The 144,179-nt window shown below is 29.1% G+C and overlaps 2 protein-coding genes and 1 long non-coding RNA gene across 4 annotated transcripts; 2 read left to right on the top strand and 1 right to left on the bottom strand.

The window, feature by feature from the left end:
- Positions 1-40,347: 40,347 nt before the first annotated feature.
- LOC105844606 (uncharacterized) lies at positions 40,348-55,111 on the top strand. The gene is made up of 8 exons (XR_010640045.1): positions 40,348-40,488; positions 41,005-41,196; positions 42,299-42,360; positions 44,555-44,945; positions 49,506-49,739; positions 50,613-50,915; positions 54,378-54,623; positions 54,809-55,111. It is a non-coding gene; the product is annotated as an uncharacterized LOC105844606 (long non-coding RNA).
- A 3,430-nt stretch (positions 55,112-58,541) lies between these two features.
- LOC136084279 (uncharacterized) lies at positions 58,542-60,875 on the bottom strand. The gene is made up of 2 exons (XM_065804351.1): positions 59,078-60,875; positions 58,542-58,868 (listed from the first exon to the last, which is right to left on the bottom strand). Exon 1 carries the CDS (start codon positions 60,862-60,864, stop codon positions 59,485-59,487), a length of 1,380 nt encoding a protein of 459 aa, XP_065660423.1. The 5' UTR covers positions 60,865-60,875; the 3' UTR covers positions 58,542-58,868; positions 59,078-59,484.
- A 23,253-nt stretch (positions 60,876-84,128) lies between these two features.
- LOC136083747 (uncharacterized) lies at positions 84,129-122,269 on the top strand. 2 transcript variants are annotated; one of them, XM_065803397.1, is made up of 9 exons: positions 84,129-84,153; positions 89,337-89,461; positions 89,985-90,176; positions 93,429-93,487; positions 102,531-102,921; positions 115,989-116,222; positions 120,588-120,890; positions 121,416-121,661; positions 121,853-122,269. In XM_065803397.1, exons 2-9 carry the CDS (start codon positions 89,362-89,364, stop codon positions 122,137-122,139), a joined length of 1,812 nt encoding a protein of 603 aa, XP_065659469.1. In that variant the 5' UTR covers positions 84,129-84,153; positions 89,337-89,361; the 3' UTR covers positions 122,140-122,269. The 2 variants fall into 2 exon arrangements, with proteins under 2 accessions (XP_065659469.1, XP_065659470.1); XM_065803398.1 differs by lacking the exon at positions 84,129-84,153 and having other exon boundaries at positions 89,335-89,461; positions 90,031-90,176.
- Positions 122,270-144,179: the final 21,910 nt, after the last annotated feature.

The raw sequence follows: 144,179 nt of genomic DNA, 5'->3' as shown, positions 1-144,179 counted from the left end.
CGTGGTTTTAATTTATATTTACAATAAGCCCTCTTGACGTCTTATCAAATATTTTTTTGAACCAATAACACTCTTTTTACGAGCTTTCAGCTCATTTCTTAGCTGTTTAATAGTTAATGCTTGTGGAATAAGTTGAGCAATAACTTGATTGCATTCATTTTTTGCTGTGTGTTTGTTTAAAGAACATGCATCTATAAATCTTTTGCTTGATAATTTGGATTTCATATGCTTCATTATGAATAAAATATCTTCTGTCAGATATTTCTTCTGGATATAATCTAGAATAGCAACAGACTCAACGTAAACTTGACATAAAATCTTAGAATATAGTAAGCGTGAACAGTTACAGCATTCCTCGTCTGTAACAGGTTTACGAGGTCGAAAATGAGATTGATACATTGAAGGTATCGGAAAATGATAAGGCAAGTAAAGTTTTTGTACATAGCTAAACCGTATCAGTTGACACCTTTTCCCTCTTTCGTCTTGTTTTGTAGATCTGAACAACATAACTAATTCTCCAAATTGTTCTGTTGCAGTTTAGAGGGAAAACAAGTGCAAATAATTAAAAATAGCTTTGACAAATACCAGTAACATTTTCAACATAATTTTTTTCAACAACATTTACTATGATAATCACACTGCGAACATCTCGAAGTGCTGTAAATATCTTCACTAGAATTATTCTTATAACTTTTTCCTGTTCTGATTCTTTATCGTGTTTTAATACGTCAACTAAGCGATAACCATAGTGGGCAATCGATATCACTTGTGCACCAGTTATCTTGACAGATGGAGTCTTCATTCTTTGAAATGCATAAATATTACAATTTATTATTTTGATACAAAAATTCGAATAAAAAATATCATTCCAATATGAAAAATTATTTATAATATAGTTAACTTTTTTTACTATAAATATAACTTATCGATTATCTTCCACAAGGTAATGTTCTTCATACATTTTTTCAACAAAACTTAAGCCAATGCCAACAATATTATCAGAAGAATGCTTCGCTGGTGTTTTTAAGATTTTACAAAACTCAACAAATTTGTTTCGTCTCCTTGCTTCAAAATATAATACATTTAGGCAATAGATCCAATTATTTATTTCTAAATGAAGAGTGTCTAGCTTTTTTCAGTTTGAAAATATACCAATTCTTGATTCACCTAATTGATGCAATCCATTCTCAGCCATAAAATCCAGAGGCTTTAGATATTTGGCATTTTCTGACAACTCGTTAGATAAACCTTTTTAAAATTCTTGTAACTTGACAAGATCATTTTTCAACAAGTGGTATTTAAAATCTTTCATTTCTTATCAGAATTTGAATACCCAATAGATCTTATAAATAAGTTCACTTTTGTGAACATTGCAGAATGGGGATGGGTGTGTAGCACATGCTGAAAGTAATTTGCTGCCCAACACAACTAGGATGTACCACCAGCAGGAACAAAGGAAAATGTTATTTTTTCATTGTTTATATAAAACAGATTACCTTCAATTGACTCCATTTCCTCACTGTCCTGACTCCATAGGTGTGCACAAACATCATCTTTTTCACCAGCTGTTTACATATGAAGGAGATAATTTACATATGAAGGAGATAATTTACATATGAAGGAGATAATTTACATATGAAGGGGAAAGTGGAATTAACGACTACGAAAACGACTGTCATATTTCCATAGTGACATGGTAGCTAGACTCAACAACAAAGTGATTTACGTTTCCATTCAAACACCTAAGTTTATCTTTCATTGTTTTAACTTCAAATTTAGATCAACAACCATTGTGATTTAATGATTAAATTAAATATTTTGTTAGAACTGCTTTTCGTAAACAAGTGTCACTTTTTAATTGAACATCGGATATCCTACAAACAAAATTTTCAAGGAATTTTCTTCTTTTATAAGAAAATACTAAGTTTTCCATCTCAGTTATTGAAGCAATACTTCTCAAATAATCCCATGCACCATTAATTGATCCATTCTTTTACCATAAACATACTCAAGAACATTCTTAGTTTCTTCACGACGTCTACAACAAGTTGAATTTGTTGTGTCATTAATCATTTCAAAGCTTGTATAATTACTTTCTCGTCGCTTTTGTACATGACTTTTTTTTATCTAGGAAATGTTTGAGATCTTCAGATTTGTCTTGATTGTCTTTTAATTCCTTTCCTAGGTTAGTTTTTAAAATCGATATATTGTTCAAAGCAGATTTTTCATTTTTTAATTCTGCTGCTTAGCATTTTCAGTTCACCAGCTATGTATATATATATATATATATATATATATATATATATATATATATATATATATATATATATATATATATATATATATATATATATATATATATATATATATATATATATATATATATATATATATATATATATATATATATATATATATGCCATAATGTATCACAAATAAAAATTCAACGCCTTATTCACTTTTACAAGCACAGTATTTATTTAGAGTTTTTTAACATCAACACTTTTTTTTTATGAGAGATTTGAACAGGGGAGGTTTTACGAAAAAATGAATGGGGTCGATTTTTATCACATGACCCAGAATGCATGTTTAATTAAGAGCAGTTTTTTTTCTTTAAACATGACTTAAAGATTAGTTTGTATTCACAATTTTTTAAATAAACAAAAAACTACAATATTAAAAAAAAAAAAATTATCAATCATAATACATACTTTATACTAGGCGTTTTTTGATTTGATAAGTGAGCCATTCTCCAAAAATTTTTTATATTTACTTGAACTATTAGTTATCAAATAATCTTAATTAAAATATGAAAAGTTGAAACTTTGTAAACATTGATTTAGAAAACTGCTCTGAAAAAAAATCTGTTTATACATTTAATGACAAACCCAGTACCATAAGAAAGATACGTGATTTAAAGTTTTAAGTATTATATTTTGTCCTTTTTCTTCTTATGGATAGTTGAGCTGTCCCTTTAAAAGATTTGATTACCATAAAAAAAATATGTGAATGATTTTTAGTAAAAACATATACAGTTATAATTATGTTACAATTAACATTATAATACACAATATATAATTAACAATATAAAACATTTTGTCACTTTAAGGGGATCATTTCAATTTCAAAATTCTTTAAATTTTTAAACACCCCACGCTCTCCACCCTCCATCCGCCTCATTAAACAAGTATAATTTAAAAAAATTATGTTTTAAAATATATTGCTAAGCATGCAACATCTTTAAATTTTTATATCATTCTAGGAATTGTATTTTGATATATATTTTTAAAAACATATCAAAATATAATTTTGTTATTGTAAAAAATAATAATACAAAAGCTTTGTTATTGTTTATATAAAAAGTTATAAAAATCCATAATGGGCGCAGATCTTAACATGAAACACACATAGTACGAATCAAAATACATATTCGTAGTGGATCGGCTTTCAACCATTTCTTAAAATACTTAGCGAATGACATTTATGTATTTAAAACTACATTTTGTCTTTACAACATGGTATTTATTATTCTCAGATTGCACATTTTAACATTAAAATCTTGAAAAATACATGTTTTTTTGTACATTTTTGAGGCTCTTAACATGTTATTAATACTTAAAAATACAAGTTGTAAACTTAAAACAATTTTATAGCTATTAAGTTAAAAATTAATTTTTGAACTTTTTCGTTGAAGGAATCTACAAATACCCCTTTTGATTTCAAAATTTGGTACAACACGATAAAAAAGTAAATATTACACTTGGAATAATTTATTACCTGTGTTTTTTAATTGGAAATGTTTTTTTCATCATTTTTCTGAAAGCTTTTCAAAAAAACCACGTCGTATCACGTTATATTTCTGTATCAATAATATCTTTGAAGTAACCTTGTTTTGTGAATTTTTCTACTAAATTTGTGCGGGAGACATGTTGTTTTGGATTATGAAATGAGAGATTTTAAACGTAAATTAACCAGCGTGACATGTGCAAGTTGTTCACATTTGACTTTAATATTAACATTCTAGATATTAAAAAAATGTTCAAGGGGCCGAATTCTCATCTCTCCGTTAAGCTTAACGGAGCGTTATTCAAAAATTTCATTTTAACATTTAACAACACTAAAAAAATTTTTAAAAATATAATTTTTTAAGCATAAATGTTTTATTTTAGTATTAGTTTAATTTAAAAAATTTAAATAAATTTTTGTCGTTTCTTTACTTAGATATATTGTAATAAAGTTTCAGACAAAAGCTCCGTTAAGCTTAGCGGACAGAAGTGAAGACGGTAGCATTTCTTTCAATTTACCTTAAGTAAAAAAAGCTTTTGATCATTCGCCAGAATCCCACAATTTTCTAAATCGTTTTGTTACGTTTTTGGAACGAGTAAACTTGTTTTGTTATAATCAAACCAAACAAAAATGTGTTGAGACTTCTTAAAGTCAATCTTAAGGATCATGGTTCTATGATCATGACCTATGCTTGTATGATCAGATCATGGTTCTATGCACTGTGTTCATCTTTTATGACAGTTCTATGCACCGTTTTCAACATTAGCGAAACATGGTTTGAAAAAATAGTTATTAGAAATTACAACTTTAATTGCTTAGTATATTGAATGCAAAAAAGAACGACTGGTGGTTTGGTTCTTGCTTTACTATAGAAGCAATATCAGCAAAGAATATAGCAAAAAAGTCCCTCATTGTATGGTAGTGGTTTTTGACACAGCATTTTAGGTCTTAGAATGCCATAAAATTACCAAAAAAAAATAACTTGCCATCTCTACAATTTTTGTTGTTGTTCTACTAGGTTTTTTTATTCTGTAATATTATCAATACCATTTTGGACAAAGTTTAGTTGAACCAAATTTTATTCAGAACACACTTTCGATTGGGAAATTTATTAAGCGTCTACTGTAAATATATTTACAAAGAAAGTAAGTATAATCAAGTATGCAAGTATGCAAGGTAATGTGACCTATTGCAAGGTAATGTGACCTATTTAGCAACCTTGTTACATAGTTACAGAACTATGACATAATTTATAATATAACTATGACAAAATTTAGTTTTTTGAAAGTTTTTCCGAATATTTAAATCTAAAAAAACGATGCGTCAAGTTATTCGATTGACATTTTAGTAAATCAATTCATATAATTTTTGAAAAATAAAAAAAAAACGCAGAATCGCATGGAAAAAGAAACTAAATAATGTCTGATTTTGAAATTCACTCAAGGTTATAAAACTCGTAAAATTAGGAAATAATACATGTCATAATTAGTTACAAATTGATTTTTTTAATTATAAAAAAGTTATCAAAATGATTTTTTTATATTTATTTAAGAAATATAAAGTTTTGTGATCAACGTTATTGTTGATCTTCTACTTTTTCATAAACTTTTCCTTGCAAGCAGTAGTAGTATTTTAATTTTATGCATTTTTCACCACAAATTTCGTATTCTTTCTTTGGTCTAGCAATGCCATCACAACAAATTTCTTTTCACCAGTTTATGCAATCTTTTAAACCACATCTTCCATAATAAAGGTATGGTTTTGGAATACCGTTGCAACAAATTCCTTTTTTCATGTTTCAACAGCTCTTTCCACATTGTGTTTCATCATATTTACCTAGTTTTAATATCCGTAAATAACATTTTCATATCCGTAAATAACATTTTTATATCCGAAAATAACATTTTAATATCCGCAAATAACATTTTCAATTAAAGTACATAGAAAAAAGAAATAAGATATTTGTTTGATAAATATTTTAGCAACAAAATATTATGCTTATATAATATTTGATAATTAAAATTAATGAAGTTAAATATAAAATTCTTACAAATAGCGTACGACTTGTCCTCAAAAATATCTGAACTATCGAAGTCACTGTCATAATTTGCTGAAACCATAAATAGTAACGATATTAACACTAGTGATTTCATTTTCTTAAAGGTTTTAAGGTTAAAACAAAGAAGAGTTTCGAATTAACTAACCATGAGCGAGACTAGGTTTTTTCAAACTGTGACAAGACCGAGACGAGAAGTTAGTACTTCTCGTGACACTGAGAACGAGACAAGACGAGAAATTTAACAATTTTTGAAAACAAATTTATTAAAATCCAAGTAAAAAAAATGTAAACATGGTTTTGACAAATAGACACAAATGAAATTTGTCAAATGTAAACAACTTTTTCAAATATTAATTCAGAATTTTTTTGCCAAACTTTTCCAACAAAACAATGTTTTCTCTGATTAAGATGATTTGTTCTACTTTTTCTGGGTGTAAGTTGTGTCTGGATAATCGGACGACATTTACACCTGAGCTAAAAACTCTCTCTGATTTAGTTGAACTTGCTGGAATAGCTAAAATTTGTCTAGCTAATGAAGAGAGTTCTGGCAATGTATTTGAATGCAATTTCCACCAATCAAGAATCGGAAAGTCTTTTTTGGCATCAGGGAGATATTCATACTGGCACATTTCGTTCAAAATAGGATTCAGTTCAAATGTTGGCTCTTGTGTTTCAAGTCTGACGTTTAACTTGCGCTTCAGTTTTGAATTAGGGGACAAATCTGCTGAAAGGACTCTGGTAACAGGTTGGCACTCAATATTATCCTTAACCTGTGAGGCTAACCATTCTTTTGTTGTTTGAAATTTTTTGAAGAGCTTCAAGTGAAGCCCCTTTAAAGCAGGATTTAAGTAGTTTGCTGCAGCACTTGCATGTTTGCAACGCATCATCTATTCCAGCAGTCATTCCAAATGAGTCTCGAACTGCACATTGCAAAATATGATAGTTGCACAAGTATTGGTCAAGACGCTATGGCAATTTGACTGCAAGTTTGATGTTTCTTGCCTGGTCGTTCACGCAGTACATTGGCAAATCAGCAGGCAAATTTAGTTCTTCTAAGAAAGATCCAGCTTTCCTTCAATTAAGATACCTGTGTGTCTGCCTGGGAACTGTTGGACATGGGGTGTCCAGTGATGTAGTCTCCAATTTTCGTCAAGAGCATGAAAAGTCCAAGAGATGTAGCTGTCCTGAGCTCTAGAAGTCCAAAGGTCAGAAGTAAATCCAGCACTTTTTAGATTTGGCGTAATCTCCGTTATAATGCTCTTCATTCCAGCTTGAACTTCTCTATACTGAATTGAAAGTTTTCTTGAATATGTTGTTCTGTGATGAAGGCTCAGTTTAGGGTTTGCAATGTCAAACAATTTCTTGAAACCTCTTCCTTCGACTGCTGAAAAGGATGTCAGATCAGAGCAAAAGTAGTCCAGCATTGCAGAGTCAAACTGTTTTTGAATGGAATTGTCTTTGTCATATTTGGACTTTGTTTCAAGCATTTCGACCATGGTTCGTTGTTTCTTCTTAGGAGGAGGAAGAAGAGAGTCGTCAGTTTTTTCAGAATACTCAACGTAATCTTGGCTGTGTTTTTTTTCGAGGTGACGATGAAGTCCGCTTGTGTTTCTATCTTTTGTTTTCAAAGACTTTTTGCACGCCTTGCATTCAGCACCGTCACTTGTTTTATGAAAATATCTCCAGATTTTGTTTTTACTTGGTGACATTTTTGATTGTTGAAATGAGGCAAGAGTATTTCTTTTCAATATGATTAATATGTGTCAAGTTGAATTGCACTGGTAAACTAATAAAATTAAGTCGAAAGTGCACCATTTTATACAAAAAGTTTTTGTATTTAAAATCTAATTAAAAATATTTATAATCTAATTAAAAAATTTTAATTAGATTTTATAAAAAGATCTAATTAAAAAATCTAATTAAAGATCTAATTAAAAATCATGGAGTCAAAATATTAATTAATTAAAAAAACAAATTATTAAGCATTTTGTAAATTATAATAATTTTTAATTTGGAAAATAATATAATATTTAAGTCTCGTTCTACTTCTCGCGAGAATTTCATATTTCTCGTTTCTCACGAGAAGTCCCATTTCTCACGAGAAACGAGAACGAGACGAGATCTCGCTCATGGTTAGAATTAACTTGTCGACATGTAAAGTAAAACTCATCTGTCTCTTATATACCCTTTATTGTCGTCATAAATAGTTTCAGTGGGTAATAAATTTTTATCACTTTTGTTACTTTTGTTAATGATTGTTCTTTTGAAATAAATTTTTTTAAGATTTGAGCCAGAAAAAAGCTTTTAAAAAAGAATTTTGTGACATGAATTGTAAAATTTTAAATGTTAATTATTAATTAATTATAACCTCAAGTTAATATTTATTAATTAGCTAAAAAATGTAGGTCAAAATTTAAATTAATATTATGTACCTGATTATTATAAATTAGAGGACGTATTTGTTTTATATATAGATAAAAAATAATTAGCGGGATACTTAAAAATAGCAAAAAATAAATAAATTGTGTTTTTAAAAGTGTTCTTATCGCCTTCGAATAAATCGACTAAAAGTGGGTTTATTCTAAAAGTTGATTTTTCAAAAACTAGCCTAGGGTTTGGGAAAACCCGGCATTTTCTAAACTTTTATTATAATCTTACCTAATAATTACCAAATAAACTTGACATTACTTTTTTAAAAATATCGTATTTTATAAAATGCATGTAAATATACTAGCAAAAATAAACTCAACTCAATTAAAATACTTGCAAGTGTTTAATACAAAACAGAGCAATTATTTTTACTTAAAAAATAAAACTTTAAAAAAACTAATGCACTTCATGAATTGTCCGATAATCTAGAACGAATTCTTGTACAGAAGTTGGATGCTACAGAAAATGTTCGTTCAGAATTTGTTGATGTTGATTTTATCGTCATTAACGCTTGATACAATTTTTCTAAATATACAGATCTTTTTTTAGCTTTTGAAAGTAATAAAAATTATTCTTTAATATCAGCTAATTTATTTCCGCAACTTGGCAAAATTGGACATTTCACACTTTCTAATATTTTATGTAGTTCTTCCTCCAGTGTTAATGGTAGTGTGTTTCCTGTAGTATTTTCATTATTTTCAGCTGAATGCCCCTGTTCATGTGTGTTTTGCTGTTCTTCATCCTCACCAAATAATCTCTTCAGTAAATCTGTTATATATAATTGTATTTTCTTTGAAAGCATAGAACCTTTTACAAAAGAATCTAATATCTCTTCTATTTCTTGGTTTTTACGGCTATTTATTCGATTTTTCATCGTCATTAGTAGCTCTTTACTTAAATTACCATTAATTTCTTTTAATTTTCTTAACATAAAATCAATTGCTAATCGGGCTGTTGCAAGATTAGCATCGTCTCTGCTAAGAGCTTCAACAGTTAATTTTATTGGCTTTAGAGTATTTTCCAATTCATTTAATAATTCAATATTAATATTTTCTATTAAATGTATACTTCCAATATCTTGCAGAGCTTCTTTAATGATATAAAATAATTTTAAAAATCTAGATATCGTTTCGATCATTGAGTTCCAACGAGTTCTTACGTCTAACACTACCTGAAGTTCATTTCCTAAAACTGTTTTGATCTTTTTTTGCAAAATATTATTTCTCACAGAAGAGCTTTTAATAAATTTAACAATTATACGAACACTTTTTTTATATTTTCTTCTACATTGCCTAAATTTGTTAATTCAACTTGTCCGTACTCTTCGATGTCAGCGTTGCTCTCGTCAGAATAATAATTTTCATTTTGATCATCATTAATATCATCTTGACCATGGTAATTCCTATCTCCATCAACGTCATCTTCATCTTGCAGGACGGTAATACTTTTCTTTTTATATAGTACATCACAAACAGCTAAGTGTATAGTGTGATTCAAACACAAATTATAGAGACTAGGAGATTCTCGTCCAAATTTTATCAATACACTTGCACCGTCACCGGTTGAACCAGCTATATATTTTTTTAAATTAATATTATATGTGTTTAAATAATGTTCTACTTTTTCAACTAACTGTACAGCTGTACACGAGTTAAAAATTCTCACTAAACCCAGATTATAAACTTAAGAGTCAATTCCATGCAAATTGATATTGAGATATTTTCGAATTTTCATACTCGTCCATTCATCAAGTATAGTGCTAAATTGTCGGTCTTCTTTATTTTTTTCTTGTAACAATTCTAATTCTAATTTCCAACTTCTTTTTTTCATAAAACTTATGAATTAAATTCATAACATCTCTTTCGGCTTTAGGAAGATTATAACTTGATTTTACTAAACTTTCACGAATAAAACTAGACTTTGTAATTCATAACATCTCTTTCGGCTTTAGGAAGATTATAACTTGATTTTACTAAACTTTCACGAATAAAACTAGACTTTGTAATCGCCCTAACTGATATACCATCAAGAGCGGCCATTTTAAATAAAATTTCTTCTAAAGGCTTTCTTGCGACGGAAACGAAAGTGTCGAGAGTTTTAAATTGTTTGGTGCCAGATTTTTCTCCTATTTCTTCCCGTGTTAGTAAAGAAATTCCTTGTTTTACTTTTAAATGTTTAATCATTGATGAAGTATTTGCATCTTTGTTTAATATTATCGTTGAACACTTATTGCATTTTCTACTTTTCAAATCGGTACATTGAGTGAAATACTCCCACACTTTGGAGTGCTTAATGGGGTTGTAAAAAAATGTTCTAGTAAATTTATGATATTTCACTTTTTTCCAAAAATAGAGAAGTAATTAATAAATGAAAAGTGTTTTTTTCAAGTTTTTTAAATGCGCGCTAAAAGAATTAACTTATTAAATTCAATCTTTCTAATCAAAAGTTTTTATATTAGCAAATGCTTTTAAAACATTTGCTAATATAGAAACATATTGTATTAGCAAATCCTTTAGAGCGTTCGCTTATATATAAAAACATTCGATTAGAAAAAATTTGAGTTATAAAGTTGATTCTTTTGGTGTGTATTTGGATATACATGGAAACATACATAAACTTGAATGTTCTCAAAACATCTAAAAAGCCGTGGCCAAGTTTAACTTTAAGTTAGATTCACAAACCCTACTACTATATTTTTCTAGAAAGGTAGGGATCCAGCTCGACGACGCACCGCTGCCTACGAAACAAGGCAAAACATTCAAACCATGAGACTCACCGAGCCTTAAACCGGGTATCGAATCCGGATATTTACCCACAGACTCGCCGAGTACGAGTCCGGGTGCCTGGAACCGAAAAACCCTAGACTAGCCGACTTTGAAAAATTGAACAGTCGATTTAATCAACTATGGACTTCCTACTAATTGACTAAAAGTCGATTTAGTCGAGTAGTATTCTTAAAATCTTTACATCTTTTAATTCAATTTTAATTTTTTCAATTTTTAACTTTAGTTTGTTTATTTGATAACAATGCTATTACAACTATTACATACTGTTTATTGTGTACTATCTTTAAGTTTTTTATAATTCATAGTATGTTAGCAATATTTATACCTAGTTAAACTTTCGGTTATATGTTTTATTACCTTTTTTTTCAATTTTTTATTTTTATGTTTACGCTATGCTTGCGGTTTTCATAAATACTTTCATACAGTGCCGTTCCAAGCTGACTTGGGGCCGTAAATGGGTTGGGGTGTAAAATTAAATCGTGAAGCCCCAAAATCTAAATGTCATCAATACAACAACATTGTAAATACGATTGTATAGACTTTTTAATATTTAGCGAGTATTGAAGGCGGTTCCTAAAACAATGAGGTCTGTGAATAAGTTGTCTCGTTGTCGGAGCGGCCCTGCTCTTATTTTGTTTTGCTTCAGTATTTTTTATGATGATTATTTGATGTGATGTTAAAAAATAGAAAGCGAATATAAATATAAAAAAATAAAAATAATATAAATTACTTTATTATTTTAATTACAGTTTATTTCGAAAAAAAATTTATTCCCATTTTTCGACAAAATCGACTTAAAAACGTAAAAGTCTATTTAAAAAATGTATTAGTCGATTTAGTCGACAGTCGAATTATTTAAAAGTTGTAATAACACTAATTTTTAAATCTTTTTAAGTAATTATTTATTAATTATCAATTATTCTAAGAAAATTATCATTAAAATAATATAAAAGACAAATATGTCCATTTTTACTAATTAGGTTCATAATGTTCATTTAAATAAAGTTTTGACAAGTTACTTTAGCTAATTAACAAATGTTGACTTTAGGTTATTATTAATTAATAATTATATTTTTATAATAATTATAATTAATATTTCTGGATGGTTTATTTTTTATAAAACATCGGTTCTAAACTTAATGTAGCTGCTATATTAGGTAAAATGCATTATTGTATTTTACCTTTAGAAAATTATTTATAAAATAAATACGCTCTCTCAATTATAATAACAGGTACATTATATTCATTAATTTAAATTAGGCTTTGACCTAATTTAAATTAAATTTTTTCGAACTAATTAATAAATATTAATATGAGGTTATAATTAATTAATAATTAACATATGTAAAAGCTTTTAAAAACGAATTTTGTGGTTCAAATCTGTAAAAAATCATTTCAATAGATTAATCACTCTATGGTAACAAGTGATAAAAATTTATTATGCCGCGAAACTATTTATGACGACAATAAAGGGTATATAAGAGACAGATGAGTTTTACTTTATACATTGACAAGTTAATTTGAAACTGTTATTTGTTTTAACCTTAAAACTTTATAGAAAATGAAATCACTAGTGTTAGTTTCGTTACTATTTATGGTTTCAGCAAATTTGGATAGTGACTTCGATAGTTCAGATATTTTTGAGGACAAGTCGTACGCTATTTGTAAGAATTTATTTAACTTCATGAATTTTAATTGTTATATATTATATAAATATTACACTTTGTTGCTAAAATTCATATCAAGCAAGCATCTTATAAAGTTTTGCTATTTACTCTTTTGAAAATGTTATTTGCGGATATTAAAACTAGGCAAATATGGTGAAACACAATGTGGAGAGAGCTGTCGAAACATGAAAAAAGAAATTTGTTGCAACGGTATCCCAAAACCATATCTTTATTATGGAAGATGTGGTTTAAAAGGTTGCATAAACTGGCAAAAAGAAATTTGCTGTGATGGCATTGCTAGACCAAAGAAAGAATGCGAAATTTGTGGTGAAAAATGCATAAAATTAAAATACTACTACTGCTTGCAAGGAAAAGTTTATGAAAAAGTGGAAGATCAGCAATAACGTTGACCACGAAACTTTATATTTCTTAAATAAAAATAAGAAACTATTTTGATAACTTTTTTATAATTAATAAAATTAATTTGTAATAAATTAAATACTTGTATTGTTTCCTAATTTTACGAATAAAAAGAATTTTAGAACTCTGAGTGGATTTTGTAATCATGCAATATCTAGTTTGTTTTTCTGTGCAATTCTGCATTTTTTTATTTTTCAAAAACTATATGAATTGATTTATTAAAATGTCAATTAAATAACTTGACGTTGACTTTCAAAATATTAAGTTATGTCAAGCATGGCCTACTGTTATTATATGGCCTGATTTGTTGCATTTTCCGTAAAAAATTAAGAGACCAGTTTTTTTACGGCAAATGTTTATCTTATTAAAACGGTCGAGGAATACGTAAGATTATCGTCATGTAATTACATTATGCTATACAATATATTTCGCTAATTGATTCCTTGTTTCAGTATATTCCAATAACATATGAAATACTGAAATAGGCTTTCAAATAGCTATGTATCAAAATGCTACTAAAATAAACTTTCATATTGCCAAGACTACTTACAACTCTTATCAAGAAATAAAAACAAAGGTTTGTAGTTTTATATATATTAAGGATTTGAGAAAAAAATCTTTTATTAACACTAGCTATCAGTTCTTTGTCTTTTTTTAAAATCTTTTACCTGATCTTTTCTTACAGAATCTGTAGTTTCTTTTTGTAAATTATTATAAAAAATATAAATGACAATTCAAGATCCATATTTAATTCCCATTCTTGGTGATTCTCATATGTAAAATCAACACTGCTATAATAAATCCTAAAAATTTGTTCTGCAAAACTTTTAAATGATAAAGAATAACTGCAATGTTTGATTAGAATAGGAGAAACAATATCTAGAATACTAAAAAGATGACAAATAAAATCAGACAAGGATTGACTTGCACATAAAAGTCCACCTCTGGATAATATTTTCAGATATTTGTAATTAAGAACATCTTGGTCTGTAGAAACCATTTTTTGACCACAAAATAGACATTTAAATCTTTTTTTCAATTTTTTAGCAATTAGCCTGCTATAGTAACAACAACTTCCATGCTATCTTCAGAAAGCTGACACTCTAATATCTCTGAAGACAACAATCCAATATCTTGCATAATGTTTTCTAAAGTAGAGTATTCAAATGTTTGATAAATATTTACATCCCAGAAATTAATATCTTTCTTTAAAAGACTTTTTACTGACAAAATCTTTTCACTGTTGCAAACTTCTTAAGGACTTACAAGAAATCGACCACTGCTCATTTGTCTATATTTACTAAAGCGTAGCTCCAAAGGATCACTTTGTAACCTGGAAGTAAGAACAAATTTATAACTTTTAAATCATCAATAAGAGATGCAGTTGCACGTAATGATGTGATAAGAGCATGAGAAGTTTGTTTGGTTAAAGTAAAATATTCACATGTTGACCAAATTTCAATCCAATTGGCAATTTCTCTATAAAATGTGGATTTTTTATCTCCTTTTACAGCAGCATTGGATGTATTAAACAACTGCTTTGAATTAAGTGTGATAAATAACTTATGAAACAATGATAAAAATTGTGCTGCGTCATTTCTTTCAGGAAAATAACTTAGTATCACAGCTGTAGTTGTTTCATCAAGAATCGCTAATGCAAGGTTAAGATATTGTTTATTGTTTCCGGGATGAGTGACCTAATAATTAATTTTCCTCGCTTTTTTCAAGTTTTCATTTAATAATTGGTCTTTTTCTTAAACTTTATGAAATAAATCCCAAGTAATAAAACCAGCTGGATTTTCAACTTTGTCTCTGAAAAAATCAAACAAAAAAGAAGGAAAAACAAATTTTTTTCCATTCAACAAGTTATTTCTAATATCTTTTATTAAATGGATTATATCATATAATAGATATGTTTTTAAAACTCCATTATAAGCTGGATGATAAATAAATAGTTTATCATCTCCATTATAGGATTTATGAAACTCCGAAAATGCATTAACATTTATAGAATGATTATCTGTAAAACCTGATTGGCGCAATGAGGTAATGCAATCATCAATTTCTTTTTTCAACCCTGATCCTGTTGTGCAAACTTCAGGTGATGACCTCACAACATAAGGAATAGCTTCTTGAAGCCCTACAATCATAAAAACAACAACACCTTTATAAAGATTACTTTCTGAATCTTCACCAATATATTTCCCACTTCGATATTGGGCTGCTTTTTGAAGATACATTTCATCAACAAGAAACACACAATCACTTGATACACAATGTTTTTGTAACAAAACTGTTATAGCTTTATACGCATTTGTATCACCACTTTGGATTTTACTAAGTAAACTAAAAGATGGTAAAGGTAGTTGCTCTAACAATAACTTATAAGACTGTGCTGAAGTGTGACGTAAAATTAGTGCATAATGTATAATGGATGCAGAATATGGAGGTCTATCTTGAGGAGAATAGTATCTAATTTCATTTAAGCCTAAATTCTTAAATCTATCCCATTACATGAAAACAAATTAGTAATTATAAATTTGAATATTTTTAATGTTATCACTATATTTTTTTTTAATTTTTTTATAGGTGCCCCAAGACCATACTGTCTTGCCACAGAGCACCGCGCATAAGCATTTAACTACTATTTAATAACAAGTTATTAAGATGGTCATTTTGTTGTTTGTGCTTCCTATATTCATGGGTTTACATTTGTTTAGATTAAAATTTAGTAGCCGTAATTTTTAAGAGCCATTCATTTATTTAGATCTTTTATTGCTTTTTCTATATTAGAAGTTGATCTAATTATGATAATTGGCTTTATATTATTAACATAAATTAATCATTTAGTTAATAACTCATTTCGTAAATCGTTTATAAGAATAGTAAGCATAATGGATTCAAACTTATAACAGGATTCCGATTTGAAAACTCTCCTTTAGAAATAATGTTGCTTGCTGTTGCAATAAAAACTTTTACACTATCTAAGTGCATTATTTTGAATACCATAACTTTTTATTTTATCAAAATCTGTCATAAGATTGATACGTCGAAATTTTTTGACATATCTAAGAATCCACTGTCAGCGATTTTGAATCCATAGGTTCTAAAAAAGTTTGTACAGCAGTTTTTTTCTCAGCAAATCGTTGCTCTTTACTAAAATAATTTTTTTTTTCAAATGCGTCATTAACTCTTAATGATGCGTCTCATCACTTCTAAATGATGCGTCTCATCACTTTTATTTATTACTAAAGAGTAATTGATATTATACCTTAAATAATGGCGTTGTGTTTGTACTTAACCGCACCAACGGTATCTTAAATAAAGTTAAAAAACATTCGCACTTTTGCATTTATTTGGATATCGTGACTTTAGAATTTCTTGATTATACAGTATCGGACAAAACGAGTGCAACCAAATAATGCTAATTTAGTTTCTTTATATAAAAGTGCTGCATTTTTTCAATTTAGAGAAATAACTATGTAATTGTTTAGAGACAAGTTCTTCAAGTTTTGTTCATCACAAAGTTCATTATTTGTACACGAAAATTAATAAACTAATCAAAAGTATTAAAAAAAGTTGATTTCCTTCTGGACAAAACAAGTGCAACTCGACAAAGTGTTGACCAAGCTGTATTTCGCTATCAATATTTCGTGGCAAATCCTTTGTTGTCGATCACAGCCTTGCATCTTCGAGGCATAGATTCAATCAGGTGATCAATGAAACTTTGTAGAATTGCTGCCTTTTGGATTTGTTCAAACAGTTGATCCTTATTACGAACACCTTCACAATTAATTCTGCGGTTGATGATCTCCCACAGGTTCTCAATAGGGTTGAGATCCGGAGATTGAGGCGGCCAATCCATCACCGGTGGTTGTCTTGAAACCACTGCTTGACTACTTTTGCAGTGTGTTTCGGATCGTTGTCTTGCTGAAAAACCCATTTTATTGGCATATTCCATTCAGCATGAGGTAACATAACATCTTTCAGGACATTTTTATACATGAAACGGTCCATTGTTCCATCGTTTCGATGTATTGGACCTAGACCGTTAGCAGAAAAACACCTCCAGACCATTACATTGCCTCCACCATGCTTCACGGTCTTATGGCAGTAACGTAAATCGAGGCGTTTTCCGACCAGTCGACGTACACGGCAAATGCCATCGCTCCCAATGATGTTAAACTTCAATTCATCACTAAACAGGACAGTTCTCCATTTCTGCACATTCCAGTCAATATGAGATGTAGCAAACAGGAGTCTTATCTTCTGGTTTTTTAGTGAAATCAGCGGTTTCTTTGCAGGGCGTCGAGAAAACAATCCGGCTTCAACAGCACGTCGTCTGATTGTTCGGTCCGATACAGGCAGCTCTAATTACTTTTGTATCTCGACTGATGATATCCAGGGATCCTTCTTGACGGATCTGACGATCATAGAATCCTCTCTAAAAGTGGTGGAACGCGGTCTTCCACCTTTGTTATCTGCTGCCAACTTCCCCGTAGAACGATATTTGGAACATAGTCTTGATACAGTCCATTTTTTCACGCGATATTTATTACAAATAATTTTTTTTCTTAATTTCAATCCAAGACTGTCGGGAGCCATTTTTGCACTTGAAGTCATAAAAATAATAAAAATAAATAATCACGCTTCTCAAGGCTTACAGTGTTACATTTACCTTGTGATGACACAATAATGCTCTGTGGAACACAACGTCTTTGTTGGATGTGGACTCTATTGATGAAATGAAACACTTGTTGTATTTCACTTCTTGTATTGATGTTTTCGATAAAACACTTTGATAAAACTCACTTCGATAAACTGTCTTGATAATACTGACTAATTGACTTCCATATACTGACTGAATTACATGTCGATTTACATGTCTCTTATATAGTAAAATGAACGTGTGTGAACCTGTTCTAGAAGATTCTAGATGCTTCTTTTTGATGCTTCTGGAAGCTTCTGGAAGCTTCTGGATGCGTCTGGATGCTTCTGAATGTTTCTGGATACTTCTGGATGCTACTGGATGCTTCCAGATGCTTCTTCTGGAAACTTCTGGAAGCTTCTGCATACTTCTGGAAACTTCTGGATACTTCCTTTTATTATTAAAAAACTTCTGTGACGTTGACACGGACCAGACTTAAGAAAATGAAACAAACCAAAAAAGCTGCACTTGTTTTGTCCGCTGCAAAATAGCACTTGTGAACGAAATTCTGCCTGTGTGCTGTCACCTGTCAGCTGATTGCTCATGTCATGGCATGCTATGACTCAAGACTCCTGAACTGCTGTGGTAGTATAGTTCGTTTCGTTTTTAAGACATGTAAAATTAGGAACACTTTTTAGCATTGTTCGATGTTGGTTGCAAATGTTTTGTCCAATACTGTATATGCCTAAACTATCTCAGGTTTCTATTTACATTCACTGCAATGGTTATTTCAGACGGTTTAACCTGGTTTCTAATTTCTTTTTTAAATTCAATTTTAATTGATTTATATTCTGCAACAACTTATAAGTTCTCCTAATTCACTTTTTAAAGTTAAAACTCATCCGAGGCGCTATAAATGTAACATTTTCCATTGTAATTATTGACATAAAAGGTTTATGCCTATTATAAATATTGACAAATTTTTTTGTATAAACCATTTGTATTTAAACTGTTTGAATTCAGTGTACCAGACGGAGCTTTTAGGCATATCGGTAAAACTATTATAGTTGCATTTATTATACAAAGTTTAATGTCTGCTAGCTGTTTCCATTTGTATAAAATATTTTTAAAGCAACACAAAATCTTTAAAACCTAATGTCCAAGATTAAGTACTCCCAACGTATCAAGTTCTTTTGTCTGATTCTGTTAATGTTTAGTCAAGAACATGAATAATTACTTTTCATTACAAATATACAAGGATTTTCAAATTTAGCTTTTAGCATCGTTTAACATTTTATGAGTTACACTAAAAAAATATTTTTAAGACATGTATCCACACTCCACCCAGCCCCTCCTCTTCGTTTACTAAATCGGCCATTGCGGAAAAAAATTGACTACAAATTTCGTCATGTTTTAATTCCTGCGAGGAAACATTTGTAAAAAGTCGCATCAAGAATTAGCAGACACGTAGGAGCAAAAATTATATTGGGGGCACCACTAGGGTGGTCCATTTTAAATTTTTTTTGAAATTTTAAACCGGGGTTTTTACCAGTGATGACATTTTATCTAAAAACGCTAAATACCGATAATTTTGAATTTTGAGAAAATTTTGAATTTTGAGAAAGTTTTCAATTTTGAGAACGAGTTTTACATCCCCCGCAAGACATTGGAAGTTTAAGTAATGGATTGCGCAAGTGTTGCGCAAAGTTTTTACTAACTGTTTTTTTTTAAATGGGGTTCACACAATTTATTTGACAATCACTAAGGAATTATTCTACAAAAAATTATTAATTTACGACTTATTTTACTTATTCCACAGGAGATTTGTTTTAAAACACCACAGATATTGCGTTTAGTTTCAGTTTAGTTACTCTTATTCCAATACATTTCAAACATAATATCGATACTTCCGTTCCATTATGAATTTAATATTGTCAAATTGCATTTAAGGAAGTCATTAAGTCTTAATTCTCTTGAGACAACAATAATTCTTAAAAACATGCCGCAACGTTAATAAGTTTAATTTACAACGTTTTAAGAGTCATTTTTTGTAAGAATCAGGCAGTCAATGGAAGTGACCTCCTCCAAATTGCTTGAATTTTTTATATATTGATCAGAATATAGAGAAAACCTGTTGGGGAAAAAAAAAATTTTCAAAAATGTTTCGTTCACTCGGAATCTGGGCTTAAATTTTTGAGATTTTTTTAAAAGTTTTTAGAAATTTAGTTTTTGCCACCTTTGAACCCATTTTTTTGGCAAGGCAAAAAGTTGCACATAGCTTTTGTAGTTAATATCAGACGTAACCCAAAAGCTCTCTCCAAAAAATATAAAAAAGTTGCGTGACACTGTGCGGTTGGCTAATTATCATAGTTCAAAAGTACAAAATCAATCAGTTTTGTCAACTTTTAATCGGAGTTAATTCTAGCGGCGAAGTGTTGCACACAATTTTTCTTTTAGGATTTGAAATTATCAAAGGTATTGAGTCTAAAAATGCAAAGAAAGTTATGTGATACCTAAGGCCTATTAATATATTAAGGCTTGAAATTGGAAAAAAATGTTTTAGTATACTTACAAAATGAACCATTACGGCAGAGGCGCTTAGTTTTGTAAAAATGTAAACATATCCAACTGTCAATACAAAAAGGTCCTAACATAATAATAAAAAAAATTCGTGTGATCTTTAGATATTAAGTTAAAAATAAAGGTACAAATTGTTAAAAATGATTAAGTACGAAGAGATATTTTTTTGGACACACAGATGAGGTTTTCGCTCACAATAAAATTTCTATATCCAAAATTAGCATTTAGCATTACACAAAACATTGCACGTAATGTTAAGAAAAAATTTAGGCGTTTCTGACTATGATATAGAAATCATAACAATTGAAATAAATAATAATAAAAAACAATACATGATCAGAAGTGAATTATTTAAATTTACGTCATAACCAAATAACTTGTGGTGATCGAATGGAAGAAGAATCGCTGATATCACGATTGTGGAGAAACAAGTTAATGGGCGGTTGTTTACTTTACCATAAAAATGTCTTAACTTTATTTTAACGATCTTTAAAATTTGCATAAATAGAGTAGATATTTTATCATTGCTATTGAGAAATAGGTACTGCATAAATAGAACTTGTTTTTAGTTGAGTATGAAACAAAACAAATATTTTTATGAAAACTGTTGTTGCTTTTCAAAAGGAAATTGTGGATCATTCAAAAAACATAAAATTATAAACAAAATGTTCTACATTCATCAGCTGGGAGATGTTGATGTTAAGAAACACCTCATCAACTTAAAGGTAATTATGTATTTTAAATTTACGCAGACTGTAATATAATTTTTATAATTACATACTTTATAACTTCTCTGCAATAAGATTTTGAGACAAAGTTCTTTAAACAAAAAAAAATAGCTCTTTTAATTAATTCCTCACTCTTTTAATAAATAATCACTAAATTAATCACACTCTTGCAATATTGTATTTTAATAATAACAACAATGTATTTCAAACTTGTAAACATTTTTCGTGAAGAGTCAGATTATAAACAATGCTTTAAATGACACACTTAATAATTGTTTAAAAAATTGTTTTTAGGTCATGCGATTAAACGATAATAATATTTGGGAAGAAAATGGACTTATTGCAAATAGACTTAAAAGAAATCTTGAAAAGGATGAACAAATATGTGCTTTTCACCGGTACACGTTTGGTATTGCATGGAGTCCTCCAAAAACATGCTTTCATCCTCACCATCTAAATATAAAAGGAAAAAAATCTCCCGCTTTAAGGGCGTCACCAATACATGTCGTCATATCAATGTCAAAGCGATACAATGAAGTATTTTCAGTTGGTGCAATGCTGTGTTTTACCCATTTAAAGCAAGAAACTGCTTTATCTAGAGTCAACGAAAACACCAATTTATGTACAGAAACACAAACACAACAAGAACAAACATATATGACACCTGCTACTCCAGATGAAGAATTTGATCCCGGTGAAATTAATGTTTCACAGGAGATTTTGGACGAATCTCTAAGAAGCCGTGAGAGTGTAACTGAGGTTCTTAATGCAAGTCCAATAAAATTTAGATTAAAAAGGAAGTTCGAATATCTGGAAGATACTACTAAAGATAAGTTAAAACGCAAGTATGTTCGCCTAGAAAACTTATTAAAGAAAAAATTTGCGGAAGCTGTTGCTCCTGGACAAAAGGAAATACTTATAGATTTTCTTAACAGTAAAAATGTTGATGAAATAAATAGCCCTCTCCCAATTGAAATTATTCGTGCTCAGAAAGTATATAAGCAAAGTGATTCCATGGGAAAGTTAGTTATCCTCTCATTATTAGACCATACCAAGTATACCAAAAAGTTTATAATGAACACATTTGAGTGTACCAAACATCGTATAGAAACAGCAAGAAAATGGCATGCATCTCATAAAGGGTTGGCGTTTCCAGAGAAGAAAGTATTCGTCCGATCTAGTCTTGATCAAACATAGTGTGAACATTTCTTAGACTTTATATTTACAAGCGGTATTTTGCATGATGTTGCTTATGGAATAACCAAATTAAAATACGACAGCGGTGAAGAACAAAAGATAGTGCATGCAATACTGACGACAAAATATAGCCACGCTATCATGTTCTATCGAAAAAGTTGTAGTGAAAACAATTATATACCATTATCTGATTCAAGTTTGTGGAAAGTATTGCATGCAATAAAACCTTCAAGTCGAAAAAGCTTAGCTGGATTAGATGATGTTACTGCTTCAGGCATGAATGGTTTTCAAACATTACAAAAATTAGCACAAAGATTTAGTTCTAAATCTCTCGAAGCTGCCCTTGAAAAAGGAAAAAGGTATTTGAAAACAAGTTATCAAACCAATTGTAGTGTCAATGACTCAAACATTTCTTCTCATAGCTCAAAACATGCCTTATCAGATCCATCTGAAAAAAATCTTCAATCCAACACAGAGATATCAGAAGTGGTATGTGCCGATTGCTATGATTTGTGCAAAGCTATCGAGATGATCAAAGAACTAACAATTCAAAGTTCTGACGATGCTGATTCTATTTATGATTTGGAAATTGCTGTAAAGGATGTATTCAACTACATAAAACACCTGATGAGAGATTCTCAACAGAAAAAGGCAAAAATCGAAGCTTTTAAGCAATTAAACGATGAAACTGCTTTCTGGCTTAAAGATTTTTGTCAAAAAATTCTTCCGGTTCGATACAGAGAGGGCCAAAGAGAGTATTTTGGCAAGAAAGGAATGAGTTTACATGTGGATATATTCTTCATAAAAATAGCAGGAAAGTTATTCAAACGTGTTTACTTTACTTCAATGTATAGGTGTGATCAGGGAATAGGTGATGTTTTTTCGTTAGCCACTGCAGTTTTAGACCAATTCAGAATTGATCAACCGCATATCAAGAAAATGTTTACCAAATCTGATAATGCCGGCTGCTATCAGGGAAATCTTTCAGCTGAAGCAATCTACAATGTATGCAAAGAGAGAGATATAAAGTTGCTGAGATATGATTATAATGAACCCTGTTGTGGAAAAGATCAATGTGACAGGGAGAGTGCAGTTGTAAAGACAATTTTAAGGAGTTACGTTGACTCTGGTAATAATCTTTTGACTGCTGAAGATATACACAAGGCTATGCATTATAGTTTTGGCGCTAAAGATGCAAAAGTAGCAGTTGCTCAAATTAGCAATGATAAAACTGTAGTTACTGGACCAAAGATTAAGAACATTAGCAACTATCACTCATTTGAGTTTGGTGAGAAAAGTATGAAGATGTGGCGTTATTTCAATATCGGTGAGGGAATTGAACAAGAGTATGGAAATCTTAAAATTCAACCCTCGATTAAGTTGTTGTTGCCATATAGCAAAACAGATAATTCAATTAAGCGTAACAAGTCACTTAAGGAAAAACAGAAAAGAAGTGATAGGCAATTATATTCATTAAGATTTTGCACTGAAATGAATTGTACTTTATCATTTGAAAGCGATGCTGAGTTAGAAGAACACATGCTATCCGGTCTTCATACAGTTCCGAAATCATTAACATCATTGGATAAAGTTCGCAACTCGTTTGTTCATAAGATGAAAATTACTTCACAACTAAATATGCCAATTTCTTCATCCTCTAACAGTGCTTCCGTAAAAGACAAACCACATTGCATGAACATTTTTCTATTGCAAGGTTGGGCATTACCAGTTCCAAGTTCTTTTAGATTTTCAAATCAGCAGAAAGAACTGTTGTATAAATACTTTATTCGTGGAGAAGAATCAGGTAATAAAATGAGCCCTGAGAGGGTTCACATGCAGCTGAGGAGAGAACTTCCGCCTGATCAATATGTAACTAGCCAACAGATAGGATCTTTATTTTCAAGGTAGGCATTGTTGCTATCAAAACTTTTGCAAATTAGATTATGTTTCTGACTGTTAAATAGTTCTTTTACAAGTATGAAATTAAAATTTAGGTGAAAGTTATAATTTTGTGTGTTTGTTTACATATGTTTAAAAATATGTACAATTGATATTGTTATAGATTTAGTAACCTGAAAAGAAAAGGTAAGCTGGTAGAACCGACAACAGAAAATAATGAAAATAGTCAGGTTAACGATAACAAAGAAGTTTATGGCGAAAATGATGACTTTAATCTGGCAGGAGACAATGAAGATGATAATAAATATGAGGAAGACATCGCCAATCTTGCAAAAGAAATTTGTCTTGTATGGAAAGTGAATGATTGGGTTGCTGTTGCATATGAAAAACAATGGAATATTGGATATATTGTGGAGGTAATATTATTCAAAGTATATATTAGTTTCAAGTTTTTATTTTGTTTTACAAAACAGTGCTCTAAAATAAAAGGAATATAAATAAAATGTAAAAATAATTTCAGAATGACATTATATAAGACTTTACAAGTTTTATTGAATGTAAGCAAAATTAAACAAATCATAAACTCTTTATTATATTATTTTAAATGTTGCGCTAATACTTTTAGGTATCTATAACTGGGATCAGAGTTAATTGTATGATTAACGGGCAAAAGAAGAATACTTTTCGCTGGCCAGTTACTACCGAGGAGATAAATAACCAAACTGATAAAATTATCTGTTTAGTAAATGCTCCTTTTCTAATCAGTGGTTGTGGCGATTGTTCATTATCCGAAGAAGACTATAATACAGCCATATCATTATTCTTAGAGAAACTTACTGCAGCAGAGTAGAAATTATGTGTGATGTGGTGGATAATGTGTGTAAATGACTCTATTAATAAATGAAAAACTAATTTTTAAATGGAAAAACATTTAAATGTTTGATTTATGTTTTATTTAATTAGCAATATAGTTATCTTGATGTTAGATTTTTGTTCAGTTTTTAATTCATGTTATATCATGCGTGTGACAAAATCACACAAATTTTTTTTATTATTATGTTAGGACCTTTTTGTATTGACAGTTGGATATGTTTACATTTTTACAAAACTAAGCGCCTCTGCCGTAATGGTTCATTTTGTAAGTATACTAAAACATTTTTTTCCAATTTCAAGCCTTAATATATTAATAGGCCTTAGGTATCACATAACTTTCTTTGCATTTTTAGACTCAATACCTTTGATAATTTCAAATCCTAAAAGAAAAATTGTGTGCAACACTTCGCCGCTAGAATTAACTCCGATTAAAAGTTGACAAAACTGATTGATTTTGTACTTTTGAACTATGATAATTAGCCAACCGCACAGTGTCACGCAACTTTTTTATATTTTTTGGAGAGAGCTTTTGGGTTACGTCTGATATTAACTACAAAAGCTATGTGCAACTTTTTGCCTTGCCAAAAAAATGGGTTCAAAGGTGGCAAAAGCTAAATTTCTAAAAATTTTTAAAAAAATCTCAAAAATTTAAGCCCAGATTCCGAGTGAACGAAACATTTTTGAAAATTTTTTTTTTCCCCAACAGGTTTTCTCTATATTCTGATCAATATATAAAAAATTCAAGCAATTTGGAGGAGGTCACTTCCACAGTTTCAGGAATTTGCCTGATTCTTAGAAAATACGGCTCTTAAGAAATACAAATAAAAGACAAAAAAAGGCTTTCCTACTTTTTATGTTGTTGTTATTGTTGTTGTTGTTGTTGTTCTAAATATTACGTATTTGCAAGGTTATGTGACATACTTAAGGTGAGTTACAACTCATCCGTTTTTCAACGGGAAAGGAAAGAAAAAAAATCACGTGAGCACGCGTAGTATAATTTTTAATTTGTCTGAAGAAAAACTACGCATGCTAATGTGACTAATTTTCCCTTTTCTATCGCGTTCCCGTAAAAAAACGGATGAGTGGAAACTGACGTTTTGTCACCATCATAAAATAGTAAGTTTGTCTAATAATATGAATCTAAAGAAAACGACTTGAAAGTTTTTCCATAAAAATTGACATTTTAATGAGCAATACTTTTTTAAAAATAAAAAAAACCCAGAATTGCATAGAAAAGCAAAATAGATATTGTTTAATTGTGTAATCAACAGGGTTCTTAAAGTTTTATTTCGTAAAATTAGAAATCAAATCGAGCCATAGTTAGTTACAAATTTTATTAAACAATAAAAGTTATCAAAATGGTTTCCTATTTTTATTTAAGAAATAAATAAAGTTTCGAGGCCACCGTTACTGTTGATCATTAACTATTTCATACGCTTTTTCTTGCAAGCAGTAATAGTATTTTAACTTTATGCATTTTTCACCACAAATTTCATATTCTTTCTTCAGTCTAGCAACACCATCACAGCAAATTTCTTTTTGCCAGTTTATGCAACCTTTTAAACCACATCTTCCATAATAAAGATATGGTTTTGGAATTCCGTTGCAACAAATTTCTTTTTTCATGTTTCGACAACTCTCTCCACATTGCGTTTCGCTGTATTTGCCTAATTTTAATATTCGTTAATAATATTTTCAGATAAAGTGTAAAGAAAAAAGTCAAAGATATTTAATATGTATTTAGGTTACAAAGTATAATATTTATATAAAATGTTAAAATAAATTTTTATTCAGTTAAATATAAAAATCTTACATATAGCGTATGATTTGTCTTCAAAAATATCTGAACTATTAATGTCACTTTCAAAGCTTGCTGAAACCATGAATAGTAATGACATCAATGCTAGTGATTTCATTTTTATCAAAATTTTAAATGTTGGCACAAATAAGAATTTTGAATTGGTTACACAAGATATAAAGTAAAATTTAGTTGCCTCTTTTTGTGCTCTTTACTTTCGTCATGGTTACACTGTGTAATTAATTTGTATTACTTTGGTTAATATAAAATGATATTTGAAATTATTTTTTAAAGATTTGAACCACGAAATTTGTTTTTAAATGCATGTACAAATATTTATTAATAAAAACCTAAAGTCAATATTCATTAATTAGTTAAAATGGATAGGTCAAAACTTAATTTAAACCAAAATTATAGACCAATTATAATAAAGTAAAGGATCTATTTATTTTATAGGCAATTTTCTAAGATCAAAAATAATTAGTGGGTTATTCTAGAACTAAAAAAAAAAACGTTTTTTTAATTGTTTTTTTTTATAATTAAAATAAACAATGCACATAATTTACCATAATATAAACAATTTGTACAAAATTTTAAATACTTTTTCTAAAGAAAAAGTAGGTTCTGTATCCTTATTTTCATATCCAGAAAGAGCTACAAAGTTTGCATATCAACTGTTGAGCTTTAGAACTGCTAGGTCATTGCCTGTAATTAAAATACATTTCTTTCTGCTTTGCATATTTTTTTTATTAAGGTGGCACACAACTGAAAACAAGTTTTTTTGTAAATAATCAAAATTTTGATTTTTTTTTTTTTAATGACAATTATTTTATATTAAAATAAAATAAAAAACAGATAATTTTTTTTTTTAATTAATTTTATTATCCATAATGGCCAAAAATGGGTTGTAAAACATGTGTTTTTAGTAAATCTTCAAAACCTAATAACTTAATTTTGCCTCAACTACTGAAACTAAAATTTTGAACATAGCTTCCTAATCATATTTCACCCTGTTTGACCGTGGGAATTTTTATAATTTAAATTATTTCATGAAATATTGCATTTCTAACAAAATCACCTAATATATATATGAAATATCAATAAATTCAGCACTATAAACATCAATATTTCACTTTCTATAACTTTTTATGAAAATTCTGAGGGTTAAATGAAGTATTATATTATGATAAACAAATCCTGAAAATTGTATTATGTAATTCTGTTTTGTTAATGAGAAAATGTGTTTCAAAGTTTAAAAAAATACATATTGAGAAAAAAGCAAAAATAAGAAAAAAATATATAACAACATAAAAATTATCAAAATCCACCAGAGATGTAACTATCAGTTGTTTCTTTTATTTGCTGATCGTCTATGAAACCTTTTTTAACTGCTCTTATTTTTTTTCTCTGCATTTTACTTTTATCCGTTGACTTTGACTTCATATGTCGAATTCTGGTTTTGTCAACTTTACTTGACGAAGCTAATGTAACAATTCCACTCAAGCCAAAGTATTTTAAAACTTCTAATACACCATTAGCACCATCATTATAATGCAGCACTGCTGAGTATGTTCCCATTTCAATTGTAGACTTGTAGAATTGTAGACTAACAAATGTGTGCTTTGGTACGCGAGACCATATAATAGAATTTAATGCTTCATTGGCATTTTGCGTCGTTCCATGCAAACATTTAATTAGAAGATCATCAGCCTGAAGATCCTTGATGATTGGTAAAATAAGATTCTTAATCCAGATAGGTATACATGATTTTGATTTGTAATTTGTATTATTTAGAGCCCAATATTTGCACCAACTTGCCAATCCTCTTGGGCAAAGCTGATGTTGCATTTGCTGGTTTTCAAAGTTGGTAAAATGAAATAAAATAGCATAAACTGCCTTTTTCATAGCATACAAGTTGTTGACATTTTGACGAATGGCCATGCCATAATAGTTTTGCATAGAATTTATACATTTTTCTGTTAGGTTACCTCTACCTGATAAAGGTGTTTTAGTGCCTTTGTGTGCTTTGACTAAATTTCTAAGTCGTGTACCCAATCTTTTTTGCACATGACCTACACATTCAAGTTTTATTGGAGTGATGTCAAAATCCTGGTAAGGGTTTGAGTTTTTGACATCTTTGAATGAAGAAGTGTCTCCATCACCTAGAAACTCTTTATAAATTAGATTATTTTTTTAAACCGAGCGATTAAAAATTGTTACTGCTCCTGCAGACTCCATACTTCCAGACGAAGATTTGTGATTTATTTCACATTGATGATCAATTATCCAACACTGATATTCTGGAGTTCCTTTTTTACTGTTCCACATTTTACAGCCCATGCAGTACTTAGACAAAACTTCAATATCAATGCATTTATCCCCAGAAATCGCAGTAACTACACCGTGCAATGAATTGTGACCGCGTTTCTGCCATGTACCATCAATTGAAACTCTTACACATGGTATATCCTGAGCAATGTCAACTTTTTTAGAGTCCTTAGTCGCTAATAACATACTTTTCTCTGAAGCACTTTTATAAGCTACCATAATAGTTTTGTTTAATTTTTGAAATCCATTTTCAGATATACATTTTAAGTTCATGCAAGATGAAAATGTTTTTATAGCTCCATAACCACAGCCTACTTCTCGAAAAGCTATTATTGCACGAATATTAACATCATATGGTGAGTTAGCTGTTACTGCATCAAATTTAGCATTTATTGATTTGTTTGATGAATTAAATCTTTTAACATAATCACAGTGTTCACATTTTAATTGAAACAAATGTGCAAATCCTTTTCTACTGCAATCAACATCTGTTAAAAGTAATGGCTGAAAGCAGTTGTTGCATGCAGTTTTAGCTATAAGTTCTTTAAGAATTGAAAAATTAATAAAAACAAAATAGTTATCTTTTCCAGAATCAAATGTATTCGAGTAGTTGGGTTTGATTTTCCTTTCACTAGAACAGCTACTTGCTGCTTGAGTTGTGGACGATGTCATCGTCGATGATAAGATGTAAGAAGAAGATGATTTTACAGTATAAAAGACTAACATTAACAGATTAAAAACACTCTTGTTCGTAAATAAAATTTTGAATTATGACTTTTAAAACTGAAAACTAACAAGAGTCTGCGTATAACAAATTAAAACCAAGTTTGTGATGGTGTTTTACTGTTTTGAATTCAGAAAAACTCCTATGACTGATGGTTGCTAAGGCGTTGTTTGGGAATTTATTTTCAAGTGTCATCTACTAAAATGATATTAAATCAACTTTTATATCATTTTTGAGACTAATTTTTTTTTTATATGTTCAAGGAATGGTTATAGAATCAAAATACCCAAAAATCTAAAAATTGATTTTTTTCAAAAAACTTGCTTTTTTTCAGTTGTGTGCCACCTTAAGCAGTTTACTTTTTTATGGATAATTATTCCTCCGAAACAGTTTTTTTTAGAATTTAAACAACATGTTTAATTTATACTTAATAGTTTAGAAATAACTACTGCGTTTCTTATAAAAAGTACATATGTGTGAATATGTTTTTACAAATAAATGTATCCGTAAAAACATTTTATATAATTATTAATCTTTGAAACAGTTAAAGTAGCATTAAACCTTCAAAAATACATGTTTTTTTTAATTAAATGCATGTTATCCAAATATAGTAGCCACAAAAATTTAGATCCAATGTAAAAAAAAACAAACACGGAAATAAAAATTAAATTTTATTTTTGAAAGTAAATGTTTATGTATAGCTACTATTTTGTTATAGTGGAAAACAGGTCAAGATATTTCGAAAATATTTCGAAAGCCCTAAGTTATTGTAAAACTTTCAGTCATGAATAGAGGTGCACAGAGCCTTCATGAAAAGAGACACAGAGGGTATAATATTTAAAAAATTTACTAGGTGCACCCCCCTAACCACCAGTGGAAAACAGGTCAAGATAGAAAATATTTCAAAAGCCCTGAGTTATTGTAAAACTTTCAGTCATGAACAGAGGTGCACAGAGACTTCATGAAAAGAGACACAGAGGGTATATTATTAAAAATATTTACTTGGTGCCCCCCCCCTAACCACCACCAAAATAAAAATCATAAGAAAAATAAAGCTATTATTTCTAGTATTCACAAAATGTTTTAAAAATTCTGAATTTTAGACAGTTCACAAATTAAACTATTAAACACAACAAAGAAAAACACATTTCTGGATTCGGTATCAAGTTTTTCTGACGTTATATCAAGACTTTACGAGCTATTCTAGCAGCAAAGTTGGAAGTTACAACATCTTAATTAACTTTATATCGCACGATCTGTTTTGATTGAAAGGATAAGACAGTCGTTAAGACAATCCTTTCACATGGTAGCTCCTAGGGAGTTCTTGACGAGAGCTAACGTGCTAAAAGATCTCTGTCCTTCAATCACAGACACTTGCAAAGTAAGAATGATACGAAAACAGATGCATATCTGGGGGAAATTTGCTTCAAATCCCTTTGCATATATGCTATTCAGAAAATCTAAGAGCCGATCATTTGTCAGTTGATGGCGTCGAAAAGACAAAAATTGGCGGAACTTATCAATAAACTTTCTTTACTATCTTTACCAAGATTATTTGGATACAGAAGCATCCAAATCTTTAATTTTAAATTCTTGACTGTTTGTTAAGTCACTTAAAGAAAGGAGAGCTTGAGGTGTTCTGATTCAACAGTTTAAACTTTCATAAGTTATTGATCAAATCATTCTTGAGAACCCTCAAGTCTACACACCATCATTTCCTAATACAATTTGCGTGGACATTATTTTCGACTTAAACATCAAAGGGTAAAAAACTGCAAAAAGAGATTCAACTTCTTCACTAATCGCATCGCCAATGTATGAAATACATTACTTTTAGACGCTATAAGTGCTGAATCAGTCAACTTGTTCAAAGATACTGTTTACAAATTAAAATTTAATATATATAAATGGTCGGACACGAGTGTCTTTTCTTTCAGCATGAAAGTGCCTGGTGTAGCACTGTCTCATCAAAATATATAAATGTAATATATGCATATATAATTGATTTCTGAAACACATAAACTCAAACTCAAACATAAGTTCGAATTTATGCCAGGCGTAGACCAGAAAAAGGAAAATAATCTACATTACTGTTTCAGAGCTTGAAATCTCTCTGTAATCTGATGGATGAAAGTAACAAAGTAAACAATTTTCATTTTTTTATTGGATGTTTTAAATGTTTTATTTGCAATACTGTTAATTTTTTTTTGTAATCTGATGATTCCCCATAAACGTGATGCCCAGGGGAAACCGATCCAGGTCTCCCACTCTCTGTGTGCCCTTGATCATGAAGCAATAATACATTGTCAGTACGTTTATGTTACCATAATGATTCATTGCCGGCATGAATTTTCAGTTTGCAAGTAGAAAAAATTGAAATTAAAATTAAAAGCTCATAGATTTATCATCTGGTCAGTGACCTGGGCAAAATGACTTATCATGCGATTTCTGACTCCAATTTTATAAAATTTTAAAAACTACTAACTATTCTAACCAAAGTAAGAAAAAATAAACAAAACAATATTCCGAAAAAGTTACTTTAGAAGGACATCATATATTATGAATAACTTTAACCGAGGTATTTTGTTTTAACCGAGGTATTTTGTTTTAAACGAAAAAGGTAAACTTATTATATTAAACTTACACTTTATTATTACTTTTTTATAAAAAGAGTGCGAAAAAAAAAATTGTATAAATTGTTAACCTTTTAAATAAATTTTTTTGTATTATATGTATTTTTTTTTTACTCTCAAGAATCTTTCATTAAAAAAGAGAAAAAAAACCATTAAAAAAAATTTCTTATAAATAAAATAAGTTATTAAAATATAATGTCTTAGTTCGCAGTTTGCAGCTGACCGCCTACCACTGTAACCCATTAACTATTTTTAAACTTAGAAAATTGCCTATAAAATAAAAAAATTCTTAAATTTATAATAATTGGTTCATATGCTATTCATTTAAATTAATCTTTAATCTACTGATTTTAGCTAATTAATAAATATTGAATTTAGGTTATTATAAATAAATATTTATACACGCATTTCTTTTGATTTGAACCACAAATTTTGTGATTCAAATCATAAAAAAGTCGTTTTAGAAGATTATTTTATAATAACCTAAGTAATATAAATTAATTACCCAATAAAACTAATTATGGCGAAAGATGAGTATAAAAGAGACAAAGGAGTTTCACTTTATATGTCGACAAGTAAACTCAAAGTTCTTGTGAGTGAACGTGTAAAATTTTAATGAAAATGAAATCACAAGTGTTGGTATCGTTACTATTCATGGTGTCAGCAAGTTTGGAAAGTGACGTCAATAGTTCAGATATTTTTGAAGACAAGTCATACGCTATTTGTAAGAGTTTCAAATTTAACTTCATTAATTTTAATTGTTATATTTTATATAAATATTATATTTTGTTGCTAAAATATATATCAAACAAATATCTTAGAACTCTATACTATGTGCTTTTGATAAAAAAAATTGTTTACCTAAATTAAAACTAGGCAAATATGGCGAAACGCAATGTGGGGAGAGTTGTCGAAATATGAAAAAAGAAATTTGCTGCAACGGAATTCCAAAACCATACCTTTACTATGGAAGATGTGGTTTAAAAGATTGCATAAACTGGCACAAAGAAATTTGCTGTGATGGCGTTGCTAGACCGAAGAAAGAATACGAAATTTGCGGTGAGAAATGCATAAAGTTAAAATACTACTACTGCTTGCAAGGAAAGGTTTATGAAAAAGTAGAAGATCAACAGTAGCGTTGACATCAAAGCTTTATATATTTCTTAATTAAAAATAGGAAACCATTTTGATGACATTTTAATTATTAATAGAATTAATAAGTAATTAATAATGACTTTTATTATTTTCTAATTTTATGAAGTAAAAGACTTTTTGGATTTCATATTTGAATCAGTGTTTTTTTAAAAGGACAAGTTTGCTCAAAACTTCTTGAGCAAATTCGTCTTTCTAAAAAACAATGTTTCAATTATACAACATCTAACTGTTTTTAATAGAAGTATGCTTTTTTTTATATTTCAAAAACTCTTATATATAAAAATGAAAATTGTCCAAGAATAACTTGGCTGGATAGCTCAGTCAGTTAGAGCGTCAAACGAAAAGTCAAAATCCGAACTGTTCTACGATACGAGTTCAAATCATGCCACCACCAACTCAGCGCTTGAGTAGTACTTCGGTACGCAAAAATGTTGGTCAATAACGGACGCTACTTTGGATTAGTCTTAATGACTCTTTGTGGCTGTTCCTATTCTAAGCTATCAATATCTTCGGATATAACATTGTATAGAAAAATACAGCATGAAAATTCAAATAAATAAAATGAATAAATAAAAATAAAATATTGCTTTTTTTAGATTAATATTATATTATCAATAGAAGTTGGGGTCGAAGTTGGGGTACAGTGGATCGAGGGGCACAGTGAATAAGAGACATTTTCTCAAAGATTAGAGTTTTGTTTATCTTGTAATAATGTTATTATTTTATGTGCTCATATATCAGCCATCTTTATTTATAGTTGTTACCACATTATTTTTGACTACTAAACAATCCATAACAAACATAAGGACGGTAAGAAAATTTACTAAGAAAGTAAATTTTCTTACCGTCCTTATGTTTGTTATGGAGATCATGGTTGAAATAATTTTAAAAGTTGAAGTTTTTCATTCGGATTATTGATATTTATGCTTTTAGTAGTTTAGCTTTTCTTTTAACAACACTCATGTCACAAGAAATTAGACTTAAACTTAATTTGTTATCGTGGGGCACAGTGAATTGGGGTGCAGTGAATAGGTTGATTCACTATGCCCCAATAACAATCTTCAAGAATAAATTTATGCATTTTTAACAAACAAACTACATAAAAAGGAATTTATTAGTTTTAAATTATAAATAATAGTATTTGATTAATTTTTTAAATATTTTTATAAGTTTTGTTATCAATAAAATTCTTTTTTTTTCTCCACACTTTTCAAAATATCAATTTTTTTGATTTGATACTAATCTAATTAATAAAAGTATGCCAAAAGTATAGTGTACAGTGTCTTTACTCAATCAGCCTCAAAATTATTTGGCTATGGTCTTATTCATTATCATTAATCCACGGTTGTGCTATTCGCTATCATTTATTCACTATCATTATTCATTGGCTATGCTCCTATTCACTATCATTTATTCACTGTGCCCCAGTACTGGGACACAGTGAATAACATAACACAACTCGCTTTAAACCTTTCTGTGAGCCGTCAGATAATAAATATTTGGGTTTAAATGATTTATTATCATTAAGGACATATATCTCAATCCTTTCGCCTTGAAAAAAATAAAATACATGCTTTAACTTTTGCTCAATTTAAAAAAAACTATGAAATCCGATCCACTGTGCCCCAACTTCCCCTTCTTAGATTATTAATATTTAGAATTATATTATTCTTTTTTAGATGCTTAATATTGATATTAAATTAGGAGAAAACTTATAAAAAAGTTTTGTTCTAATTTAATATCAGTCAAGTTTATTTCGTAAACTTGATTACAGCAGGTGCTTAGTAAAATTAACAGTTAAAAGTTTATTTTGAAAAAAAACTTGTATAAATAGTATCGAAAATATTACAAAAAACTTTACAAAACAACAATGAAAATAGTAAAGAAACCAAGTTTTCTGTTGTCGTTTGGTATTTTTTATGGCATTTGAAGGCCTAATGGCCATATCAAAAACCACTGCCGGACAATAAGGGAGTTTTTTACTATATTCTTTGCTGATATTGCTTTTATAGTCAAGCAAGAATCAAACCACTAAGTGTCCTTTTCTGGATTCAAAATACTAAAAAAATAAAAAAAGTGACTACAATTGTAATTTCTGATAAATAATTATTTTCAAACCATTTTATCATTGAACACGTTGCATACAAACTTGAAATGAAACCTAAGAAGTACTTGAGATATCTCAATACATCTCTTTTTTTTTTTTTTTTTTTGGTTTTATTATAATAAAGCGAGTTTATTCGCTTGAAAAAGTGTAGCAAAACAATTTATTTTGAAAATTGTGGAATTTTGGGGAGGGATCGAAACTTTTGTGACTATAGTTGCAATAGATAGTTAGATTAAAAACATTGAACGTTTTGAAAAAGTAAGTACGTTGTTATTTACGGCAAATGTGAAATACTTTCAAAAATTTAGATAACTGGAGCGAACCTAAAACAATGCTGATTCTTAATTTTCACCCTTTCTAGAGTGAAGTGAAGAACATTAACATAGATTATATCTTATGAAGAAACATGTTAAGGAGGAAGTTAAAAACTTTAGACGCTGCTAAGGGAGAAGTTAGGTTTAGTTGTTGATGTTTTTAAATCCGGTATATGGACATCGAATGATATACAAATACCTCCGAACTAAACAACCATATAATTTAATATTTTTGAAACTAGCAATACTTTCATTTTAACACTTTTTAAAGTGTTTCTAACTTTTCTAACTCTTTGTCAAACATCACTGCTGGATCAAAATGATCCAGTGTATTAGATCCAAAGTACTAGTTCATTTCAATTAAGTAAAAACAACCAAAAATCCTGCCCATTTGTTTCAATAGGAATCGTATGAGTGTAGGAACTGATTCTGAATAATTAATCCAATTTTTGAGAAATAAGACTTTAAAGTGACTTATGAAACTATTGCTTCATGATATTAGCATAAATATTAATCCAAAAACAAGTTGGAAATTGTCACTACTGATAGCTGAACCAACGGATTTCTATATGACTCAAACATTTAACTATATTAATTATCGGTAATTTTTAGCAAATTAATCAAATATAAAACTAAGTATTTTTATTGCGCATTAGAAGAACGTTCGTTTAAAATTTTAACGTTTTAAAGCTAAAAAACTTTTTAAAAAGATCAGTCTGTCTTCAAAACAAGCCAGCAGAGCCTAGTTTGCAAACTTGAACTGTTTGTATAACATTTTTCAATATCTAGAAACCAGCAACATGATCAAAAGTTGCATGCACAGTTGTTACATAAAACTCAGGGTCTAGTTTTAAAATTTTTTAAAACTGGACCCTGAATTTTCTCTATTTTTAATTTCCGCATTATTTCAGACAATCAAAGACATCCTTTCGGGGCGTACTAAAGAGATTGTAAAAAGACTTTAATAAGACGTTAGTCGTTAAAGTACAGTTATACAAAATTGGTTTGAAAAAGACGCCTTTTGAAAGTTCATAAGAAGTTCTGAACGTCTTTTAAACGTTCAAAAGACATTTGTTATGCAATGAGCGTATTTTAGCAACCACAGAATTTGTAGGGTTTGGAGGACAAAAATTTAACGTTCGGAAAACAAAACAGAAATGGCAACCCGCGTGCCTTATTAATTTAAACAGTTTGAACACAAAATCAAATTATAGACAAGATATATACTTTATTTATACTATATACTATATACATATATACTATATACTATATACAAACTTTGTATGTATTTTGTATATATACTATGTACAGTATATATTTTGTATATATACTATATATAGTATATATTTTGTATATATACTATATATGTATTTTGTATATATACTATATACAAACTTTGTATGTATTTTGTATATATACTATATACAAAATATATACTTTAATTATATTTAATATATAAATATATTTAATACCTAAATTTTGAATATATTTAAATATATTTAATAAAAAATATATTTTCAATATATTTTAAGTTACAGATCTAAAAAATATAATTTATTGTATATTCTATAAATAAGATTTATAGAATATGCAGTACAAAAAAAATTTGCCCAAATGTAAGCACAAAATTCCGCGTACCTAATATTAACTAGTTTTCGCGTACCTAATAGTAACCAATCAAAGTGTGTAAACATGCATTACCATCTATAAACAATTTTTACTTTTTTAAATTTTCGCCTAAATGTTTTTTTTCTCCTCACACAAATCAAGAGAAAAAAAAAAGCAAGGACTCTCAATTTTTAATGACTCTAAATGTTATATTTTACAAATAATGATAAATTATCAGTTGCATTAAGACTTTTCTATGCTGTCTATTCAAGGAAGTGCAAAAATCCCAGAAGTATTGCAGAAAATTGCAAAAATCTTTGCAGTATGAAAACAATTTATAGCATTATGTATATGCCGGTGCCTATGAATTTATTTTTGTGCAATAATTTTACAGCTTATTTGAATTTTGTTTATGTAAAAGCTGCCCAGAGTGCAATGATTGTATTGTCCTAAGAATTCTTTAAAAACAAAAGTCAAATTAATTTCCGAATGTTTATAAATGGTTTATAGCAAAAATTAGGATAATCGTTCTTAAATGGTGTGGTGATATTTTTTAGTGTTTAATTTAAACTCTAAGATTTTTACTTTACTTTTTAGTGTTTAACTTAAACTTTAAGCTAACTTCCAGACATGGAGCAAACTCCAAACATATATATGTTTATACCGATGTCAAATAAAAATGATTTGAAAAAATTGTAATTATTGGAGACTGGGAACAAATTAGCCCCAAAATTCATGCCCCACCTTCCCCAAATGTGAGTGCAACAATTTGATAAAATATTTTTTTACTATTTTCAACTTGATTCAACTTAAATTCATCAAACTTATATTCATCAATAAATTTTAAGTTTCATAGTATAATCTCTCAATATTCAAAAATTATGACTTATATAAAATTTATAACCCCCCTCAAACTGAGAGGGTTCAAAAATTATATGGTATTAATCATAATTTTTGAATGCTGAAAGATTATGCCTTTTACATTTATTGATGAGTATAAGTCGAGTTTTGTTCCTTGATGTGTTGATTTAGTTATCTAATGTGTTGGTACCCAAACACTGTCTGACTGCTTTAAAGGTTACAAATACTTGAAGTTGAAAGAAATAGCCTTTCCAAAATATTCTGTATGTTTTACATATTTGTATTAAAAAAAAAAATGTTGCAGCAATCAAGTTTATAAGGTGCATTTACAATGTTTGATGGAACTGTCAGAATAAACAATCTTTAAATATATACTGGATATAATATTTTATAGGGTTAAATCATTAAAAACAAATCACTTGTTAAGATGTAGTAATAGTATATATCTGACCAGCAAGATGAATGACAAGCTGATTAATATATAGAATTGTGAACACTAAAAGTTATAATTCATTTAGTTAAACCAATATTCTTGTTTCCATGAAAATATTGCTTTTTAAAATTTATTTTAGAATGGATTTTGGAAGAAATATATCCAAATGTTTGTGTTGTATATTAGATAATTCCTGTTGCTTTTTGTGAACAATCTTTTTAAAAAATTAATAGAAAATTATCATTAGCCCACAATTTCATAGTAAAGGGTTAGCAATATTGTCAATAGAAATGGTAACTACCAAAACAGTTGTTTGCAGTGATATAATTTGCTAGAAAAAGAGTTGGAAAAATTACTTTATATTTTCTTTGGTTTTTTTTTTTTTTTTGAAATTAAAACCCAATAAAAAAGAATTTAATAAAGTTTAAAAAGTATTTGTTTTAGTGTTTGCACAGGGCCCAAAAAAGTTAGAGCTCAGTGCTGTAAAAAATGGAATTTTAAAAATTTCATTTTTTTGTAGCAAAACTTTTTTTTGCAGTAAAACTTAAATGTTCATACTAATAAAGCTCCATTACAAAGTTTAAAATAAAATAAAAAAGTGGTGTATTAATTATAACCAAAACAAATAAAATTAATTGTTTAACCAAACAATTAAAAAGTCAAGCAATTTAAGATAAAAAAAAAAATTAATAAAAAAGTTAGGAGCCAATAAAAACAGGTTTAATGATAAGAATAATAAAAATATTGTATTTTATGTAAATAGAGAGTTATAAATCATTTATAGTTTTTTTTTTATATTATACTTTTTTTTATTGACTGTTTTTAAAAATTGTCTTTTGATTTTTTTTTGTCAAAGGTAATGTACTCTACTGATAGTTTTGCAGTACTTTTTGTAAGAAGATACCTTACATACATAAAGTCTATAATAAAAGGCATATATGAGTTATTATAGAATATTTAGATCACCTATCTCATTAAATAAAAATCAAGGTAATTTGAAGGATTTTACATAAAATATTTATGAAATAATTTCAGTAGATGCTACTAAATTCTTGACAAATCATGTAACAATTTTGAGATTTGAATTTCTAAAGTTATTTTTGACAGATTACTCTCTTTTTTCTTTCTTTCTTTTTTTTTGTTCAGGTATTTTTTTGGTTCAGGTATTTTTTTTTGTTCAGGTATTAGTACTCCTTGAACAAAGCTCTATTTATAATTCTACTTTAGTATAAAGAAGGAACTTTTTTTTTTACGTTTCTATTTCAATTCTACATCAAAAAAGTATAACTTAATATTTCTTTTTTTATAGATGTACTAGTCTAACATATAATTTGAGAAGATGTTTAAAATTAATGTTGTTTTAGTTTTTGCACTTGGGTCTCTATTGATTATTAATGTTGTTCTTGTGGTTCACAATATAGGAAACTTGGATGAAGTGCTGAAACTTAAATCAGGTAAAATTATGCATAAGATTTAGTGAATAAAATCATTTGACTAATTATTAAAAAAAAGTTTTGGTCAATATTTCAAACCAATTTTTCTGGATTAAAACCCTATCAATGAAGTTTTAATCATTGCTTATGGCTAGCAATTAGAGAAAACTTTTTATTTTCATTTGTACTCAAAATACTTAGTTGTTTCCATGCAGGTAGCTCAAGCGTTTTACATTTACTTCATTTTAGTTTTTAAACTTACTTTTAAATAGTTATTTTTGGTGTCATTTTACTTGAAACTTAAAGCTATTTTAAATAAAAAACAACTTAAGTAAAGTGATCTGTAATTAAAATAAGACTTAAGTAAATATTTGAATTTTGAATAAGTAAATCACTAACAATAGTTCAATTGAATGAGTGTGCCAGTTAGTGTAAGTGTAATTGAGTCAGGATGATTGCGAGTAAATAAGAATGAAACTGCAAATAATCCTCAATATTATTGCTAAACGATAAATATATCTTTTTAATTACTTTTAGCACTGTCTGTCATTCAAAATCAACTTAATTCTCATCAGATTAATAGATTTGGAAGAGATACATCTGCTGATGAAGACTTAATTGGATTAATTATAAGAAACGAAGTCAATCGTTTGGTATTGAATAAAATTATTGTTTTGTTACCAGAAGCTCTTAAGTCGATCCCACCTGGGTTTTTATGCCAATGTAATAGTAAGACTTATGCATTATATTAATTTAATATAGGTTTTTAAATATTATAGATTTTTTATATCATTTGCAACTGCTGTTTTGCAACTGTTGTTTTTCTGATTACTGTGCACTTAGTAAAAGTTTTGCTGCTGAGAACTTGGGATTTTTTATAACTAACATCTAGGCAAAAGGTCTAATGTCATGAAAAATGTTTTTATAAATACAATTGCCTGTTTTTGTACTGCTTGACACCTGCAAGTTTGTATTTCAACAAAAAGAAAGTGTTTTAAGTCTAAACAATTAGTTTTGTTTTTTCAGTACATAAAATAAAATGTAAACAAGTTCAAGAAAAAATAAGCTTCAAAACAAAATATCACAAACAAAAAATGGTACTAATTTGTGAGATAAGAATTAATAAAATAAACTTACAGATTTCAGTGTTTTATTATCAATAAAATGTTTTAACTTAGATAAAGTTTCATTTTATTTATGTAATAGAGCAGCTGTAGCGCAGTGGTAGCACACTTGCCTCAATCAAAGAATCCCTGGTTTGAACCCAACCTCTGGGCAAGTTTTGCAACATCGGTTAGGATGGAGGCGTGAACTTCCAATTAAATGCTCATCCGCGGTGCTCTGTGATAGGACTGTAAAGACTTTTTGGGGCACCTAAATAAAATTAAAAAAAAAAAAAAGTAATATATAATTGCTTGTAGTTGCCTATTTTATACTATTTTTTTTCAATGATAAATGTCATGAAAATTACTTATTTATTCCAAAACCCATCAGTCTATGTATCTACTCTGAATTTTGCGCATCCCTAGTACAGTCAATGTGTAACCTGTTGGACAAACAAAGATGAGGCAATCTGATTTTCTGGTTTTCAAAGTAAGGTGTATTTGCATTTATTAAAAAAATAGAAAAAAATTTAAAAACTTAAGATAAGTTAATTAAAGGTTATGAATCAACTTGTTTGTAGCAACAGTATTTCGATAGATATGCAAGTTTGATTTCCCAAACAAGAAATAAAATATTCTTTTCATAGTATTCAAACTGATTGTTATTTAATTTTTTGTAAATATAATTTTTTTTTCCTCTTTATGATAATTTATGTTCCTTTATTTAGTTAACAATTTTAATGAGACAACTAAGTGTGCAATGTGTGATTCACATGTTCAACCTAACAGTGTGAGTATTCATCTAGTATTTACATTCTTTTTATAGGAAACAATAAAACTTTAAAATTTTGCTTACATAGTCAATGTCATACACAATGTTTCGTACAAATTTACTGAACATATTAAAGAATTCCAGATTAATAGAATTGATATTGTCAATTATCAGATAGATAATAAAATTATAATTTTTAAAAACTAAAAATTTTATATTTTAATTTTTTTTTTGTTATAATTTTAAAAATAAAATTTTTAAAAAAGTTTGTTTGCCTATTCACATGTTCTAATTATCTCTGATTTTATCGACAGTTTAAGTATTTTATATATATATATATATATATATATATATATATATATATATATATATATATATATATATATATATATATATATATATATACATACATACATATATATATATATATATATAAATATAAGTTATTTATGTTAGGATTGATTTGGTAGAGTAGCTTTTTTTTATTTTTATTATAGCTAACTGCGCATAATTTTATGTTTTATAAAAAAAAATATTTATAGTTGGATGGTTTCAACCAAGGATGGTTTATGTTAACCATCCTTGGTTGGCTGATTAACAGAAAATCTTCTTCATCTTATAAGTTGGGTTAGATGTAAACCTGTACATAGTTTCCTGCCTACAATAAAAAGTGCCTACCAACATTGGATCTTCTTCATATTAATGCCTAAATATCATTGGATCAAACAAATACTATAACACTGGATCTATAACACTGGATCTTCTAGACTCTCCCCTTTTCTGTTTGTCCTTTTTATAATTTTTTTCATCACTGCACTTCTTACTACTTTAAGGTTGACAAGGATTTTTCTCATAGTTTTATTTGTGATGGTTCTTGGATAACGTTTTTTCCGTCTCTGCTGAAAATTGCATCTCCATTACAACAAAACGAATAAATAGATGCTTGTAAAACAAGCATCTATTTATTATTGCAAAAAATCAATGCAAAAAGATATTGTCTGAGGCTAAGGTTCAATATTCTCTGGATATTAAATCTCAGAGTTTATCTTAGAAATTAAGTCCTGCTATCAAATCAATACTGATTTTGATCCTCTCCTACATTAGATTGAAGCAAAGAGACAAAGGCTATTGCTGTTAACATATCAAAAGCTTTCCATAGAGTCTGGCATGCTGGACTCTATGGAAAAAAACTTGCTTCATATAATGTATCTGGGTAAGTTCTTAAATTTAATGAATCATTTGTTTTTCTACTGTAGTTTTAAAGTTATCCTTGATTGACTCTAATTCATTTCCATTAACTTTGGGTGTTCTAAATAGTTCCATCCTTGGTCCTGCATTGTTCCTTGTCTATATTATTGATCTTCCTCTGAAATTGCTCTATTTGCTAGTGACACAACTGCATATTCCAGTTCTGACAAAATGTCATCACTTTTTGATTTTAGAGAACAGACAGCCATTTTATCAATTTAATGTACAATAGAATATACAATACAATACAATAGAACCTTTATGTCAAAATGATTAACAAGTCTGCTGTACAACAAAAGGATCAAAATTGTTTGTCATAGAGTAACTTGGTGAATTTAAGGTTGTTGCGTAGTGGTAGAGCACTTCATAAGCGAGAAGTTCTGAGTTTGATCTATGCAATGTCTCCAATAGTACAACTTGTTTAACTATTTCTCTGTGCAGTAATCTTATTTATTAAGTTCCGAGTTTCAGCGCCACAAACTTGTTTCATTTTTTAAGTATTTTTCTTTTCTACTTTGTGTGAAAAAGCAAAAAATTTAAACTACAACTGTTAGATATTTTAATTTTGTGTTTTTCTTCAATTTACATAATCCATTACAATAAATGTTTATTTAAATGTCGAAATAATATTTTAAAAATATTAAATATATTTTAATATATATATTATATAATAATATGTTTAAAAGTTTATCAGACAAAGTCGTCTATCGTAGTCAATCAAGAAATTGTGTGGTCCGCTCAATGTTGTTTATAAAACTATAGTTTTATAAGTGTTATATTCAAATGTCTGAAATTTCAGAATTAACTTATTTACAAATTGAAGATATTATGTAAATAATATGTAAAGTAATTTAATATAATAAAAATTAGAAAAATGAAAACTGGTTTCCTACAGAGATTAAGTTAAAATATAATGAAATTAAAAACATTATTAAAATGACTTTTTAATTTATTTATTGTTAAGGAGTGTAAAGAAATAATCCATCATAAATGTAAACAAGGAGCAAGAGGGCCAAAAGGTGATGTTGGCCCTCAAGGACCAAAAGGAGATAGAGGGGAAAAAGGGTTTAGTCTTATTGAACCACAGTCAAAACTAACAGACTTAGAAAAAACTGTTGTTGCTTCTGAAAATAAGACACTGATTTGCAATTTTTTTGGTAATCCCATTCCTACTGTCAAATGGATTTTAAATGGAACAAATAAAGAAATTAAAACTGAAGTTTATGAAAGTTCATCTGAAGTGATTAGCTACTTGACATTATCAAATATAAACTTTGAAAATCATGGAAATGTTTCTTGTATTGGAAAAAATTTTTTGGGTGAAGTAGAAATGAATGGTTTTTTTAATGTTCACAGTAAGTTATTTTATTTATTCAATGTTCATGATTAATGATTGTTTTTTATCTACATACATACATACATACATACATACATACATACATACATACATACATACATACATACATACATACATACATACATACATACATACATACATACATACATACATACACACATACACACATACATATATACATACATACATACACACACAAAATGCTTTAAGTTAAAGGGTTATTCTTCCACTTTTTTATAAAGTATATACCATCCTGCCACCTTTTTATATCACTCTTTATATAACAACTGCTGTGCACTTATACAGTTCCTGTTTACACCAATTTCTATTTAAGCTAATGTTTGCAAATTCTTTTGGCTCATTTATGCCAGTTTTTGCAACTGGTTTGAATTCATACCAGTTTGCACTTATGCAAGTTTGCACTTAAATTAGTTCGTATTACATTATTTTTGCACAAACTGAGAAAATTTTCTGCAATAATTTTTTTGGTTTTACAGTCAAAACATTAACCACATTTAGCTAAAGCTCCAACTACCTTTCTTTTTAGCATAAGAAAGTTAAAATTTCTAGCTTATTTAGTCTGCCACTTAAAATGCCAGGTAAGAGTGCTTTGCCCAGATTGTCTGTTTGTTTTAGGAGACATTCACTCAGATAATCAAAAAATATTAGGTTGATTTTTGACATTGCAAACCTTGCTTTTAAGTTTCTGAATTCTTGCTTTGATTTTGTTGTCATTAAACTTTTGTATCAACATTTTTTTTGTATTGACTTTTGTATTGACTGTCAATTCAGGTAAAAAAAACGGTCAAATTCCTGATTAATGAAGTTCCAGCTTTGGAGAGCAATCAAAAGTTTTTAAGAGGTCAAAATAATAATAACAGGGTTTAATATATGTATATAAAGGTAATATATTAATATGTAAATTATGTATATATAATAAGGTAATTTATGTATATGTAATTAAGGTATGTAGTTTGCATATATAAGTTGCGCTTCAGCCTTCCTTTTTTATGCTGTATCTCTAATATAATCATTCTAGAGCATTTTCTTTCCTTAACTAAAGATCATTTATACAATATGTAAGGCACTCTCTTCACGTTTTCTTACATCTACCACTACCATTTTCTCCTAAAGCTGTTACCTCTTTACATGCTGATAACTAAATCACTTTATTATTTTCTAACAAATGTTGTTTGATACAACGTTTTTTTCAAATCTGTCTAAGATTATGTCTCCATTTCTTGTCTATTTAGAGTCATACCACACATCCATCAGATCATCTTCTCTTTCAGCAAATATTACACCATACAAATACTAAAGCTTATATAAATATGCGAAGGCATTGTATGCCAGCATCTAAATAAATAGCAAAGATATATGTTTATATCTGTATTATGTATGCATAAATGCGCATCATGGAAGCTTTTATTCCTTCTGGAATAAAAGTTTGGAAGCTTTTATTCCTTCTCTTCAGTTTCTAGTCAAGCCTCATTCTTCTCCTCATTTTTTATCATTTTGAGCAGTTGCTTTATTAAATCATAATCATTTTTTTCACAAGATCATCTCTTTTTAGAATAAATGTCCTTGTATTATTTCAAGAAGCCAATGTAAAAAGGTCTTGTCTAACGTTAAGCTCTGTTATTCTCAGTTTATGAAATCTTTTATCTTCATTCCCAATATTATAATCATGGCAATGTTTTGTTCTCTAAAATATTTAACCCTGATGCTGATAGAATCAACTTAATACGGCTACAAAAATCGCCCAAAATCAGATTTATCACAGGGTCTCTCATCCAGATGGGAAAAGAATCCTATGAAAATCTGGAGTCTTTAACTTTTTAATACAGGTATCAAAGCAAAGTGGAAGTTTTATCTTCAATGTTCAAATAATATTTAAATATCATTATTTAGATGTAACAAAAGTATTTAAATATAAAAGTGAATATTGTTGCAAATAGTACAAACATATGATAGGGCTTTGGTGGTGCCTACTGTCTATCTTTGTGATTTATCTAAGGAACAAAGCAAGGATATATGTACAGTTAAATAGAGATTTATTTTAAATAAAGATATTGAAAACATTGAGCAGATATTTTAGACCTTAGAGTTTAAGAAAATGGTTTTTTAACTAGTAAGTCAAATAAATGTAATGTGCATTATGGGCAAACAGCAAGTACAATAGCTACATCTAATGTAAGATTTGGACAAGTACTCCTGTATTACTCTGTGGATTTGACCATGAAAGTGGTTGTTAATATGAATGCAGAAGTCCGTGCATGAACAGAATTTAAAAGAGCTCGTATAGAGTAGTTAATTAGCAAAACAACATAGATGAGTTTCTTGTTATCTACTATTATTATTAGTGCTGTTTTATCTAGTCAGAAAATTATTATAAAAAATTATAGAGACATGTATGAGTATTAACATTATACTTCATTATAAATAGTCAATGTCATGCTAATCCCGGACATTTCTTAAGAAATGTCCTGGATTAGCATGACATTCACTATTTATAAACTATAAGAACATATTTGGGAGATAATTGAGTTAAGAACATATTTGGGAGATAATTGAGACAATAAAACAGCCTTAAATCATGGAGGATAACATTTCAGCAAATAACTGAGAATGTTTACAGAAGTTTTAAAGAAAAACAAATCAATTACAGATTTCGGGTGATTGTTTTAAAAGACTTCACGTAGGTTCTGACCCTTTAGTTACTGAGCAAAAGAACAAAGGCTGAGTACAATGCCAATCAAAACTAAAGTTATTATTACCAAGTTAATTAATTAAAGGTTTAATTTACAATATACAGGTACAACATGTTTACATAATATATTTATAATAGTATTTATTCAATGATAATGATTTTGTTTATGATATGTAAATGATAATGAATTTATTTAATATGATAAATATTATATTATTAAAATATACAAATGAAAATACGACTATAAAAGTATGAAAGTTTAAGTATATTAAACACAATCACGAAACTTTTATTAAAAATTAATATAATAAAACAAAAGATAAAATTTTGTACAAACACAAATTCATTTTCATTTGATGAATCAGTTATTGAAAACTTCCTTTATTTAAAAGTTAATTTATAATTTCAGTAATAGAGATGTCCTCAAAGTTGTTTAACGTTATTAGAGAAATATGGAATTCCAAACAAGTTTTTTTTCCAAAAAAGACTATCTTATAGCCTGACTCGCAACAAAGTGCTGCTACATCGACTGACAAATTGCCTGACTCGCAATGGAGTGCTACTACATCTACTATTTTTTAGCCTGACTCGCAAGGGAGTGCTGCTACATCGAATGAGAGTTTGGTTGGGGCAGGCAGTCTATCAATTAATTAAAAAAAAAAATTCTGGTCTTGCATTTTAATTTTTACTTTTTGTCAACAAAATATGGAAAAAACTTTCTGACAACATATAAGAGTTCTATCTCTCTCTCTCTCTCTCTCTCTCTCTCTCTCTCTCTCTCTCTCTCTCTCTCTCTCTCTCTCTCTCTCTCTCTCTCTCTCTCTCTCTCTCTATATATATATATATATATATATATATATATATATATATATATATATATATATATATATATATATACATATACATATACATATACTATATATATATATATATATATATATATATATATATATATATATATATATATATATATATATATATATATATATATATATGTATATATATATATGTATGTATATATATATATATATATATATATGTATATATATATATATATATATATATATATATATATATATATATATATATATATATATATATATATATATGATATATATGATATATATATGTATATATATATATGTATGTATATATATATATATGTATATATATATATATATATATATATATATATATATATATATACATATATGTATATATGTATATATATATATATATATATATATATATATATATATATATATATATATATTTTTAGAGAAAGAGATAAAGAGAATTTAAAAATTTAAATGCTAAAAAATATTGTAAATATCTGTTTTAATTGAGATCTATTTTTTTAATTTTAGATACTTTAAAATTTTTCCTTGAAAAGTGTTAGATAATCTTTTTTAAATAAGCTTGTTATACAGATTTTAGAGTTGCAATATAAAAAGGAAAGTCTGACCAATTGTTTTGAATAATTTAATATAGTTACCAATAATATTTTTTATTTAATTAGGTTACTTTTGATTTCGTGTATATATCAATTACGTTATCATAATGTAATAATTTAGCTTTATAACCAAAACTGCTTTAAATCTGTATAAAGAATTATTTTTAGTCAAAATTTTAAAAATTAAAATCTACACAAATAATATATATCTGTGTAGAAATGTTTAAAATTTTGACTACAGATAATTTTTTTATGCAGTTTTAAAGCAGCTTTTGTAATGAAGTTAAATTTTATAAAAAATAAAAATTTAAGATTTAAAAATAATTCGTAAAACAATTAAGATAATAGAATAATATTTTAATTTGTTTTTTTTTTGTTTGTTTTTTAACTTTCAGTAAAACCTTCTGTCTCTTTTTCCTCTTCAATAATTTATGTATACTTGGCATCAAATGCAACATTTCCAAGGTGTAATGTTATTACTAATCCTACTGCTAAAATTGTATGGAAAAAAGGATTTGGAGAACTGCCAGCTACAAGATCAATTCAATCAGGTTTTGGTGATTTTATAATTATGGATGTCCAAATAGAAGACGAAGGCTTCTATGTTTGTTCAGCAGAAAATTATTTAGGTAAAAACATAATTATTTAAGTTAAAACAAAAAAGTAAATTTCAGAAAGTTTAAAAAATGTTTGATTTCTTTAACTTTGTTCATTCAAATATTTTAAAATTTGTTGAATGTAACACTCTGGCTCTATTACGTGCAAATTGTCCGTTATTTTTATGTAACCGAGATGAAAGATTTTACGCAACAATACGTAACACTATAACGTAACGCTACGTACAAAATGTTACCTAACAGCACATAACATTTTGACTTGGTTACACTACGTCTTTTTTTTTTTTTTAAAAGGTAACAAATTGAGACGTAACGTAACGTTAAAAAAATGTTTTGAGACGTATTTTAGTTACGTCTCAAATCTAGATTTAGTTATGTTTCATTACGTCTCAATTAGTTACACTTTAAAAAATTTAAAAAAAAACTATTGAAACGTAACGTTGCGAATTAAGACTTTTTTTTCGTGACAAAGTAACCAATTGAGACGAAGGTATTTTACAATTAAAAAAAAATAAAAAATAGTATTTAGCAATATGGCAATGATGAACAAACAGTTACTGCATTTTCAAGTTTATTTACTTAATATTTAATTAAGAATTAGAAAATGCAACCTTGGTTACATTCTCTAATTAATAATTAGAGAATGTATCTAATTGTAACGTTATTAACTAATTGTAACGTTATGTATTTATTAACGTAATTAATAATTAGAGAATGTAACTAATTGTAACGATTGAGACATAACATAACTTTAAAATGTTATAGGGGCCTGTTTCTTTATTTTTGAATGAAATATGAATAATAAAATTACTTTTAAAAATTATAATGAAAAATAAATTAATAAAGGGTTATAACTAAAAATATTAATGAAATTTAAATTTTAAGGTGCAGGTTCTGGCACAGTACAGCTAAAAACAAAACCGTTAGAAATTATTTATGGATCACCAGCAGAGTCTGTTGTTTTTAGCTTCCCCAGCACACTCTGGTGTGGTTCATTTGGACGAACCAGCCAAATGTCTGGAAACTGGCGATCTTTAACTACTGGTCAAGCTATTGAACATACCGAAATAAAGAATGGAAGTTTTTATAATATTACAATACAAGTTGCTGAAAGCGGTATATACTCATGTGAGTTTTCTGACGGTATATCAACAGTTAATAGAGTTTCTGTGATGCGAAGTTTTGCATGTAAGTTCCTTTATACACTTCATACATCAGTGTAAAAAGTACATCTGTATACTTTTTTTTTTTGTATATACATCAAATTTACCAGCTCTGAAGACTCCACTCATTCTTAATTTGTTGTTCTTTTGTTTTTTTTTGTTGTTATTGAACACTTTCTTGACTCTAAAATACAAACACTTGTCGTACAAGGCCTCTGCGCATAGAAACAGGTTAAAGGCAGTATTCTATAGGCGTAGGGTAGATTCAAACCTAGATCTTCTTGATTGTGAGCCAATTGCTATACCACTATAAGAGTGTTTCATCCAAAGTAAAAATGGGCATTACGTCACGAGTTATTAAAATAACTGTTTCTGCATTAAAGTTTTAAAAGTTCACTGACTTCATCAGTATTTTTTCCATTAAACGCATTCATCTTCAAATAAAAAAATAATAAAAGATCCATCTTTCTTAGTTAAAGTAAATAAATATTTACATTAACCGGAATAAATCAAAAAATTGTTGCAATATTTTAATGATTTGGAGTCACTTTTCTTTTTTTTTGCCATATTTACAGAAAACCTGTATTGGGCAAAATACTTTGCCTAACTTATTTTCATGGTTGACAATTGAAATTTGGAACATTTATGTGTCTAATCTGTCTGAATCTTATGCCATCGTGTGTGTGTGTGTTTTTTTTTAAAAAGTCCGTATTTAATGCATTTATAGTGTTAAATTTATCACTTTTAAATGAAAAAGGTAATATTTTTGATGGATGAAATAAGTTATTAAAATTTCAACCTTTTATGCATGATAAAATTATAAAAATATTTTATGGACTACCAGGTATGCTAGACAATACGTTTTCAAACTTGGCATGTTTTGCATCAAATTTTTTGTTTGTTTTCGGCGTTAGTATGTGTTTGCATTTTAAAGCGATGACATAATCTTTTATGCGTTTCGTCGCAAGCTATTATTTAAAGATTTTATTGAAATAATTGTTTCAGCGAAACAATTTATGACTTAATACATAAAAAAAGTTTTTGCAGATTTTTTATCTTCAGATAACCAGACTAATATTAGATAAGTTGTTAGATCTTTTATCAAGTGCATCTATTGTTGCACTCGATAAAAATCTAGATCGAGTGCATCTATTTGTTAATAAATTTGTTTTGTATTTTATTATAGTTATGTTCTCAGTTTTTTATGTTTATAGCTGTTTTCAACTGAGTCGGAATTTTGAAACTATACTTTGGATAGGAAGATGGTTGGGAAGATAAATTTAAGAATTTGACAACTTACATTAGAAAGTTTTTGACAATCTTCAAATTCGGGACCCTCTCCACTCTGATGTTGCTTTTAGCAATATGATATGGCTCTTTTTTGCTATGGGAAGTATATGAAGTTCAATTTTGATGTTGTCAATTCTAAATCATCTGGATCTGTGTATGATGTTTATTTATTTTATATGTGTCAGGTTCAGATTTCCATGAGAATATTGCCTTTATTTTTGGCCATTACGCCAACGACATTAAAAGCACATATATACCTTTATTCTTGAGCAAGTTGCCAGATTTTACATTAAAAGGCAAAAAAAATAAATAAAAAGCTGTTCATAGGTGTTCATTTAATGTTCATGTTGATGTTCTGGGACACCAGGGTTCAGCTGCTACTATTTCTAATTCTACAGATCTATTTGAGTGAAAATCATGAAAAGCAATGCCTCTATGCTTAACACATCTTCTAATTATAATATCATAAGGAAAACAATCTTTGGAAGGGGCTTACAATACAAACTTGTGTGAAAATAGACATGGTGGAAACTTAAGAGCTCTAGGTAAGTTTTATCATTCAATTATTGCTCCTGTAAATTTTCCAAAAATAACTTAAGAAAATGTAGTACCTCCTGTTTTGGGTATTATGTTAGAAATAGTGTTAAAACTGTATATGTTATTGTTAAAGGGATATAAGACTTTAAAGTTTCAAACTGGTTTATCTCTATCTAATAGTGAAAATGTGAGAACGAGTGAAATAAGAACTGCAAAAAGTGTTGAATATTCTAAAACAGCAGAAGCTATGCGCTTATTAGGTAAATAATTTGTAGACATTGGAAATCTATTGGCAGGTTGGTAAGCAAGTTGATTTTTCTAAATTAGACCTCAAATTTCAAAATTCCTTCAATAAAAAAAAGTTGTAAAAAACAAGGAACCTGTGCAAGCATCAGGTGTTTAATTACAAAATATGATTGTATTACTGATTGGGTGCAGTATGGTATGTGTCTAAGGTGGCTTTATCAATAATTTGAAATAACTGGTGAAATACTTGATTCTGAAAAGTATTGTGCGATATAGAAAACTATAATTGTTTAGGATATCAGTTGAAGAAAGTCTTGATATTTATATTTCTCAAAAAATTGCTTTCATAAGAGCGCAATTTTAGGTTTTAGACGTTGACTACAATCGGTTGCAGATAATGTGAGGATCATGTAAAAAAATACAAAATTAACTCAGGGTCTCATAAGCTTCTTCAGTTTCTGGCTGTTAAATCTTAAAGTAAATAGAAATTTTTCTTAGCTGAAAGAATGGAAATTATTATCTATTAATGTGTATAATGGTTTTTTTAATACAAGAACTTATGCGACTGAATATAAAGTAATATGTTTAATAAGATAACTTGTTATTAAAGGATCCTTGTTAAACAATACGGTTGAAGATGAGGAAAAGTAAAAAACTTCTTTATTATTCAACTTGGTTTAGAGTTTTTTTATCTTGTAATGATCATCCTTCTATCAATTTATAATTAATATGCGCACAAAAAATTATAAATGTAGAAATCAATTCACAAAACTAAAATATCAGAAATATTTCAAAGTTTATTTAGTTTTCAGATCAAACTCTTTTAAAAAATATTATCTCGAACATTTTTAGTCTATTTTTTGACCGACCATTTTAGTTTAGTTCGAACAGATTCATTCCTGAATCTGTTCGAACTAAAGTTTTTTTGGCTTTTAAAATTAATCTGAAAACGTTTACATTTAATAATAAATATCAAAAATATAGATTTTCGTATTATTTTTGATAAAAAGTTGCAATTTAATGAAATTCAACTTAAATGGTCATATTTGTGCGTTTATTCAAAGTTCTAGAAAGGTTTGAATTATTTTGTTAAAGGTGTAGGGTTGACCAATTTTAAACTTTTAACAGAACAAAATTATCTCTAATATTTTGAAAGTTTTAAGTTTTATTGGCAACCCTGTTTGTAAAACATCCATTACTAGTGAACTACCGTATCGACTATTATAATTAACTTTTTTTTGTTTAAATTTCTTTATCGCTTTATATTTATATTTAAGCATTTTTGAAAAAAAAAAACTATTTTCTATTATTATTACACAAATACTCTTAAATAAAAAAAGGTTTATTTGATTAACATACATAAAACCTGGCGATCTCTCTTCGGCCCATAATGATGTTGTTTCTTAATATTTAGTGACGTCAAACATTATAACTACTATAGACGCAAATAAAAAATTTTATGATTGGTTAAAAATAATTAATATTCCAACTAACAGTGTTTCTCGATGCATGCAAGTTAGTCAAGTATTTAATTATGATTCCAATTCGATATGGAAACAGTTTGAACCATGCTATTCTATGAAAAATACTTTGCTAGTTGTCAAAATGGTAGGAGCTGAAAGTTGGATTTTAGGGGGTTTTGCTGATACTCCTTGGAGCAGTAAGTGCAAAATTCTTTTTATCATCTTATTTTTATTTGTTTAATAAAGTCAAAATTTTGTTTAACAAGCATATCAAAGTCTTGTATAATAATAACTTAAAATTTGAACAATGATAAGCGTAAAAGCGCTGTAATGTTTTTAGAATCAGAACTGTTTAGCATTTTAATTTTTTTTTTTAACTCAGATGCACAATATTCGTCGAGCAACAAAACATTTGTGTTTACTACTTATCCCGATAATATGTTGAAGATCAAAGATCTTGGTAACACGCAACTTTGTTCAAAGAGCCTGACGAATGGAAGAATATATCCTTGTTTTGGTTTGGAGCAGTTTGTCTTTGAAGACGAGAGAGTAAACATGGGAATGAAAAACTGGGATTATTCATTAAAAATTAGAAGTTATCATTTATTAGGTTCATATACACTGATAAGGATTCAAGACATGGAAGTTTTTTATTTTACGTAAAAAAAATTCTTCATTGCATTGACCATTTTGTAATTAATGCTATTTGAGTAGAGAGAGGTGCCCTAGGGTGGTCAATTTTGATCTTTTTTTTGAAATTTTAGTTGGGGTTTTTACCAGTAATAAAATTTGATCTAAAAACCCTAAATATAAAAAATTTTGAATTTAGGACAATTTTTAGATCCCCCACAAATCATTGGAAGTTAGAATAACGGATTGCGCAAGTGTTGCGCAACTTTTTTATCTACTAATTGTTATAGTTATTTAGTGGGGTTTACACAATTTAATTATTAACCATTAGAAAACAATTATACAAAATTTTAATAATTTATGACTATTTGTACATATCCCACAAAAGATTTATTGAAGTATTAATAAATATACAATTAATAACGTCACTGAAATTTTATTTGTTTGTTTGTTGAAAATTAATTTCAATTGATTACTTTGAAAAATATGCACCTTTAAAGCTGCTTCGATGCTTTTCCACAACTTGAGCAAGTTGTTCTCTCTCTATTGGATCAAAACATTGGTCTTTGATGTCTCCTATAAGCTTGATACCTCGCTCTGCAATATCGTTGACACAGGAAAGATTGCATATATATTTTTTTGTGTCGTTAAAGTCCTCGACTTTGTTCCAATGTTCTGATGGAACGTTTAGCTATTCTTGGGGCCTGTTTAATTTTAACAAATAAAAAAACAACCATGAATTTTCTCCAATAAAAGACGATAAAAAAGGTTTTTCTTCGTCGCGCCAAATAATAATCGGAGTCTTAGGTTTATATGGAGTAAATACTTCAGTCTTGGTAAGTTTATAAGTTTCTGACCCATTATAGTCTTTTCTGCATAACTCACAGAGTCGTCGAACAAGGAAAAGACTACTAGCTCCTCAGATAAGTATCCAAGGTGTCTTTCAAAAGACTTGATGGTTTCCTCTGCACTTTCAAGGTCAATTGATTTAAATTTCCTCATTAAATAAAAGAAATGCAGATCATTAGCTGGAGCAGCAGAAGTAATAGCAGATTGAAGAAAGTACTTTGCGTAAAAAAGACTAATGTACTCAGCCATCCTCTCAACCTTTCTCAAAAGTACGATCTCGTTCAAAAGTACGAGATCGTAGGAATATTTTTGTAAAATAAATTGCTTTTGACATCTACCTTGCTTGATGATCAAAACCAGCATACCGAATACGGAAACCTCTTTTAATATGTCCACCAAAAAAAAAAGAGTAAGCTCCACTAGTTCGCGATAGTCCTCACAAGGAAATGTTTTCTTTCCAAGCCATCCATTGCCCATTTCTTTACTTCAAGTGCTTGTTGAAATAAAAAAGAATTTTGATCATGAGGCCAGTTTCACACTCTAAGTTCTTTTATATTCTTGTTAAGGCTATGAAATTCTTCTTTGAACCTTTCAAACAATTGAACTCTTGGTGATTTGTTCGGACAATTCCACAAATAGCATTGGATGTTGCTTTTATAAAGAGCTCTGGAATATGACGTCTATATTCAATTCGGAGTAGAGAACAACCATTTTGCTTCTCAGTTAGAATTGCAGCTCCATTATATGCTCCACTGTTCGCAGATGTTGTATCATAGACAAGTGCAACAACAAATGCTTTTAATTGCCATTTATCGACTAAGTTCATCACTAAACAACATTGCGTTTGACCAGTTCCGTCAGCAAATTTAGGAGTACCTAGCAATTTAGGAGGTGACCCTGCATACACGGCAAGTCGCTCTTCCTTTATTCCAGTGGCTTGCTTGAAAGTTTTTCCATCCCAATGTATTTCTAAATATTCAGGTGCAATCCAAGTTTCTTCAATTAATTAAGCTTCTTCAACTCTGTTGGCTGATCTTGCTCTATGAACTGATGATTTAGAAAGTGTAACATCATTTAAAGCTGCTCCGCCTAATGCTAAAGTCTTTGCCAAAATAAGTAGTTGTTGTCTTTGACTAATATCAGCAATTGTACACGTTCCTTTTAATAGGTCTCTTTTTGAAATTTTCATTGTCATCACTGATTTGCAATGATGTTTTTTTTTTCTCTTTCACTGAAAAACTTTTATCGCTTTTATCTTCTTCCGTAATATCTGAAGAAAATTCGTCGCCCTCGTTGACTTCAATATTATCAGTAGTGGTTAAACATTTGAATTGCTGTTTCTTAATATGAAGGAATTTCTTTTTTTTTCTTTCCTGATACTGCAGTTTGATGTAGCGTTGTCGCTCTTTTTCTGCAAGTATTTTTTCAACTCCAGCCATTGAGGAAACTTTCGTTGGCTGTGTTTGATATGTCTGCATGTGACATATCAAACAGACAGTCCAGTTTTATTGTAAAAGATGTAGCTTTTTGCTTTACTTCTCCTTCATGTCTTCTGCTTTCAGGAATTTTTTTCAGTGTCTCATATTCTTTTACCAAACGGACAATCTGATCAGCACAGTCCTTGATGTTATGCTTCGTTGGAATACGAGCAGGTAACCAAAAGTTTTCAACAATTTCGCTAACTAGATGATTTGCAATGAGTCTTGTTTCTTTTCAAGGATTGTTTTCTCTCTCAAAAAGATATTTTTGCAATTTAGCTCTATTCAATGGTAGCTTTCCTCCTTTAAAGTTTTCTAAGGAAAAACCAACAATCCAAGCTTGTAATATAAGCGCTGTTATTGATCATATGTTTAGATATATATATATACTTTGCAACATTAAAATGATACAGAATAAGGTTCATTTAAGAGCCGTTTTTTCTAAGAATCAGGCAAATTCCTGAAACTGTGGAAGTGACCTCCTCCAAATTGCTTGAATTTTTTATATATTGATCAGAATATAGAGAAAACCTGTTGGGGAAAAAAAAAATTTTCAAAAATGTTACGTTCACTCGGAATCTGGGCTTAAATTTTTGAGATTTTTTTAAAAATTTTTAGAAATTTAGCTTTTGCCACCTTTGAACCCATTTTTTTGGCAAGGCAAAAAGTTGCACATAGCTTTTGTAGTTAATATCAGACGTAACCCAAAAGCTCTCTCCAAAAAATATAAAAAAGTTGCGTAACACTGTGCGGTTGGGTAATTATCATAGTTCAAAAGTACAAAATCAATCAGTTTTGTCAACTTTTAATCGGAGTTAATTCTAGCGGCGAAGTGTTGCACACAATTTTTCTTTTAGGATTTGAAATTATCAAAGGTATTGAGTCTAAAAATGCAAAGAAAGTTATGTGATACCTAAGGCCTATTAATATATTAAGGCTTGAAATTGGAAAAAAATGTTTTAGTATACTTACAAAATGAACCATTACGGCAGAGGCGCTTAGTTTTGTAAAAATGTAAACATATCCAACTGTCAATACAAAAAGGTCCTAACATAATAATAAAAAAAATTTGTGTGATTTTGTCACACGCATGATATAACATGAATTAAAAACTGAACAAAAATCTAACATCAAGATAACTATATTGCTAATTAAATAAAACATAAATCAAACATTTAAATGTTTTTCCATTTAAAAATTAGTTTTTCATTTATTAATAGAGTCATTTACACACATTATCCACCACATCACACATAATTTCTACTCTGCTGCAGTAAGTTTCTCTAAGAATAATGATATGGCTGTATTATAGTCTTCTTCGGATAATGAACAATCGCCACAACCACTGATTAGAAAAGGAGCATTTACTAAACAGATAATTTTATCAGTTTGGTTATTTATCTCCTCGGTAGTAACTGGCCAGCGAAAAGTATTCTTCTTTTGCCCGTTAATCATACAATTAACTCTGATCCCAGTTATAGATACCTAAAAGTATTAGCGCAACATTTAAAATAATATAATAAAGAGTTTATGATTTGTTTAATTTTGCTTACATTCAATAAAACTTGTAAAGTCTTATATAATGTCATTCTGAAATTATTTTTACATTTTATTTATATTCCTTTTATTTTAGAGCACTGTTTTGTAAAACAAAATAAAAACTTGAAACTAATATATACTTTGAATAATATTACCTCCACAATATATCCAATATTCCATTGTTTTTCATATGCAACAGCAACCCAATCATTCACTTTCCATACAAGACAAATTTCTTTTGCAAGATTGGCGATGTCTTCCTCATATTTATTATCATCTTCATTGTCTCCTGCCAGATTAAAGTCATCATTTTCGCCATAAACTTCTTTGTTATCGTTAACCTGACTATTTTCATTATTTTCTGTTGTCGGTTCTACCAGCTTACCTTTTCTTTTCAGGTTACTAAATCTATAACAATATCAATTGTACATATTTTTAAACATATGTAAACAAACACACAAAATTATAACTTTCACCTAAATTTTAATTTCATACTTGTAAAAGAACTATTTAACAGTCAGAAACATAATCTAATTTGCAAAAGTTTTGATAGCAACAATGCCTACCTTGAAAATAAAGATCCTATCTGTTGGCTAGTTACATATTGATCAGGCGGAAGTTCTCTCCTCAGCTGCATGTGAACCCTCTCAGGGCTCATTTTATTACCTGATTCTTCTCCACGAATAAAGTATTTATACAACAGTTCTTTCTGCTGATTTGAAAATCTAAAAGAACTTGGAACTGGTAATGCCCAACCTTGCAATAGAAAAATGTTCATGCAATGTGGTTTGTCTTTTACGGAAGCACTGTTAGAGGATGAAGAAATTGGCATATTTAGTTGTGAAGTAATTTTCATCTTATGAACAAACGAGTTGCGAACTTTATCCAATGATGTTAATGATTTCGGAACTGTATGAAGACCGGATAGCATGTGTTCTTCTAACTCAGCATCGCTTTCAAATGATAAAGTACAATTCATTTCAGTGCAAAATCTTAATGAATATAATTGCCTATCACTTCTTTTCTGTTTTTCCTTAAGTGACTTGTTACGCTTAATTGAATTATCTGTTTTGCTATATGGCAACAACAACTTAATCGAGGGTTGAATTTTAAGATTTCCATACTCTTGTTCAATTCCCTCACCGATATTGAAATAACGCCACATCTTCATACTTTTCTCACCAAACTCAAATGAGTGATAGTTGCTAATGTTCTTAATCTTTGGTCCAGTAACTACAGTTTTATCATTGCTAATTTGAGCAACTGCTACTTTTGCATCTTTAGCGCCAAAACTATAATGCATAGCCTTGTGTATATCTTCAGCAGTCAAAAGATTATTACCAGAGTCAACGTAACTCCTTAAAATTGTCTTTACAACTGCACTCTCCCTGTCACATTGATCTTTTCCACAACAGGGTTCATTATAATCATATCTCAGCAACTTTATATCTCTCTCTTTGCATACATTGTAGATTGCTTCAGCTGAAAGATTTCCCTGATAGCAGCCGGCATTATCAGATTTGGTAAACATTTTCTTGATATGCGGTTGATCAATTCTGAATTGGTCTAAAACTGCAGTGGCTAACGAAAAAACATCACCTATTCCCTGATCACACCTATACATTGAAGTAAAGTAAACACGTTTGAATAACTTTCCTGCTATTTTTATGAAGAATATATCCACATGTAAACTCATTCCTTTCTTGCCAAAATACTCTCTTTGGCCCTCTCTGTATCGAACCGGAAGAATTTTTTGACAAAAATCTTTAAGCCAGAAAGCAGTTTCATCGTTTAATTGCTTAAAAGCTTCGATTTTTGCCTTTTTCTGTTGAGAATCTCTCATCAGGTGTTTTATGTAGTTGAATACATCCTTTACAGCAATTTCCAAATCATAAATAGAATCAGCATCGTCAGAACTTTGAATTGTTAGTTCTTTGATCATCTCGATAGCTTTGCACAAATCATAGCAATCGGCACATACCACTTCTGATATCTCTGTGTTGGATTGAAGATTTTTTTCAGATGGATCTGATAAGGCATGTTTTGAGCTATGAGAAGAAATGTTTGAGTCATTGACACTACAATTGGTTTGATAACTTGTTTTCAAATACCTTTTTCCTTTTTCAAGGGCAGCTTCGAGAGATTTAGAACTAAATCTTTGTGCTAATTTTTGTAATGTTTGAAAACCATTCATGCCTGAAGCAGTAACATCATCTAATCCAGCTAAGCTTTTTCGACTTGAAGGTTTTATTGCATGCAATACTTTCCACAAACTTGAATCAGATAATGGTATATAATTGTTTTCACTACAACTTTTTCGATAGAACATGATAGCGTGGCTATATTTTGTCGTCAGTATTGCATGCACTATCTTTTGTTCTTCACCGCTGTCGTATTTTAATTTGGTTATTCCATAAGCAACATCATGCAAAATACCGCTTGTAAATATAAAGTCTAAGAAATGTTCACACTATGTTTGATCAAGACTAGATCGGACGAATACTTTCTTCTCTGGAAACGCCAACCCTTTATGAGATGCATGCCATTTTCTTGCTGTTTCTATACGATGTTTGGTACACTCAAATGTGTTCATTATAAACTTTTTGGTATACTTGGTATGGTCTAATAATGAGAGGATAACTAACTTTCCCATGGAATCACTTTGCTTATATACTTTCTGAGCACGAATAATTTCAATTGGGAGAGGGCTATTTATTTCATCAACATTTTTACTGTTAAGAAAATCTATAAGTATTTCCTTTTGTCCAGGAGCAACAGCTTCCGCAAATTTTTTCTTTAATAAGTTTTCTAGGCGAACATACTTGCGTTTTAACTTATCTTTAGTAGTATCTTCCAGATATTCGAACTTCCTTTTTAATCTAAATTTTATTGGACTTGCATTAAGAACCTCAGTTACACTCTCACGGCTTCTTAGAGATTCGTCCAAAATCTCCTGTGAAACATTAATTTCACCGGGATCAAATTCTTCATCTGGAGTAGCAGGTGTCATATATGTTTGTTCTTGTTGTGTTTGTGTTTCTGTACATAAATTGGTGTTTTCGTTGACTCTAGATAAAGCAGTTTCTTGCTTTAAATGGGTAAAACACAGCATTGCACCAACTGAAAATACTTCATTGTATCGCTTTGACATTGATATGACGACATGTATTGGTGACGCCCTTAAAGCGGGAGATTTTTTTCCTTTTATATTTAGATGGTGAGGATGAAAGCATGTTTTTGGAGGACTCCATGCAATACCAAACGTGTACCGGTGAAAAGCACATATTTGTTCATCCTTTTCAAGATTTCTTTTAAGTCTATTTGCAATAAGTCCATTTTCTTCCCAAATATTATTATCGTTTAATCGCATGACCTAAAAACAATTTTTTAAACAATTATTAAGTGTGTCATTTAAAGCATTGTTTATAATCTGACTCTTCACGAAAAATGTTTACAAGTTTGAAATACATTGTTGTTATTATTAAAATACAATATTGCAAGAGTGTGATTAATTTAGTGATTATTTATTAAAAGAGTGAGGAATTAATTAAAAGAGCTATTTTTTTTTGTTTAAAGAACTTTGTCTCAAAATCTTATTGCAGAGAAGTTATAAAGTATGTAATTATAAAAATTATATTACAGTCTGCGTAAATTTAAAATACATAATTACCTTTAAGTTGATGAGGTGTTTCTTAACATCAACATCTCCCAGCTGATGAATGTAGAACATTTTGTTTATAATTTTATGTTTTTTGAATGATCCACAATTTCCTTTTGAAAAGCAACAACAGTTTTCATAAAAATATTTGTTTTGTTTCATACTCAACTAAAAACAAGTTCTATTTATGCAGTACCTATTTCTCAATAGCAATGATAAAATATCTACTCTATTTATGCAAATTTTAAAGATCGTTAAAATAAAGTTAAGACATTTTTATGGTAAAGTAAACAACCGCCCATTAACTTGTTTCTCCACAATCGTGATATCAGCGATTCTTCTTCCATTCGATCACCACAAGTTATTTGGTTATGACGTAAATTTAAATAATTCACTTCTGATCATGTATTGTTTTTTATTATTATTTATTTCAATTGTTATGATTTCTATATCATAGTCAGAAACGCCTAAATTTTTTCTTAACATTACGTGCAATGTTTTGTGTAATGCTAAATGCTAATTTTGGATATAGAAATTTTATTGTGAGCGAAAACCTCATCTGTGTGTCCAAAAAAATATCTCTTCGTACTTAATCATTTTTAACAATTTGTACCTTTATTTTTAACTTAATATCTAAAGATCACACGAATTTTTTTTATTATTATGTTAGGACCTTTTTGTATTGACAGTTGGATATGTTTACATTTTTACAAAACTAAGCGCCTCTGCCGTAATGGTTCATTTTGTAAGTATACTAAAACATTTTTTTCCAATTTCAAGCCTTAATATATTAATAGGCCTTAGGTATCACATAACTTTCTTTGCATTTTTAGACTCAATACCTTTGATAATTTCAAATCCTAAAAGAAAAATTGTGTGCAACACTTCGCCGCTAGAATTAACTCCGATTAAAAGTTGACAAAACTGATTGATTTTGTACTTTTGAACTATGATAATTAGCCAACCGCACAGTGTCACGCAACTTTTTTATATTTTTTGGAGAGAGCTTTTGGGTTACGTCTGATATTAACTACAAAAGCTATGTGCAACTTTTTGCCTTGCCAAAAAAATGGGTTCAAAGGTGGCAAAAACTAAATTTCTAAAAACTTTTAAAAAAATCTCAAAAATTTAAGCCCAGATTCCGAGTGAACGAAACATTTTTGAAAATTTTTTTTTTCCCCAACAGGTTTTCTCTATATTCTGATCAATATATAAAAAATTCAAGCAATTTGGAGGAGGTCACTTCCATTGACTGCCTGATTCTTACAAAAAATGACTCTTAAAACGTTGTAAATTAAACTTATTAACGTTGCGGCATGTTTTTAAGAATTATTGTTGTCTCAAGAGAATTAAGACTTAATGACTTCCTTAAATGCAATTTGACAATATTAAATTCATAATGGAACGGAAGTATCGATATTATGTTTGAAATGTATTGGAATAAGAGTAACTAAACTGAAACTAAACGCAATATCTGTGGTGTTTTAAAACAAATCTCCTGTGGAATAAGTAAAATAAGTCGTAAATTAATAATTTTTTGTAGAATAATTCCTTAGTGATTGTCAAATAAATTGTGTGAACCCCATTTAAAAAAAAACAGTTAGTAAAAACTTTGCGCAACACTTGCGCAATCCATTACTTAAACTTCCAATGTCTTGCGGGGGATGTAAAACTCGTTCTCAAAATTGAAAACTTTCTCAAAATTCAAAATTTTCTCAAAATTCAAAATTATCGGTATTTAGCGTTTTTAGATAAAATGTCATCACTGGTAAAAACCCCGGTTTAAAATTTCAAAAAAAATTTAAAATGGACCACCCTAGTGGTGCCCCCAATATAATTTTTGCTCCTACGTGTCTGCTAATTCTTGATGCGACTTTTTACAAATGTTTCCTCGCAGGAATTAAAACATGACGAAATTTGTAGTCAATTTTTTTCCGCAATGGCCGATTTAGTAAACGAAGAGGAGGGGCTGGGTGGAGTGTGGATACATGTCTTAAAAATATTTTTTTAGTGTAACTCATAAAATGTTAAACGATGCTAAAAGCTAAATTTGAAAATCCTTGTATATTTGTAATGAAAAGTAATTATTCATGTTCTTGACTAAACATTAACAGAATCAGACAAAAGAACTTGATACGTTGGGAGTACTTAATCTTGGACATTAGGTTTTAAAGATTTTGTGTTGCTTTAAAAATATTTTATACAAATGGAAACAGCTAGCAGACATTAAACTTTGTATAATAAATGCAACTATAATAGTTTTACCGATATGCCTAAAAGCTCCGTCTGGTACACTGAATTCAAACAGTTTAAATACAAATGGTTTATACAAAAAAATTTGTCAATATTTATAATAGGCATAAACCTTTTATGTCAATAATTACAATGGAAAATGTTACATTTATAGCGCCTCGGATGAGTTTTAACTTTAAAAAGTGAATTAGGAGAACTTATAAGTTGTTGCAGAATATAAATCAATTAAAATTGAATTTAAAAAAGAAATTAGAAACCAGGTTAAACCGTCTGAAATAACCATTGCAGTGAATGTAAATAGAAACCTGAGATAGTTTAGGCATATACAGTATTGGACAAAACATTTGCAACCAACATCGAACAATGCTAAAAAGTGTTCCTAATTTTACATGTCTTAAAAACGAAACGAACTATACTACCACAGCAGTTCAGGAGTCTTGAGTCATAGCATGCCATGACATGAGCAATCAGCTGACAGGTGACAGCACACAGGCAGAATTTCGTTCACAAGTGCTATTTTGCAGCGGACAAAACAAGTGCAGCTTTTTTGGTTTGTTTCATTTTCTTAAGTCTGGTCCGTGTCAACGTCACAGAAGTTTTTTAATAATAAAAGGAAGTATCCAGAAGTTTCCAGAAGTATGCAGAAGCTTCCAGAAGTTTCCAGAAGAAGCATCTGGAAGCATCCAGTAGCATCCAGAAGTATCCAGAAACATTCAGAAGCATCCAGACGCATCCAGAAGCTTCCAGAAGCATCGAAAAGAAGCATCTAGAATCTTCCAGAACAGGTTCACACAGGTTCATTTTACTATATAAGAGACATGTAAATCGACATGTAATTCAGTCAGTATATGGAAGTCAATCAGTCAGTATTATCAAGACAGTTTATCGAAGTGAGTTTTATCAAAGTGTTTTATCGAAAACATCAATACAAGAAGTGAAATACAACAAGTGTTTCATTACATCAATAGAGTCCACATCTAAAGCGATTCTTTTACAATATAACTTTAAACATTTAAAACATAACTTTAAACAATAAAATATAAAATTAAAGCAATTAAACTTTAAATATGCTACAAGCACTTAATAACTTTAAAAATAATATAAAAATAGGAAAGTAAAATTTATTAAAAAGTCACCATTTAAATAACAACTATATAAACTAATATAAGAAGTAAATAAACTTTTTCATGCCTCCGCAATCTATAATCTTTAAAAATTCTCTCAAGACATCTGTCTAACCTTGCATAAATCTATAACTCTTCATATATTTGAGTATCTGTTTTCTTTCTTCCCTTAGGCTGACTGGTCCAGACTTGCATATCAGACACAAGGACTTTGTCCAAATGTCTAAGTATAAACACATAGGTTGAGGTTTTAAAGCGCCTTAAAAGGCGCTTTAAAACCTCAACCTAGTCATTTTAAAAATCTCGTTTTATTTTTTATTATTCTATTTTATTTATTTTTGTCAAGCAAATATTTACAATAAAAGATGGTTTCCGACATATAAAATATTTAAAAATATTAAATACAAAATACACTTTATCATATATAGTAGTTTCAAGACTGGAGAACCTGAAGAAGATAAAATCTTATCATCAGTAACTTTTGATAATAAAAAAGACAGTAAAAGTTTATAGTTAGAAAAAATCAAGTAAGAAATCTTGATTGACAATTAGTTCAATTATGTTCTTTTTGAATTTTTGAGAGGTATTGGCTTCTCTTAGTTTACAACTCATGCTTGTAAAATGGTACCATAGCATTGGGCCACGATAGGAAATGGCAAAGCTCGTAAGTTTTGATATAGGGAAAGGTTTTTTATTATTTCCGGTTGATCGAGTGTTGTATCGGTTTGATATTTTAGGAAAAATATTTTCGAAAACCTTCGGAGTTTTTTTAAACTGATGTTGGAACATAAATTGTGTGGTTTTGAATAGATTTATTTCATAAATATCAAGTGCCCTTATACTTCTTAGAAGAGGTTTAGCGTTTGTGAAACGATTTTGAAAATAAATAATGCGTGCTGCATGATTTTGTTGTTTGAGGAGACATTTGAGTTTAGATTTGTTTGTACTACCCCAAACAATATTGCCATACGATAAATAACTATGTACGAATGCAAAATATGGCTGAGTTAGGGTAGATTTGTCTAAAATTTGACGGGTTTTATATAAAATACCAATATTTCTTGAGATTTTATTGCTAATATATTTAATAAGATCTCTCCAGGTAAAGTTTTCATCTATTTAAGACACCAAGTAATTTATTTGTGAAAGAGCGCTCAATTTCCATGTTATTTATATATAGCATTGGTAAAGATTTAGGAATATATTGAAAACTTTGTTTAGAATGGAATAAGGAAAACTTAGTTTTAACAGTGTTTAAAGATAGGCTGTTCGCGTTAAGCCAGATTGATATTTGTTCTAGTTCATTGTTTGCAACTTGAAATAGAGAAATAATGTTATTGTGAGAATGAAATAAAGTGTAAACATGATGGTAGACATAGTACTTGATGCTTTATATAGATCGTTGACGTATATTATAAATAGTAGAGGACCTAAGATGGCCCTGTGGAACCCCAAATAATATTTTAAGTTTGTTTGTCTGAAAACCGTCATTTAGAGATATAAACTGTTTTCTATCAGTAACTGGTAAACCATTTATGTTATGTATGGCATATTCAATAATATTTTATTTTATCTAGTAAAGTTTGATGGTTAACGGTATCGAACGCTTTTGACAAATCTTAAAATATACCTAAAGTGAAATTGTTATGAGAAGATGCTCCACTAATAACTTCAATTAGTTGCATAAGTGCATGCTCCGTAAATAATTTGATCGAAAACCACATTGGTTACAATAAAGAAGATTGTTATCGTCCAAAAAGTAATATAGCCTATTATACATGATACGCTCGAGGATTTTAGAAAAAACTGGTAACACTGAAATAGGTCAATAATTTGAAACCAGACTTTCATCTCCTGTTTTAAAAATGGGTGTAATAATTGCAATTTTAAGTTTATCTGGAAAAACACCTGTATCAAACGATTTGTCAAAAACATCTAATAAAACATCTTTAATAAATCCATAGCAATCTTTGCTTATGCTTGCTGAAATAAAATCATAACCTGTTGCTTTATTAGTATTGAGTTTTTTCATTGAATCCTCAAGTTCTTTACTAGTGAGTTTTTTAAATTCTAAGTTTATCAGACTTCGATAGATGATTTATCAGACTTCGAGAAATGAACAGGAGTGTGTTTAATTTTACTGGCTAAGTTTGGGCCTATGTTTACGAAAAACTTATTAAATTTTGTTGCTACCAATTTACCATCAGAGATCTGAGTGTCATCATCGGTAATCACGCTTGGTAAGACTTTATTGTGAATTTTTTGTTTACCGAGAATCTCTTTAATTGCATCCCATGTTTTTTTCCCGTTACCTTTTAGGCTTAATAGCTTGTTTTTGAAATATGTAGTTCGGGCTATTTTTTTGGTTCTTTCATATAGACGTTTGTGGTTTAAGTAATTATGCTTGTCGCGATCTTTCTTTGATTTAATAAAACGTATATATAGCTTTTGTTTTCGCTTCGAACACTTTAAAAGGTTTTTTGATAACCAAGGGTTGAGAAGTCTGTTAGGAAAATGCTTGTCGTACAAATTAAAAAATTTATTTAGAAATAGGTTGTAGCTTTTGTTAGCGCATGTCTCGAGAAATACAAAGTTCCAATTTATAGAAGACAACTCTAGTTTAAACATATTTTTTGCTTGGGTGGTAAAGATTCTTTTTTTTAAGAATGAATTTTTCTTTAGTATATTTTTTGGTTTTTTGAAAATTGCAAAGACTGGAAAATGATCACTTATGTCACTTCGAATAATGCCTGATTTAAGTATGGAATGGAAAAGATCGTTTGTGAAAATATTGTCGATTGCAGAATAACAGTTTTGCGTGATTCTTGTTGGTTTCTTTATTATAGGCACCATTCCAAACTCATTAAAGCGATTGTAAAATTGTTGTATTTTAATATTTTCACCATAATTGAGATAGTCCACGTTAAAATCTCTAACAAATAAAAACGAGCTATCTTTCTTTTTTTTGCATGCGATTTCAAAATAGTCATTTAAGTGATTTTGAAAGTTGTTTAAACTTCCGTTTGGTGGTCGGTATGAAGTTGTTACGATAATATTTTTTGATGGTTTGTTATAAATTTCTAAAGTGAAAGACTCGAAATCCGGCTCAGAAAACGACATGTCATATCTAATTTTATAAGTAAATTCTTCAAGCACATAGACACATATACCTCCACCTGTTTTCAAAGATTTACGTTCAAAGCTAATGGCTTTGTAATTGGGAAAAATAAAATTAGAATTTTGATAAAATGATGTATCTAAAATCCAGCTTTCCGTTAAACAAATTAAGCTAAAGTTAAAGTTTAGATTAAGTAGTAGGATTTTGAGTTCTTCAAAGTTTTTGGTAATACTACGAATATTTAGATGAAACGCTGAGAGTTGATTAGAAAAGTATAATTTAAATCTTTTATTTATATATATTTAAGAGCCATATTTTTGCTATTTACATCTTCAAGCTCGATAAGCAAAGGATTAATGATTCCGTTAGATTTAAGGCGGCGAATAGATCTAACTCTAGTACCATCGGATTCAATAGCACTAATTAAGTTATTTACTTGTAATTTGTCATTTTTGTCAGCTTGTAATCCATAGATGATGACATTTAATTCTTTGCGTTCTTGCTCTTTACATTCTTTTGTGGTTTCAAAAAAAAGTGACAATTGGTCATTCGTTTTTTTGGCAGCCTCTGATACAACTTTCGACGTTTTATTAATCTCATACCTTTCGGTTGATTTTAATAAAAAGAGCTTACTCATTTTATTAAGAAAAAAAAATTATCAAAAAATTTATAATTTAATCAAAGTTTCTTTTTCTCTTGTAAGTTTTAGCTGAATGTGTTATATTACCGTCCTTAACTTTGAATGAAGCAAATTTATTTGTAGCTTTTTTAATAGATAACACGATTTTTAAATTATTAAAAAATTATCATGGTAAATAAATAAGCGATATGTTTATTCCAATTAAGATTTTATTAGAAGAAAACGCGGCAAGATGGCAAACATTCTAAAAACCTTGAGATGCAAAAATTTCAGTCATGCAGCAACAAATTTGGTCAGTATGTCTGTTTTATCATAGAAGTTCATTACCGGCATGAATTTTTAGTTTACAAGTACAAAAATTTGTAATAAAAATAAAAATATTTAAAAAAAACCAGCTGGTGTTTAAAAACAAAAGATATAAGCGCAGTTGCGTTTTCATCTATTTTTTATTTTTTTGTTGAGTTGTTAAATAAAAAGCCATCTTGCCCAACTTGTCATCTTGCACCAATTTTTCCTATTACACCAAGAAATTTAGTAACCTTATCCCGACTTATTTATAAACAATTTCCAATACTTACATTCTAAAACTTGAAAAGATCTTTAAAAAAAGTCTTTTAGAAGATTTTTGATTGTAAATAGGGTTTGTAAAAAACCAGAAAGTTTCCAATCTTGGAATTGCATAACTAAACCTCAAAATTTTACAAAACATTCAGCGATTATTTTAAAATAAAAAAATAATTATATCTTAGCTTAGTATGCTGCAGTAGAATAACTTGTGCATAAAATAATATATTTTGTCTTGTGAAAATATGCTCGCAAACTTTATGCTTGCAAAAAGTAATAAAAATTCGCATATTTTACTGAGGAAATCTACAATAGACGGTTTAATGTGATTTTGTTTGTCATTGGACAGAGATGGAAGATTTAACGGCGAGGCGTGTATGCGGCTGTAGTTTGAAATTAAAAAAAACATGTCATCGACTTTGAACACCGCAGAAGAGCATTTAACTAGGAAGTTCACGCTTTCTTCCTTACCAATGCACAGTAGGCCAGAATTAACTCGTCATATAAAAAAGATTTGAGAACCATTTTTGTACTGTTTACTAATTTGAGGATTGAGATTTTAATGGTGACATTAGTTTAAATTTTAGGTTGCTATGATACCGAAATTGCTTAGCAACCACATATTTTATTAACCTTAACAAATATAAATGAAAAAAAAAAATTGGAAAAAGTAATAACTTTATTGGATTACTCTCATAATTACCATATTGAGTATTTTTATACTACAAATGTAGTGGTACTATGCATTTTTTATTTGGTTGATAGTGACACCTGAAATGTCTGGCAACGGTTCATTTTGCATAGTTACTCGCTTAAGTAACTTTTATTAAAGCATCAATGTTTAAAACTAGATCAATATTAATGTGGCAGTATGATTAAAAATTATTTTATGCATTGAAAAAGCTTAACACATTCCCAATGACTAATTTTAAGTATTTTTATGCAGTTCCAGGGCTCTATTTTATATTTCATGAAACTACAACATAATCCATATAAAAAGGTACATAAAGCTTAAACCTTTTTGTGCATATAATAATATAAAAATTTTCATTTAAAACTATTTTTCGATGTAAACTACAGTTTTTAAGGTGAATACGATGCAACTAATGGCGTCAATCTTCTTTTTTTTGTTTTATTACTTAAAGTATCGAAATTAACCTGGGACCTTCCAGATTCTACAATTGGATAAGATCAGAGTTTTCTTTATAAATGGAAGCAGTTCGCAAAATTTTCTTATTATCAATTACAAATTGAACTGATATTGGTTCATTTTGTAGTTATTGTTTGTTATTCTCTTCAAAACAAATTTTAGAGTTTTTCCATATATACCTTTTGTCAAAGATAGTGCGGCCGTGGCGCAGTGGTTAGAGCGCTTATTTTATAAGTAGAAGATCCAGGTTCGAAACGAGCTCTGGACAAATTTTCGCGTCACGGTAAGGAAGGAGGCGTGAACTTCCCGGTTAAATGCACTTCCGCGGTGCTCTGTGACAAGACCGTTAGGACTACTTGGAGCATCTAAAAAAATAAAGATGCTTTATGAAAATAGACAAATTATTATTTGTTGTTAAGTTTATCCAAATAACTGTATCCAAAATATTAGGATTAGCTAAGTTCAAGTTTTCTTGTATTATATATGAATAAATATCAATATTTTTCATGTTTTAACTATATAAAAATATGAATTTCGTTTAAAAAACCCGTAAATGTATTCGACTATATAAGTGAAATTTTAACTAAAAAAGCTTCAAATACGCGATCATTTGAAATTATTTTTATTTGACGTAACTTACGTGCTAAATAGCGTTGTAATAGCTCATTTGAAAGATAATACTTTATTTTATTAAGTTGTGCAATAAAAAGAAATGTTTTAAAATTAATATCTATCCCATGCTTATTAGTAACACAAAAAATATGTTCAAATTAAAAAAAAGTTTAGAAAAAATTTAAAAAAAAAAAAAAAAGTTTTTTATTCTTCAGCTTATAAGCATATGTCATGAAAATTATACTAAAGTATGTATATTTTATAAAAAGGTGAATGTTTAAGCTATAAAATGGTATGTAATAATGCAATTTTTGAAAATGTATATTTTTATTTTTGTCCATCGCCTGGCCCACTGTGCAATCGAGGAAAGTATGCCCAGAGCTTGCTTTGAACCATGGACCTCTTGCTTCTAAAGCAAGCGCTCTAACCACTGCACCACGGTTGCTTAAAAATAATTTTAATATTAGTTAATAAGTTCCAAATATAGTTTGGATGGCTCGCTCTTTTACTTTGTTTTCCATTTTTTACATCTTGGGTGCCTGTCTTTGGGAATTCTTGTTGTGATCTCTTTTAAGCTTCTAAAAACAAATAGTGTTTGTCTTTGAATATTAAAGCTAATGAACTTATAATGACGTATTTTCTGGTAGGTTTAAGAAATTATAATTTCTAGATTTATGGGTATTAATATAATATATGATGTGGTTGCGAATTGTATATATATTACTGTTAATATTTGTAAATAATATTCGCATTGACATGATAATAAAATAGCAATAAATAAACAAGTAAAACCATTACTGTCTTAGGGAAATCTAAAACAATTCCTTAAAATTAAAGGAACCTACATAACCTGCTTAAAAAGTTGACAAACTTATCCTACAATCAAGCCTAAATATACATTAGGCGGTCAATAAAAATGAGGGTTGTTTATGAATGTTCAGCTCAAAAGGATCCTCAATCATCTACTTTAAACGATTGTCAGGAAATGGGATCATTACCGCAACCACTAATGTTTGACATTCACATCGAAATCAGATGAGCAAACTCTGCGTATTAGCTGACATACAGAAAGCATTTCTTCAAATTCAAATTTACAAAACGAATCGAGACGCGCAGCGATTAATTTGGTATAAGGACTTAAATACAATGGGATTATTAGAGTTACGGCTTTCAAGAGTAATTTTTGGCTCCAGTTCAAGTTCATACATTCTCGGTACTACTATTAAAAACATATATTAAAATACAAGGATATCAATTCAAAAACAGTGTTAGCCTTAGAAGAAGATACTTATGTTGATGATCTGCCAGCAGGTGGATAGACGGCGGAACACAGTTAAAAGCTACCAAAATATCAGTATTCCAAGACTGGAGTTGGTAGCAGCACATACCTTAAGCAAATTGATGAATCATATTGGGAATGCATTAATAAAATATATAATTTTTTTCAAAGTTTATAATTGTGTAGACAGTACTGCGTACTTTATTGGTTAAAAAAAAACGGCAGTTGGTCACAAATTGTAAGGAGTCGTGTTCAACATATTAAAACACTCAATCAATGTTCGGTAAAAAATACTCAATTGAATTCTCAATAAAATAAATATACTATATATATATATATAATAAAGATATTTTTATACAACTTTTTAAAGTAACGCAAATTCTAATCTCTTATCTCTTATAAAGTTTTTTAATTCCTATATTTATGCACGTTTTTATAATGCGTTCCACATGAACGCACTTACGTAATTTGTATTACATAATTACGTAATCATTCTCAACAGTTCCCCCTGTTTGGGAAAAACCTTTCCCATCAGATTATTAGATCTTGATACTTAATGATAAAAATTCACAGGTCTATGATTTCGCTTGGGATACGATTTTATATCAGCTTTTGTTCTTTCGTTACCATTAACTTGGATTTCCTTTTGTATAAACTCATCGCGCCAACTCGTTTCCTTCTTCATCTAATACAATGACTAAACTTTGCCTTCTTTCTTTAACTACGTATTTCTTGTTTAGATATTTTGAATCTAGTTTTCTTACCCGCTCATGTCGTTTTACGAGAACCTGGTCTCCTACTTTAACATCGTGTCTCTCCTTTGCATTATGTTTCTCATCAAAGTATTTTTTTACTTTTGCATACTTTTTACTTTGACTCTCTCTCACTTCTTTATCGTATGGTGATTTCTCAATTATTACTGAAGGAAATTTATTTTTGATGTTTCTATTGAATAACAATGTGCTTGGTGGTTTTCCGATTATAGCATGAGGAGCACATCTATAATTTCGAAGCATACATTGAAGTTCCTCCCTCCAGTTTCTGCCCATAAAATGAGTTGTTTTTATTGTCTTCGCTATTACTTGCATGAATCTTTCTATTATACCGTTTGCTTGCGGGTTTCGCGGTGTTATTTTAATATGTTTTATGTCAGCATTTTCAAAATACAATTTTAAAGCCTCACTTTGAAATGGTGGACCGTTGTCACTTCTTATTTTGTTAGGATAACCAAATATGGCAAACAGTCTCTCTAGTTTATTTATAATACTTGGTGCTGTTGTGATTTTCATTAGGTCAACAAATGGGTATCTGGAATATATATCTTCTATAACAAATAAATACTCTCCTGATGGTAATGGTCCAAATAAATCCATCGCTAATTCATCCCAAACATGTTCTGGTAAAATCGACATTTTAATTGGTTCAGGATATGGCATGCGTGAATTGGCTTGACATCCAAGACATTTTTCAATATGTGATTCAATATCACTATTCATAGTGATCCAATACACTTTTTGACGCAATAATCCTTCATGTGCAATTTGTAAAGCTCTTTTTTGAAGAGACTTTGGTAAGACAATTCTTGTTTCTCCTAATATAATTCCCTCATGATCAGTTAACTCATTTTGAAATCTACGATATGGTTCCAGTATTGGGTTGTCATGCCATATACCAGACAATAATGCATTCTTTACTGCAACTAAACTGATGTCTCTTGCTGTTTCATTTTTATATCTTCAAGTGATATTGATTTGGGTGCCATTTTTGTCACTAAAAAGTTTACATAAGCTGCCACTTCATTTTCATCTGACTCATTGGGTACCTCATTTGGGATACAGTTTCTGGATATAAGTCTGCAATGTTCTCTTCTCCCTTCTTATGTATTATGTCAAAATCATATGCCTGCAATTTAATTTGCCATCTTGCAATGCGTGCATTTATTTTAAAACTGGATGAAAAAATAAACTTGAGCGGTTTGTGGTCCACTACGACCTTAAATTTTTTTCCATACAGATACAAATGTAATTTTTCAATTGCCCATAACAAAGCAAGAGCTTCCTTTTCTGTAATGCTATATTTTAACTCAGCTGCTGTCAGTGACATACTTATGTAGCAGATTGGTTTGATTCCAATATCTTCTTTTTGTAAAAATATTCCTCCTATAGCATGATTACTTGCATCAGTGATTAGCTGTATTTCTTTGTGTGGATCATAAAAAGCCAACACCGGTTCACTTGAGAATTCATGTTTAAGCATATTGAAAGCATCATTATGTTTTTTGACCCACTTTTGAATTTTTTTTTTTAATAGTTCACATAAATCTTGTTCATTTGATGCAAATATTATAATATCATCACTAATATACTTTACTCCATCTATTTTACCATAACTTTGTTCCATAGTTTTTGAAAAATCTCGAATGAATTGTTGATACCATATACTAATCTTTTGTGTCGATAAACTCCCTCATCTGTTTGAAAATTTGTGATCTTTCTGGACTCAACATCTAGCTCTAACTGAGTATAAGCTTCCTTCATGTCTAACTTAGCAAATATTTTTGAACCGTACATTTCATCTATTATGGAACCCAATGTAGGTATTGGGTATCTTTCACGTTTAGGTAATAAGGTGATAAGGATAGCGACGTAAATTTTGTGCAATTGGTTGTATGTTTTCATCTACATGCAGTTTGCATTGAAAGTTTTTTAGCTTACCATGTCCTTTGAATATATCTTCATAATCTGCGATCAATTTTAATAAATCATTTTTGAATTTCAAAGTGGCTTTACAATTTACATCAAAATAATGCAAACTATTATCTGTTTGATTTAGTGGAGATCTAGTTTCATCATCAATATTTTTACACACATGAAAGTGCTGCTTCGTTTCGTTTGATTTAGCCACTGAATTTACACCATTATTTTTGTTGAGCACAAAGTTTCCATTTTAATCAGTTTTTAAAATGTTTAGCTCCTTTGCAGTTTCAATTCCCATGATGTTTCCAGCATTATTTTTGTTTACAACATAGATTTTGTTGGTAGTTATTTTGTTTTTTGTTTCAATTTCAGCCTTTAAACAGCCTATCAACTTTAGAGGCGTTGAAGCATATGGAAATATTACTGTTGATGATTTTTTTAGTAATAAGTTTGGATTGTGGTTTTTAATCCTTTCAAAAGTATTTTTGTCAATCAAATTAACACTAGAACCTGAGTCAATAATCATTTTTATTATAACTTTTTCTACCAGTACATTTATTATTTTGTTTTATAGGATTGCCCTCTTTGTTTTGAACTAAATGTTAGGGCAAGCGCTTCCTCTAATTCATTTTCTGAGCTGCTTTCACTTTTGTTTTTATTATTTATCTCTTTAACTTGCTGTATTGTCCTGTGAAGCGTTTGTGAAAAACTTCTGCAACAAATGGCTAGATGATTTTTCTTTTGACATTTATAGCATGTTTTTCCATTAGCTTTACACTCTTTTTGATGTCCAACAAAATATTTTTCCCCACATCGAAAACATGACAAGTAATTTTCTCTTTTACCTATACTTTCACTTTGATTACTTCCTGATTTTAAATCTGTTGCTTGTTTTTGTCTTCTGGAAATAGTTAGTTTTTTTAAATGATCTATCACGTCAATCTCCTCGGTGCATTGATTTGTTTTCTTATTTGACATTTCTTTTTCTTGTTGTTTTGATATTTCTATGTTGCGACCAATTTCAACACATTTATCAATGTTTATTTCTCTATCCTTAAGAAGCTTTTGCTTCAGTTTCACAGAATGACATTCTGATATAAATTGATCCTTTACTGCCTCAGCGATATCTGAAAACGCACAATAATCGGCTTGTTTTCGTAACCGAGTAACAAAACTCACAGTACTCTCCTCTTCATTTTGTTTTATGTTCTTAAAAATATATCGTTCATACGTGATGTTTTTTTTTTAAAATATTGATCGAGTTTTTCACACATTGCATTGTATTGATTAGTATCGTTTCCTTTTAAAGTTTTGTATATTTCTTTTATATCTTTTCCAGCTAAGTGCAACAATAATGCCTTTTTTTTTGCGCCTCTTGCGTAACTCCTGTCGCCATTAAATATAGCTCAAAATCTTCTCTCCATATTTCCCACCGTTTATCTATATTTGTTGTATCATTTTCGTTTATAATAAATTGTTCTATACCTGGTAAATTACTAATTGCTTTTGCCATGTTTTTATCTTCGTCGCCAATTGTTGTGATCCGCTTAAGTATATTACTCTTTTATATATTTGGTTCAATATATTCTTTTAAGATCAATCAATAAAGATATTTTTATACAACTTTTTAAAGTAACGCAAATTCTAATCTCGTATCTCTTATAAAGTTTTTTAATTTCTATATTTATGCACGTTTTTATAATGCGTTCTACATGAACGCACTTACGTAATTTACGTAGTTATCATTCTCAACGACCACGTAGCGCATACGATTTCTTTATTCGCGTCTTTACAAGGCAATATAATAAACCTTTTCCGAAAATTCAGAAAAATATAAAATCCAAAAGTGTGCATTGCCCGTGGATAACTAAAGGTCTTTTAAAATCATCAAAAAAAAAAAAAAAAGCTGTACCGTAAAATCGCCCAAGTTCGGTCATTATGTAACTACGGTCATTTAAGAAAAAATATAAAAAAAGCATGCAAAACTCAAACTTTACAAACTTTTTTTTATCAAATAATATTTGTAATTAGTTCGTAAATATGGAGCTATAAAAAAAAAATGTTTATGTGCAACCTGCTGAAATAATTCTTTAGCAAAACATCGATTAGAAGAAATGCATGCTATTAAAATCTAAAATAAGCAAATTATTAAAATAAATGATCGTATTTAATCTTAGTATTATTAAGAATTGCCAAATTAATTATTTTTACAAAAAAAAAAATTAATTTATGAAAATTATCTACTTTTTTTATTAAAATTAGTGAAATTTTGTAATACTCTAACAACGATGGAGACAATAAACAGTAATATTGTGAAATGTTGATAAGTGTTGCGAATGTAAAATTTACAGGTAACTTTACCTGTAAAGTTACCAGTAAATTTTGACATTTTTATAATGGTACACACCATGGTATTTTATATGAATAAAAAATTTGTTAATAATTTCAAGACATGTTTTTGGAGATAAAATTACAGCTTAACAACAATTATGGATACTTTGCGAACCCTGTGACAATTGGTTGCGTGGATCTTGCAGTTCTACTATAGTAGAAAGGCAAATATTGTTGACCATATATGATCAACGATACGTGGAAGAATTGACAATAAACATACAAAGCTCATTCAAAGGAAAGTTTTTTTTTTTGTTATTAGAAAAAACATTTTTAACCTAATTGAAAAATATATTTTTAATTTTATTAAGCAATGACGTAGCAAATGTGATAATGCCAAAGTAATAAAATAGTTGACTAATTACAATAAAAATTAAAAAACTACTACTTATATTTAAAAAGGCCTTTTTTTAAATATAGGCCCAAAAAGACGTTATTTTTTAAGCCCGGGACGATGCTCTTCTTAGTTTATTACTGGTTTACCTGAATTTATATCATAATTTTACAATAAAACAACGTTTAAAAATTAGTTTTCATTATTTATAACGTTAAGTTTGTGATACGTCATTTGTATTTATATAGCGGTGTAACTTATGAGATGGCATTGAAAGTTCGGTAAAAGTAGATGTTTTCATTTTAAATTAAATATTGAGTTCTAGTTTTTATTTTACATTTTTTTATTTTTACAATATCAATTATCAATATAATTTTCTCTATGTTTCAAAACATTGAAAATCTTTTACTTATGCTTGATAAATAAATGTTCAAAGCTTAAGGGGGTACCCCCTCTGATTTTAAATCTAAGCATTTTTACAAAAAATGATTATTGGTAACATGCTTATATTAAATTAAGAATAATGGACTAACTTTTTTTTTGAAAATCCATATTGTTGCCATAGTAACCACAAAATACCCCTAAAATGACCAAAAAATGACTTTACGCCGGCCAAAATACAAAGAAATTGAGTCATTTCCACCTTTCCATACTGAACCATAGTGTTGTTATAAGGCAGGTCTATGATATGAGTGGAACAGATTTTTCATAACTTTTTCTCACCACCAAAACAGGACGACCGAAGTTTAAGGTCAAATTATTTATCATTTTATTGATCCAAAACATTTTTTTTTAAATTTAAATAAAATCCATTTCATTCATATCATAGAGTATAATATGGACAACACTTCATGAAAATTTCATTAAAAAATATCATACCATTCTCCAAATATATTGGCCGGCGTCCACAAATTGCTATTCTGAGAAAAACGCGATTAAAGTAAAAACATTAAATAAAGTAATATTTTATTCATAAAATAGGTAAAAATAATAATCCAAATTATCAAAATCCACCAGGAACATACAAGTCACCATCTTTTTCAACTATTTTGTCATTTTTTTTCAACTTTTTGGCACGTAAAAATTGCCGTCTTGACTTATTATCAGGGTTTATTCGATATTCAGCATTTCATTTTCTTTCATTATTTAATACTTTGCATCCTGCAATCATATGAAAGCCTGGTTCCATGTTCAGTTCTTTAAAAATATCAAATGATGCTTTTGCTCCAATATTAAAGTAAGCAACAGCATCATATACACCAATTTCTAATTGGGTAAGCGAGACAAATGTTTGTTTTAGTATACGGTCCCAAATCATTCTATTAAACAATTCATTAGCATTTTGTGTTTTGTCGTGCAAACATTTTTGTAACTCGCTGTCTTTACTTAACTCTTCAAATATATATCTCACTTTCATAATAACGTCCATTGGTAAACCCGGTCCTGGCTTATATGTTGTTGTTTTATTTATTTTATCAGCATTGTATTTGCACCAGCTGTCTGAACCAGTAGGGCAGTGTGGAAAATGTAAACTATTATTTTCCGATAAAGCCACATGAAATAGTGATGCTAACACTCCTGCCTTCATTTCCTTTAGATTACCTACATTTTGTTTGATTGCAACTCCAACAAAATTTTGTAAGCGATCAATTGTCGCATCTGTAAGACCCCCTTTACCACCAAGGCCTTTTTCTCTTTTCTTTAAATTCCGCAGCCGTGTTCCAACTCTCTTTTGATAATGTCCAACGCATTCCAGCTTTTCAATTTCTATATCAGGGTATGTATTTTTAACATTCATGTAACTTTTACTGTCTCCATCACCTAAATATTGAATATATCTTAACTGGCGATCATCAATAGAACGCTGAAAAACACGTTTTGCTCCTTCTGGCTCCAAACCACCAGCAGAACCTTTGTAATTATACTTACAAACATGAGAATTTCTCCATTGTGCATAAGCATTTGGATTAGGCTTTTGAAGGTCTTGATTAATACTACAACCTTTACAATATCCAGACATGACTTCAACATCTAACACTTTGCCACTAACAGTAGAGATAACAGAAAAGACTCCATTCAGCGATGAATATCCTCGTTTGTGCCATGTACCATCGCAAGATACACAAATACAAAATCAGTTGGTGCCAAAGATGTTTTTTGCAATTTATTTGCTGCATTTATCATTGTTTGTTCTGATACAGTTTTAACAGCTGTTGCAATTATTTTCAGTAGTTTTTCAAAGTTGTTTTTGGTCATAGGCTTAGGTAAATTCATAAAAGTGCAAAATTTTTTTATGCCTGCATATCCATGGCCCAATAGTTGCATGCAATAAATTATTCGCTTATTAATATCAAATCCTTTTTTATTATTATCATTGATAGAGGTGTAGAACTGATGAAGATAGTTGCAATCTTTTTTTTGACACTTAAGATATAAAAAGGAAGATAAACCATGTCGTTTATTATATCTCTCACCTAATGAGAGTGTGGGACTACCACATTCTGGACACAAAAAAGAACTAAAAACAGAAACCAAAACAGCAACATCAATGATACGATAACCAGATATACAAGGTTTCAAAACAAGTGTATCTTTTAAGAATTCTAACTTTTTGAGACGAAGCAGACAAATTAAGTGAGTTTTCATTATTTTGTTCCAAAACACAAGTGCTGTTAACAGCATTTAAATTAATTGTTGGCAACTCAATACTAACATTATCAGAAACACTATCAATGTTCACAGATTTATTAAGATTTCCAATAAATCCTTTCCTTTTACGGTGAGTTTGTATACGTTGCTTCACTCGACAATCTTTTCCCATTTTCACTAATAAAACTAAGCTGATAAAATATCGCTATAACTGATTTAAATTGTCATACTTGATGTAGCAACCTTTACAAAAATTCTAGAAAAATTCATAAAGAAGCTGTTTAAGCTTAAACATTGCAATTATAACTCACATTAGGGTTGAATAAAGGTAAAATGTAGGATGTATACAGTTAAACAAGTGCATTGCTATGGCGTTGCTAGGTATATCACGTTTAGATGTTAGATAGTTTATTTAAATAGACAAATTAAGATAGTTATAGGTTAATTTGCTACTTTTAAAACAATTTTTATAATCATACACAGATAAAAGCAGTTAAAAACAATTTTTTTTTTGGAAATATTGAAATTTTAAGGGGGGATTGCCCCTTAAGTAACTTAGACGATTTTATGATTCGAAAAATTTTTAAAAAGCAAAAACTATCAAAACGAAACTAAATATAAAAAATACAAAAATTATTTCGAAAAAATAAAAATGTAATCTAAAAAAACTTGGACTATAATAAAAGAAATAACAGGGAAAACAAAAATTACATTTAGCAACCTCCCTAATTGACTGAAAACTGATCAAGGTAAAATTTTTAATAAAAAAAATTGCTGAGAGACTCAATAATTTTTTTTATAAATATTGGGGAAAATTTAGCCAAAGAAATCTCTCCAAGTAGCAAAACATTCCAGTCTTTTTTGAAAAAATCAGATTTTATTATGGACAGTTCGGAACTTTCCATTGAAGAACTTCGTTCAACTTTTGACTTGCTTCAGACAAATAAAAGTCCAGGTCTTGATGAAATTAATGCAAATGTTTTGAAAAGTGTCTTTGATATTATTGAATTGCCTTATTTCATTATTTTTAAACTTTCATAAAAAAACGGGGACTTTCCTAATCAATTACAACTTGCTAAATTAATTCCAATTTATAAAAACGGCAACGATTCTTTAAAATCAAAATACAGACCCATCTCAATTCTTTCCTGCATTTCAAAGGTTCTCGAACGTATTATTTATAATAGAATATATAACTTCATTGATAAAAACACTATTTTATATGCTAAAAAGTTTGGGTTTTGGAGAAATCATTGCACTGAGCATGCAGTAATGGATTTAGCTTGCAATATTTTAAAGGGTTAGATGAAAACAATACACTTGGAGTTTTTGTTGATCTATCGAAGGCATTTGACACTGTTGATCACGAAATCCTCCTCTATAAATTAAAAAATAATGGAATTCAAAATTTTTATACAAAATGGCTACAGTCTTATCTACAAAATTGTAAACAATGTGTAACGCATGATTTAACTTATACACAGTTAGAAGTTATTAGAGGTGGTGTCCTTCAGGGCTCAATTCTTGGTCCTCTGATGTTTCTCTTATGAATCAATGACATCCACTTATCCTCTAAATTCCTTAATTTTGTTCTTTTTGCTGATGATACAAATATTTTTTTTCGGGGTCTAATTTAAAATTTGTTTTTTCTACTGTAAACACGTCGCCATCTTACAAGATATTATTATTATATATATAATAATAATATCTTGTAAGATGGCGACGTTGAATGGCCTTACGACCCAACTATAGAACACCCAAGTGATATCGAAACAAGAGGGGTGGGTTGATCTCAATACAAGAGGGAAAAGCTGTCAACCTTATGGTTGAAACACATAGAAAAATGGCAAGACCAAATAGGATTAGGTGAAACGTCGTATGCATCATGTGAATTTATATGCTTAAAGGAAAGCATCTGTATGGTAACAGAAGAGATAAAAAGACATATACTTGAAGGAATTTGGAGCAAACATACGTTTTACAAGGTTTTAAGGGTGTCATCTTTTAGAAAGAGTTCCGTAAAAAAGAAAAAATAGTTGGACCAATAAGGGTTGAAGAGAGTATAGAAACGGAACTGGCAAATATTTACTACAATTAGCTGGTGTATTAAAATCCAATGCGGCTCAAGCAGAATGAACAACAACTTTAGAAATGTCACGGAAGATTCTTCGGGTATTATTCAATATTTATAATCGGGTATTATCCAATATTTATAATCCGATATAAAAGAACTCCAGCTAACTCAACAAATAATTAAGCATCATCACACAAAAATTTTACATATAGGAGTAGGAGGTACCATAGTTAGCATAATAAAAAAAATCTGGATACCAATTTTGAGAGTTGCCGTAAAAAGGTCATTTGTAAATGTAATTTGCGCAAAAAATACATAGTGAAACCACTGTTACCACCAACAAGAGTTACCACTCTTTAGAACTGACAATATTACTGAGGGGCCCAGCGAATTTAGGGGCCCATTAGCAAATTTAAGGGTTCTTTTGAAAAAAATTTTAAGAACTTTGGAACCCTTATGACAGGTTTTATTTTTGGGTGAATGGGACCTCTGATCTAGTAGCCACGGCGTTGATTGAAGGGTGGCTAATTTTCACGGATTTTTTTTATGACGGCTCCGTAAACGCGTACCTAATAGCAACTAAAATCAAAACCACGTGCTATTTGGCGTTAACAATAGCTCAATGTAGTTCAGGTTCCTTTCAAAAGATTTTACTTACCAAAAGCTTACCAAAGATTTTACTGCGGAATGTAAATGTTTAATCAATCTTATAAATTTATTTAAAAAGCAGTATACCTATCAATATTTTATATAATTCAATATTATATAATTGTAGTATGATTTGGAATCCTGATTTTACTTTTAATTTCCATACCTGTAAAATCACAAGTTCTTGAGTGCCATTTTAAGTGAGGACCTTGCTCGGTGCTGGAATTATTTAAACTATTGTATTAAGACGATAATAAGATAGCAATATATTTCGTGTTAAAAAGATGTTACAATAAAACAAAGGTCATTGCAAATAGTGATTCACTTATAAAGCGCTACGACCTAAATAAGATAAAGGGAAAAAACAACAACAAAATAAATAAGTAAATCAAAAATAATGACAATATGAAATAAGTTAACCACAAAGTAAAAGTAAATATCCTCGTGAAAAAAGTAAGTAGGTAAGATTGTTAAACAATAGAATATTCTTCAAGGAAATAGAAGAAAAAGAGCTACAACGAGTAGTAGTAGTTGACTACACGGCTGTTACGTGACTAGCATATTGATGTTTTGTTCATTTTTACTTATTAACTGGAAAACATAAATTTGAGCAAAAAAGGCATGTTTTTTTAAAAAATTTATGGATTTAAACAATTTGAAAAAGATCTAGCTCTTTTTATCTATATTCTTCAGTTCAAAAAAAGTACCTTGTTATAATTTTATTTAAAACATTTTAAAGCAAACTGATGAATGAAAATCCTTAAAATGTTAAAAAAAAAGACATTATAAATGTCTTTAATTCTGTTCTAAGCAAAAAAAAAAAAAAACTTAAATTTTTTTTTAAAACACAAGCAGAAGTAGTTGTATTAAAAAAAAAAAAATTTTTCATTTCATTTTATTTAAAACCTAAACTATAGGTTGTCAAAGGTTTTCATAAAAAATTTTTGATTTAAGTTTTATTAGTTTTCCTTGACTACGTTGAGTGAATATAAACAATTTTTACTTTTTTAAATTTGTCACATAAATGCTTTTTAGAGTTAAAATGTTAAAGTACTCAAAAATGATACATTTTTTTTTTCATACAAAAAAGTATTTTGCTTAAAGTAAATGACACTTTTGGTAACCATGTAACTCCTAAAAATTGTAATGCATAAGCAATTATGGAAACAACAAAGTGTATATTTGTATAGCTTGCTATTTGTTGTGTTAATGCGATTTATCTATACATATATGTTTTGTATTACACTATATATATACTTTATGTATTTTGTTACTTTGTTATAGGCTAGTATTATTATAGCTCTTTTGAGCCAACATAATTAATTTGGTTATTCTTTACAATCAAAAGAGCTAATATTATTATGAAATAAAAGAAAGATGGAGCGATATATGAAACCTGATAGACTTGGTATAGATCCGAACTCAACAGATGCAGAAAAAACATACAACCACTGGTTAAGAACATTTAACAATTTTGTAAGTACAGTTGATGATAACTCCATTAAGCTTAATCTTCTAATAAACCATATTGAACCTAATGTCTATGAATTCATATCAGAGTGTGATGATTTTGAACAAGCAACAAGTATTCTCGAGTCTATCTACTTAAAACCAAAGAATGAAATATTTGCCAGACACATTTTATCAACACGGAAGCAATAACCGAGTGAATCAATAGATCAATTCCTAAATTAACTTAAAAATTTGTCTAAGGACTGTAAGTTCACTGCTGTAAGTGTTGAGCAATATAAATCTGAAATGATTCGCGATGCGTTTATAAATGGCTTACTCTCCAATGTTATACGCCAACGCTTACTAGAAAACAAAACATTAGACCTTTCATCAGCCTTTGACCAAGCTAGATCTTTAGACGTCGCCCAACAAAATTCAAACTTATACTCACAACCAACTATACCTATCTCTGCCTCTATTCAGGAAATCAAATCATCTTTGCAAAATCAATCCATGACTGATAATCACTTAGCTGCTATAGAAAAATCAAAACAACTGTGCTGGTTTTGTGGAAATATCAGACATCCACATACTAAATGTCCTGCTTCGGCAAAATCTCCCTTCAGAGTCTGTCATAACATCATTATTAATGATAAGTATAAAGCAGAAGTTTAATTGATATTGGGAGTACAAATAAAAGTTTCATTAATAATAAACTAGTGGCTCTACTCAATCTAGATGTTATTTATGAACAGAGTGTAATCGGAATGGCATCAGCTTCTTTATCAGCAAAATCAGATGGATATTGCTATGTTTTAATAACTCTTCAAAACAAAATCTATAACAAAGTCAAGTTGCATGTGCTAGTTAACTTATGTATAGATATTATTCTTGGCACAGATTTTCAAGAGTTGCATGAAAGTATTACCATTAAGTATGGTGGGAAAAGACCACCCATAACATTCGCAGCTTTAACAACAATGAAAACTGAACCTGCTGAATTGTTTGCTAATCTCACGAAAGATTGTCGACCGATTGCCACTAGATCTAGAAATTATTCTCAAAGAGATAAAGAATTTATTAAATCTGAAATCCATCGCCTGGTCCAAGCAGGAATAATAGAGCCTAGTAATTCACCCTGGCGTGCCCAGGTCCTAGTAGTAAATAAAAAGACTAAACGTTACATGGTTGTAGATTATTCTGAAACTATTAATAAGTATACTCAATTGGACGCATATCCTCTACCTAAGATTGAAACGATTGTAAGCATAATTTCCAAATACAAAATTTATAGTACTCTCGATCTTCGCTCAGCATACTACCAAATACCTTTATCAAAAAAAGATCGACCATATACTGCCTTTGAAGCTGACAATAAGTTGTGGCAATATACTAGAATGCCTTTTGGAGTTACCAATGGATCTGCATGTTTTCAATGCAAAATAGATACCTTTTTTAGAACATATAAACTAACTGACTGCTTTCCTTTCATTGATAATATTACAATATGTGGTAATAGTCAGAAAGAACATGATGAAAATCTACTTAAATTCAGATTAGCTGCTATTGACGCTGGGATTACATTTAATGAAGAGAAGTGTGTATTTTCAACTGAGACCTTAGATTTTTTAGGTTACCGTATATCTTATGGGTCCTTAAAACCAGATCCTCAGAGACTTGCTCTTCTCATTAAATTACCTCCACCTGATAATGCAAAGTCCTTACAGCGTATTATTGGAATGTTCTCATACTATGCAAAATGGATAAGAAAGTTTTCAGATAAAATTAGACCTTTGAACTCTATTACCCAATTCCCACTCAATCAGCAGCAAATATCTTATATACCTTCAAGGGAGTGAACAATACTATTCATCAGTGGAGAAAAAAGCTCAAGCAATAGTCGAAGCCATAAACCATTGGCGCCATTTTCTTTTGGGTCGACATTTTATTCTCATCACTGACCAACGATCTGTGGCATTTATGTATGATTATAAATCAAGCAGTAAAATAAAGAATGATAAAATAATGCGTTGGAGAATAGCCTTGCCTCCATATTCTTATGATATCCACTATCGCCCTGGCCAATGTAATAGTGGTCCAGATACATTTACTCGTATTAGATGTGCAGCAATAAGTTCAGAATCATTATATGATTTGCATGCTGCACTTTGCCATCCTGGTGTTACTCGCCTCCATCATTTTATTCGATCAAGAAACCTCCCTTATTCAGTAGAAGATGTAAAACAAATATGTAAAGATTGTAGAATATGCAAAGAAATAAAACCCAAGTACTGTCACCCAAATGATGTGCACCTAATTAAAGCAACCCAGCCATTCAAACGTATATCTATTGACTTCAAAGGTCCATTACCTTCTTCTACCCCTGAACAATATATGCTAACAATTGTAGACGAATACTCACGTTTTTCTTTTGCTTATCCTGTAAAAGATATGACAACTCAGACAATAATAAACTGTTTAGCTGATCTTTTTTCTATGTTTGGTATGCCTAGTTATGTTCATTCTGATCGTGGATCCTCATTAATATCTTCTGAATTAAAGCACTGGTTCTTATCAAAAGGGATTGCAACTAGCAGAACAACCCCTTACAACCCGACTGGAAATGGGCAAGTTGAAAGATACAATAGAATTATTTGGAAATCAATATTACTCACTCTTAAATCTCGAAATCTGCCTATATCATCATGGAAAGAGTTCTACCTGATGCACTTCATGCTACAAGATCCCTATTATGTACTTCTACTAACTGTAGTCCACATGAACGTCTTTTCAATTTTCAACGAAGATCATCATCTTGGTCCTCAATTCCTTCATGGCTTGTCAACCCGGGACCTGTACTTATAAGAAGAAATGCGATGCAAAGTAAATATGAAGATTCAGTGAATGAGGTTCAACTCATCGAAGCAAATCATCATTATGCTCATGTGAGATTTCCTTATGGTCATGAGACAACAGTGTCTACTAAACAGCTGGCTCCCATTGGAACAACTCCTATAATACAGACATCAAACAACAATTTAGAAGTAACAACCATCGATCACCCAACCCCTAATGATAGTAATGAAACTCCTTTAATCTTCGAAAAGGGACTAGAAAACAAAGTGAATCCTTTATAACAAATTAACACTATGCCTCGTAGATCTTTACGAATTTCTAAAGCACCAGAAAAACTTAACTTATAAATACCCCTGAACATTTTTAAGAGGAGGGTGAATGTTGTGTTAATGTGATTTATGTATACATATATGTTTTGTATTACACTATATATATACTTTATGTATTTTGTTATTTTGTTATAGGCTAGTATTATTATAGCTCTTTTGAGCCAACATAATTAATTTGGTTATTCTTTACGCTATTGAATTTTTTGCTTGTCTAAAATGCATAAATTTAAACATAAATAATAGAGTTTAAAGCCTGCCAAAAAAATGCCTTAAAAGCATAATATTCAAGTTAATTTCCCAATGTTAATGAGAGATGGTTTAATCTACAATGAATCTATTATTGTTACATGAAGAAAATAAGGATATTCATTCCTAAATCGTGTAAATTTTTAGTAGGTGCTACTCAATTACATGTGACAGTTTTGAGATTTGAATATTTTTTGTTATAAAGTTATTTTTGACAGATTCAGTTTTTTTTTCCTAAAAAAGAATGTATTAAATTGAATATATTAGACATAGTATTTTGTTAAGCTTTATTAAAAGCAATTTTTTTTCTAATTCTACATTTTTATTTATTTTCTTTATAGATGTATCAACAAATAATTTGAGAAGATGTTTAATATTAATGTTGTTATAGTTTTTGTACTTGGGTCTCTATTTATTATTAATGTTGTTCTTGTGGTTCGTGATGAAATGCTCAAACTTAAATCAGGTAAAATTATGCATAAGATTTAGCGAATACTCATTTGACTAATTATTTAAATAAGTTTTCGTCAATATTTCAAACCAATTTTTATGTATTAACTAAAACCTTATCAATGAAGTTTTATTTTCTGCTTATAACCAGTAATTAGAGAAAACTTTACTTCATTTGTACTCAAAATACTTTAATCTTTCTATTCAGGCAGCACAGATATGTTACATTTATTGTATTTTATTTTTTGAATTTTTCGAATAGTTCTTTTTGTGTCATTTTACTTAAAACTTAAAGCTATTTTATATAAAAAAAAAATAATTTAAGTAAACTGTAATTAAAATGAAACCTAAATATGTATTTGAATATTTAATAAGTAAATCACTAATAAGAGTTTGATTGAGCAGTAAGTGCATGTACAATTGAGCAAGTCAGGGTGAGTGCAAGTAAATAAGAATGAAGCTGCAAGTAATCCTTATGTACTATTATCATTTAGTAGTATTATTACTAAATGATAAACATTTTTTAATATTACTTTTAGCGCTGTCTGTCATTCAAAATGAACTTAAGTCTCATCATATTAATAGATTTGGAAGAGATACATCTGCTGATGAAGACTTAATTGGATTAATTATAAGAAATGAAGTCAATCGTTTGGTATTGAATAAAATTATTGTTTTGTTACCAGAAGCTCTTAAGTCAATCCCACCTGGATTTTTATGCCAATGCAATAGTAAGTGATGTACATTTAATAAACAATATAATGTACAATACATAAGATAATAAATTTTTTAAAAAATTTTATTGTACTGCTTGCAACATTTTTGTTGCTTGTTGGAAAGTATAAATGTTTCATAGTTTATTTTAAATTAAATTTAATAATTTTTTAATTTAAATCTTTCATAACTTTTTGTTTGCTAAAACTTCCACATAATTCTTTAGATTGAGTTAATAAAATATTACTTTTTTGATGATTTTTCAAGAAGTGTTTTATAATTTTATTTTAATTTTAAATGATGGCTCTTATTGCTAATATCAAATGTTAAACCACTTGCAACAGATGTCTTTTCTAATTACTGTATATTTAGATAAATTCTTGCTTTTTAAGTTAAAAAACAAAGAGGTTTTACAAGTAATTAACAAGCAGGCAGGTGTAATGTTTTTACCATTGACACCCAACTTATAAAATTATTGCTTACCAATCCAGTTATATTGCCCATATTTATACTGCTAATTTACATATCAACAGAAAATAAGTATTTTAAATACAAATAGAATCCATATAAAATAAAATGTAAACAAGTTTTATAAACATTTAAACTTTATTTTATGTTATTATTTCTTATTTTCACAAAGATAAAATATGATATTTTATCTTTGTGAAAATAACATGTGAAAATGAGATATTTTGCATAATAAGAATTAATAAAACATAACATACAGTTGTTAGAGTTTTATCAGTAAAATGTTTTGAATTAAAGAAGTGTTTCCTATATTTTATTTTTTACTTGCTTTTTGTAGTTTTAAGTTTTTACTTATTTTTATTCTAAGATAAATATTATTTTTATATAAGATAGGATATTTTTTAACCCTTTGAAAGTAAAACAATTTTTTTGTGGTGGCTTTTTCCTAGTAGAAGATTTTTTTTAATTACCTTTTTTAAAATATTTTTTGTTCAGTGAGAAAAATTCTTAATTTTTTTTTACAATCATTTGATAATATGCTTTATAAAGCGTTTAATTATGTAATTTATATTTAGTTATTTAACTTATATTCAATTATTTAATATTTAATTTTAAGTCTCTAGAGTTATAGTATTTAAAATAAGAAACATTAAGACTGGAAGAGAGTTTAAGGTGTCTGGATAATATTTAAAACAAAAATAAACTCACAGACTAACATCACAATCAATACACATGTTAGAATTCTGTTAGCACTACATGCCTTAGATCTTCTTGATGGGTTTGCCTTAATTGGGAGGTACTATTAATGGAAAATGTCTCTAAACTAGTCCAATGGATAAGCATTAATAGAACCTCAAGATTTTAAGTTGGTACTTTGGGTAAAATACATAAATTATTGCTTTGCCAAAATGAAATTGATGCTTTTGTAAATCCAAATATTTTAGCTATACAGTAAGCATTATGAACAAATGTATTTATTAGATCCATAAAGTATTTTTTACACCATTTTACGTTCTGAAGTATAAGTGGTTAACATTTGATCACCTTGATCAATGACCAATGATCATTCTAATGATCAATGACCAATCAATTGACCACCCATTTTTATGTTAAATAAATCAACAACTGCAGGTATTATCTTTATTTCCAGATCTTGTTACTTCTGTGTTCTTTATCAATAATTGCACAATAACCTTTATTTAAAAGATTATCTATAAGTGTTGACAATACCTGTGGCAACATAGTTATAATTATAATTGTTTATGTCTTCCCTCTTTTGTGGGTTCAGTAAAACTAGTTTAGATTCTGCTAGAATAAAAGACTTCAAACCAAACCTTGCTTGTTTACTTTCCATAATATTAAAGATTCATTAGTTGCAACATTGCGCTAAAGTGTATAAAGTTTACAAAAATGTGTAAAGAGATCATCCATGAATAGAGCTTATTTTGGCACATTTTGGAACATTTTTTGTTAAGTTAGAATTATCAATGAAGTGAATAAATGTATCAATAAGTCTAAACCTATCATACTTGATAACTTTTGGTAAAATGCAAATGTTACATTTGTTGTATGATATAACTTATATGTTGGTTTCCAAATAATACCACGGTACAGAGTCGATGCATTTTATCTCTTGTTTCTGGAGTCCACATATTAAATCTAGACTTTGGCTTCAACTAGTTTTCTTTGCAAGGCATATAATTTTGTTAGTCCAACTATGTAGTCACAAATGTCATCCACATAAAATGTTTGAAAGAGTTCAAACAGTTTATGTGGTTCTAAGGAAGTTATATAAGGATGCATTCCTGGGGTACTATTAAATTCATAACTGTAGAAGTGACCTAAAATTTCATTATATATCCATGAATAGTCTATATTATCAATCTTTTTTTGTTTTTTATAAGGCATTTATAAAGGCATTTTATTACTCTCAGCATTTGAATGCAAATTGAATTCATGAACTTCGAAGTCTGAATTACTATTTGATTTGGTGTTTTTTGATTTACTTGAACAAAAAAAGTCTCTCTCTGACTCAAAAAAATCTTCCTTTATTCCATCAAATGAAGTACTTCTTCAACATTAAATGTCTTTTTTAAAAGCCTAAAATTGGGCACAGATTGCTGTTTTACTTGAGCTTGTTGAATTTTTACTTCAAATGAGAAGTTAGTGCATTGTGAAAAATAAATAAATTAACACAAAATACAGATTTTAAAGTTGAAATATTTTAAGATCTCTTAGTAAAAAAACTGACAAATTCATTCAGTTTTGCCTAAGATACAAGTCTTCAAAACAAAGCATACTCAATGATGGCTATATCCATTGTTCACATCAGGGCTTTGGAACTGCTCTGGATCTGGAGCCGGGGCTATCTGGAGCTGGTGTTTACTTATATGTGAACATAAGTATCACTTTACCTTTAACGGATATTGCGGTCAATCTTTTTTAAAGGATATTTGTTATTAAAAAACTAACAAAAAATCATATAACAAATATATCTCCTTAAGTCTGCGAGTCTATGTATGCACACTTAATTTTGCATATCTGTACTACAGTCAATTTACAAGCAATGGTACAATATAAGTAGACATGTACAAACTGTTTTGTTGACTTTCAAAACAAAGTGTCATTGGGTTAAAAAATAAAAATTAAGACAAGTTCATTAAAGATTATTAATCAACTTGTTTGTTGCAGAGATGTTTTGACAATTATGCCAATTTTCCCAACAAGGGAAAAATTGTTATTTGTTTAATAATAAATGTAATTTAAATTTCCACTTTCATAATTGATGTTTTTTTATTTAGCTAACAATTTTAATGAGACTAAGAGTGCAATGTGTGATTCATATGTTCAATCTAACAATGTAAGTATTCATAAAGTAATTACATTATTTTTTATAAGAAACAATTAAACTCTTTAAAATTTTGCTTACATAGTTGTTGTCATACTCAATAATTTGTGCAACATTTACAGATTTATACAGATTTTTGCATACATTATGTATTATATTGAACAATAGCAAATAATATCGGTATATTTTTTTTTATTTGAAAGAAACTGTTATGTGCTAAAAGCAGTTTTTTTTATTTTTATTTAGATTAATAAATAAACTAGATTTATAGTTTAACTGCTGACATGTCATAAATTTTTCACAAAATTTTACAACAAAAAGGTTTTTTCAATGTCACATACATCAATAAATAACAAAAATAAATAAATATAAACAAATCAGAATAAAATAAATACAACATTCATCAGAATAATTGTCATAACATTTAAAGGAATGAGTAAAACAACTTTTCAAGATGAAATCTTGACAGATGACAGCTGCATCTTTTTTTAATCATTTTATCAGAAATCCTGTGAGTAGAACTCACAATGTAACATCCTCAATATCTCCACTAACATTATAAAGAAAAGAAGAGTTAAGTTTTGTTGCTTGGTTATTAAAAATTCCAAACCCAATAACAGCCCTAACAGTTTTTGAAAAAGTACCTTTTGGAATAATAAAGTATTTTTAGCTTTTTCTTTGAAGCATTATCAATCTCAAAATTATCTTCAAAACTGGCATCAGTATAATTCAGATCTTTACCAATATTTATTTCGCTTTTAAAAGAAAATCTTGAGGATCATGTCAATTTTTTTCCATTTTAACTGAGGTTTTGGAACTCTCTCTTAATACATATTTTTGACTAACAGCTTCAAACCAATTATACAAGGTTCCAATCATAATCTTTCTATTATACAACATTCCAATCATTATCTTTCTGTTATACAATGTTCCAATCATTATCTTTCTGTTATACAACTTTCCAATCATTATCTTTCTGCCATCTAGCTGGTTTTGTATGAAGTTTAAATCTTTTGTTATCTGATTATAGACTGAACCTATCAGTCTTCCATACTATGTTTAAAAAGTGTGATGTCTTCTTCAACTTTAAAATTTTTTAAAGTTTAATTGTATTAAGTTACAAGAAAAATTTATTTACTTCATACTAAATTAACTTAGTATTAGCTGTTGTTCCATACTTGTCATTGATTTCTCAAATTTATTATTTTTTTGTTGTTATGTACTTTTCTAAAAATTTCTTTAAATGGTGCATCTTCACTTTGCATTTTTACAGAAGACTTTGTAGTTAGTCTTTCCATTAGTTAGTTATTTCTAAGGAAATAAGATTCAATAAAATATACAACTGACATTTCAAAATTCATTATTTTTTATGGATTTCAATCTATAAAGGATTTAGGTAAATTAAAAACATATGCTTATTATGTTGTTTTTACTATAGCTTACATAAAACATGAAACTTTTCTTTTTCTATTGATTTATAAAGTTAAAACCTTAAAAGTTTTCATTGTTTCTATTTAATAAAAATAAATTTATATTATTTATAATAGTATTAAAGATAATATAAATATATTTCTTTGGAAAACATTTTCTTAAAAATAAATAGCGCTGGGTAAGGTGAATCCTTAGGGACAGCTGGTTTGTTCCAGAGTAACATTAGCTAAGAAAATATTCTTACAACTTGACCTTCTAAGCACCATTTTGTTAAACCCTTTATTTGGGACAGGGGTAAACCTCAGGTATTTTTGTTATCATAGTTAAATTTTAACTTTATATGAAAAATTTTCCATTTTTTATTTAAAGTTTAAATTTTTTTTAAATATTTTAAATGTTATAACAACTTGTTTAACTATCAGTCAACATAACATATATAGTTATTTTATATTGCTATAATAAACTTATTTGTTGAAGTAATAATAACGGAGTATTTAAAATTAAAGTTTAAGTTAAAAAACTCGTTAAATGATTGTTTCTTTAAGTAATTTTATAAATTATGTTTTTTTTTTAAAGTTTTGTGTATTTCTATAATACCACCTGTTAACAAATATAATAATAACAATAATGTGCATAGTTTATAGATAAAAAACAATCTTTGTATTAATGTAAGTATTCTATTCGTATTTGATTATTTTAAAATGTTCTTAAAAAAATGTTTTTTAAAAATTTAGTTTTATTTTATTTTATATTTTAAAAGAGTAGCATGAGTTTAAATAGTCCAAAATTAAAAATAAAATTTTTTTATTAATAAAACAATATCTTTTTATGTTAACTTCATACACGGAATGACTGTGGTTCCAATCTCACCACCTCACTGAATGTGAAGAGATGAGTATCATTCAAAAATATACAACTAAATTATTTTTTATATACAAAAAAAGAGGTTACAAAGCATATATTTGACCAGTGGTATATAATAGAGAAGCACTTATAAAAATGGATAGCGGTGATATTCGAACCACGGACATTCTGTGTATGAAGTTAACGGTTCATCTAAATAAGCTAAACGTGCGTATATTAATGAACAAATCAATCTAATTATATAATAAAAAAAAGTTGTACATAAAAATATAGGCATGTATTACATAGACATATTCATATATGGACAACATATGCTTGTATATAAGATGTTTAAAAATATATATATATACATTTTTAAACATCTTCGCTTCCAACAAGGGTGCGAAGAATTAAACTTGGAAGTTACTGAAGGAGAAAAGATGAAGATTGTAAGCAAGATAATGTTCGGCGGACGACTTAAAAGATTGCAAATTATATGAATCAGGAAAGCAAGAGGAAGGAAGCGAATTCCAAAGAAACTGATGTTTGAGGAAAAAAACTAGACAAATAAGCCTTTTTGGAGCACTTAGGAACAGTCACAATAAAATGATGAGAATGAATTTTAGTAGATGGTACAAGAGGCGCTAGTTCTTTAGAGCAGTGAACATTATAATATTTGTAGAAAAGAGAAAGAGAAGCAACATTACGATGATGTGATAATGGTTGGAGGTTGGCTGCAAGAGCAGGTCCAGCTATGTTTACAATCCATTTTTGCACCTTGTCTAAAATAGAAAGGGCATCATTAGAAGATCCACCCCAGATATGGCAACAGTATTCCACACAAGGCCGGATTTGAGATTTATAGAGATAGAGAATAGAATCTGAAGTAAGAAAGTGTCGAGCTCAATAAAGAGATGCAACCTTAGCAGATGCTAATTTTGAAACTGATTTGATATATGGTTTCTAAGAAAGATTGGAAGTAAGAGTTAATACTAGAAGATAAAGAGTATATAGCTTATCGAGTTCATCACCGTTCATAAATATAGGAAGATCTAAATTATTGCGATAACAATTGGCTGAAAAAAATTGAGTTTTATCTGTATTGAAGTTCACCAGCCACTGTGAGCCCCATGCTGTAGCAGAAGTGAGATCCTTTTCAAGCTCAAGCACCCCCTCCAAGCAATCAGAGAGTGTTGGTTTCTTATCACGACAAGAATAAATGGTAGTATCATTAACAAGCAATGCCACCTTAGATGTAAGAGTATCTGGAAGTTCGTTAATGTAAATTAAAAAGAGTATAGGGCCAAGGATAGAACCTTGAGGAACCCCTGAAGTTACAGAATAAGAAGAAGACTGCTGTCCATCGAGGACAACTTTTATACTACGATTGGAAAGGAAGGATTCAATAATCTTAAAGATGTTGCCAGATACACTATAAGAAGAAAGCTTATGGAGAAGACCAGCATGCCAAACTTTATCAAAAGCTTTTGAGATGTCAAGAGCGATGACCTTAACCTCTCCACCTTTATCTAATGCACGATTAAACCTATTAGTTATTGCTGTTAGCAAATCAGCTGTAGAACGAGAAGATCGAAATCCATATTGATGGTCAGAAAGTAAGTTATTAGATTCAAGATGAGAAATTAAGTGTTTGTTAATTAAGGATTCAAAAACCTTGCTTATGATAGGAAGAAGACTAATGGAACGGTAGTTAGACGAATCAGATCGCTCTTCAGAATTTTTGAAGATAGGGATAACAAATGTCACTTTCCAGCAAGCTGGAAAACAAGACTCTGATAAGCACTTGTTGAATAGTTTTGAGAGTATAGACGACAGCTCCGGAAAACACTTCTGCAAGACAATAACAGGTATGTTGTCCGCAAGCTGTAGAAGAGTCTAGGCAGGAAATCACTTTAGATACAGAAGCTGGAGTGATATGGATGAAAAGCAATGGATCAACCTGTTTGTTGGCAATATCAGGTAGAACGCAACTAGTGGAATCAAGAGATGATATTGATGAAAAGTTTTTAGCAAACAATTCAGCTTTGTCTTTAGGTGAGGTGACAAGTCTGAACTATATAAGAGAGGTTGAAAACAGATTTACTCTTATTATTGATACTATTAAAGATTCTCCAGAAGTCACGAGAGCCTAATTTTTGAGATGAGATATGAGATTTCATGACCTGAGAACAGCGGGTTTTGGCGTTAGAAAAAAGCCATTCAGAGTGGTGAGCATTAAAATTACCAACAACAGCTATATTAGCTGATGGATAAAGAGAAAGGGCTTGGTCAATATGATCAGAAATAACATCAAAAAGAGTGCTGTCTTGAAATGAAGGAGAGCGATATAGAACAAAGAGAAAGGCAATAGAGTGAAGTGGTGCTAGACGAAAGCACATGAAAGAATAGTCTGTGGATTCAAACCTAGTTTCATGACAAATGGGTGAACTCTTACGAATATAAATGCCCAGACCAAGCATGTGACTATTGGAGTCTTACGAATTAAAGGAAGAAAGTCGAGTCTTACGAATTAAAGGAAGATAACCATCAACACTAAGATCACAAGATGAGACAGCTGAACTCAAATTAGTCTCACAAAGACTAAGTAGATCTGGTGAACTTTGCAAGAGATAAGACTCAACAGAAAAAAAGTTACTTCGAAGACCACGAATATTAGTGAATGATAGGTTTAGATGTGTTTTATAGTTTTTGGTACTTTATTTATTTTTAAATAAGATTGTAGAACTTGACTCAAAGCATAGATAGTACTCAGAACACTGCTTAATAGCCCAAGCAATTGCCTCATTACTATTATTAAAACCTAAACCATAACGAAGGGCTCCAAATGTGGCCTCCACAATGCACACCAAAAGTACAAACAGAGACACCATCCATGCGCAACATGGCAATACTTTGATTTTTTTTGGCTGTTGGTGGAATCAGACACTCTGAGAGCACCACAGAGTTCAGGAAACCTGACTACCAGCCGGCCTCAGAACCATAAAACTGAGTTTTAGAGCTGTACTCTCATTAGGAGATAATAGAATGAGTTGCCTAGTCATAAAAACAGAGAAACAAGCAAAACTCATGCATTGAGTCAAGAAGATCAAGCATTCAACATCCTAAACTGGAAAGGATGTATTAAAAATACATCTGCGCCAGCCTAATAGATGAAGGAGGGGTGCAATGCTGGTCAACAGATATAATCTGTTTACCCCTTAAGTCTTTGCCTAGGAGGCCTTCTACAAGACAGTAGCTGGGTTCATTTAACATCTGCCCAAGATAAGTATTTTTATTGAGACACCTTCTCTAGCCTTTACTCAACCAAGAGCCCCAAGGCAGGGGGTGTTTTAAGTTGGAGTTGACATCTTCTAGCCTTTGCCTAAAAAATCGTATCCTACAAGGCAGCAGGACATGAAGCAGATTGTACTGGGTTACATGTTATGAGTAGCAGGATAACCTGACCTGACTTTTTTTTTTCACAAACAGATAGCAAATTTTTTTTTTTTACAAAAACAAATAAAATAGAGAAAAATTATTCTTTTTAATGTCAACTTAAAACTGTTTTTTTTATTTTAACTTTGCCTTATCCAATTTGGTTGCTAAAAATAACAACCACCCTAAAGAAACAAAAATAAAAACAGTACACAAATTATTTAAATTATTATCATTTTTTTATTTAAATTTATTTTAATTTTCTATTTTGGTAGTTTTGCTTTCTTTGTTTTTGAAACTTAGTTTTTTCCGCATGGCTGTTAACACGTTTTATTATATAAAACATGTTAACAGCCATGGGTAAGTTGTCTAAAATAAAATATTCATGCGCGGACATACAATACAAAAAACCACACTCGCTTTATGGGAAGGCTTGCACATGGTAGTACAAAAACTAGTTTTTAATAATGTTTTCAGTTTTTAGATAATTGGGACTAATGGTCTATTTTGCTGCTAATCTTTGATCAATATAAAGTTTGTGAAAAATTAAGCAGTTATCTCAAGTTATCTTAAAATATGACTTTTTAAGGAAATCTGCAATTTTTAGATTTATTGTTTTGTTCTAAACTTTAACAAGCCGCCTAAATTTTGCAATATATTGCAGATTTTAAAGCTAGTCAAAAACCTTATCTGTAAAAGTTGTTAAAATACTTTGTTTTAACTCATCAAGCCGTTTTTAAGCATTTTATAGTTGAGGTTGATAGTTGAGGTTATAAATTTTAATCTTATATGATGCAACTTAATAAAAACCTTTTTTGAAAACAGAACTATAATAAAATATGTTTTAAAAATAAAGCAATTGTTACAAGTTAGAAGTATGTTAAATGTTTTTTTAATTTGTCTGTTGTTATTATTTGAGAAAATAAGTGTTCCACTCAATAGAGTAAAAGCAGGTTAAACTGATCATACTATTTTTTGGATCACTGATCAAAAATCGGAACTGAAAGGAATATATTTAAAAAATAAAAACACCAGAATAAAGAGAATCATCTCCATTTAAATGTGTCAAAATATAATCCAACTCATTTTTCAGTCATTTTATTTATAATAGTTTAAAAGAGAGTCGTAAATATTTGCTTTTTTATTTGCTATTGTAATAATTCAATAACCATAATTTGGTTAAAAATAATTTTACCCTCTATCTTGTAGAAAATTTAATTTTAATACCAATTGCATAATTTTTTTTCATTAAATTTGATAAAAATGTAAGAAAAATTAATATTAAATTTTTTCTGGTATTCATTCACATATTTACTTTAAATTTCTTTATTAAGCAGTATGTGAATTTTCAAATTAGATACCTATGTGAAATAAATTATTGGATTTTATCATGTTCACATGGATTTTCATAGGTTTTTCCTATATAAAGTTGTTTTACAAAAATGACTCAATGATATTAATTAATTATTCACTTTCAAGATGACAACAAGTAAAAAGTCATGCAATAAAGAAGATATAGAAGCTGTGTTAAAGGATATTAAATAGAAAAGGATTTTACTCAGAGAAGCTTCGTTCAAATATGGCATTCTGTTCTTAATTCTAATAGGTTGCAAGAACAATAACAATGCTAGCTTCAAGAGATCAGGATCAATAACCGTACTCTTAAAGCAAACAGAGTCAATTATTGTGGATGCGTTTAAGTTCCTGTGTGATTGGGGTTATGGTTTAACACAAAATGACATCATGGACTTCGGATGCAGTCATCTTCTTCATACAAATCAATCAGGCTTATTTAAAAATAGCAGGCCCGACAAAGACTGGTTTTATGCATTTATGAACCAATGGTCTAAAAAAATTTCCACAAAAAAAACTCACAATTTAGCATCTGCCAAAGCCGCTTCTTTTTTGTACGCAAGAAATAATTGATAATTAATTTGAAGTTGTCACTAAACAATATCATTTGCCTTGTTTAAATTCTGGTTGTCACATTTGGAATTGCGATGAAACAAGTTTATGTGGTGATCAAGGCAGAGCAACTGTATATGTCAAAAAGGTGCAAAGCGTGTTTTGAAACTCACTGGTTCAATGAAAAAATTCATTATACAGTAAACAATTGCTGTAAAGCTGATGGACTCTTTACACCACCATTTTTGGTATACAAAGCAAAATGAAACTTTAGAGCCGATTGGACTTTAGGTAGTTCGACTGGCAGCAAATATTCAATTTCTAATTCTGTTTGAATGGAGCATGACACATTTGTTAAATGGTTGAAGGAAGTGTATATACCAGAATGAAAAGCTGTCAACGGTACTCATGCTTTACATCTTGATGGATCTCACGCCAGTTTAGCAGCTGTATTACTATGTCAGGAAAACAATATAGTTTTGATTTGCCTACCAGCCCATCATCAGCAACTGGACAGAGGTGTCTATTGCCATGTTAAGCAAGTGTGGAAGCCAGTTCTTACTAAATATTACAAAGACGCAAAATGCAAAAACTTAGATAAAGAAGATTTTCCTCTGTTGGTCAAACAGGTGTATGATAGTGGAAAGTGTTTTACATATTTGCACACTATTGCTGGTTTTGAAAATCAATCAACAGGCATTAGCTATCTCCATAGCGTTTAATCAGGAGACATCTTCAACACCATTATTGTTATAAAGCCTTAAACATTTTTTTCTGAAGCAGCAACAGCAGCTTTGTGGTCCATTGAAGTATGGAGCACTACATACAACAGTCAAATGTAAAAAAATCGAGGCAACCTAATATTCTGAAAATTGCTGGCCATGTATTACAGAACATGGTGTTGCAAATCATCTTTTTTTTTTTGCAAGAACCATGCTTTTTAAAAAGCATTGTAGTCTATTATGCAATCAATTATTATATTTTTTTAAATAACATTGTTTTTTATTTTAGTTACAACGATAATTATACTTCTCAGATAAAAAATTATACTTTTGCGAAAGCCGTAAATTGCGGAAATTTACAGCTCTCACAAAACTCGCATTTACTTTTATGAGAGCCATAAACTCAGCATTCTATTGGTTTTTATTGCTCCGTGATCGGTTTGACCCACTTTTACTCAAATGTTTATAAAACTATAGTTCCAAATTTTTCTTGTATTTGAATGTCTAAAATTTAAAATTAGCTTGTTTACAAAATGGATGTAGTATGTAAATAATAGTATAATAATATGTAAATAATATATAAAATAATTCAATAGTATAATATGTGAAAATTAGCAAAATCAGAGCTGATTTTTTACAGATCATTAGTTGAAATATAATAAGATTTAGAAGTTTAATAATATTTTTAATTAAAATTTTATTATTTATTTCTTATTAAGGAATGTAAAGAAATAATTCAACATAAATGTAAACGAGGAGAAAGAGGGCCAAAAGGTGATGTTGGTCCTCAAGGACCAAAAGGAGATCAAGGGGAAAAAGGATTCAGTCTTATTGAACCGCAGTCAGAACTAATAGACTTAGATAAAACTGTTCTTGTTGCTGAAAATAATACACTGGTTTGCAAATTTTTTGGTAACCCCATTCCATCTGTTGAATGGATTATAAATGGAACAAACTACGAAGTTAAAACTAAAGTTTATGAAAGCTTATCCGTAGTGATTAGCTACTTGACAGTATCGAATATCAGCTTTCAAAATCACGGAAATGTTTCTTGTATAGGAAAAAGTATTCTGGGTCAAGTAGAAAAGACCGGTTTTTTTAATGTTCACAGTAGGTTTTTTTTTTTTTGTTAACAGTAGGTTATTTTGTTTTTTAATGTTCACAGTAGATTTTTATGTTTTTTTAATGATTAAGGTAGGTTTTTTTTTTTAATGTTAATAGTAGGTTGTTTTGTTTTTTCAAGTTTCACAGTATGTTGTTTTGTTTTTTCAATGTTCGGTTACAGTTGCTTTATTTTTGTACAACTTTCTTTTACTACACAATATTTGGAATCGCACTTTTTTAAAAAAGTATTAATCAAAATATCTATAAAATTTGCATTTAGTACAGCAAATTTTTTTTGTTTTTGTTAATTCACCTCCCAAAGGCTGAGAAGGCCACTACAGACAAGGAGGCTACTTATTTGTAGTTATAACCCTCTCTCAACTCTATAACTCCAAAACAAGAACCTTGACAAACAAGGCCACTGCACTGAGAAACAAGTTGAGCGCGGCACTACCAGGGATTTGGTGGGGATCGAACTCAGAGTCTCTCACTTCTTTATTCTTTTCTTTTTTTTTTTTTTTTTCATGAAGAACTTATGAAGTTCTTCATGAAAAAAAAAAATCATAAAATATTGAGGTATACAAACTTCTATAATTAAGAGAGCGCTCTACCACTACACCACTATATATATATATATATATATATATATATATATATATATATATATATATATATATATATATATATATATATATATATATATATATATATATATATATATATATATATATATATATATATATATATAGATAGACTAGATAGATAGACTAGATAGATAGATAGATAGATACTATCTATCTATCTATCTATCTATATATATATATATATATATATATATATATATATATATATATATATATGTATATATATATATATATATATATATATATATATATATTTATATATATATATATATATATATATATATATATATATATATATATATATATATAAATATATATATATATATATATATATATATGTATATATATATGTATATATATATATATATATATATATATATATATATATATATATATATATATATATATATATATATATATATATATATATATATATATATATAGATAGATAGATAAATAGATAGGTAGATAGATAGTTCTATAGATTGTTACATTTGGGAAGCATGGAAGGAAAAAAAATGATTCTTATGTCAATAAATGCGTCACTTTTAATTGCTTTTGACTTTCGTCCAACATTTGCGTGTTGTCAGAAAGTAAAAACCATTAATTTAATTACAAATTAATCGTTTTTTAAATTTTTAAATTTTTCGTTATTTAATTGACCAGAAAGTTTTTAAAAACATTCTGAATGTTTTTAACAATATAAACAATGTTTTTATTTTTATTTTATTTAATAAAATGTTTTTATTTTTTATTTTTTACTGTAAATCATGCGCGGAGTGTTGCTACATCGACTATCTTATAGCCTGACTCACAACAAAGTGCTGCTACATCGACTGACAAATAACCTGAGTCGCAACGGAGTGCTGCTATATCGACTGACAAATAGCCTGACTCGCAACGGAGTGCTGCCATATCTACTATCTTTTAGCCTCACTCGCAAGGGAGTGCTGCTACATCGACTGAGGGTTTGGTTGGTTTTGAGAAAAAAAGCTTACTTTAAAAGAATATAAGTATTTATATACAGTTAATTCCCAAGGAAAATGGTTCAACATAACGAGTGTTTGGTTAAAGCGACTTTAAGTCAAGTTAAGTCAAACTTTGGCTGATATGAGGTATTAGTTTGAGTTAAGGCGATTTTTCTTTATTCAATGATGAAGTATATATATTTAATTTGCACCATTATACTCATGTTTCCATGAAAGAAGTTACAGATTGTATTTATGCAGTACAGTTAAAAGATAACATTTAAAATAGTTAAGTGACAATAGTTTCCTTATTATTTGGTAGTAAAATTGCTTTTAAAAGGTAGCGCTCTTCTATTTAGAAATCCATTAAACTATAAAATAATTGTTTTTTTAACAATTTTATCTTTTAACAGTTTTATTATATTACGTCTGATAACGATCTATTCTATTCATATCGAAATACAAAGAAAAAATAAAGAAATTACATTTGTTTATAAAAAAAATTTCAATGTATTTAATTCCCATACAAAAAGTTCTAGTTATCCAAAGAAATTTGCTGAAATGGAACGAAAAAATGGTTCGACTTTATGAAGTTTGAGTTATCTGAGGTTTGACTTAAATGGAGAATTTACAATATATAGCCTTTTAACTTTACTGGTGTATTTCTTGTTCTTGTTGATCTTCTTACATGTTGTTTGGTTGTTGTAGGGGGTTTGGTTGTTGGTGGATTGATTGTTGCAGGAGAGTTCATTGCTGGAAACAACAAGTGGTTTGGTGGTATTATTGGTTCAACAGGTAATTTCATTGATATATTGTTTTGTGAATTTTCGAGTCAAGTTTTTGATGATACTATCGGAGGATATTCAGAATTGTGACCCGGAATAATCGGGTTTCTTGTCAACCGGGATGTTCCATGCTGATTTTGAATTGTTATGCTCAAACCTACAGTTAGCAGGCAGTGATATGGGAGTTTTATAAACTTGAATGAATTATGATAACATTTTGTTATAGCTTTTTCGTGCTTATTGGTTAATTCAGGCCATTCCTTAATAAATTGTATTATATTTGCTAAGTGGTCATTTATAGTTCTCCCAAACAATAGTTTGGCTGGAGATGCTCAAATATCTTGAGCTGGTGTATTTCTGTGTAACAATAGTGCTCTTCCTACTTCATTAGTGTTTAACAATCCACTAAGGCTAATATTTGTAGTCAATAAACGTCTCATTGATTTTACAGCAATCTCTACTCTGCTGTTGCTTTGTGGGTAATAGACAGAAGATAATCGATACTTTATGACCCAATCATTTAAAAAAGATTTCATTTTGTAAGACCTAAACTGTGGTCCTCCATCTCCTGATATTTCCTTAAGGATTCCAAATCTAACGAAATATTTCCTGCGTGCATTACAAATAACAGATGTGGTTGAACTTGTTTTTGTTGATGCTACTTCAGTCGAACCTGAGATTTGATTGGTGTATAATCTATAGTTGCGATTTTCCATTTGAAGTATGTCTAATACTATTTTTTGAAAAAGATATTCATGTACTATTTGTTCTACAAGTGGCTCTCTATGGTTTGAAGGTGCAATCTTGTTACATCTACAGCATTGAGCTCCGTAGTTTTTTTGAGAGAGCACACTCATTTCTGGCCAAAAAGCATTTTGCGTTTTTTCTCATTGCAGCTACGCCTTAATGTCCTTCATGCAAACTACTGAGCAAAATTGATCTTAGCCTGTCCTGTATTAAGACTTTACCACCTAAAAACATGAGTCTTTCTATAGCGTATAAGTCATAGCATTGAAGATGTGTCAGTCTGCTTATTTGCTGGACCAACAAAATTGAAAAGCATTTCATTAACTGTTGTGCTGCAAGTTAGTTGTAGCTCATTGTAGATATCTCTTGGGTCAGTTAGCTTTTTAATTTCTTTATATATTGTCCATGGGTCAAGGAAAATTATCCATTTATTGTCTAAGATATCGGCTTATATGGATGGTCAATTTATTTATTGTTGAAGTTACTAATGATATATTATTTTGATTTTGTGATGACATCAATGCTTTTATCATTTCTGTCATTTGTGTTTGTATATGCATTTGTTGCTGTTGCATGTCAAACATCATCTGTATTTTCCTCAAGGCTTTTTGATTCAATTGTTGTTTCTGATTTTGGAGTTGCAGTGTATTTCAATAACTTAAATGTTTATTTATATACACTTTTTTTTGTTTGTAAGTAAGTTTCTTACTCCCTTTGTTGTGGTAGTTTTTTAATTTTGTTTGTAAAAATAAATATCTTACTTCCTTCATTGTGGTAATTTTTTTTTAATGTTTTATTTTACTCATAGCGCCATGTATAATATGTTAAAGCTATAACTATGTATATATATAAACTATGTTCTTTTCTCCCATAAGACTAATTACAAAAATCGTTAAACACAGTATACATATATATATATATATATATATATATATATATATATATATATATATATATATATATATATATATATATATATATATATATATATATGTATATATATATACATATATGTATATATTACAAATATTAATATTAATAATAATAATAATAATAATAATAATAATAATAATAATAATAATAATAATAATAAACTAAATGTCATACTTTGAAATCAATACATAATTAATGATAGTTATGTAAATATGGCTTATTATACAAGCAGTTGTTTTTAATAATTATATCGTTATTTATCATGCTTATTTTTTAAAATTTTATTTAATGATTTATAAAATGAATTAAAATATTAAAGTTTAAATCATAATCTTTAATAATAATAAAAATATCAGTAATATGTTTTTACAATAAGATTTTATATCATAATTCAAGATCAATATAAATATTTTTTATTGAATATCAGCTATTGAGTTCAGTGATCAAAGCAGAGATTACTGTTTTTAAAAAGCTAAAAGTTTAAAGACCGGAAGTATTTCCAGATATCGCAATTTGCAATCTCTTAATTCGAGCCCTGTAATGTGGGTATGCAACAAAACATATAAATTTATTATATTTTACTATGAGTTAATTATTCAAGAATAATTATAAAATAAAAAATATCATTATATTATGAAAAATGCTACCATGCATTGTTCCTTGACGTCAAGCGGTTTGTGATTTTATTAGTTCTTGATAATTATTGAAAATGTGTTTACATGTTTTTTTAATAAGAAACCAAACAAATAGGCTAGTACTACAAAGTTTTTAAATTTTTTCTAAAAATTCTGAAGTTACTAAAGTTTTTTCTTAAACTTCAATTTATCAAGTGAAAGAAAAGAGAAATAGAGCGGAATTCCATTTGATTGAGTGCAGAAATGAAATACTCATTTATAATGTTTTATTGTAGATAATAGTTCTAACTTTATGTTATTGATATGTAGGTCAATAATTTGTTCTTCTGTAATATCATCTCCGCCCATCATGATCTTCACTAGGTAGTGTTTCTATAATCTTGTTTATCTCAATCGTCTTGCCAAAACTATTCACCATTTTAATCATGTTAGACCGATTGTCAGTACTAATTCCAAGGATTTGTTCTTTTTGGATGCCAAACTTATCAAGTACGTTTTCAAGTGCATTTTGAATATCTTCAGCTTTGTGTCTGGCATGTATGTCAATGACTGCTAATGTTTTAATTAATATTTTGCCGCTAGAGAAAAATAGAGTATTGACACCAAGAAAGCTTTGCTGATGTCTTGATGCTCCATCAACTTTTAGGAAAGTTAGTTTTCCATTCAAATTGCTTCTCAAATCAGAACGCTTTTTTTCAGCTAAAGTCTGAATTTCCTGACGCATATTTTCACGACTGATCTTTATGCTAAATTTTTTTGCCAAATCTTGGGTCAAAATTTCTATTCCATCTCCGCCTAAAATGTTAAACGAAGATCCATTTTGAAGTACTAACACATTTAAAGCTTTTTTGAAATCTTCTTTCGATATTGTTATAGTAACTTTGTTGAAAAAATTGTCAAGTATCTTTTGTTTTTTTTGTCCACCAAAAGATAGAGAATCTCCATTTCTTGACAAAGTAACTTCGGATACATTTATATTCCTTTTTTGTGCGGCTTTTTTCTTTTCTTGCTCCTGAACAATTTTATGATGAAGTATTCCGTGGCTCTTCTTAATGTGACGTTTCATATTTGAAGTTGGTTTTTTTACTTGTTTTCCATCCATTAGCATTTTAACTTGCGTGCCACAAATTTTTTTAGTTTGATTCTCCTCAACAAGAATCTGGCAAATATATGTTTTTTCCTTTTCACTGAAGCATTTCAATTCATCCTCGAACATATCTTTGTTTACAATTGCAGTGTTTTTAGTCACATCAGTCATGTTAAATGTACATCAACAACTTTTTAAATAAAATGCTAAAATGGAAAAATTAAACTTGAAAAATATAATCCTAATTAGGATTTATTCAGACCAACAACAAGATAAATTCTGTAATTAAACTAATTGAACCTTCTAAATAAAAAGTTTTTAATTAATGTTGCTTTATGAGGTTTTAAAATAAGTTACCTTAACTCACCAGAAAGGAGGTTTATTTAAACAAAATATCGCGGAACATATTCTTATTAAAACTTTTAATTTATTAATTCTTCACTTAAATTGCAATATATAAAATTATGTTTACATGTATTTTAATAATAACAGTGTAAAGGTTTCGTAGCAGTTTTTTTTTTTTTACGAGTTTCAACTTTTTTAATTGGTTGCTATTTTATTAAATTACTTATAAAACGTGCGTACATAAGAAAGAGTATATCAATTACAAATAACAACTAATAAACTTGTTTGTCGGAATTTTTTTTAACAGTAATAATATTAACAATAATAATCGTAAAATGACACCCAAAATTAAGACAAAGTTTTTCGTTACCTGAAGCGTTTTATATTAAAAGAAACAATGATTAACTTTATTTTTAACTTCTGAAGTAAGAGATCTAGCTACTGCACAACAGCTGCTACTAAAAATGCGGAGGCATTTTTGGGATGGACAAAATTCCCCCATTCCATTTTTAATATAGCCCAACTGCCGCTAATAATGAATATAATTATTATTTTTCAAAGTTATAAACAAACAAAAAAAAATTTCTCTTGGCTATGTTACCAATATTACATGTTACATGCATTATGATTTAAAACTAAACCAACTGGGAGGCTAAATAAAGCTAATAAAAACCTATTCTAAGAACAGAAAATAATAATATAAGTGTCAATAAAGCAATTTTAGCAATTGATATTGTAATAATTTAAAACGATTTATTTAACAAGTTCATTCAACAATGAGTGAATAATATTTGTCTATTATTAAAAACAACAAAACAGCAGCTCCACGGCTCCGGCTCGGCTCCACAAGCCTGTGTATGTATGTATGTATATATATATATATTTATATATATATATATATATATACATATATATATATATATATATATATATATATATATATATATATATATATATATATATATATATATATATAAATATATATATATATACATATATATATGTATATATATTTATACAAATACATATATATATATGAATATGTGTGTGTATATATATATATATATATATATATATATATATATATATATATATATATATATATATATATATATATATATATATATATATATATCACTTTAATACACTGCGACCATTTTCTATAGACGCATGTGGATTATGTCTTAAAAATGTACTTAACTTTATTTTTAAAGTGTATTTCATTAAATTATAAATAAAGTATCAAAAAATAACGAAAATTATCAAAAAATAATATCAAATTTGAAAAGAGGTCAATCATAAATGAATTAAGTTCAAAAGATAGCTGACTATTTTCTATAGACTCAGTTCACATTTTTTAACAATACTATACAAAAAAATGTTTTTATCACATTTTTAGTACTCGATTGGACCTCCTTTTCGCTCAATTACTTGATAAATTTGTTTTGGCATACTTTCCACCAAGTTTTCTAGCACTTTTGGCTCCATATCCTCCCAGCATTCTGATACCGCTACTTTTAGCTCTTCCACAGAGTTATATTGCTTCTGGTCAGCATAGATACGTCTTACAATGATTCCCCAGATGTTTTCAACAGGATTCAAATCTGGACTGCGAGCAGGCCACCACATTTGCTCACTTTTTTTAGCTTCAAACCAAGCTTTAGGCTCGTTACTAGTGTGAATGCTGGCTTTGTCTTGTTGAAAAACAAACTTTTTGCGTCGATATTTGTTTTTAAATAGAATCAAACATAATTTTAGCACATCAATGTATTCTGAACTTTTCATTTTGCAAGATGTAAATGCTAAATTTAACTTTCCTGTTGCACAAAACCTCAGCCAAACCATCAAAGATCCACCACCGAAATTCCTTGTCGAAAAATATTTGGGTTCTTTCCTCAAATCACGCCAGTAGCCACTAAAACCATCAGGCCCATCAAGATTAAACTTTTTCTTGTCTGAAAAAATCACCTGGTATTGAAAACAAAAATATTCAGCTATTTAGACATCTTAAGTATTCATGAGAATTTAATCTAAAATTTCTTACTTGTTCTCAATTGCGTGTCATGTTTTCACGGGCGAATTCCATACGTTTCTGTTTGTGAACGAGCTTTAAATTTAGTGCTTTATTCATTTTTGATCGTACTATGTGTGGGATGTCTTTAAGAACTTTTCTAATCATCTCCTTGCAAACATTTAAACCCAAATTGTTAATTGTTTTCAAACTTCTTGATGAATTTGATGCGAGTTGAACAATTCTGCGTTTTTCACGGTCTGAAACCCTAGATTTCTTTGGTTTCCTCTTGATTGTTGCATAATCTGTTGGATTTTTCAAGAAATTATGGATAACGTGATCTGATCTCTTCAATCTTCTAGCAATTTCTCGATTTGGAACTTTTTCTTGATGATAAGCCAATATTTGACCTTTTTCAATATCAGTAAGGACCTTTCCCTTCAGTATTTGGTTAAGTTCAACTTAATTTCGACTCACAAGATAAAAAATACTACAGAATATAAGAAATTTGCGACAAAAAAACAACTAAATATACAATATACAACCAAATTTTGTATTTAATAAGCTATTTTTTAAATGAATAAAAAGATAGCTCCTGCAAAAACTAAAAAAGCTAAAAGCTGTTTAGAAGAGCAGCTCACATGGCTTGCCATGTTCATTTTAAGGGAGCTTTTTTATGCTCTTGAACTTATTTACTCCCGCCAAGGCCTATATATGTATATGTATATATATATATATATATATATATATATATATATATATATATATATATATATATATATATATATATATATATATAAATATATATATATATATGCATACATATTTATGTATATATATATATCTATATATATATATATATATATATATATATATATATATATACATATATATATATACATATATATATATACATATATATATATATATATATATATATATATATATATATATATATATATATATATATATATATATATATAAATATATATATATATATATATATATATATATATATTTATATATATATATATATATAAATATATATATATATATATATATATATATATATATATATATATATATATATATATATATATATATATATATACATATATATATATATATATATATATATATATATATATATACAGTATTGGACAAAACATTTGCAACCAACATTGAATAATGCTAAAAAGTGTTCCTAATTTTACATGTCTTAAAAACGAAACGAACTATACTACCACAGCAAACAGTTCAGGAGTCTGGAGTCATAGCATGCCATGACATGAGCAATCAGCTGACAGGTGACAGCACACAGGCAGAATTTCGTTGACAAGTGCCATTTTGCAGCGGACAAAACAAGTGCAACTTTTTTGGTTTGTTTCATTTTCTTAAGTCCGGTCAGTGCACATCCAACCAAGACGTTGTGTTCCACAGAGCATTATTGTATCATCACAAGGTAAATGTTGAGAAGCGTGATTATTTATTTTTATTATTTTTATGACTTTAAGTGCAAAAATGGCTCCCGACAGTCTTGGATTGGAACTAAGAAAGAAAATTATTGGCGATTACGTAAGTGGAATGTCACAAAAAAGTATTTGTGATAAATATCGCGTGAAAAAATGGACCGTATCAAGACTATGTTCCAAATATCGTTCTACGGGGAAGTTGGCAGCAGATAACAAAGGTGAAAGACCACGTTCCACCACTTCTAGAGAGAATTCTATGATAGTCAGATCCGTCAAGAAGGATACCTGGATATCATTAGTCGATATACAAAAGCAATTAGAGCTGCCGGTATTGGACCAAACAATCAGACAACGTGCTGTTGAAGCCGGATTGTTTTCTCGACGCTCTGCAAAGAAATCGCTGATTTCACTAAAAAACCAGAAGAAAAGACTCCTGTTTGCTACATCTCATATTGAATGGAATGTGCAGAAATGGCGAACTGTCCTGTTCAGTGATGAATCGAAGTTCAACATCATTGGGAGCGGTGGCATTTGCCGTGTATGTCGACCGACCGGAAAACGCCTCAATTTACATTACTGCCATAAGACCGTGAAGCATGGTGGAGGCAATGTAATGGTCTGGGGGTGTTTTTCTGCTAACAGTCTAGGTCCAATACATCGAAACGATGGAATAATGGACCGTTTCATGTATAAAAATATCCTGAAAGATGTTATGTTACCTCATGCTGAATGGATTATGCCAATAAAATGGGTTTTTCAGCAAGACAATGATCCGAAACACACTGCAAAAGTAGTCAAGCAATGGTTTCAAGACAACCACCTATCGGTGATGGATTGGCCGCCTCAATCTCCGGATCTCAACCCTATCGAGAACCTGTGGGAGATCGTCAACCGCAGAATTAATCGTGAAGGTGTTCGTAATAAGGATCAACTGTTTGAACAAATCCAAAAGGCCTGGACAGCGATGCCACAAAGTTTCATTGATACTTTTAATTAATTTATTTAATACTTTTGATTAATTTATTAATTTTCGTGTACAAATAATGAACTTTGTGATGAATAAAACTTGAAGAACTTTGTCTCTAAACAGTTACATAGTTATTTCTCTAAATTGAAAAAATGCAGCACTTTTATATAAAGAAACTAAATTAGCATTATTTGGTTGCACTCGTTTTGTCCGATACTGTATATATATATATATATATATATATATATATATATATATATATATATATATATATATATATATATATATATATATATATATATATATATATATATATATATATATATATATATATATATATATATATATATATAGATATATACACACACACACATATGTTAATGAAGCATTAGGTAAATGCTTCATTTACACATATGTAAATGTAGCATTAACCTGACCCACAACGGAGTGCTGCTACATTGACTGAGGTTTGGTGTGGGGCAGCAATCTTTCATTTTTCTTCGTTTTTTCTAAATAGTTAAAACGCACTTTTTTACCTTAAGAGTACAAAAATGATATTAGGAAATTGCAACCTAACTTACAGATTGAGTATAGTATATATAAATATATATATATATATATATATACATATATATATATATATATATATATATATATATATATATATATATATATATATATATATATATATATATATAGTTAAACAGTTACACAAACAGTAATACAAAAGTCAATGTTTGTTGCCACTAAACTCACATTTTGATCCCTAATAAATTGTATATTTTTCTTAAGCAATGTTCAGAAAATATGATTTAGGGTGCAATCACTGCCAACAAATTGTGCTGGTTTACACTTTTACAACAAGGTGAGATGATTTCATGATATATTTGTAAATTTTAAAGAACGATGCATTTAATTGGGTATAAAATTGAAAAGTTTAATATTTTCATGCATGACAGGCAGGGTTGATAGATTTAAACAAAATGTTTTAACTAAAAAATATCATTTAAAACCAAACTAATTTTTTGTTGAAAATATTAAAATCAATTTGAGTTGCTCTATATAAGATTCAAAGAGATCAATCAAAAATAAGTGACACTGTTAAAATTTTTCAAGAGAGCTGATAAACATGTTATCATTTTTATCAACTGAAAAAAAAATATGGGAAACTAGATACCTTCAGACTGTCAGTGATGCTCATTTCCTTGCAAACACGCTTGATCCTAGATATTTCGGATCTAATTTTTCTGAAAATAAAAATGAAGCTGCAATGATCTTTAGAGATAAAGAGTTTAAGAACTTGGTACCAATAATATTCAACTTGAAAAACTAATCTGCTCCATTCGATAAAAGCTATTTGTATAGTGAATCTGTTTACATAAATGTATCACCAATAGAATGGTGAAAATCTCCAAAATATTTGACTGCAACATTATCATGGATATTGACAATTGTTAAGTGCACCAGCTTCTAGTGCTGAAATTTAAAGATTTTTACGATCTTTGGACTTGTTTGTTCCAAGTTAAGAAACAAGATAGTAGTAGAAAAAGCTGCAAAACTTATTTTTATATACAGAACATTAAATAATGATATATTAGTTGATGAAATACAGCAGTAATGCCAATAAAAAATATAATTTATTCAAGTAAAATGACTAATGCTTTTATTTAAATTGAAAAAGTTGACTAAACAAGGAGTTTAAACCAAAAAAACCATGGTTTTTTTTTTTTTTTTTTTAAATCTATGGTTTTTGGTTGTTTTTTTTTAAAAAATATTTTTTTTGCAACCCTGATGATAAGGCAATTTGCCATTAGATAAAAATTGTTAAAACATGGGTTCAAGAAAATGGTTTCAAGTAGTAGTTATGGTTATGGGTCCAAGAAGCAGTTGTGGTGCAGTAATGTATAAATAAAATAATACAATTACCACTGTCACTTCTGTAATGCTGTAATTACTCCTTAGCAGTTAATTATAATAATAAAATAAATTGTTTTCATGTGCTTCAAGTAATTAATCAATTAGTTTAGACATCATCATATGGTGAAACATTTTAATAACATAATTTAAAAAAAAATGAAATTGTACTTCTCAAATTAAGTAAATATTCTTTTATTTAATTACAAATAAAGAATAAGTAATAAGTTTGTACGATTTCAAATGAATATAATTAATCTTAATTCTAAATAAATTACTTTTTAAATTAGTTTTTATATTACTGATCTCAAAATAAGTAAAGGTTTTACGTGTAAATGGTGGCTAAAAACTAGTATATATGTATATTTATATATAATTTTGCATACTTTAATAACCAGTCTGATGTCATTCTGAAATATGAATACATAAACTTAATAAATAGCAAAAACTGCATAAAAAATACAGTTTTTGTTTGCAATATATGTATGTAAATAAAATGTATAAATATTTTGAAAAAAATATTAAAATAGTATTTTAATTTTTTTGTTTGTTTTTTAACTTTCAGTAAAACCTTCTGTCTCTTTTTCCTCCTCATTAATTTACGTTTACTTGGCATCAAATGCAACATTTCCAATATGTAATGTTATTACTAATCCTACTGCTAAAATTGTATGGAAAAAAGGATTTGGAGAACTGCCAGCTACAAGATCAATTCAATCAGGTTTTGGTGATTTTATGATTATGGATGTTCAAGTAGAAGACGAAGGCTTCTATGTTTGTTTAGCAGAAAATTATTTAGGTAAGCTAAACATGAAAGGAAAATTTTTAGAATAAAAGTTTAATTTTTTTTAACTTCAATCTTTCAAATTTGCATTTTCTTTGATTATAACAATCTGATTATTTACTGTCTCACTTGCACCATGGCACAAAGTATTTTCTTCCACCAGTAGTGCAACATTTAACAATCTTCCAGTCGCTCTTTGTGAGACTAAAACATTCCCACAATAATTATTATGTCTAAAAAGTTTATTAATACATTTTTTAGATATCTTGAATATGTCTTCTGCTTACTGGGTTCACTGTTTTTTATTGATTGTTTAAAAATATTTTATTAGTAAATCTCTTGTAACTAATAATTGTCTAGTCTGATACTAATGATTGTCTAGATATTTTTTTATAAATGTCAATCATCCATTAAGAGCACTAGTTGTCCAGCACCTCAGTTTTTAAACAGAAATGTTTACTAAGCCATAAAACCTTTCTATAAGTTAAAAAAGCCTTTTCTTGTTTCTGAAATGAAAATATTTCTCTTAAAGCAAGTCTAATATTAATGCATTAGTCTGATATTATAACCTCTTTTAAGGATAAGGCCTATCTAAGATAAGATAATAAAAAATCGATGTAATCGATTTTTTCTAATATCTAATACTTTCCAATACTTTCTACTACTGACAACTACTTTTAACAAACTTTAAATCGAAATCTTGTTTTCTGCCTGCTGGAAAATGGCATGGTTTTAGGCAATGGGTCTGGTGGTGGACAAAATGGTTCAATGCATTAATGGTTCAAAACACATTGGGTCAGGTGATGGATAAAACCAAAGGAAAAAAGTTTGTTATATTTAAAACCTTATAATAAAATATATTAAGTAATATTCTATTCGACTTATATTGTTTGACAATAGTACAATTTTAAAAATTGCTTTGAATATACTAGTACCTTTAAAAACGATAAAATCAGTTGCAGTTCCATGTATAATCAATTTTTTTTTAAAAAAAAAACACAAAACTTTTTAATTTTTATGTATAGCAAACAGCAACTTTTAAAATGTATTTGTTTATATATTAAATGTGTTTAAACTATTTAATTTAGCTTTACAAAAAAGATATAATAGTAAAGACCAGTACCAGTATAAATTATATATAAACTGGCTTTACCGTATTGAGATAAATTTATAAGACTTAATACTTTTATTTTGTACAAAAAAGTGTCCTGTAATTTACTTATTCAATAGTTAACTGATAAATGCAATAAGAATACTACCTATTTGAACAATATACATTGCACTTTATTTCAACTTTATGGTTTCTTTTACATTTTAAAGTAATGAATTTTACCTTCTATTATTTGCTTGAAATTGATTTTTCAACCAAACATATATGTTATTTTGTTTATTACTAAACAAAAAAAAATCCTTGGGTAAACAATTGAATTAAATTAATTAATTCAATTGTTTACCCAAGGATTTTTTTTTGTTTAGTAATAGTACTAGTTCCTAATGATATATTGTTTTTTATATTGTTATTAACTCTTCTTGTTTCTGTAGATATTAAATTAGAGAATTCTAAGTGCAAAAACAATCCACTTTTAACAGTGTACAAAGTATATCGTTAAAAAACAATTTAAAATTTAAGTTGGTTCACATTCGTTTGCCAAGTTTATTAGCCAAATTGTTTTGACCAATTTTATATACTAAGCAGAGGGGAAAAAAATTTTAGTTTCTTCGTTTTATAAAATATCAACAAGTATTTTAAATCTTACATTTTGTTTTTAAAAATGGTTAAATTGTGCTTGTGTTTTATGCTTCAATAATTTTAAATTAAAATATTCAAATGATCTTCTCAAATATCACATTCATACAAAAATCCTGGTATGCTAAAACAAAAATACAAATCAGATAAAATAGAATCAGATAAGATAAAATTTTAGTTATAAAAATTATAAAAGGAAGTTCAACAATTAAACTTTTAAAATGTTAAAATTGCTTCATCACAAAAAATTTATGATAGGTACAAACTTTGATAAGTTTTCTATACATTTTCTTAATGGGTTTAATATACCAAAATCAAATAAATGTATATATATCATAATGGTCCCAGGTTTAATTTAAATTTATTATATATGGTTCCCAGGTTTTTATTTTCTCTCATATCTAATCCTAAAATCTATTATTTCTTTGATAAATATTAATAAAATATTTCTTTCATCTTAAAATCATTTTCATGTATTGTCCTCTAGCTGGTCAGATTGTAAAACACAATGATCTGCATCTGTACACTCAATTTGTAGCTGGCATTAAACACAACATTATGTAAAATTTGCTAATGTTGTTAGTGACCCAACACAAATGCTGCTTGAGTTATCACGTCTATTAAAGTTCCTGATGGAATTATTTTATTAGAGCTACAACCGTGTTTTTTGTTAATTAGGCTGTTGTTCAACATTTTTCAAAATGAAAGAAGTTTTAAAATAATTTACCTTTTCTAATTTTTTCTAAATAAACTAGGCCTTGTGTAAACATGTTACAACTAACAAGCTTTTCTTTTTTTGAATTGTTTTTTCAACAATTAGTGGTACATCTATTTCAAAATAGTTTTAATCTGGATCTGCCAATAATTTAATGTTAAGAAATGATTACTTTGAAAACCTTTTTTTGATTGACACTAGTTTTGTAATTATTCTATGCGAGATAGAGCGGAAATCTTTTCTTTTGTATCATTATAGTGATTTCAAAGTTAAAAAAGTGCAATTATGCTGCCAGGTACACAACTTAATGCACTGCTGTAATTTTAGGTATTTCAATTGGATTGAGACTGCATTGAAAATGATAACACATGCTTGCTATTGCCTTCAGTTTAATTTTTAGCTTTAAATAACGTAAACACATTTCTATTTTGTGTTGCAGTTATTTGAAAATTCCATTATCTTTTTTTTTAGTCATGATGAGTTAGGAACTAATAGTGACAATGACAGTAGTATTTTGTTTATTTTTTTTAAAAACAAAAAAATCAAAAATATGTGCTCTTAAAAGGTATAGGGTAACTTAAAGTGGTTGTTTGGACATATATTGGTGTTAAAAAAATCAAATAATTTTGTCCACCAAATGCCTAAAATGGTTGCTCAATTGCAAACAAATAATGGTTTATAGACCAAAACTTATTTGTTTACTACTAATAATTTTGTTGATATTTCTGATTTTGCCATATCAACAGTAAAATGTTGCCATTAGGAATATCAAAAATATTGCAACTCTTACTGAGTAATTTACTTTGTGTCTTTATGGACTATCATTGACTACTGACATCTCATTGAAGTCATATACATAATCCATCGCAAAGTTAGCATCTGTTACGTTTGCTTCTCTTAATCTTGCTGTTTGCATACTTCTGATTCCATTCTCTATCTCTATAATTCTCTTATTAATCTTTTTATAGAATACTTTTGTTGTATTTGGGCTGGTTCTTCTAATGATGCTTATCTCCTTTAGAAAAGATTCAAAAAGGTATTGTAAATGTTGTTGTAAATGTTGTTGCTGTAAGTGTTGTTGCTATAAATGTTGTTGTAAATGTTGTTGTTGTAAATTTTATTGTTGTGTATGTTATTGTAAATGTTGTTATTGTAAATGTTGTTGTTGTAAATGTTGTTGTTGTAAATGTTGTTGTTGTAAATGTTGTCGTTGTAAATGTTGCTGTTGTAAATGTTGTTGTTGTAAATGTTGTTGTTGTAAATGTTGTTGTTGTAAAGGTTGTTGTTGTAAATGTTGTCGGAACTACTTTAGCTGCAAAGCTTGAGTCTTTGTCCCATCATCATTAGGTTGAAAATTTTTCTCTTTTCTACAAAATCTACAAATGCTTTTATTACTAGTTTCATCATGCGAGCTACCATCCCTTGTCCTTTCGACCAAAACTAAATGTTGCATGACTCATTATTTACTCTTCTATCATGCTCTAAAAACTTTTGTTCATTTAGTTTTTTTCTCTACATCAGTGTCTTAAATTTTTCTTGTTTTTCTGACTCAATTTAAAATCTTATTTTAACCACTTTCTTGCTCTTTAACTTGCTCGATTTATTTTCTGTAAAATCTCAGCTTAATTAGTGGTTGCTTGCAGCTATATTGGGTGTAAATTTGTTTAAAAAATATACATTCAGTAAGAAACATAAGGGCTATTAAACATCGTATCTATGATTCTTTCATATGAATGCAGTTTGCTAATTGTTTTCATACTGGTTTCTTTTAAAGTATCTCTGTTGCTTACTATACTTTAGTTTATTTCTTTTAGTCTTATTTTTAAATAAGTTATGATTCGTAAAATAACTAAAGTTAATCGCAAAGTATTTTTTATTTATTCCAAAATGTTATAAAGGATGCAATTTAAATTTTAAGGTTCAGCTTCTGGCATGTTACAGTTAAAAACAAAACCGTTAGAAATTACTTATGGACCTCCAGCAGAATCTGTTGTTTTTGGCTTTCCCATCACACTTTGGTGTGGTTCATTTGGTCGAACAGACAAAATGTCTGGAAACTGGCGATCTTTAATTACTGGTGAAGCTATTGAACATACTGAAATAAAGAACAAAAGTTTTTTTAATATTACAATACAAGTTATTAATAGTGGCATATACTCATGTGAATTTACTGATGGGATATCAACAGTTGATAGAGTTTCTGTAATACGAAGTTTTATATGTAAGTTTTTGTATACATTAATCAGCATAAAAATTACTTTCTTTTGTTTACATAATAAATTAACCAACTCCACTCATATTTTTTTGTTTATTTTTATATTTTGCTACTTTCAACTCATGCGTATTTTTTTACTACACTTGAGCTCTCTCTCAACCCGTAACACGAACCTTGATAATTAAGGCCGCTATGCAGAAAAAAACGTTGAGCGCGGTACTTTTAGAGTGGATTTAAACCTTGAATTTCTTGATTGTGAGTCTAGTGTTCTTTTACTAGTTTACTACCCCCTCGGCTTGTATAAAATTACTACCCTCCTTGGCTTGTATATTTAAGTTTTGTATTATACTTTCTGTTTGGCATCAAATGATTGAATTATTTTCTATTTACAATAATGAAATCACTTTTTGTTTTTACTGTGCTATTATAAATATATTGTTTTTACAATTCATAATAAACAGTATAATATTAAAATATAACATAGCAGAAGTTGTTTCCTAGCATTTTGTGTTGATGTTTCTTAACATTTAGTGACGTCAAACATTATTACTACTATAGAGGCAAATAAAAAATTTTATGATTGGTTGAAAAAAATTAATATTCCAACTTACAAGATTTCTCGATGCATGCAAGTTAGTCGAGTGTTCAAGTTTGATTCCAATACGATTTGGAAACTTTTTGAACCATGCTATTCTATAAAAAATTCTTTGCTAGTTGTCAAAATGGTAGGAGCTGAAAGTTGGATTTTAGGGGGGTTTACTGATACCCCTTGGAGCAGTAAGTGCAAAAATTTTGTTATTATTATAGTTTTATTTGTTTAATAAAGTCAAAATTTTGTTTAAAAAGCAAGTCAAAGTCTTGTATAATAATAACTTAAAATTTGAATAATGTCTAGCGTAAAGGCGCTGTAGTGTTTTTAACGTTAAGTTATTAGTACATAGACTCAGAATTCAATTTTTTAAACTCAGATGTACGAGATATGGCACGAGATTCAGCAAGCGACAAAACATTTGTGTTTACTACTTATCCAGATAATATATTGAAGATCAAAGATCTTGGTAACAAGCAAATTTGTTCAAAAACCCTAAGGTATGGAAGAATATATCCTTGTTTTGGTACAGAACAGGTTGTCTTTGAAGAGCAATATGAAAGACTAAATATGAATGATTATTCATTGAAAGTCAGAAGTTTTCTTTTATTAGGTTCAGATATGCCAATAAAGGTTCAAGATATGGAAGTCTTTTATTTTACGTAAAAAACTGTTTCTTGTTTAAATTTTTTGGTTTGTCACCTTGTAATATATGCTATTTAAGTATACAGTGGTGTGAAAAATATTAAAATCAACAATTTAAAAAGGCATAAAATGATGGCTTTATACAAAATAGTTTGGTAATTTTTTAAAAAATTTTTAAATCATTTTGTTGATGCATATTTTGGTTTAAAAAACTCCTCAACACGTTTTAACGTTCCATTTTTTAATTATAGGCACTTATTTGGATTTTAGGGTCATGTGTTTATTCATTGATTAATGCCAGAATCGATTTCAAGTCGATTTCAATCGAGTTAAAATGTTAGAAGTTAAACAAACTTTGCAAGTTTGTTTAACTTCTAAAGTTCTCAGTATGACTGTTATTAATATATTTTGAATTGAATATACGTCTCATGAACTTCTTGGCCACAATAGAATGGAAAAAAAAAAACACTTTTTATTAAAGTTTCACCGATTTGGCTGAATGATAGGGGCCTAATCATGCTCAACAAAGTTGTTATCAATTTGAATTTGTAACTCTGCTAATGTTGGCGGTCTTTGACATACTGGCGATGGCTTTTGATTATTTAGCAGTAGCTTTTAACTTGTTCAGTAAAAACTAAATTTGATTGAATAAAGAAAAGCAATTTACAAAACTGTTTCTGTATTTTGTGGCAGTACAAACTGCTTACTACTGAAATTTACCTTTTCTCTGAAAAGTTACATTAAGTATAAGTAGAGGTTAATCTCTCAAACTTTAACTCTAACAAGAGCAGTGTCCATAAAGGTGTTTATTACAAAGTATAAAATCCATTTAAAATAGATATAAAATAGTGTCTTTATGTTGCTTGCTATACAAATGCTTGCTATACAAATGCTTGCTCGCAGTCATTAAAACCTCTCAAGTTAAGATAAAATATGTTAAAATAGCCACCAAATCACATTGCGTTTATGCTTTAAACTAAGAAATCAATACAATTTTTAGATCATTTTTATATTTTTTACGCCACTGTACATATTATAAAGACAAACAGGGGAAAAGTAAATAGTTTGTTTCAAATTTTTTTTTTTTTAGTTTTTAGTTTATTTTTTAGTTTTTTTAATTTTGTAAGGAATTTTTTATTACTTTTAATGATTATTATTAAATTTTAATGACAATTATTAAATTTAATTGTTAATAACTAATATCAATATGAAAAGTTGATTAAAAATTAATCAATACCAATCTTATTAATTTTGTATTTAAATTCGTCTTAAATCTCTCGAGAGCCTTAAATGTACTTAATACTAGCGATGAGCTCAGTAAAATTAATAAACTTGGTAAATAATAACTTAATGTATTTACCAGTAAATTTACCTGTTAATTTTTTACTACCGCGATCAACGATTTATGGAGCATCGTATTGACCATATCTGTAAGCTTAATTCTCAGATGTATTGGTTGCAAAAGTAATAAGTTATCAATAAATACATCAATTTACCAATAAATACATATTTACCCAGCTCAACCCTACCTGACTCTGGCCTTCAACTATCGGAATGACAACTTAGATGTTGTCATAGAAATGGTTTTAAAATGTTGCGGAATTGCTTGTAAACTTTTAAATTTTATTGTTTCAACGGTTAGAAAAATGTTTAAGTTTTTTATAATGCTTCATAAAAAAGAAACAATTGTGAAAAATAATACGAAAACACTTTCCACGATACCTTGGAATGATACATTATAGTAGTTTATTGTTTTCGCGAAAATTTAAGTAACCTTTTGAATCACCTTTAACAAACTTTAACTTTATAATGTTTAACTATATACCAATTATTTCCAAATCAGTGTCGGATTTATCCTAGTAGGGCCCCTGTGCCAAGTTTATGTGAAAACCCTTCCCCATCCTTCATACAACGGAGGTCTTGGGCTGTGACACCCCAAATTTTTTTGGAAATTGCTATTTTTGAGTTTTAGCTCTATCTTGGTGAAAGAAAAGTGGTTTATTGAAAAATAGAAAGCGAGGAAAGTTTATTGCTGCTTATGTTACGATTAAAAACTATGTTGCGATTTAAAAAGTAATTCTCAGTAGCAGATAGCAGCTTCAATTTCTGTTGTTAGTGTTAACTATTTACAATTTTAAAAATTTCCAGTAAACCAGCATAAAATTCTTTTTTGATGAAATGCTCAAGGTTTAAGTCGCCAACTATAGTGTAATTGACTACAGTTGATTATTATCAGTCGCTCGTTATTAAATACCTAAAACTATTGCTTAAAATTTTTTAATAACCTCAATAAGGATTTAAATTAAAACTTTATTGACAAAACAAATGTTTGGATCTTTTGTTGAGATTTTAACGCTCCTTAGTAAGTTGTTTCACTTCAACAAATAAAGTTTTTTATTTTTATTTAACATAAATAAATTTTCATTACTGTAGTGTACTACTTTTCTATACTATCAGTGACGTATCCAGAAGTTTTTTGGGCATGCCGGTCTGTCTGCTTTATGATTCACCGCTCATTTTCCTTCGCTAACTAAAACAAAGAATAAGATCAAATTTATTTCCTTACTGCTTCTCCCTCGAGAGAAGCTTTGTAATTAAAACATTTAATAAACAATAGATTTATATATAAATACATTTTAATAATACATTTAAATAAACTAACAAGATTTATTTAAGGCATATTAGAAAGGATAGACATTTTATAAATCAATGCGTCTCTCGCCCATGTCTCGATCAATGTCAGTTAGCTCTGCATAAATTTGTTGTTAAATTTCCCGGGCCAACCAAAGAAATTCGCATAAGACTATCAAGTGCTATTATACTAAGCCGATTTCTTTGTTTAGAATGTACTAAGTTTAACATAGAGAACCCACTTTCGACGTTTGCCGTGCTAGGTAACATGAGTATTGACAATTTGAATAACTTCTTTTATCATAGCACTGCTCACATGCATACTTGGTACGGAAAACAGTACAAATAGCATTGCTTGTTATTGGGTGTTCGTGCTTATATATATTGATGTTACTATTCTTTAACTTGTCTTCTTTTACTAAGGTTAAATAAGATTTCTCTATAATCATAGAGAAAATGATGGATATCGTCTTCATTACCTTGAAGAGAATTAAACAATGATGGTGCAATAATTTTTTCCCCGTCAATAACAGCAGGTATTGCATGGCCATAGAATTGTAAAAGTATACTAATGTTAGCTGAAAATTTTTTGGGATCTTGATTTTCACCAGTTCCATTAAATGCATTAAACGCTAAAAATACATCGTCATTAATTCGCATTGCTGCATCAATTTTCTCTTATAATCTCCTCATAAATGGCACTAAAAAAAAAAACTTATCAATTGTTTCTGGTGTTGACATCGTGTTAAACAAATTATGATTTCTTAATCGACGTGCTAGTCCTTGACGCTCTTTAGATATATTGAGAAATTTTTTTGAATGAGTTAAGCTCATTTTTTAAAAAGTCTAATTTTATGTTTTTCTTTGAGTAGACTAGGTTTCGTGTTTGTAAAAACTTTGCAAATTTATTCATTGGTACTAAAACATTATCAGGAACAAGTAATTGATATGTTAGACCGTCTAGCTCCGTATCGTACAATTCATTTACAATTGCATCAAGGCTGTTTATAACTTGTGCAAATCTTGAAAAGAGTCGCATTAGTACTAAGTGCTAGCTTCTTATTAAGAAGCCAGTACTCTCTTATCATATGGTCACTCTCTTATCATATGTTCTTACCATATGTTCTTGTCTTATCAGCGAACAATACCATCATATATGTTAGAACTTGTAGGAAATCGTTAATATCAAAATCCATATAAAATGAAAATAAGTTATTAGATTCAAGATGAGAGATTGTGTTTATTAATTACAGACTTAAAAACCTTGTTATGATCGTAAAAAGACTAATGGGAAGGTAGTTAGACAAGCGAGATGGCTCTACAGAATTTTTTAAAGTATGGATATCAGATGCCGCTTTTAGTTTTGAAAACATAGACGGCAGCTCCGGAGAACACTTCTAAAAGATTATGTTGTCTTTGACAATGAAAAGTATGTTGTCCGGAGCACAAGCTGTAGAAGTGTCTAAACAGGAAATCACTTTAGATACAGAAGCTGGAGTGATGCGAAGGTCAGGCAATCTATTAACGTGTTTGTCAGCTATATCAGGTAGAACGCGACTAATAGAGTCAAGAGATGACATAGATGAGAAGTTCTTAGCAAGTAATTAACCTTTGTCTTTAGATGAGGTGATAAATCTGAACCAAACAAAAGAGTTGGAACAACAGATTTGCCCTTGTTATAGAGATTGTTCAAAATACTCCAGTCACAAGAGCCTAATTTTCGAGATAATATACGAGATTTTGTGTCCTGAGAATAGCGGGTTTTGGCGTTAGACAAAAACTTTTTACAATGGTTTCTGGCAATAGTAAATAGACGTCTTTTTTTTTGAGATTTGTTTTGCTGATAGATATGAAAGTAATGATTACGATTAGAAATTACAGCAGCACAATCAGATCAAAACCCTGTAGAAGAGCAGGAGCGGATCCAGGCTGTAGCAAGTGTTCTTTTTTTATTTTTACATACATTTTTGTTTCCATGCAAAAGAGAAAAATAATTTAAATAAGATATGGAGGTTACAGTTAGTCAAAGTTCAAAAATTTATTCAAAATCGTAGCTGAGCCAAGTTGACTATGTTACGGAAATATTTTATTCGGAAAAATGAAATGCTTCACTGAAAAACCACTGATTACAAAATAATAATAGTTATTATTTTGAGATCAGTTCTGAAAAACCCATGTTTTAACGGGTCTTGTCACTTATGCCCATAAGTTTTTGAAAGAATGTCAAACATTTTGCAGCGTATTAACTTAAATTGAACTGAGAGTTAAATAAAATGGCAAATCGACTGTAGCAAAAGTCAATTTGTCATATTTTGAAACAACTTTATACATACCCCCGATAATTTTTGTATATTGAGGCTGTTTAACAGCATTATTTTTATTAACACGGAGGTCTTACGTAGTAACTAAAAGTCATCAAGCGAGAACGTGTAGCAAAAAAAAATTGTGTAGCAGAGACAAAATCCTGTTAACTATCCACTCTCCGTTTATAAAACTTTTTTTTAATGAAGTGGATAGCAATCATTAAATGAAAAGGTTTTATAATTATAAAGACTAAATTAAATAGTACTGTCTGTTGGTTTCTTTATTTAGTCTATTATGAAAATGGTGAAATTTGTTTATGTTTATGAAAAATGGTGAAATGTGTTTATTGCTATTTCAGGCCCGTACGCAGGATTTTTCGTGGGAGGGTGCGAAATTTGAAAAAGTGGACCATTTTTACAAAATATCAAACATATTGCTTCCAAAATAATACACAAATATAAACTTTATAATGACACACAAGCTTAATAAGCACCGACACTGAATTTGTGTGAAGTCAAATAATTTCAGTCAAAACAGATCGTAATTGTAGACGCCGAGGATATTTTTGTGAAAATATATCAACAATTTTCTCTTCGTCGATGACTTTACCATAGTGGGTATGTATTAATGCAAGTGCAGAGAGTCTTTCTTGCTTTATACTTGCTCTCGAATATGTGTGGAGCCTGCGCAATCCACTAGCACTACGTTCGCATTCACAACTGGTCGCTGGGATTGAACAATAAATTTTTAGAAGAGTGAAAATGTTTGGGAATAACTTCTTTTAATGCTTGCGCTGCAGTTGAAGGACATTCTTCCGGAGGTTTGTTTTGGAAACGATGCCTCCATCAAAACAACTCTTGGGGAAACAAATCAGCAGATGGTAAGTCTTCTGCATAAAATTCGACAACATTTTGAAGAGATGCTCCTCCCTCTTCACAGGGAGTAGATGGTAAAAGCCCCAACAGTTTAGAGGAGAGGATGGAAAGGTCAGAAAATTGACTCTCCAACTCTGAGCTTATGTGGTTAAGGAATTGAATGACGAGATTTCGTCAATAACACTCCTCAGGATTAATCGCAGGAGCATTGTTGCGCATTATTTGACGTTCAACAGTCCTTGGCTTTGTTGGTTCGGTGTTAACAGAACGTGCCATTCGTTCGGCTTGGGTGTAGACACGCGAAAACTATTCGTCCATGTTTCTTAAAATGTCTTTATAAACAGATTTCAGCTCAGCAATTTCATGGTATGCCATGATAATATCCACAGCGCAGCCTCGTAATTTCACAGTTATTCCTTCCAAATGTGACAGGAATTGGGACATAGTCAAGAAACTTATAAGAAAGTCAAAAGACGTAAGACTTGTTAGCAGTGAATTGGCATTGTCCCTGGATGTTGTATCCCATGTAACATTTGTGAAATCTTCTCCGCATGCATCTTTGTTCGCACCATACGCAATATATTCCAGAGCGATAATTACGTAACAGTATGCTTAATAAAAATGTCTGTATGAGTCATGCCGTGAAGACCACCTTGTTCTACATAGATCAATGAGACTTTTTCTGGGTTTGGAAATGTCTGGTAATGCCTTTATGATGATTGATTGCAGAAGACTCTCACGCATTGGACTGGCAAGGAAAAACAGACAACAGTTCTTCAGTTTGGCAATGGTATTTCTTGTATTTGGAAGAGAACACGAATGGGCTATAACAAGATTAAGGCAATGTCCACTGTAGTGGACATATACAGCCTTTGGAGACTCATTCTTTATTTTCTCTGAACACCTATATTATCACTGGACATATTTGCAGCTCCATCGTATCCTTGACCCCCGAATGTTTTTTAAATCGAGATTGACGTCTTGCAGAAATTGAATCATGGTGCTAGCAATGACTTCTCCGGTGATTCTTGGAACATGGAGAAAAGATAAAAATTCTTCACGAATGTCTTTGTTTTGATCAACAGATCTAATGCAAAATCCAAGTTCCTCACAATTATGGCTAGTCACCTCGTCTGCAAGAATACTGTAGAACGTAGCAGCTTTTATTTTTTTAACCAAGTCACTACGGATGATATCGTATCTAATAATTGTTATCATTTCGTTTTGAATACGCGGAGAGGTGTATTTCGCATTTCGATTACTGATACCAATATGGGAAAGATACTGATGTAGGATTTCATCATGTTTTGCAATAATTTGGAGCGCTGCCAAAACCCGGGTTACCCGGGTTGTATTTTATCGAATTATCAGATGCCGACAATGTTTCTTGATCACCTCTCAGAGCAACGCACGGTCTTCCACAGAAATGAATTGCCTCAGCTATTGTTTTTACAATGTGTCGATTCCTTTCTATGTTAATCTTTCTTTCTTCATCAAAATGAGTGTCAATGTTTTTATTTGGCTTCTTGATTGAATTACAAACGTCTCTGTCGTCTAACTTATGAAACGTGGTAAATGGTTTATTTACGAATATTTCCAAATTCTGTCTTTTGGAGATAGGAATCATTACCGAACAATGAATACAGTATGCACCATTCCATAATGGACTGTAGACCATCCATTTGTAATCCGTCAAGTATCTTACCTTGAATTGACGCTAACATTTGTGAAGAAATTGTGACGGAAAAATATTTTTTTTTTTTTTTTTTGTTCTTTTTATTTATTCAAAATAAGTTTTATAATATAAGAATGAATAAAATACGTATAGTCAGAATTACAATTTTGTTAACGTTACAACAAAAACGCGGATACTCGCAGAAGATATGATCTTCTGCGAGTATCCGCGTTCTTGTTGTAACGTTAACAAAATCTTGTCATCGAGATCTTGTCATCGAGAACCGCCTAAACAGATTTTAAATAATAAATAATCCTTTAATAATTCATAGACAAATATTCACACATAAATACAAATATAATTATTTATACATATTTAAACATACAAACATGTAAATAAATATACTTACACATCAATATATATATACACATACAAATAATACGTAATATATATATACACATACAAATAATACGCACAAATACACATACATATATACGTATATATATATATATATATATATATATATATATATATAATATTAAATATAAAATATATTCTATAGGTGGCTTGAAGTGATTATTCAAGAGAAAGAACTTTTGACTATCATCGAGTGTCCTCGCCGCCATACTCAATTCTTCATAATTCATTGCAGCATTCAATATTTTACAAACATCATTGGTGAAAGCGAGAGGTTCAGAATCTGATTGTTTGGTAGTACGAGATATTTTAGCGGGAGGACTATCAATAGAATCATGTTGTTAGAAATTGCGGTATTAGTATTTGGTGCATTTTCATTGAGAGATTGATTATGATTTTCAGTTTGTTTTTTTGTACACCATCCATCAAGAGATTGACAAGTTTTAGCTGCTGATATTCGTTTTCTTTAATTTTGCTCTTTGCGCCCCATAGTATATGAAGAGTGACTGAGTATGGTCGATTTCTCATAATAATAACTATGTAAATTTTTAAAAAATGAAATTATAAATATATCATATACTAATAATAGCAATGTAAATATAAAAATGAAAATATATAATCAGTTAAAAATTTGTGCAACACCAGTAATTTTAGAAAAAATGTGGATGTACAGGATATATATATATATATATATATATATATATATATATATATATATATATATATATATATATATATATATATATATATATATATCATACACAATAACGTAAAAAAAAATTTAAAGCAACATAAAATATTAGTTATCATTGTGTCCAACAATAACATACAAAATAATAAACAATATTTGCAATAATAAACAATGAAAATATACGGAATAAATAAAAAAAGGACATCTTACTATATTGGATGAGAAATAATTGATGTGGTAATCGAAACGTATAATATTAAATATGTAATACTTAAAGAGAACTTAAAGAAAACAAATTAATTAATCTACGATAGCACCTGGTTGTGGTAATAAGCAAACGCGAAATTAAAAAAAATTGTTGTCAAGAAAAATCGTACGAACGTTAATGAAGACATTATAGTGTTCATAATGGCAAGACTTAGCGACGTCAAAAGTGTATAGTACCATAGAATAGAAAAATGTAATCAATATGAAACGAAAAACGTATGCTGTATGCAGTCAAAGGTGCAATTTTTCCTATAAAAAGTTTAATATTATATAAAATGTGGACCTTTCGAAAATTTGAGGGGGGTGCGTACGCACCATCCCTCCCCCTGCGTACGGGCCTGAGTAATAATGTAAATAAATAATGTAAATATATTTTATTATTATTATTATTATTATTATTATTATTATTATTATTATTATTATTCAGTGATCAAATACAAATACAATAATCTATTTATAATTTGATGAAGAGGTGCTACACCAGGCCCCCCCCCCCTATGCTGACGAACATGGAGATACAGAAGCTACAGACAAAGCAGCAATTGTATCTATAAAGTTACTTTATTATGTTGTTTTTGAAAGCGTTGATGGATTGAGCGTTCACTGCTTCTTGCGAAAGCGCATTCCATGGGGCGACAATTCTATTTGAAAAAAAGTTATACCGCTCCTCGCAGTTTTTTACCATCTGACGTTCTAGTTTATGGTTATGGCCTCTTAGAATATACTTATCTTTACTTTTTGAAATTTTTTGCGGGACGACAAAACTAACAAGCTCGAGTTTACGAGTGATTTTCAATTGCTCGATAAGATCTGCTCTTTTGCGGCGTTCTTCAAGAGTTGTTAAACCGAGCCGTTGGAGTCGATCTTCATAGGTCATGTGTTTAATAGTCGATATTGTTTTTGTTGCTCGATGTTGGACTTGCTCGAGAATGACAATGTCTGATTTTAAATGCGGTGACCAGGCTTGTACAGCAAACACAAGATGGGGGCGAATGTAAGTGAGATACAGAGTGCGCCATAAATAAAAACTGCGACTGCGAAAAGCTTTTTTGAGTCGCCCTAGCACTCTATTTGCTACTGATGCGGCTGACTCTTTTTGCGGTCAAATAGAGTCAGTTAAGGTCAATCGAGACCATCACACCAAGGTCTCTTTCGAGTGCGGTTTCTTCGAGAGGACGACGGGTGCCGTCGACGTTTGACATTGAGTATTTGTACGTTGACTTGTTACATCCGCGCCCAACATGCATTACTTTGCATTTCTCAACGTTGAAATGCAAGAGCCAAATATGTGACCATTTCACTGCTCTGTCAACGTCATCTTGGAGAGTGATGTTGTCCGACTCATTTTTAATTATCCCTATTATTTTGCTGTCGTCGGCAAACAGTTTCATATGATGAGTAATACTGTCCGGCAGGTCGTTTACAAAGATTACGAATAGCAATGGGCCCAAGACCGAGCCTTGAGGCACTGCACTAGTGACTGCTTTCCATTCAGAAGTAATGCCGTTTATAACCACTCGTTGACATCGATTGCTTAGCTAAGCTGCGATCCAGTCAAGAAGAGCGCCTTGAATACCGTATATATGTAATTTGAATACCATATATAATGTAACCTTATATAATGTAACCATATATAATGTAATACCATATATAATGTATACCATATATAATGTGACCATATATAATGTAACCATATATTATGAGCGCCTTGAATACCGTATATACCCTCCGACCCCCAAAATGAGATGGGTGTAAACTTTGCATGGTCATAACTTTTGTAATATACAATATTTTTCTACAAAAACTAAAATCTGTCTAAACTAAACTTAAATTTAGTCTTAGATGGTAAATTTGAAAATTTTTAAGACTCGTTTTTTACTTATTCGTAAGACTCATTTTTTACTTACTAAAGAGGGGTGCCTGAAAAAAACGTCCGCCTTTGGTAGTTTATTTTTATTTGGTTTGTTATTAAAACAAAAGAGACCCAAGTTCAATTCCCGGAGAATTCAAATGAATTCTCCGGGAATTGAACTTGGGTCTCTTTTGTTTTCAATTCCCGGAGAATTCAAATGAATTCTCCGGGAATTGAACTTGGGTCTCCGCCTATTATTTCCTCCGCATTAACCTCTCGGCCAAACGCACACGTTAATTCAGAGAGATCAAATTTATTCAAATTAAAATTTGCATATATTCCAAAACGTTTTTAAAATGCGCAAACAAAGGGGTTTGGGATCGTATAAAGTATCTAAGGTACCCTCCACCTTTTTTTTTTTATATAAACTTTTTTATTGAGAAAAAAAAGTTAAGGGGGGTGGGGTGATTTGAGAAATGTACGTACTTTTTAAGGGGGTGGGTGGGTGGGGACATAAAGTAGGCATGGCAAAAGGGGGAGGGGGGTCAAATTTCAAAATTTTTGACGTACGTACTTTATAGACAGCCCTTATTTTTTGGCTTTCGACAGTCGAGGTGAGTTGTTAAATTTTTTATTTTACCAAAAGCGCTTTTATTGGTTGATAAATTCTATTTTGACACGTGACATTTTTAGTCAATAAAACGGACTTACGGTAGCCAAAGTTTTTTTTTTTTTTGTCTACCGACTTTTGGTAGGCGATTTTAAAACATTTTAAAACATTTTAAATTTCCCAGAGACAAAGAGAAGAAAACACGTTGGATAGAATGTTTACCCAATGTCTAGCAACACTTTATTATATGATCTGATTGACATCAAAACTTCAAAGAGGTTAAACTAAAATAACATTTTGCACAATTTTCCTCTCAGATAGATTTAATTCATTCCAAAATTGCAAGAAACTTTCTACTACTTTTTTTTTAATTTGAAAATTTCTAGTAGAAACTATTATTTTCTGTGACAAGGTATATGTTACAAAAATGTTATTGTATCAGGAAATTGCTTTTTGAAAACCAATGATATAAATTCTCCTTTGAAAAAAATTGTAATATAGATATAAATCAACGTAATAAACATCTTTCCATGTTATTGACGCATTTCTGATCAAGACGGAAAGACAAGTATTTGAAGAATCTGCGCGAATATCATAAATCTCCTAAAGGAAAAGGCTCAGCTATAATTAAAACTATATCAAAGGAACTTTCTATTAATTTTTTTTTTTAATTTAGAAATTTCTACTAGGAACTATTATTCTCTGTGACAAGGTGTATGTTACAAAAATGTTATTGTACCAGAAAGTTGCTGGTTTTGGAAAACCAATGCTGTAAATTCACTTTCGAAAAGTGTTTTAGAAGTTATGATAACTTGTAATACAAGTTATATGCTTGATGGTCCTAAATTTCTTTTGAAAATGTTGTTAAAACCTGTAAACAAATTCCTAACTTTTATGTGATCAAATTCATTTAACTTTAGAATGAGTAAGAGAGTCAAATAGCAAAACAAAGGCAATTATATGTGATAAAAATCTAACTCTAATATTTAATGAAAAACCTTGGTTAACTACAGACGGAACTCTTTTGTTGTTTGACTTTTGTACAAATTATCAAAAACATACAAAATAATGGACTCAAAAAAGCAAGACTTTTTTTCTGATAATACTTACAATGTTCTTAAAAGCATAAAGTGTATTAAACAAATTTTAGTTAAATAAAAAAATTAAATTTTAAACAAATTTAAATTAAATTTGTTTAAAATTTAAATTTAATTTAAATTTTTCATTTTCAAGTATCAACCTTCAACTTTTTTGCAGACCAAAACATTTTAACAACCACAAAAATTTTGTTGATTTAAATATATAGATAAATTTATGTGATAATGTTTTGCGTATTATTTGGCATAAATAGATTGACTGACAATAGGAATACCAAGAACTAAATGTAAAGACAACGACTAAGGATAAGGGTTCGGTCAGGATTTTAGTCATGATTAAAAATCATAAAAAACAAGTAAACTATTATTTCGTTAAAAAATTTCAGTTTAACTCGATGGTTTTAACTTCGCGTAAATCAAGTAATGTTCTTCCGCTCTAAACGGACGGAAGAAGAAAGCTGTGGTAGGGGACCTCATGTATCACTATAAGCTACTGTGCATCAAAGGCTGGCGCGAATCTCCCTATCAATGAATTTTATTTCATTATGTCTGCAAATTTAGCTCTTTTAGACCTGCAAATCAGCATATGTAGATCATATAGTTCAGTCGGCAAACTTGGACTTTTAGTACTGTGAACAAATGTGAAAAGCGAGGACTTTTTTTTTTTCAGACAAAAAAATTATTTATGGTATTTTTGCTACAGTCAATAAAAATTCTGGATCCGCCATTGAAGAATGAGGCTTGACATGTAATTGTCGAGAGGGAATAAAAGATTCCATGCCAGCCTGAATCCAAGTACTTACGTAAGAAGCACATTTGTTGGCAGGAGAACGAAAGATTTCGATCCAAAAGTCATCACGAAGAAAATCACGGAAAGTCACAGTCAGCCTAAAGGTAGTTGTAAGAGGTACAATGATAAGGGATATTCTGATGATGAACAAAAATGAGGTAATAGTTTTAGAAAATATGCTAACATTGTTTGGTGCAGCACCAATAAAAAAAAACTAAACAAACTATTTAACAAACAAAAACATGCCATAAGAATAATATCCAACGCAGACCGTCTCTCTCATTCACAACCACTATTTATTAATCTAAAAATCTTAAATGTTTACCAAATAAATATATATCATTATTTAATTTTTATGTATAAAATCAATAAACGATACGAAACTAAATATTTTTAAAACACTATTTAAAAAAATACAGCACAAATACCTTACTAGACATGCAAACAATAATTATGTTCAAGCTAAAAATCACTTTGAAGCCACTAAGTTTTCCATCACAACTAGAGGCCCACAACTATGGAGTAAAGTAATTAGAAATGACATCAAAACGCTTGCAAACATAAATATTTTTAAATCAAAACCAAAAGAAATAATTTTAATTAATCAAAACATGAAGGACTTCTTCTAGAGCTATATTTATTTGTTGGCCTTTAAAATATTGTATAGTATATTTTCATTTTATTTGCAAAGATTTAAAAACTTAGTTCACTAAAAAACTTACTTTTTATTTTTTTTTTATGAAAAACTAGAAGTTTAAATTTATTTCATTATATTTCCTAATTAAGAATTCTTAATCGCAATAATTAAAAACATTTATATATATATTTTCAAATATCATTTTTGTTTGTTTGTTTCTTTTTTATTTTTGTTTTGTGTTCAATTATATTTAAAAATAAGTTTTAGAATTTATTATCTCTATTTTTTTGTCTTTTTTGTTTTGTTTGTTTGTTTGTTTTTTGTTTTTGTTTTTGTTTTTAAAAATAAAAAATAAAAAAATAAAAAATATAAAAATAATAAATTTTTCTTTTTTTTCTTTTTATATTTGATAACTTTTTTAATGGCAAGATTTGATAGCTATATTATTTACGGATTATTGGGAGCTTGGCGATAAGACTATTTTGTCTTCTTATTGCCCCCGCCATGTGTATATTTTACCAATACGAGAGTTGTAACTATTTTAAACGGCAAACTTATAACTTTAAAAAAAAAAAAAAAAAAAAACTGGATGGTGATCAGAATCACTTAAGGGTGACTGTAGAAAAACTGACAACTGACTAGGATCAGAAACAAGACATAGAATAGAAGTAGAGAAGGTAACTGATTCGGATAGTCTGGAATGCGAGTTTGAAAGTTGACTATTTGAGTTAGAGATTGAGAAAGGCAAAAGTTAAGGGACTTAACGCCTGCAGAGTCACTGACACTAGAACCATTCAGTATAATGAGCATTAAAAATACCAACAACAACGATATTGGCTGAAAGATAAAGAGAAAGGGTTTGGTCAATTTGATCAGAAATAACATGGAAAAGAGTGCAGTCTTGAGATGAAGAAGAGAAATGAAACAAAGAGAAAGGTGATAGAGTGAAGCGGGGCTAAACAAACGCACATAAAAGAATATTCTGTGGATTCAAACTGGCATTTCCCGATAAATGGGCGAGTTCTTACAAACGTAGATGCCCAGCCCAACCATATGTATATTTAAGTCTTTATGAGTTAAAGGAAGGTAACCATCAACCATATGAGAGAGGTAAGAAAGCTGAACTCAAATTAGTTTCACAAAAAGCAAGTAGGTCTGGTGACTCAACAGAAAAAAAGTTAATAAAAAGACCACGAATATTAGTGAATGTTGGATTTTTGTTAGAATTTGGTGATGACGATGGTTTTTTGTGTTTTATTTTTTTTTAACACTTTAGTCATTTTTAAATTAGTTAAAGAACATGACTTAAAGAACAGTTAGTACTTCACGGCGTTAATTTTTTTTTGGCCAATAATTATTCAGCGCGAATTGTTCGCGCGACTATTAAAATTAAATGTCGTGTCAACTGGGATATTTTTGCGTTCAGTATACACTAAAATATAGGGTTGCCATACGTCCGGTTTTTACGGAAAAGAAATCAGCGCCAAAACTGCAAAAATAACTTTTTTACTGTGCTCTCCTTCGTAAAAACTGGACATCTGGCAACTCTACTAAATCATGCAGTTAAGTAACCAAGGTTCATGGCTTAATTGGTGAAAAGTTGAATGTTTTAATGTGTTAATATGTTGAAATATAAGTTATATTTTTTGTACATGAAAGATTATATGTATTTTTACACATTCTTCGTATTATATAAATCATAATAAATAAGTCTACAAAAAAATAAAATAAAAGTTCATCAGATCAAGCCATGCAAATCACAGTGTGTGTAGATTTATGAAATAGAATTTGCAAATTGAATGACAATAGAAAATGTATAATAAATTGATAGGACAAAAATTTTTTATTTTTGTTTTTTAGGTATTGACAGGCTGTACTTGACGACTTACCTTCCTGCAACGAAATTAAAAGAACCTTCAACTACAAGCCAATTTAAAATAATTTTCATAGCAGCATTTTCTAAGAAGAATTTTCCCTTTATTTTATTTAGTAATAAGATTACTTACATTTCATAATTTCTTTAAATTATTTTTGGAGTTTAATGTTGGTGTTTTACAGAATTTTAAGTTTCAAAAATTATTTTACGTATAAATTTTAAGTTTTTTAATAATTAATTTTTATTCAGGAGTATAATTATAATTGGGGAATGCAAATTTTGACGAAAATAAAAAAAATCGGAATTCGAAATTAAATTTTTTCAGAATTCGGTAGAATTCCGACAATATTTTAAATTTATTTATTTTTATTGCATAAAAAATACTTTTTTTAAAAATAAAAATAGAACATAAAAATATACCAAATTCAATGAGTACAGAAACATTCTGATAATGTATATCATTTAATAATTAAAAATATAAAATTTATGTTTTATTTGCGTAAAATATGCTTTGAGGAAGCAGAGATCACTTAAAGCTGCGTCTCCGAGTCTCGTTCGAACTTTTGTACTAAAGTTACCAGCAATTGAGAATGCTCTGCTTGATGGCGGAATCAAAATCAAATAAGAGTAGACGGACTCAATATTTTGTTACGAACGCCGTTCTCTTTAAAGAACTTCATTTTAGATTTAATTTTTGAAATAAAGCTCCTACTTATTATTTATTGAGTTGAGTTGGAAGTTATGTTGGACAATAAATTCAATTGAATTTTGTTCTCCAACTTTTGCATTAATGTTAAGGGCTTAGTTTGTTCTTCCAACATCACTTCTATCACATTGTCAGCCTGAGGAAGTTTCCATGTTATTGTTAAATATCAATCTTTGTGCAAAGTTTTCAATAACTTTGGCTATTGTTTTTTTCAATGGTGAAAGATGCGTGAATCTCACTTTTTCCGCCTTTGTGTAAATACTGAAAAGTTCCAGACACATTAGTTTGTCTTTAGCTTATTCGGTCTTCTAATTTCTTCTTTAATTTTTAATAAAAGTTCATCAAATCCAAAATTCTCAAGCATAAAGGAAAATGCTGCATCAGCAGAAAGCAGATTTGCATTTTTTCGACAAAGGGCTTCAACAGTAAGCTTCACAGGGAGAAGTGCAGAAATAATGTTTTTAATTGACAAAATTTCAGCATCTAGAATAACGATACCAGATGCTATGTCAGTCAATGCTTTTCTAACTCAGCTTTTTAGCTTGTTAAACCTTTCAAGCATTTCGACTAAGGTATTCCATCTAGTTCTAGGGTCCATAAGAAGTTTCAATTATTTTCCAAATTCTTGTTTCACGTATACTTGAAGAATATAATCTGATGTTCTCAAAAAACGAAATTTCTTTACAATCTAAATCCAAATTCTTCAGTTTCAACAAGCTTAGCTTCATTATAAGTTTGTTCAATCAAGCCAACATTTTCATCTTCAATGTATTCCTCATCCGATTCATCGAAGTCACTTATTTGATCTTCTACACTAACATTTTCTGTATATGTGTATGCCACCGATTCAGTTGTATTCGAATAATTACACAGAGCATCGATTACAGCTAAATGTACCGCATGTGCGAAGCACAACTGCTGATTACATGGTAAAAGCCGTCCAACTTTTTTTCACAGCTACCCCATCAGTTATTATAGACGTAATGTCTTTATCGAATTTAGATTGTTGTCTTGCAATGTGGTTTTTAGAGCCGTAATGCATTTTTCTGTAGGAAAACGTCCTTCAACAGATACTAAACCTAAATTCCAAAACTGTTTCTTGCCATGGACATTCACATTTAAATAACATCGGTTTCTTGATGATGTCCATTCATCTAGAGTTACGCAAAATCTTGTTCCATCTTTTTTTAAATTTTTAAAATCCTACATCATTTTAGACCGCATTTTTTGTGCGTATTCTAAAACCATTTTACCAAATCAAGTTAGGTGATTTTCGTAGTACATAATCTCGAGCGCCTCTCGCCAAAAACAATTTTCTCAAATTGATAGACGTACAGAAAACTTTGAATGGCATATTGTCTAAGGCACACATTCGTGATACGATTGCAGAAAGTGGTTCACCTTTTTTGTTGAATAAATAGTTTTTAATCATCATTTTTGATGCGCTGCTTTCTGGACCTTCATCTTGCACGACATCCCGTTTTAATTCATTAATATTGTGTATTTTAATACATTAATAAATGCGAACCAGCGGTTTTTACTAATTCATAACATATTTTACATTTTGCTGTTAGTTTTTTTTGATCCTCTTAAAAAATGAATCCAAATAGAATTTTGATTTTTACAATGCTTTGTGTATTCCGAATAACTTTCCTTTAAAGACATTTTAGAATGTGCTGTTGATAATAATTTAACTTGTTAAATTATTATCAACAGCAAACAAAATTAAAATTAAATAGTTATCAAACTATGTTGTTAAATTAAAACTGCTATTATATTTATATTCTAATTAAAACTGCTTTTATCTTATGTTATCAATGTGAGAGTATAATCTCAAGATATGATTAAAAAAAAAAATACGCTTTTTTTCTTTTAAATCAAATTCAAGTTAAGTGCACAATGTCTGCACCGATAGAAACCACTCGCAAAAACTTTTGATATTGATTGGTCTATTAATTTTTCATTGTTATTTTCACATGGTTTTCACTTAGTTCGACTGTAAGTGTGAAAACGCGCAAACTGGCAATCGGAAGATTTTTGAACAAAAATTAACGCTGTGACTAGTACACTCTTTAATAGTCCAAGCAATTGCCTTATTACTATTAATAAACCCTAAGCCATAATAAAGGGCTCCAAATGCAGCCTCGACCAAAACAGTAACCGGATGCGTTTAACATCTGCTCAAGATGAGTATTTTTATCGAGACACCATCTCTAGCCTATACTCAACCAAAAAACCCAGGCAGAGGGTGTTTTAAGTTGGAGTTGACTTCTCCTATGCTTAAAAAAGCGCATCAAGCCTACAATGAAGCAGGCTGTTCTGGGTTACATGTTACCAGTAGCAAAATAATCTGACCTGACAGATTTCTTGTATATTTTAATTATCTACCTAAGGTACTATATAAGATCCTGATTGATAGCATCTGTCTACTATATATTTACTGAAAATAGCAGTATTGTATAAAGCTTTTTAAATAAATTTAATAAATAAAGTAATTGAAATATTATTACAGTTTTATTATTCAATTTATTATACTATATTACTGAGTCGCAAGTCAAATTTAGTAAAGGAGTCAAGAATTTATATTTTTTGAAAAAAATTAAAACCATATAAAGTTTGAACCCCCCTCAATTTGAGGGGTCAAGTTTTAATTTGGTCAAGAGTTAATAATAGTGATTAAATGGCCTTTTTTTTTTAAATAAACAAATTAAAATAAAAATCTATAGTTTATTAAAGATTATTAAAGCAGCTCTTTTTTAAAAAATAAATAAATTAAAGCAACTGAACAGCTAATTTAGTTTGCTTAACGCATTTATTATTGACAGTAGACGCAATGTATCATAGTCACCCGTAAATCGGCGTCATGTCAGCATATGACTGGTCTCCATTGGGCCTGCCGAGGCACCAATCATGTTTCATTTTGCTATCATTACATAATATGGTTATTGGCATAGGCGTGGCTATTTTTCGGACTATAGTTTGCTTAATACTTTTTTCATTTGGCATTCAGGTTTGGATTGAATTGGGCTACTATTGATCTCACTTTACATTTAATTGTCTCAACCTACAAGTTTATTGATTACTCAACAAAAAAACCCTCACCATTAAAATTTATAAGTTAGTAAGTAAAACCAGTCAACAAAACTATTACTCTTAAGCTATAACTAGTTACTGCTGTCAACAGTGTGATCAGTTGAAACAATTTGAATAATACATGAATTGGGAACAGGTTTTAGTTCTATTATAAAATACACATTGTTTATAAAATGCTGTTTTACTGCAAATAATTTTTCAACATTGTTTAATATATAGACATTTTATATTAAACAGTGTTTCAAAAGTACTTGCAGTAAAACAGTATTTTACGACTAAAGCGTTTATTACTAATATGCCAACGCAAATTTCATTAGATTCATCAAGCAATGCAAAATATGGCTGACTCAACTATACAAGATGCTTACGTATTCTATGGTACATGTATTTTTATAACATAAAAATAAAAAATGTTGTTAACTGTAAAATATAGATAAATTGGTCAAATCTTAAAAGCCTAACTTTGACATAAAAATTGTATATTAAAATATAAAGTTTGTTTACAAAATAAATACGTCGCCTAAATTTTTAGCTTATACTAAATTTTGACGTACCTTTTAAAACTAATTAATACTAAATTAATGCTAAATTACATTTGTACATGGAAATGAAAAAAAAGATTGATTTATATTAACCAAGGTGTCAAAAATCAATTTCCCTGCAAAACTATGACAACTGTAAATAGTATATCAGAAACAACTTCGCATTCTCTTCTACAGAGAACTAAGCATTCTCTTATACACAGATTTTAACTTGTATCAGCTGTTAAATTTTTATGAAAATGGAGTCATTAATGTTGATATCTTTACCTTTGGTATGATCAAGTTTGGAAAGTGATATTGATAGTTTTGATTTTGAAGACAAGACATATGCTATATGTAAGAATTTCATATCATAAGAATTTCTTTTAATGGATCATGTTCCACAATTCTTATATGAGGCAGCTTATATATATATATATATATATATATATATATATATATATATATATATATATATATATATATATATATATATATATATATATATATATATATATATATATATATATATATATATATATATATATATATATATATATATATATATATATATATAACAAATACATTTACATCCATTTGCTTTGAAAAAATATTGTTTACTGTTATTTAACTCAGGCAAAAATGGTAAAATGCAATATGAAGAGAGCTGTCGAAATATGAATAAAGAAATTGCCTGCAACAGAATACCAAAACCATATCTTTATTATAGAAGATATGGCTCAAAAAAAATTACTGTTAAAAAAAAAAAAAAAAAAGGAAGCTTTTTTTAATTTCTTTTTTTTTGATTAGTATTTTCATTATATATTTCACAACAGTTTAGCAAGATAAAACTGCGTACTTTGTATTGTTTTTTAAATAAGTCTTGAGTCGATTCAATAATTTAATCCATAACTGAGATTAATAACGCCGATTTGCTCAAGATGTATTGAAGAAATCCGCCCTTTTAAAAAACGCTGATTAGTAAGATTTAGTATTTGTAAGTAAGTATAAATTTGTAGTATTTAGTAAGTAAGATTTAGTACGCATTTCTGAGTTTTTCTTATTTATCAAAAAATCTGATCAATCAAAAAAAATTAAAAAAATGTTACGTTAATTCGTTATGTTGTTTTAAATTTGTATATATGTTACGCACAGAACGTGAAATTGAAATTACCAATTTTTTGCTCGTTTTGTGCACTGATCTCAATAATAACTAAGTTATTATTGAGATCAGTGGTTTTGTGAGTAATAGTAAAATGAGAGTTTGACGCCACTTGACAACTTTGCCTTTGTGAAACATTTTCCGACATCGGGATCGACGCCACTTGACTACTTTACCCCTCTTTGACGCTACCCATTGGTAATCAATTTGGCAATTATTGGTCTTTTATAATATGACAAATTGGCAAGCAACACTGAAACTTATCAAGGATCACGAAAACGAATACTTGAAACTATGCGCTTCGAAATTGAGGGAGCGAGTACTTACCAAGTTTGAGAAATAAATCATTTGAGTTGGCACGCTCTTCAACCTTATCAAGTAATTGATCAACACCAGCTTAAGTTTTATAAATCTGATGGAACAGCAATTAATTTCTCTGAAGCTATTTTTGAAACTAGAAAAAAGAATTGCTGCAAATTAAAGAATAATCAGAATATATAAATAGTTGTGGAAAAACAATAGTACCCGGTGCTGGCTAAAATACCATTACAGCAAATGCCAGAAAATCCAAGCAAATGGCGTTTTAATAATTATAGCGTTAACGTGGATTCAGCGTATTACAACTATTTCAGACAACTTTCTAGATAAAAGTTTGAAAAGTAAAAAAGTTTCAAAACGTTTAGCTATTGCTGCTACCACTAGTGATAAAGTTGGACTTTTGGGTTGTTGCAGGATCTATTGCTGTTACTGTTGTTGCTGCTCCTGTAAGCTTTACGCTAGCTGCAACTGGTGCTTCATGTGGAGTTATCTCTGAAATGCTTGGTTTAATGCAAAAAATATAAAGAGCAGCAGCAAAC

Source organism: Hydra vulgaris, chromosome 08 (assembly GCF_038396675.1).
Source record: "Hydra vulgaris chromosome 08, alternate assembly HydraT2T_AEP".
NCBI lineage: Eukaryota > Metazoa > Cnidaria > Hydrozoa > Anthoathecata > Hydridae > Hydra > Hydra vulgaris.
Note: the sequence above shows the minus strand (reverse complement) of the source record. Positions and strands in the feature narration are given on the sequence as shown.

What these genes read in the sequence shown, in the direction of transcription:
- LOC136084279 (XM_065804351.1), bottom strand. Translation starts at nt 60,864, where the DNA reads ATGATCAAAGAACTAACAATTCAAAGTTCTGACGATGCTGATTCTATT.
- LOC136083747 (XM_065803397.1), top strand. Translation starts at nt 89,362, where the DNA reads ATGTTTAATATTAATGTTGTTATAGTTTTTGTACTTGGGTCTCTATTT. An exon ending in TTTAGCAGAAAATTATTTAG is followed by an intron (nt 116,223 to 120,587) that starts GTAAGCTAAACA and finishes TTAAATTTTAAG; the next exon opens with GTTCAGCTTCTGGCATGTTA. An exon ending in TACTGATACCCCTTGGAGCA is followed by an intron (nt 121,662 to 121,852) that starts GTAAGTGCAAAA and finishes TTTTAAACTCAG; the next exon opens with ATGTACGAGATATGGCACGA.